Source organism: Opisthocomus hoazin, chromosome Z (assembly GCF_030867145.1).
Source record: "Opisthocomus hoazin isolate bOpiHoa1 chromosome Z, bOpiHoa1.hap1, whole genome shotgun sequence".
NCBI classification, from domain to species: Eukaryota; Metazoa; Chordata; class Aves; order Opisthocomiformes; family Opisthocomidae; genus Opisthocomus; species Opisthocomus hoazin.
The window spans coordinates 47374044-47495939 of NC_134454.1; the positions used below are offsets into that span (position 1 = coordinate 47374044).

General features: G+C 41.6%; 3 protein-coding genes and 1 long non-coding RNA gene across 14 annotated transcripts; 2 read left to right on the forward strand and 2 right to left on the reverse strand.

Moving 5' to 3' along the window:
- The first annotated feature begins 31313 nt into the window (after positions 1 to 31313).
- Positions 31314 to 35986, forward strand: PRXL2C (peroxiredoxin like 2C). The gene is made up of 6 exons (XM_075410825.1): positions 31314 to 31592; positions 32159 to 32227; positions 33735 to 33788; positions 34208 to 34313; positions 34549 to 34680; positions 35322 to 35986. Exons 1-6 carry the CDS (start codon positions 31410 to 31412, stop codon positions 35447 to 35449), a joined length of 672 nt encoding a protein of 223 aa, XP_075266940.1. The 5' UTR covers positions 31314 to 31409; the 3' UTR covers positions 35450 to 35986.
- LOC142358822 (uncharacterized) lies at positions 35959 to 38142 on the reverse strand. Its single transcript, XR_012761882.1, has 3 exons — positions 38048 to 38142; positions 37432 to 37548; positions 35959 to 37332 (listed from the first exon to the last, which is right to left on the reverse strand). It is a non-coding gene; the product is annotated as an uncharacterized LOC142358822 (long non-coding RNA).
- Positions 38143 to 38328: 186 nt separating this feature from the next.
- Positions 38329 to 86001, forward strand: CDC14B (cell division cycle 14B). 9 transcript variants are annotated; one of them, XM_075447326.1, is made up of 14 exons: positions 38329 to 38518; positions 46085 to 46178; positions 47104 to 47179; positions 48891 to 48983; positions 59349 to 59425; positions 64351 to 64417; positions 65842 to 65904; positions 66833 to 66920; positions 67271 to 67501; positions 69243 to 69381; positions 69512 to 69665; positions 70428 to 70528; positions 78972 to 79088; positions 82425 to 86001. In XM_075447326.1, exons 1-14 carry the CDS (start codon positions 38362 to 38364, stop codon positions 82462 to 82464), a joined length of 1497 nt encoding a protein of 498 aa, XP_075303441.1. In that variant the 5' UTR covers positions 38329 to 38361; the 3' UTR covers positions 82465 to 86001. The 9 variants fall into 9 exon arrangements, with proteins under 9 accessions (XP_075303441.1, XP_075303434.1, XP_075303436.1 ...); XM_075447319.1 differs by lacking the exon at positions 78972 to 79088 and adding an exon at positions 73070 to 73215 and having other exon boundaries at positions 38362 to 38518; XM_075447321.1 differs by lacking the exon at positions 78972 to 79088 and adding an exon at positions 73070 to 73215 and having other exon boundaries at positions 38362 to 38518; positions 82428 to 86001.
- Positions 86002 to 91414: 5413 nt separating this feature from the next.
- Positions 91415 to 117085, reverse strand: HABP4 (hyaluronan binding protein 4). 3 transcript variants are annotated; one of them, XM_075447328.1, is made up of 8 exons: positions 116723 to 117085; positions 105625 to 105772; positions 104569 to 104760; positions 104306 to 104377; positions 102495 to 102578; positions 94988 to 95156; positions 93053 to 93223; positions 91415 to 91957 (listed from the first exon to the last, which is right to left on the reverse strand). In XM_075447328.1, exons 1-8 carry the CDS (start codon positions 117003 to 117005, stop codon positions 91901 to 91903), a joined length of 1176 nt encoding a protein of 391 aa, XP_075303443.1. In that variant the 5' UTR covers positions 117006 to 117085; the 3' UTR covers positions 91415 to 91900. The 3 variants fall into 3 exon arrangements, with proteins under 3 accessions (XP_075303443.1, XP_075303442.1, XP_075303444.1); XM_075447327.1 differs by having other exon boundaries at positions 93050 to 93223; XM_075447329.1 differs by lacking the exon at positions 104306 to 104377 and having other exon boundaries at positions 93050 to 93223.
- Positions 117086 to 121896: the final 4811 nt, after the last annotated feature.

The window sequence follows — 121896 nt, forward strand, 5'->3', positions numbered from 1 at the left end:
CAGAAATTGTTGGAGTGCCATCTGTTGGAACTAGATGTACAAATGAAAAAGACCTTGCTTAACCTGCATAAAATACTCATTTATTACCCAAGTGTTGGTTTAACTGTATCAAGTTAAAAGGCTTTAAAGTGCATACACTTCACATTCCATTCATAATTGTGTTAAAATTTGGATCAGCGTGTAACTTCAAAAAAATGAGCCTCTCTAAGGGGTAGAACACTGGAAAGTGGTAAAGATTTATAGCCCTGGAGTATAAAATAGCAAAGATCAGAGCAGATCCACTCAAATAACCACCTGCTTAATCATGAGTCACATTGCTAAGCTCTATATCGACCGCTGGTGTAAATTTTATATCAGATCCTGGTTTGCAGTCTGCAGATGCATATATAATCTTTGGTCTCACAGAGTTTAGGTGTGTTTTAGACTCTGAATGTGAATGATTAATTGTCCCTACGGAAGGTGGACACCTTGTGATTAAACAGCCCTGTCCTCCCATGGAAAATTTACAGATCAGTCTTGTGACAGTACAACAGTACTTTTAATAGTGTGATCTTCAGCTGCCATTTCTGTTCAGAAGATACTCAGGCAATGCCACGAGTGACTCCTCTCATTCTCTTTCTCCCACAAACAGAAAAATTTACGGATTTTTCCTCACTCCCTCTCCAGCTACACCTTCAGGCCTTCTAGCCCCTATTTTACGCTTAAAATCGAACAAAACTGCAAAAATTTTAAGACTCTGAAAAATTTGACCCTGTGTTGAACCTTGAACTTGATCCTTGAGCTGTCTGCCCTCTCTCTTTCCTTACCACCCAGCACCCAACACTGCCTGAAGTGCATCACTACTGAAATCCTCACACATCTGCTTCATCTCCTTGTCTTTACTATTGCAGCTTCCTCCTCTGTGGCTTTATGAGCTCTCACACTGAAAGCAGCTACTGTGTTGCCTAGCTCTTTTCTGCCCAAACATCTCAAGCTTGATCTCAGAATCACACTATTCCTCTTCTGAGTCCTTCTGCTAATTAGCACTGACCCCTGCCCGGCTCATGACAGCTTTTATGAGAGCTCTTTTCATGGCTGTGCTTAAGAGAGCTACACAAACACATAGAGTGGGAGCTTTTGTAGACTGCTCTAGGAAAAAAAAAGCCCAAACAAACTGCAGTTAATTATACTTGGTAGCATAGAGTATAAAAGAAACAGAAGACTGACACGGCACAGAAACAAAGCAAAGCAAAATATACTGAGTGTAGGATAATACACATACTATATTTCATCTATTCCGTCCTCAGAGCTATTCTGGTGGCCAGCCGTTCCAATCTGCTCAGTCATTCTTGGTGGTCTAAAATTCCTAACTCAAATTCTTTGGCTAAGTAGTATTTTACAATATGTTTACAAAAATGACACATGGAATTGAATTAATAAAATACAGGCTATTTTCTCTTGTTTGCAGTAAAGCCTAAAACCACATTTTCCATTCATGTTCCTTATGAACCGATTTAGACAGTTAGTGACAGGATCACTTTCTAAATTAGTGCCTAGTCTGTCACACCTTTATTTCCAGCAGGTGTCTGATATATATTTTCATTCTTCACAACTACTTCTTCTTTCTCCTCACAGCTTACATCGTTCTATCAGTGCACATTTTTTTATTCCTTGGTTTTATCTCTTCCTCCAGATCCCACAGAGTATGCTCCAGGCTTCTCTGTGGTTTATAAAAGACCTTTTCTCCTATGGTTTTCTCTTGAAACTTCAATCATTCTCTGCCTCCTCTTGAGGCATGCTCTCACATATAATTTCCCACCCTTAACAAGCATATTTTCTTCTTCTGGGGACATATTTACAACAGAAGTTCAGGGGCATCAGAAGTAACATTTCTCTGGTGCAACAGTTGTAGACCCATGTGTGAGAATAATGATGTGTCTCCTACGCCAGCTGCAGTATCTGCACTTATATTGCATTCTAAGAAGGAAATATGAGGAGAATAAAAACACTTACACCAAAATTCTCAGTGAAATTAACAGGTCTGCTTCAGGTTTGGTGCCATATTTCCCACTTTAAACGGCTATGCCTTAAGCATTTTAGCTGAGAACTCATTAGGGTAAGCGTAGCAGTAATTCTCTGGTGTTGACAAAAGTCTTGGCAGACTTATTTGTGACCAGATTTTTGTAAGTCCAGATCCTGGGCTTCTCCTAGTCTTCTTTTTCCTTCCAACGGAAACTTTTCAGTAACTCTAGGAGGAGCAGAAAATTCACCTGGGCTCGTTCCCCAACTCAGTGTCTTTCAAACTGGCAGTCAAGACCCAGCTATGAGGGTACCTTGCTATTCTAAATATTCATGTCCTTAAAGCTCAATTTTAGTAGACTTCCTAAAAATTTCATGGGGAAGGAAAGGTATTCTGCTCATTCTTTTTCTGCTGGACTGCATGAAATGTAAACTAGGTCAAGCTAATCTCTGTGTTGTTGTTTTGATACCAGGACTCGCTCAAACGAGAAAAGAAAATTGAATATTTTAAATTTTATCCATAGCCTGGAAGAAACTACAATTTCAACACCATCTTCAATTGTAGATAGCTTCTTCCAATCACCTCCTAAAATTTTCTCAAAAGCTTTTCTGAACATATTTTGGAGTAGTACAGAAACAGGAGCTCAGCTGCACCTATCAGCTAAAAGCAGCAAAGGTAGATTTAGGATTCCAGTTGGACACACTATACAAGACCTCTGGACAAGTGACATGGCTACTGTGGATGGAAATTAAATTGTTAGACCTTTTTTTCAGAAGCAATTAGCATAGCTGGAAGAAAACAGAACAAAGAAGTATGCAATCATCTTTATAGCCACTCTCCTTAAAAACAAGCAAACAAAAAAACCCCCCAAAACAAACAAACTGCCCACCCAGCTGTAATACCTGAAGGCTTCTTCAGTTATTTTAGGATACCGCTGATCATTCAATTTAAAATGAACAGGTATACTAAGTGAATGAGGGGATTTATACTTTGCACACTACGGATTTCTCCCCTGTGACATAAATATCTGTAAAAGGCTCCCACGAGGTACAGCACAAGATGCCTTTAACCTTTGCACACATAATTTCAGATCAGCTTAGCATCATTTTTCTCGGAATGAAACCATATGTCACCTAATGGCTCAGGGGAGATACTGGCATATGGAGGCCTTCATGCTTTAACTGCCAGTTTGAATCCAGCCCAGGTCAGTAACAACCAACACTGCTATATCTAAAGGCTGTTGGGTAATCTATGTGAAATGAGTTGGCCATCTCAGATCAGATCCTACAGCAAAGTCATCCACCAGAACGAGACCACTGCAGATGGCTCAGACTCGTCCTTCTGTCAGCAGTATCAGCAAGTCGGCCAAAGATTAAATGAGCATTGTACATACATGAGCTTTCACTCTGTAGAAGTCACTCTCCCAAGGCAGGGATAACAGACATTGACATGCAGGGCAATCATTGTGAGACACTACCCTGGAGGACCTCCAGGCACTCCTCAGCCCATCGCCTCCAGCTGTTTTGCCTTATCATTACAACACCTCCTCCCAGCTATTCCTTCATACAGATTTAACCCATTAGACAGATCAGCATTTAATGCCTGAATTAACACTCCACGCAGGATAGCAGTTCTTTGAATAATGACATCTCTGCTGTCTAAAGTGAGGATTCAGACCTGGGAGAAATCTTTTTAAAAAGGAAGAGAACGCAGAACTAAACAGTGTCAGAAGAAGGGGAGGTTAAAACATTCAATCTTTTTATGAAAGTTGAAGAAAATACTGTACGATAACACTTAATTTTCTTTGAAATCGCATCCAAGAGTAGAAAAGAATTAAATCATAGTATTAATACATGCATTGCAGTATAGAACACTGAAGGCTTGAAAAAAAGAGATTTTAAAGTCTCTTATGAAAAAATTACCAGGGAGCCTGTTCCTAATTTTCAACAGGAGGGATTTTTGTCAGTATGAAATGCGAGATTTTTCTTTGCAGTAGCGAAAACATTATACGTCTATATTATCGGTTCTCAGTTAGGCTTCAAAAACTATCATTCTGGTTTTATTTTCTACTTGAAAGTTTATGAAGATAGCTATTTTAATGCATAGTGTGACACTGATGTACAGCTGGGAAATGAAGCCAGGCAAATTAACTGACAATGCAGTTCTTTATGCACTCTGTGGGAGCTATGTCACAAAGGAGGCTAACGGTAGGTGTTTACAAATAAAACAGAAAATGGGAGGTGATTTTAAAACCAGGACTATTCTTACTGATGAGATTCTATTCCATGTATTGCCAGGTAACCAAAGAGCTTACATGAAAGCATTAAGTTAGTGAGTCATTAGTTCATTGATATAACAGCTCATGTATACCTATCTACACCATTTTTTTTCTGTTATGAGGCTTGATATTTTGCAGTTTTTTCCCACTGGAGCTTTGTGAAATAAATACGCACATACCAGAAAGCAGCGCATACTGTTTACACATGTGCCTTTTTTTTTGCTATTGTAATTTATATTGTTATTTTAGAAAAGACATGGATTATGTCAAGTGCTGAAAAGGATACTGTCACATTAAATATACTCCCCTTCATCACTATAGTAACTAGACCATCTATATCTCAACACTTCCTCTTGTGTCAGATTTGACTCAGTTCACTTACAAGGCTCCACAGATCTGGTCTCCCAGAGTATCTTTCTGCACCTATCCAGTGTTGATAAGCCTCATAAGCAGAGCTGTACCAGAGATGCCAAGAGGCAGTACCACCCCTGGTGCAACTGTGTGTGAAAAGATTTCAGTGAGGGTATAATCTACTCATACATAATCCCTGTAATTCACTAACTGCTGCAACCCAAGTGATGAGCTGAACAAGCAGTACCGCAGAAGATGAAGAAATGACTGGTGAGAGCTGACTGCTGTGCAGGGGGCTTGCACACCCAGTTCCATGGCTGTGAGATATGAGAAAGTCAAGTACTGTGGAGGGATGATATCCTAAAGCCACAGCACATTCTTCTTTCCAAAAAACATTCGTCAGAATCCCACTGCTTATTTCTTCAAGTGCCCTATGATACATCACTGGAACTTAGCTTGACTTCTCTCTTAAACACTACCTAACTACATCAGCATTTATACCCAGCTACAGACCTGATAAACCTCAGCCTTCGTTATAAACTCAAGCCATGTCTTCTCCTAAAGCATTTAATTTCAGATAATCTATATAACTATAATACGTTCATGCATTATGTATTACATTTACTTTTTCCTTTTAAAATGTTAACTTCTGCCTTGTATTTCTATTAGGTAGAGAGTTCACATTTGCAAAGGTTTTCACAAATGGAGTACAGACTATGATTTCTTGCACTCCTGTTTTCTTTATCCTGATGACAAGGTGTTCTCCTCTGCGTTGCAGAAAATGTAAAGGGCAGTTTAAAGCATATGTGTATGGACAAATCTAAGATTTACTAAAAGAAGATTAATAACAATATGTCCACGACTGATTCAAAAAATGGTACTTTTTATCCTCATTTTGTGTTCTGCACAGAAAGAATACACTTTTTTCCATAGGTACAGTAGCAGTGATGAATCATGAAATTTGTCTCAGAAGGCTAGATAGTTTACGTGAACATTAGAAACAGTGCCCAGTTAAAACCATAGCATGTATAATCCCCTTAATGCAGTTAAACTGTTGCCAGTTTCTAAAACATAGAGAAAAAACACCGTCTTGAGATAATGGTTTAGTGGTATTCTGTTCAGAAGTATCATTGGTCTGACTGAGGAAGAGCTATGTTGTAATTGATTTTTGCATGAAGGACTGGGATATTTCAGCCACGTGAGGTAAAATGGAAAAAACACACAGCCTGACATTTGGACTGGCGAGCTGGTTGTACCTCTTTCGTACCCTCCATTGTACCTCTTTTATATTTTACACCCTTCCTCTGTACATAAAAATTAAGAAAAAACACACAGCAGTTAGCTAAATGGTAGATAAAATGCACATATCTGCCATTAATTAAACAATTCACTGAACAATGAAAGAACAGCCTGCCATCCCTTCCTCAGAGATGGGATGGTTAAGTGTTCAGGCTGACTTCTCGTTAATTGCCAGGCTCAGGTACAATTTGGGCTTGGGGCATTTATTCTCTGACAGGAAGCTTACTACATCATGACATGACATGCCTAGCCGTTTTTCTAAACCTTTAGCAGGAGCGCTGTATTTTTACTTTCCTTGGACTGGAAAAATTTAACCATTTAACTCATGGTTTAGATTTTTCCCACATGAGATCCACACACAGGCAGTATAAAGCAGTGGATGGGAGCCTGGGAAGATATCTTGAGTAAGAAGAGTCAGCAGATCAGGCAGATGGATGAGCCTGGTGACAGACCTAACTGCCTGGCTGGGGGTGCCTAACTGCCCTGCTAGGAAGGTTCCCATGGGACAAGCTCAGTCTGATCGAGCAGCATGCCCTGGCAGCAACAAGGCTGACAGAGTCCTGGGCTGCATCAGCCAGAGGTAACCCAAGAGCTTGAGTGCTCTCATAATCCCTCGTGGTGCTTGTTAGGCCACACCTGGAATTCATCCTGTTTTGCAGCTCAGGAAGGACACTGAAGAACCGGAGAGGGTCCACACAGAGCCATCAAGTTGATTAGAGGATCGATGAATCTGATACATAAAGAAACATTGAAGAAATTAGGTTTGTTCAGCCTAGAGAAGGGAGGGCTCAGGGGACACCTAATGACATTCTTCCAACAGCCAAAGGGCAGATGCAGAGGAGGTGAAGGGATCCACGGTGACAGAAGACGTAACAGACACAAGTTGCTTCAGAGGAAATTTCATTTGGATATAGGAAAAAAATACTTCACCACCAGGACACACTCCTGGGCAACTCATTTGAGCAGGGAAGTTGGACCAGATGACCTCCAGAGACCCCTTGCCACCTCTACCTTTCTTTTATTCTGTGGCAACTTAACGTTGGAAGCGGTGGAATCTCCTTTGCTGGAGATACTGAAGACTCAGCTTGTCAGGGCCCCAGATCATCTAATCCAGGGCCTCTTTTTTAACAGAAAGTTGGATGAAGTGGTCTCCAGAGGTCTCTTTCAAGGCAGACTTTTCTATAATTTCTATCCTACTGGAAATTAATGGATTTTTTTTTTATTTGCTTGCAACCAGATTGGACCAAAAGACAAACTATTATCAAGAATAATTCTTACTTTGAAGCAGAATTTTCAGTGAAAAAAAGCAAAATAAACCAACTGTTTTGGAACTGTTCAAATGTATCATCCCCAATCAGTTCAGCATGGACCTGTGTCTACTCAGCTGCTACTCTGCCTCACCATAGTCCAGAGGCCTCATATCTCCTTTTCCTGCTATGGGCCAGACACCAAACCAGATAGCAGACTGTTGCCGTCACAGAAATTGTTGTCAGAAGATAAATAACAATATTATCAGTTATTTTCAAATTATATATTTGCACTGGAAAACTTCGTGGTATCAATATGTTTCAAAACCACTTTAAGTGCCACTAAAAGTGCAAAAAATAGTGCCTACCTATTCACATTTTCAGAGCTGCAAAGACTACATCCTTTTCCAAAAAGGCACATATTTCTTCTGTGAAAACCTCTGTTTATACTGATTGCTACAAAAGGCAATAACTATTCTGGGAGTGCTGCTGAGTAAAGAGTGAGCGTACGCATTGCTTTCTGGGAGTTTTAAACAGATGATCCTAGGACAGCACTACATGCCTATTGCTTTGTTTAGAATGCAATACAATTACCTCTGGGCAAAAACAATCACAAACAGAACTGGCTACATTTTTAAAAATCATTACAGACTCTACCTTTTTAAAAAGCTTTTATCAGTGCACATTTCCTTCCTTCACCTCAAGGCTTTTTACATTTGCAGACACCCTTTTCGGGTACAAAGTTACCCATTGTCCAGTGTTCCATTACCTCAGGTATTAGTGAGATGCTTGCTTCTCCTCTTTAACTGACCCTGAACTCGGTGCTGCACCCATTCCCACATAGTTACATACTTTCCTTCCTGTGATGACCAGTACGCTATTCCTCTTAGATTGCCAGACTCCAGTCTGAGGAATACTCACGTTCCAAAACAATTTAGCATAAGGAGCTCAAAAACAGTTATGGTGCAGCCCAGCCAGCTTATTTTCTCTCTCGTCTCTGTTATTACATCCAGATATCCACTCTCACTTATTTCTTCCTTCCATAATTTTGCTGTTCATCACATTTCCTGCTAAGTTTTCCAGACTAAAGATAAACCCATATTAAATATTATTTGCTAAGAACGCTAACACCTTGAAATATGCCACTGACGTACACAGCTTGTTCCATCATTCTAAGTATGCCATAGATCAAGCTATCTACCTGCGATGTTGAGCATATGAAATCACTTGAAGTTCCATTTGCATGATCATCTTTCCAAACACTCTTCCTGTGTTGCTGACTCAAGCACTTTGGAAGACTCTCTCGAAATTACTGTTTAAAAAAAAATGCGAACATTGTCTCACCGAGTATGCAGGAAATGAAATGTGTTAGCACTTGTCCATTCCAAATTAGATTCAGCACATAACTGTCTAACTTGAGTGCACCTAGCTATAGTTTACATTTGTCTCTCCAGTAAGCTTTTTAATCAGAAGTTATTTAGTGTTAAGCATATCGAAATGTCTTTCATTAGCCATCGATGGGATTTGATTTATTCATATGTTGTGCAACATATATTGCTAATGTTGTCATCTACCACAGCTTCAATTTTAAATAAGTGTTTCAGTTTTCATTTGATATTTTTAAAAAGAGCTCATTTGCAGTCTTGCATCACGCAAGACAGGAGCGTTCAGCGTGCTCAAGCTGTCTGGTTTGCACTGATGACTGAATTGCAGAACTAGTCATAGGAAATCAGGTGGCAGACTGGAGGGGATTTTTCTGTTTTCTTGGGTCATGCTGCATTTCGTTATTCCCAAAGTAGTTTCAGGGCATGATTTTCATTTGCATACTGTTTTTGTAGCAGTCGCAGAACTGAGACACAGTTCAGAACTTCTTAAGTACACAGTAAGGCCTTGTTTTGAATGAGGCATCTATCCTGAATAAGATATTTCATTGCACAATCCCACTGCATGGGAAAGCAAAGCTTAGTGGTCTTGTCAAGACATGGCTGTGGAAAGCGATTCAGTGCCTACACCCACTAAGGTGTTATCAAGCAATTCACACAGGACTAGAGTTATTAGAGGTGTATAGGAAGTGTAGGGAGACTCCTGAAAATCTTATTTAGTTGGGCATTATACATAGGCATTTCTGATAGCTCCCAGGTAGCTCTCCATATCAGCTATGTGCTTATCAAAAAGTCCCAACTAGCTCCCTTGTATCTCAGTTACCCACTTTCAGACTGGAAAAAAAAGAAAATAAAGCTTTCTCTCCTGCCTCCTTTCACCTAGTTAGTTTTAAGGTCTTCAGAACAAGTTTCTCACATGGTATGGCTGAAATCCTGGCCACTATTGAGGTAGGTAAGAATATTGTTGTAGCTTCATTGAAATAAAAATTTCACTTTTGTTTATACAGCAAGAATCAAGAAGGGTCACTTTAGACCTGCATCAGCTAGGTAGTGTCAGAAAATGAGAATCACATTGCCAGTCTCACATCAATATGGAAATCAGTTCTGTCACCAGTCAGACAGAAGCATGAATAAACAAGTTATTTCCCATTGCTGACTCAGATAACTCCACAAGCCCACATGTTACCTTACACATTTACGTTAACAAAAGACATATTTTTGAAGCGCTGTTGTGAAAAAGCTCAGTGCTTTTAAAAAATTAAAAATTGATGTGTTCCAATATATTGCAAAATTCCTAGATATTCTCTAAAGACACACTACGACTAGCCAGGGCAACATTGTGCAAATAGTTTCTTCCTTACTACACTAACCAAAACAAACTTGACAACATGGCCAAACGAAATCCTTAAAGATGCATGCTTACAGCTATCAGCTTTAGTTACACAGAAGCAAGTCTTTCAAACTCCCTGATCAATGAGCGGTTCTACAGACCTGCCTTAGTCATAAGAAAGTTGGTGACCGTGTCTGGTAGGAACTGTTCAGATGCTCTAGTGGTGAAACTTAGCAGGCTCTTACTGATTCAGAAGGCTAGAAGCAAGGTAAAAGGAGAGACAAGCTGCCCAACAGCATATAAATTAAAGTCTATTTCCATTCATTGTGAGGAGTCCAATTCAGCTGAATATCCATCACCCAAAATATTTACATCTTTGTTAATATACATGTTATCTCATGTGTGGCAGGAAATACAGTTCATCCTCATTTCCTCAGTACTGACCTTGTGTGTCCTCAAAAGTTTAAGGCAAGGAACAGAAATTGAATTTTTTTACACCACTTTTACGTATTCTTGCTATGTGCCCACACCTCAGTCTGTTTCTGCCAGTCTCTTTCCCTTTGACAATATTTGAACTTTACATTCAATTTCAGCCAAATAAGACAAAGGGGTCTCTAAGGAAGCTGGTTGGAAATAGGCAGGCAATGAAAGAAGAGAGACCACATTAGTGCCCCAAAGATGGAGAGGCTAAAGCACGCATTCTGACATTATTAGTCACCTGAGATACCCCCTGAAAGAGAAGCCTGGAGTTTCTCAGCAGTCTGAATATTCCAATTACCAGCAAAGATTAGATTGGAGCTCATACCTATTAGACCCCATAAGGCACAGGCATCCACTGGGAACCCGGTCAACAGTAGTTTCTGGAGGAACTGTTGTTCTCTCTCTCCCACAGGCCTGCTCTCTTCCGTCATTGTCTCACGAATGAGCTTCATTTTTTGAGTGTGTGTGATGAACTGTTGAAAAACTGCTAAAACAGCCTCCCTCAGTATCACCCTGATCCCACTTTGCTTCTGTGGTGAAATGCAGCCTCTTGTACACCAAGTCCTCCTGCACCACAGGTATTACTGCACCTGGCCCCTGCGACCAACTGTGTCTAGTTATCTTTTACTTCATGTAAAGAAGGAAGGCACCAGAGCCCAACAGCAACAAAGGAGCGAGGAATATCTTCTACACGGGCTGAAAAGTGAGTTTTTCCTGTCTTTCATCACTGGGAAAGTATTTCCTGCCTATCTCTTCTGACAGGAGATCTTCGACCCTGCGCATCTGTCTGCCCAACAAAGACCTCCTTAATCTGTAGGGGACTGACTGAGGGTTTACAGCTCACCTGTACAAGCCAGGATGCTCTCAAAAGCAATCTTCAATTAAGCTATGGCTGAGCAGGGAATGTGATACAAAGGTACAATTAACTCACAATGTTTCCTTCACTAAAAAAGGGTATTATTTAAATTGTGAACGGACATAATTACTTGTATTTGCTATACAGAATTATCTGTCTCAATAAAATAATACTTCGTGAACAGAGATATGATATGGAAAAGCATTGCATTTTACAAAACAATCCTTTTTTTGCACATTAATCTGGCAATATTAAAACAATGCAAGGTGGTTTTAATTTAAACAAAATAATCAGGGTTGTTTAATTAAATACGATTTTGTCATATGGAACTTTTTAATATTTAATTCCACCAGCAAAATCTGCTGATGCGCTTGGAAGATCCCACGCTGAAGCAGACGGGAGCAGAACCTGGAGACACATTGCCATCTAGTGGGACCCTCCCCGACACAGCGTCCTGCAGGGACCCCAAGGCTTGCTTTCCTCAGGAACGGCTCCGATCGGAGCTGCTACTGGGATCCGACAGGAAAAAAGTTCTTTAAGATACGTAAAAAAAGAGAGTTAAACGCAGATTGCACAGTCTGATATAATGTTACAGCTAAATCTCTGTTGTGATATCTTAGTTGGGAAGCCTTTCACCCTTAAAGCACTGCTTTAAATCAGCAGTAAAACAAAGAAGCACGCTTGTCTGTTCCATTTTACGAGAAGTACATAACTGCTAACGTGCTCTATTTCACATTTAAGACCACACTCCATAAGGCAGGCGGCTGAACATTTATTGTGCTCAGAGAGAGGTATCCTTTAGGGCAGGTTTGAAGAACGGTGGAACAACAGGGGAAAATCTGAAGCTCTCCTACTTGAGACCTAGCAATTCATAGACACAGACGTTGTTCAATTCCTTCAGCCTGGCGACTTTCCCAAACATGAAATTTCTTTCAAAAATTGAGATGTTTAGCTCCAAGCTCAGATGAGTCACAGAGATATTTGTGGAGTGATTAATGAATACCAAAAAAAGCAAGCCGCACAGAGATGAGTCATATCACCATAACACCAAAGAAATAAAAGATACAGCCTTTCTGGTTCTTATACCTTTTGTGGCTTTTTGTTTGCTTGGTCTCTGTTTATTCTCATCATTCAGAGTAATTTCCAGCTATTGCACTTCAATTTTAGTTTCTCTAATAATTTTTTTCTACAGAGCTGACTCACAGATGAAGGAAGTATTTGTCATCATAATATGGTATTAAACAACCTCCAAACTGCAATCTCTGAATCTTTTTTCTCCTGAGTCAACTAGTTTTATCCTTAAAGCCTTTTCACTATGAAGTAAAAAAGTCCAGTCCCCTCTCTAGCACTATGACTCCTTACATTTATCAAGTGGGACAGCTCATAAGCTACAGCTGTGCCAAAAACAGCAACAGTCTTCTGCATTTTTTTTGACAAAGCAAAGGCTATCCTCACACAGGTTTCACAACACTTCACTTAAATCAACACTTTGCTGAAGAGCTGATGAAAGGTGAACCTCAGCAAGAGTGAAGATGATGGGCAGTCACTGCGTGGTCAGGATGACTGATGTGAGAGGAAGGATGAAAATTATCACCACATGGAAATAAGGCAAACGGGTTCTAGGCAGATAGCATAGTCATCTGACTGGGCAAGCAAATGTGGCTGCAGTATGGGGAGAAAGGAGCAAAGACAAACCCATTGCAACGCAAAAGATGGCTTCAAGGTCACTCAGTGACACCTTCGAGGTTAGGTAAAGACACCCACTTTTAATCAGTGCAACACAGAACGTATACACTGCTCAGCCTGGAGTGCAAAACAGATTAGTTGGTGGTTGTGGTCTTTTTGTAGATGACTAATGAAAAGGATAAAAGCAGTCATTCTTTGCTGCAAGGCAATGTAGTCAGAGGCATCAGGAAGGGAGATCGCAGCTGTGCACAGCAGTATGCTGGTAAAAACTACGTGAGTATCACTGTTCAGTTATCAGATGCCGGACCACAGATCTGGGCTGACATGAAGTTGTACTTCAGCAAAGGCTGTGAAAAAGAGCTTGCGGGTTACGTTCAGTACCACAAACAGTCAATAAGTGCTGACTGGGTGTTTATTCAGTGGCTTTCATGTAAGAAGAACCAGAACCACAAACAGAAACGCAGGAGTGCATGCTAGTAGCAACATGTACTTGTGGAAAACACATTAAGTGTATCCAAATTTCATCAAACTCCTGGCCTAGACTACACACACTGATTGCAATTTTGTACAGACCACTTACATCTTGCATCATATACTTTTACCGATTTAAAGTTTTCCATTCAATTTTTTACTACTGTGTTTTTTCCTTAACTTTTGCCCCAAGGAGGGAGTCATACAGATTTCTTTTCTTATATACCTTCATTAAGATTATCATTGCTACCAACCAGGATGGGGCAAAAGAAGTTAGGAAAGAATGCTCAGAATTCAGATCCCAGGTTCAATTCACAGCTAGGAAAAAAAAACCAAACCTACATTATGAACTGAGCAAATTTGTTACCTGCATCATTGAAAGAATAAATATACTGTCATGTCATGTCAGTGATTTAGAATGAAGTGTTACAAATGTCAGTTTTTATAAACTGCAGTGGCAGAGGTTAGAAAAATACCTTAAATTATTTTTCCAGGCACTGTATAAAGGTGATTCAATATATTCCCGTAATTCCAAAAGTTGTACCTAAAAATAATACATCTTTGCCATATTCACAAAACACCCCTCATAGCCATCATACATTGTACTTATGCAGTGAACTAGTTATCAATAACAGTCAGCATAAAAGTTTTCTCCATATTTACAGTCAGTTTGGAAAGGTTCTGTTTCTAAATACCAAGGACAATGAAGTAAAGAATCTTAGCTCATACATACTTTATTAGAATCATCTCATATCAGTGCTGTGTAACATAAACTAAGCAAATGCGAAAAGAGCAACCATAACCACATAACTCAGGATAAATAAAAAACAAAATCAATTTATCAGACTACCTGACATACACCTGTATATAGTGGTGTGTTCTGCCATGTGAGAACTCAGCTTGGTTCTAGTACTCAGCAAGGAAGTACAGCAGGATGTACGCACCAAGAGATGATCTTGCAGTCTCTAAGATGAAGTACTTCAAGTATGTTGATAAACTACCATGCAAAACTTTTACCTAGAAACCCAAGATTGCAGCCAAGAAAATCCGAGAGCATCTAACGCTTTGACCCTGGGGACAAGAGAAGCTCTTGGGGAAGCAGGTGCATGTAGAAGAATATGGAAGACTAGGGACCTGGAGGCTCTGCTAAAAGATTTTTTCTGAAATCAGACAAAGGTGATATTCTTTTTTTTTTTTTTTTCTTCCTAAGAAGAGTCTCAGTGCAATGTGTTTCTTTAAAATCAGCAAATTGAATTGAGACTGTTGTATAGATACCCCTATAGTCCTGTAGTATCATTAAGCACAGGCCATCCGCCGATCACAGCAACCAGAAATAAACAGTGGGCCTGATCTGCCTTCCACTACAGCGGTGTAAATAGGGTATTCTGTTTTTAAAAGAATGGAATTTATCCAGATTTTTAACCGTGCAGTTGAAGGCAGATTTGGCCTAGCTTGTTCAGTGCCCACCAGGGCCCACAATACACATGCAACGATGCACAAATGTGCAGTGAAGTTTGAAAAACATGTTCTGTCTTTTTTCAAAGTGCATACAATGAATATTAAACAACCCCCTGAAGTTCACGTTGCCACTCGCCTAGAATCAGCACTGCAATCCCTATTATAGACTGCACTATGTAGAATACTGATGACTATTTAAATTCAGAGTGGATGTGTGAAGAGCCAGGGCAGTGACAGGGGTACGGCATATAATAGCTGCAAGATTTTTCTGTAGCTTTACATACGCTTTTTCTTTCTTCTTTACTTCAAGAAGACATTTTTTTCCAAATTGGACTATTTTCGATAGCCTTGGAGGACAGAAAATGAGATTTCCACATCCAAATGGTTAAGATACCCACAGGCCAATTTTGATTTAGGAAAAAGGAAAAGCTGCCAAGTACCAGAATATCATGTCAAAGGCTGGGGTGATCAATTGAATCATAAAGGAAATGGATAGGAAGCTTCATTGAAAGTGCGGTATATGGAAATTCCCTGAAAGCTGCAATACTTTATAACCTTATACTGGCGTTCTAAATATATTTGCATTAGATTTCAAAGAATTACAGCACTAAAGTATTAGGAAGCATTAGCTAGGAGATAGAAAGCAGGTGATGTGACAGCCAATTATTTGCATAACTAGAAAAACTGTATACACAACAACATGCAATCCTCATTAGCATATCTCACTTTTTGCTTCCATTTTCTGAAAAATACCACAGCTAATGCATCAGTCAGTGGTAGAGTCAGGTGGATTCATGTCTTTCTGAATTGTTTTTCTGACAGGGTTGCTTGTGACTTGAAAGAACCAGCATTTGGATAGAATTCATCTTAGGCTACAGTAAACTACAGTACAAAACTTTAAACTACAGCAAGGGAACTCACACAAAACCTGAATTGAACTGTGGCTTCGCTGACAAAAACACTGGCACAAAAACATGAGCACCTGAGCTACAATTAACAAGTAGACAACAACTGAGAATCCAGACAAACCTACTTAGTTTCAGAGTAAGTTCTGCTCTGCCTGAAGGAGAAGCCAAGACCTCTAAGAACTCTAATACTTTCAAAGATGAACTCCAGCTGTTAAACTTCAGGACAATCTTGGATTTTAGATATTCTAAAACACCTTGACACCATGGTATTAGATATGCCTCTATGTTTTAATTTGAGATACATGAAATATAGCACACTATACTTCTTCTGAAGTTCTTGGCTAGAAATGTGTATGCTACTCCACATTTCTATATTACTTTCTCCACTTGGCTGATCAGACCTGTTCCATGTTTTCTTCGGCACTCGTCCATGCTCAAAGCAGCACAGTGGCGGGGAAACTGGCTGCAACATGAACTCTGATTTTCCTAGGACAGGGATAGCAAAACTGTCATTGCTATGGCTTTGCAAAATGTTCGTAAGGTGGGAAGGTGGGAGGGATGGAAACAGACTGTTCAGTACGCTGCTGAATGCTTGCACAAAGGTTAGAAACGATATAAGACAGAAAAAAAACCAAACTCATTTAAATCCTTAAAAGGAACATCAGCTTGTAACCTAGCTGTCCTTGATGTTCTTTGCTCAGTTTATAGCACCCTTTTTCCCAATTAAAACAGTGGGGAGTTTTGATAATTTTTGAGTAGATGCATAACTTACTTCTTTACTGCCCTCTATGAATCATTTTAGGGCCAGGGTTCTTCTTTTAAAGATTCTTTCTTTCAAGCTGCAATTCTGGGGACAAATTCTGACCACAGAAAATATCCCAGGAAAGGCTTGTGTTTCTTGCACACAACTCCCGCCAAACACATTCCCGCAGGATCCAGTTTTATCAGCATTTTAGCAAACAAAATCTGCAGCTAAAAAGCAAGTTAAAGATGGAGGGGGGCGGGGAGAGAATTAAACATGAAAACCTAAAGACTGGAAAAGAGGAAAGAAAATTAAGAATAAAGCAACAGAAGTGCCAGCCTTTTGCTGAAGCCTTTTGCTGAAGCCACATCTTAAAACTGAGCCTAGACAATGTTAGCCACCGTCAGCCTGACTGGCATCACAGGATCTGAGCAATGCTGGGCTGTGCTTTCGTGACACCAAGTGGTTAATCTGTGTGGTGCATTCTGCTGATCTTTGCCGATCTCTCCAACACGCTCCTCCGCATTCAAAAGGCTGTTAAAAGGAAGCTGTACTCAAAGGTGATTATAAAGGCAATCCTCCTCAGCCCACCCTTGGTGGGGTTACAGGTCCTAAGATGGTCTTTCACAAGAATGCCACATAACGTCAACTAAACTTTTTTTTTAATTTCACCCCAGCCTCTTACATTTCAAATGGATTTTCGTTTATTCATATTTGAAACTGTTCAATTCAGAAGTCAAATTAAGAGTTTTAAAAGACCCCATCTAAGACAAAGCACACCCACATTCTGTGGAGGCTACTAAACACCTACACAACATCTTTTAAAAAAGCAACTCACAAACAATAACGGAGCCCCAACTGGAGTTAAAACTAAGCCTGACATGGAACAGACGCGTCCCCCTCCCCTACTGCTGTTACAGAAGCAAGTCAGAAAACAAAACATACCAGCCAAGGAGCACAGAAAAACAAATGCACCAGCACAATTGTCCTTTAGTTCAGACCAATTGTTTCTCAAAGTTAATGATTATTGGGACTCAGATGTCTTCAGAATCTCTCAGCAGTAAAAAATCTGCTCCTATTGACTGTGATCAGTGTTCAGGGAAAAAAAAAAATCCCATTTTCCTTTTAAATTTCTATGTCTAATTAACAATTAAAATGAGTACAATTATGTTTATCTCTGCTTCCTGTAAGCAGTCATCACTGCAATTCCTACACATTTTCAAGTCTTAAGGACATTCAACAAATGCTTCACAGTGAACCCTGCTCTCTGTGTGTCCCTGGTGGACGTTTAAGCCAAGTATGTCCAGATTCTCATTTGCTTGCTGATTTCTTTCATTTCTGACCTTTCTATTACTATAATTCTGTCTGCAGTAACACAGAAAAGATTTTCCTAGCAGGTAAGCAGTACAAATTGCAGTTTAAATCCACTTTTATTTCATCCATTAGCTCCCTCCACAGGCAGGTGACCTCCTCCAAGAACCTTCCCCATCTGTCCAGAGCTCTCTAACTACATGGCTCCTGAGAGCATAGCTTTTGCAACAAGCTGCAAATGAAGAAAAATAGATTAAGGGCTCTTGAATGGATACTAGAAGTCAAACAAGGGACCGTGAAGGATGCTGGGAACTAGAGCAACCTGCTGGTAGTGTATTTTTTTACACAAAGAAAATGAACGGCAGCATTTACACCGGGTAAAGCTGGTGCCTACCACAAGCTTCAGGTATAAATCATTACCGCAGTCTTTGCTGAGGTGATGATCACAGGGATGGATTGTTGGCAGCAGTTTCTTGTGATAAAGAATAACAACTTTTGTCTAGCAAGCTAGACATGAAAGAAAGCATTCTCCTCAGTCTTCATACTAATTCAGAGCTTTACAGGAATCATCCTTGGTAACTGAAGGCAGATACCTTCAAAGACAGTCAGTGTTGTGACAGATCATTAACACATTTAATTTCTGAATAGCCCCACTTTCAATTCTATTTGCTTTGATTTTTGTTCCTCTGTTTTCAACTGTTACATCCAGTGCGCACTCTGACATCCTTGAGGAGGAGCCATTTTCAAAAGAGACTTTGCTACTAACAAACAAGAAGTGTAACTGATTTCTATTTCAGCTGTAAGTATTTCACAGATATCAAGTAACAACACATAACCACAGGATAAACGAACCCAAAAGCAGCAAAACAGAGTTTGTTGTTTAGGTAGACCCTGAACTGCATTGCAACGTTTTGGGAGCCCACTCAGTAAGATTTTGTCCTGCAGGGGAACAGCACGCTATGCCGAGAGACTGCACCCAGCTGCTCTTGGGCACAAACGTCAGGTTTTCTGTAGACAGGGGCTGCAAGGGTGCCCTGCAGGGAGGAATCCGTTACCCATCCTGTGCAGTCATGGCTGCTTCCAGCTAGCTCTGAAGCCAGTGTGCACCCCATATCACACCCCAAAACTTCAACCAACCTCACGGTGCCTCTGTTCAGACCTGTTCAAGAAAGAGCGGCCACTGCTGGGAGCGGAGAAACAGAGGAGGCACATGGACAGGGACATCACTGAGGGCACAGATGGAGATGAGCTCTTCAGAGGTGCTCCATGAAAGAGGTGGTACACCTCTGAGGGGACTGCAGCCCACAGTGGTGACACCTTGAAAGAACTGTGGCCCTGAAGTGACACACAGTAGGGTAGGGATACCCCTGAGGGGCTACAGCCCATGGATGATTGCCACCAGGACATGGACATTCCCAAAGGGACTGTGACTCACGGAGAATACATGCCAGGGCAGGAACTCCCCCAAAGAGACTGTGACCCATGCATAAATGGCACTGGAGCAGAGGAAAAGAAGTAAGAAGAAAAGATTGGCAGAAGGAAAACATGTGTGTAACCACAACCTGAGTTTTCAAAATCGTGGCTGTTTCGCTTGTGACACCACATCAGCTGGTCCCCCACGGAATCCCACCAGCTCAGGATGCTCTTACAAGGTTCAGGGAAGGAAGAGACTCATGTAGCCTGCAACGGAGACATACTCGTGTGAGCGGTGCACAAGAGGTCGATCCCCCACGAGCTCTTCCTGCACACCCAGAGATAATGAATTTGTCTCAGTCCTGGCATTAGAGTTTCACAAATTCTTGTTTCCTCTAAGTGGTGCTGTATATGCTAATCCTCTGAAAGACTACCAAATCTGACAGACTGTTAAGTGTAAGTTATGTAAAATGCATGCTGCATGGTTTCTTCTTTTTCAGGTAACAACTGCCAAATAACACCTGTTTCTAGGTAGATAGCAGGCACTAACACTAGTGACTCCATAGGCAGTATCCTCACCCCTGAGGTGGGGCAATAATACGCTGGCGCACGTTGTCAGGCTGAATTGTTGGAAGCACTATCTTTAAGACCCAGTATCAAACCTACATCTGAAGTATTTACAGTCCTCAGATCTCCCCTGAAATGTGAACAACGCAATCCCTGGAGTTCTGACTAAATCACATTTTCGGAATTGCATTCTGTCAACCTTAATTTCCACTGCATTTTTGTTTAGAAACTGTACACTCCTTTGACCCTTGCCTTAAGCTGCTGTGCAGTGTTTATGGTTTTAGAAGCCCACATGTCGATAAGTGCTCGGAGAGGAAAACACAAGGTCACGCCACAGTTTCAATGGGAAATGTGCTTTTATTTCACTCAGACTTGAGAAGAGTGGTACAGCCACATTCCCCCCTTCAAGTATAGGCCATGTGCTGTTGATTTGCAGGGCAACAGGCCAAATATTGCAGCATTTCCAGGAAGCACTAGAAAGAAGTGGCCAGTAGTGCCTTCAGTATTGCCAGCTTCAAATAAAGGTAGCTCTTGACCCAGAATCTTTTCAAGGGTGTCACATTTTGGCATCTTTCTAAGCTGTATTTGAATTTCTAGTTACTTCAGTACTATTTCCAAGCATCTGTTTGTTACAGAAGCAGAACTATTTCACTTTTTATTGAAAGCTTCTGATTTCACCTTTACACTTGTCATTCAAATAGTCAGGAGAAGTGGTAACAGAGACTTCTGCACTCATGAAATACTACTTTCCCAGTCCCTCCATCTTTTACAAGCCTTTCAGTGCAAGTTCTAGTATATCCTGCAACAATGTAGGACCAAGTTTTGTGGCACACTATGCTCAGAAATAAACCACTGTCTAAATCCCACGCAAGCCTCGACAACGTGCAGAAGGAGATGATACACCCAGGAAAATGGAATTTTTACACCCACAAGAGACAGGTTCTCCCCTTTCTGTAGGAAAATTCTTTCTAGGACTCTAACTCTTTAGCACTTGAGGATGGTATGACCTCTTTATTTTGGATTGTAATACTTAAATTTGTGTGGGAAACTGCAGACAGACAGTATGACCCTCTTTGTGCAAAGAGTTGTTCATCCATTATTTGGCAGAGCAAGCCAGCTGTTGACTCCCTGTTCTTCATGCTTTTTTTCTGGAACTGGAATCCGGTAAATAACTTCCTCAAGAAGACTACCATCAATTTTATTCAAATGAAGCAGCCCTCTTCGTTCAATTTCAAATTAAATAAAAGCTCTCTTACCTAAGCGACATCAGAGTCAACAACAGAGACGTCACAAATTTTTATCACCTGAAATTCCCATAGAAAGCTAAAATAGTACCACATTAAAAAAAATCTCACAGTTTGTCCACAATATGAGGTATAAATATTCTGAACAACTTCATGTTTTTACATGTCTTTTCCTGCAGAATTATCCCTTCTTCTGATTTAGTCTCATTAAGTGAAAGTTATTTCAGATAAACAGAGTTCAAATAAGTACATCCACAAGTGGAGTTACTCAGCAATAGCTACAGAAATTAAACTTATATTTACTTTAATCAGTGTTAACTTTCAAGTGTGAACAAGTGCCTTATTACATTGTTGGAAAAAGCAGCTGAATTACAATGACCTAGTTAGAATACAGCTGCACAGATACACACGGAAAAATAATTAAAAGCATGATTTTTAAAAGTACCTTATTAAAGGTTTTATTCAAAAGTCACTGCCATAAGGACACAGCGGCACAGGCCACAAAAGCAGCATTCCAAAGCAGCTACACACATACCCCGCCCATGCGAAAAATGTATTATGGACAAAAAGAATAATGACACATGCATCTCCCAAATGGACTATACTTTCTGAAGAAGGCATTTTAAGAGCAGAATAAATATGCCCACAGACTAAGCTGATCAAAAGCCGTTTTATACATTTGTTTAAATAAATTAATAAACACACACATGCATAATGCCTGTTTAGACTCATCTGCCTTAGCTAGCAGCTGCCTACTAACCAGTAGGAGGGAAATAGGATGGGATTCACAACAATCACCCAAACAATTCTGATTAATTTTTTTTCTGTCTTATGGTCTTTCCATTTAAGAGAAGCAACAGTGGTTATAACCACTCAGAAAAGTGACACACAAACAAGATTAGCAAGAAGTGATTCCTGCTGGGGTGGCAATTACAGACACTGTGCTGATCCCACTTGGACGGACAGCCAGATTTATTGACTCTTCTGATATTTTCTAACAACAGCTATTGCTTCTTTAAAGAATTTCCCTTTGTAGAATTCATATTAGCAGCAGCATAGAAACAAATACATTTTACAGATTGGCTTTTATGATACCTAGCTAAATTATCTGTATAATCAAACCTATATTGAAGTCACTGGTGTTCTATGTCAGGACCTCAGAAACCACGGCAGGGGCACAGCTTGAATGTTACAGTGCTGAATGAGAATTGGAAGTTGGAAAGAACCTCACCTACAGCACGCTGCACAGGACCTCATCCAGGAGGGTTTTGAATAGCTCCAGAGAAGGAGAATCCACAACCTCCCTGGGCAACCTGTTCCAGGGCTCCATCACCCTCACAGTGAAGAAGTTCTTCCTCATGTTCAGACGGAACTTCCTGTGCTTCAGTTTGTGCCCATTGCCCCTTGTCCTGTCACTGGGCACTACTGAAAAGAGCTTGGCCACATCCTCCTGACACCCACCCTTCAGACACTTATAGGCATTTATAAGGTCCCCTCTCAGCCTGCTCTTCTTCAGGCTCACAGAATCACAGAATCACAGAATAGTAGGGGTTGGAAGGGACCACTGTGGGTCATCTAGTCCAACCCTCCTGCTGAAGCAGGGTCACCTACAGCACGCTGCCCAGGACCTTGTCCAGGCGGGTCTTGAATATCTCCAAGAGAAGGAGACTCCACAACCTCCCTGGGCAGCCTGTTCCAGTGCTCCGTCACCCTCAGAGGCTCAACAAGCCCAGCTCCCTCAGCCTCTCCTCGTAGGACAGATGCTCCTAATCATCCTCGTAGCCCTCCACTGGACTCTCTCCAGTAGCTCTTCATCTTTCTTGAACTGCGGAGACCAGAACTGGAAACAGTACTGCAGATGGGGCCTCACCAGGGCAGAGTAGAGGGGGAGGAGAACCTCCCTCGACCTGCTGGCCACACTCTTCTTAATGCACCCCAGTATCTCACTGGCCTTCTTGGCAGCCAGGGCACGCTGCTGACTCATGGTCAACTTGTCGTCCATCAGCACTCCCAGGTCCCTCTCCGCAGAGATGCTCTCCAGCAGGTCCGCCCCAAGCCTGTACTGGTGCATGGGGTTGTTCCTCCCCAGGTGCAGGACCCTGCACTTGCCCTTGTTGAACTTCATCAGGTTCCTCTCTGCCCAACTCTCCAGCCTGTCCAGGTCTTGCTGGAATGGCAGCACAGCCTGCCGGTGTATCTACCACTCCTCCCAGTTTGGTGTCATCAGCAAACCTGCTGAGGTTACACTCTAACTCTTCATCCAGGTCATTGATGAACAAGCTGAACAAGACTGGGCCCAGTACTGACCCCTGGGGGACACCACTAGTTACAGGCCTCCAACTAGACTCTGCACCGCTGATGACAACCCTCTGAGTTTTGCCATTCAGCCAGTTCTCAATCCACCTCACCGACCACTCATCCAGCCCACACTTCCTGAGCTTCCCTAGGAGCATGTTCTGGGAGACAGTGTCAAAATTCTTGCTGAAGTCGAGGCAGACAATATCCACGGCTCTCCCCTCATCTAACCAGCCAGTCACACCATCATAGAAAGCTATCAGATTGGTCAAGCATGATTTCCCCTTGGTGAATCCATGCTGACTACCCCTGATCACCTTCTTTCCCTCCACTTGCTTGATGATGACCTCTAGAATGAGCTGCTCCATCACCTTTCCCTGGATAGAGGTGAGGCTGACCGGCCTGTAGTTCCCTGGGTCCTCCTTCTTGCCCTTTTTGAAGATTGGAGTGACATTGGCTTTCCTCCAGTCCTCGGGCACTTCTCCTGTCCTCCAGGACCTTTCCAAGATGATGGAGAGTGGCTCAGCAATGACATCCACCAGCTCCCTCAGCACTCATGGGTGCATTCCATTGGGGCCCATGGATCTGTGGGAGTCCAGATTGCCTAGATGATACCTCACGCAGTCCTCCTCGACCAAGGGAAGGTGATCCTTTCTGCAGGCTTCCTCTCTTACTTCCAGGGCCTGGGATTCCTGAGGGCCAGCCTTAGCACTAAAGACTGAAGCAAAGAAGGCATTCAGTAACTCTGCCGTTTCTGCATCCTCTGTCACCAGGACACCTGCCTTGTTCAGCAGCGGCCCCACATTTTCTCTAGTCTTCCTTTTGCTGCTGATGTACTTGAAGAAGCCCTACTTGTTGTCCTCAAGAGCCCTTGCCAGATTCAGTTCCAGGTGGACCTTAGCTTTCCTCATTGCATCCCTGCATGCTCTGACAACATTCCTGTACTCCTCCCAAATTCCTTCACCATTCTTTTCTTTTTTTAATTCTTTGTGTGTCCTTCATTCTTCAGCTCTTATGTGCAAAATCTTTGGTTACAGACAGAAGGATATTGGACATGCTGAATTATAACACAAAAGACGATGGTATAATGGAGCAATAGCACACAAATTGGAACTAATTTAAATGACCTTTCTCCAATCTGCAAAGAAAGTTAACACTTTTTTACATTTACAGATGTTTCTGTTAGAGACATTGTGTTTTAGCTGATATGTTAGTACTTTTTTATTCATGGTTGTCTGTAGCTGAAGTATATTTAACATATTTGTATTCCTCCCTTTTATTCTGTTCTTCACTTCTGCTGCTAGCTTTGTGCATAAACAAATGACTGCATTAGAAATGTACATATAAGAGAATTGAAAACAGCAATTGAAGAATAAGGAGTGAATACATAGCTTCTTTAAGAAGTAAAAGTCTTCTGAAGCAGATTGACTTCTTTGTTGAAGCAAATAACATAACTATGATGCAAACTGCAGGAAGAAAAACAGCTTTCTTGTTTAAACACTGGAAGAAACAGCAGGGGCCAGATTCTTCAGCCCTCAGCCAAGGATCAGCACTCAGAGCACCAAGTGCATTATTCACGCTGACATCCACACAAACTCCAGACCTAAAAGGCTTTCAGGGCTGGGCCCTCCAGCTCAGCCCTGGAATGCATTTCACTGGCTGTGGTGGAAATTTTCACTGTTAACAAACCAAACTTATTATTTCCACTGGAGAGGATTTTAAAGGCCCTCTTAGGAGAGCCAGCTGGAAAGCTGTGATCTCTAAAGTTCCTGACAGAGGATACATGACAGCCATCAGACACTTTACATTTGGAACTCCTTTTTCTTCTTTAAATAATTTCTCCACGAAGGCCTTACTAAATGAAACCTGTGGCTTACTTCATACAAGTTAGGCACATACATCATCTCAGTCGTACCACAATAAGAATAGATAATTAGCTGACACATTTTAGCCATTTTGAAATGGAGGAGGGTGGACACCGGCCATGGATTTGTAGTCCTCAAATAGGATCAGCCAGTCAAGCTTAAATGCTTGCAAAAAAAAAGAAAATCTACCTCTGTATGGGAATTGGCCTGGGTTCCTAATTGATCCCTTTAGCAAAGAGGCACAAGAGATTATGTCTCATGTTAAAGTGATGGTACTCTTAATTATATACCAGGAGATAAATGAGATCTGTTTCAAGTGTGTGCTAAAATTAGCTCAACTTATTAGCCTCCAGCAAATATCTTATACCATCCACTGGCCTCGAGAAGGGAATTCCTAACTGTAGCTAAATATCAGCGTTGCCAGATGTAAAACAGCCATTTGAACTTAATCCACTATAAGTACACACCCAGCTCTCTATTAACACAGAAAATAGAAATAGCAGCTGGGAACTACAACCTTCTTAAAGCACACTTTTCCTGCATAGGCAAAATCAGTAGAATATGGGGCGGGGGCATGGTGGCGGAGTTTTAGATTGTTCTGCTGGAAGTAAACACAGGAACGGTATCTAAAGCTTTTAAGAAAGTTTTTGTTTACCTTGTAAAACACCAGTGCAAGAATCTTCAATAACAAGGCTTAATCTGGTATGAATACTCCATGAGATCACCTCTGCTTTTCTTCACATTCTTAGTCACTTAACTCTCAGATCTAGTTTACATCATAATTTAAACACTAAAGACAATTAGCTTACTTTCTAAGACCCTTATTGCTAACAAGATATAAGACAAGTCTGTTTGGATTGCAGCATATCTTTTATTTGCTTTTGGACTGTGTCTCATCTAATTAAGCAGTGATTTCTTCAAGTGACAGACTTGCTTCCTCTTAGTTCTTTAAAGAAAGATTGAAACTAGTGGCACTTAGAGCAACTAAGCAGCATCTTCATGTATAATTTACTGTTCTTGACATACAGACAGTCATCTCTTGTTTATAATTTGCAGCACACAGAGTAGGTAGCTGCAAAACAGAAACAGATCAAATACAGAGAGCTAAATGCAGCAAAGTCTCTCTTCATGCCTTGAGGCTGTATTAACCAAAGTGTGTGCATTTCACTTAGTATTGTTACATTTTGTTATGTAGTAGAAGTTTGTAGTTATTGCTCTTTCCTTAGGGTTTGTATTACAAAACTAAATATGCCAAACATAACAGGAGAAAATTTTTCTCTCCGTATGTCAGTATAATCACTAAAATGTTACAGTAGATTTTTAATTACATTTATATTATTCGTGTTGTGAAATAACAGTTAATGAGTATGCAACACACACCGACACTGCAACAAGACTTACAAAGCCCTTAGTCATATAAATAATCTTGAATAATTTTAAAAGAAGTGAAACAGCAAAGTGCAAAACTTAGGCAAGTTTTGAAACTGTAGTATATCTCCTCCCTCAGCACAACAAAACAGAAAGTAAAACTAAAGATAAACCATATCAGGAGACAGAGAGCAGACAACAGGTAGAAAAAAACGAGATGAAGCCAGCACTTGCAGAATGACTTTCAAGGCTGCAAATGACTGGGGAAACATCAGTCCCATGACCGTCTGCCAAGAAGACTAGTGTACTCCTGGTGTATCATGACACTACAGAAACAATGAAAGGCAGCCATAAAGGAAAAAGCCTCTTATCTACAGGACAGTACACATTTTACTGCTTTTTAATTACACTAAAAGTTTTAAACCAACTCATTCTTAGCTAGCACTTACCATGATGTTTTTACTCTGGAACTGTAAACACTAATTTATTTTTAGCTGATAAGTAATAACCATGTTATCTCTAGCTAAATAATACTTAGATAAACAAGAAAACAAATATACTTGTGCTAAATAAACAATACCTCTTGCAGTAAATTCATAATAACATGTTGCTTTATGAACAGACACCACATACGCCAGACAGTGTTTATGCTGCTGATATAGGTGACACCTCTCTTGTCAGATATTTTGTTCAGCTGTCGTAAATAAAGGAATTCAGGTTGCATAATTACAGCTGATATTTTGTTTCACTAGTCAATGCAGAACAAATAAATTATTCCACATCTGTGTGTAATTATTTTCCTTCCTTTTGAAATGGAAGGAATCTGAATTTCCCATCCACAGCACAAAGTATCCCAACACTTGGTTAATTAAATATTAGCTAACTTTCTCTTTACGACTGTAAATTGCACTGCAGTGAAGAAAGTGACTTGCACTTTGAATGTTACCTTGTGTTTAATAACGCAAATGTACCAATTCATTCTCCTTAAGACCCTGAAAAAGACATTACTCTGCTGGCTATGTTTTTTAAGTTCTCAACATTTCTATATTAAAGAGCTATCAAGACAAGGGGAAAGAAGGGGAAGTTTCCCTAATCACAGCTCACATTGAAGTATTACATGGTTTTAGTAGACTCCACTCTTAGACAGTTGGTACTGTCCAGAATATCATCAGACATGGGAGTCCTTCTTCCCATCTAAGTCAGTGAAACTTGTATGTGTATTTTCATTACAGATACCTAAATGAGAGGCTTTAAGCTTCAGCTTTCAAAAGTGATTGCTAATTTTGAGTGTTTCCTCTTTCAGAGGATATGTCAGTGTTCAACTGCCTTCGACTCTGTCTGTAAAACTGGTAGTGACAGCAACTTGTATTTGTATTCTAGCAACACTCAAGCATCTCCATCGAAAATGAGAACCACACCGTTTGAGGGACTCTAGAGAATGCTTCCGCAAATATCCTCAGAAAAAAGTTGCTGTTCCTCAGTTGCATGCTGCTGAAATCAGGTGTTAAGGATATGCTTCCTCAGCTAGTTTAAGGAGGGCAAACAGCATGGAAGAGTGAAGTCTGCAGGCAGTCTTGGTTGTCTTAGCAGGAATGTTTACCAGCTCTCCCAGACAGGCTGGGCTCCTCGGAGATTCCATCTCAAATCAAGCGAGAACAAGCTCTCTGGACTCTAGGCACAAGGTCAGCTATGTGCAGACTGAGCCAGGAGAGTGTCCCTTGAGCTTGCAACACCACCCTGCCCAACTCTTTGCATCAGCAGGCTCAGCCCTACCCATGCTCCTGCTCAGAGGCTGCAGCAGTAGATCCGCTGTAGCGATACAACTGCCTCTTCTGCAGGCTCTGATTTCCAACTGCAATGGCAAGGGCCCTGGCCCCAGCTGTACTGATGGCCAAGCGCTGAGCCGTGCCCCTGGGCCCTGCCCGATATTACCCAGCCGTTTCACTGCAAGGTTCTGCGCCCAGCCTGCCCACTTCAGCTTCAAGACGAAGCGCAAACTGTGTCAGAAGTGGTCAGTTCTCCCTGCTTTGCTACTTCCTGCGGTAGTCCAGGGCAGGCAGGCCATTCCCATCAGTGCTGCTGAGGGGCTGCAGAGCAGTGCTGCACAGACCACGTCTGGTTCTCGGGCTGATAGTTGAAGAAATCTATCTGACAGCAAAACAAACAGGTAACTCTTAAGTGAACAAAGAAGCCTGATGAGGACAGCAATGGGGAATTAATACTGCCCAAATTCTTACAGAATTATAGAACCATTTTTGTTGGAAAAGAGGTTTAAGATCATCGAGTCCAATTGTATCTAGCAGAATGTAAATTTTACAGTTTTCAGAAATTCTTTACCGATTTGAGCTCATTGCTTTTCAAATCAAAGCCATTGTGAGGGCTTACTGGACTGTGAGATTAGCCCTTGAAGTACACAGCCACAGGCAAATACATAAGATGTAGTTTGCTAACATTCAAACACTGATTTGCCAGCTCAGTAAAGTACTACTATTATGATCACAGTTAACCTGCAAAGCCACAAGCTGGATCCCTATCATAGAACCATAGAATGGTTTGAGCTGGAAGGGACCTTAAGGACCATCTGGTTCCAACCCCCTTGCCATGGGCAGAGACACCTTCCACCAGACCAGGTTGCTCAAAGCCCCTTCCAACCTGGCCTTGAACCCTTGCAGGGAGGGGGCATCCACAGCTTCTCTGGGCAACTTGTTCCAATGCCTCACCATCCTCATAGTAAAGAATTTCTTCCTTATATCTAATCTAAATCTACCTTCTTTTGGCTTAAAGTCATTACTCCTTATCCTACCACTCCATACCCTTGTCAAAAGTCCCTCTCCAGCATTCCTGTAGGCCCCTTCAAGTACTGAAAGGCCACAATAAGGTCTCCCCGGAGCCTTCTCTTCTCCAGGCTGAACAGCCCCAACTCTCTCAGCCTGTCCTCACAGGAGAAGTGCTCCAGCCCTCTGAACATTTTTGTGGCCCTCCTCTGGACCCACTCCAATAGGTCCATGTCTTTCCTGTGCAGGAGGCTCCAGAGCTGGATGCAGGACTCCAGCTGGGGTCTCACCAGAGCAGACTACAGGGGCAGAATCACCCTGGGCACGCTTCCCTTGATGCAGCCCAGGATATGGTTGGCCACCTGGGCTGTGACCCATCTCGGGTCTTCTGGGCTCTTCTTCTTCTTTTTGTCTAGGCTGTGATATCCTGAAATCAACATTCTTCACTGAAACAATAGGGCCATACTAGCGGCTGGACAGTTTCACCTCTGTGTATATGCTGGAAAATCATAAAGAGCTATCCACCAGGGACCACTCTCCCTCGTGCTGTTAATTATAATGCAGAGTTGACTTGTCTTTGCTGTTGACATGGCACAAAGCACCTCACGTGCCCTGAAGGTCTTTTTGGCAAGCATTTAGAACCGAGCTGAGAGGTATCCCAACTGGAGGGGCAACTATGTTGTATCTTGCTGTGTAAATGTCTTATACAGAGCTAATTTTACTTTTCGGGCATTATGACACTAGAGAGAATTTCTTTCACCAAGTATTGTTAGAGAAATGGTGGAAATGGCCTTTTAAGGAAGGTCTGGAGCAGAGCAGCTGTGAGCGACAGCGGCTCTCAGGGTGCACGGGAGTCAATAAAAACGCGCTGTTGCAAAAAGCACAACCACAACACCAGTATGTTTAAGCAGATGTACAGACACAAGATGTGAAGAAAACCTAACGTTTAGCTAAAATACTGTGTCTTGTTTTAGGCACTGAAGTTCAGGAATGACAGAAACCATCTAGAAAGCCCAGAGGCAACTACAAAATTTGTATTCTGGAAATTCTAGAAAACAGGACCTATGAGAAGCAAGAATTGAAAGAAAAAAGGATTATTCAGCCTAGGAAACAGAAGGCAACCTAACAGTAGTCTGCATATAGTTGAAAAGTTGACACAGTAAGGGGATTAACCTGCTCCATGTGCTCACTCCTGGTAATATAATAGCAACAGGCTTAACCCGAAGTACAGGGGATGTTAAGTTTGAATAACATTAACATTATAGGCACCAGGACGGTTTGCCAGAGAGACTCTGGAACTAACATCATCAGAGAGCTTCATAAAGGAGGGTAACTTCAGGAGATCCCCCCAGCACTGTTCCTTCCCGTACTTCTCTGCCCACTGAGAACAGGAGCGCACTCTCCTCCTCACCAGCTTTCAGCCAACGCGACAATCCAAGAGACTACGACACTCTTCCAGCTGCCTGGTGGTTTCCTTACATGACGGAGATCCGCTTGCCCATGCCTGCGTGCACCCGATGCCCTCGCAGGAGCCCCCGCGCTGCGCTGCACCCCCTGCTATTCACCAGCCGAAGGCCCGCGGACTCTTCTGCTTTTCCATCAGTAAGGAAACTGGGTTTGTTTTCTCCTGACGCAGCAGCTCGACAGCTCCTCGAAAACAGTTTTCTAACTCGCTGGCAGTCCTCTGAAACGCTGCAGGGTCCTGCGCGGCGAACCCTGACCTCGGCCCTGCACAGCAGCCTCACTGCTTGGGCTCGCACAGGGTTTCTGGGACGCTCGGTCGGGTTCGGTTGCGTTTTCCAGGCACAGACTGCACCCCGGCTGCCAGCCGCGATTCTGCCGGCCGATTTCCCTCTCCCCGAGCCCGCGCACGGGCCCTCGGCTCACCGACTCCTCCTTAAGGGAGAGCCGCGGTGCGCTGCCCCGCCGGCCCTGGGTCTCTTCCAGCAGCGGCACCGAGCCGGCGCCCTCCCGCCCGGCCCCGGTCACGCAGCCCCGGAGCCTTCCTCTCCGGCGCCGCCTTCCTCCCCCTCCCCGTTTTCCGGCCGGGCAGGCCCGGCGGAGGCTGCGGCGCCGGAGCAGGCCATGGCCGGGCCGCCGTCCCCGCCCGTCACGCAGCAGATCGGCCGGGCGGCGGGCCGGGGGCCGCGGCGGGAGCCGGGCGAGCTGAGGGAGGCCGCCCGCTGCCTGGTGGTGGACGCGGAGGGGAGGAGCGTCCCCTTCGAGGCCCTGTACGGGGAGCAAAGGGCGATCGTGGTGTTCGTGCGGGTGAGGAGGAGGAGGAGGAGGAGGAGGAGGCGGCGGCGGCCGCCCGGGAGGGTGGTCTGGCCGGCCTGGGGCCCGAGGAGGCGCCGGGCGGGGGAGCCACAGCTGGTCTGGGGAAGGGGCGGCGGGGCGGGAGCGGGGCGTTGGCGCAGGCCGGGCCGGAGCGGGGCGAGAGGAGCAGGTGCAGCCGGGTCGGTTCTGCTCCTGAGAAACCCCCTTCTGCGGCGAAGCGCTGCCGTGTTTACCTGAAAGGAAACAGTTCTTCAGCCACGTGTTTAGGGAAACGAGTACTGCGTTCCCTGGACTCCCGGCTGGCAAGGCAGCTCCCACATTCCTGAAATATCCAGGGATAAAAATGTTAGCGAGGCCCCAAGCCCCGGTGTCCTTGTTCAGGCTTGAATTAGACCAGGATCCCAGTCCAAATGTGGCGGCTGCAGACAACTTTTTAATCTTTCCTGTCCCCGGTTCCTGATCACCTTTAAAAGAGTTTGTGCCCGAAGTCATAATCTGATGCTTCATCGCTATGCAAGTATGTCTGTTTCTGACACGTCCAACTGGCTATGTTGCAGCATTTTTTATGTTACACCTGTAAGGAGTATGTAGAAGACCTGGCTAGAGTCCCCAAGGCGTTTTTACAAGTAAGTGCCCAGCCCTCAGTATGTACATGGCATTGCTGTAGCCGAGCAGGTTTGTTGTGTCCCGCTGCAGGCTTGCATGAGGCTTAAACCTCCTAGGAATCAAAACCAGGCTCAAGAGAAAGTTAGCATTTTCATTGTTTGCTACAATACCCGTAATGTGTCTGCCTGGGAAACACGGGAGAGGATTTATTGCACTACATACTCTTGTTGCAGCAGCGTTATTTCTCCCTATTAGTTTGGTGGTGTTTTTTCTGCTGTATTCTGAACAGTTAGACAACATCTGACAGGCATTTCTTTTGGTATTAGTAGAGCCCTGGGCAGCTGTCTTCTGACCGCTAACTAACTGCTGGCCTTTCTGTGGTGCCGGCATGGCTGACTGATGGTTGTGCGTGGAACAAGATCAGAAAATTGATCTGGATTAAAAATTGTCCATTTTTCTATGGTTATTTGTAAGCTGCATCAGTAGTGTGACCTGTTCTCCAGGCAGCTGCACAAACAGGAGTGACCTAGTGACAGAAAGGAGAAATGGAGTGGGCAGGGGTTGCTATGGACGGGTAGTTGTTGGGTGGAGAGATACCAGAGAAAGACAATGATCCCCTGCTAAATGTGGAAGGTCACTCTGTCTCTTCTAGGCTGCTGACTGAAATTCTGTCGTATTTTATTCCCAACAACAGCACAGTCGATGACAGAGACTCAGCTCCTTACTGACAGCAAGCCTTAGATGGACTAGGAACTTGGTGAAGAAAAGGGGCAATTTCTTTGGCAGCTCCCCTTCCCAGATTTTTCTGAACTGCTCGATCAGTGTTACTCAAAATGACCTTTTCTTAATTTGGCTGGTCAAATAAATTTATACAGAGAATTAAATCTGTCCACGCTTTTCTTAGTGTGAGTGTTCTGTTTTTAGGAGAGCTTCTATTCATAACAAGCAAAATGATTCTATATGGGAAAGGCAAGTATTATACCCTAATATTAAAACAACATTATATTTTATTAACTGTTTTACTGGCATCTAAATGAACTCGAGTTTTGGCCTCTATTTTAGACTCAGGCCTAATGTTGCACCTGCAAAAGACAACAGTACATGCGGATCCAAGTTATATCTATTAATGAGCATCGGTATATGTAAATCACAGGTGTATGTGCACCAGTATTTGCATGCTGCTTCTTTAGATGCAGATGAAACCGAGTGGAAATTTTGAATTTCCAAAATCACAGCAGGTTGCAATCAGTTGAAAAGATGATGCTACAGAAAAATTAAAGTTTACACATCTGTAACTTAAAAGTTATCTTTAAAAATAAATTTTCACTTAATAAGTTAATGTAGCTGCTAATAGTGGGTGATAGACAAAGGTGCAGGCTCCAAACATGTAAGTGATGTTAATTTCAAACAATTTTAACTCAGTGCACTGTGATTAATTCAGGACACCAGATTCGGCTAATGCTTTGCAGCCATGCAGAAACGCCTAGTTCCTCTTTTCACAGTTTCAATACCCATGTTCTGTTCTAGGAAGCAAATGTGAGGCTTATAGTTATTGGACAGGCATCTTATCATCACATCAAGGTAAGTAAAGTAGTCATTAAATACATTGTATCCTCCATTGTGTCTTAACGGTCTGCACTGAGGGATTTCGCTCTCAGTGGTTGTTGGTAACCGCAGAAAAAGCAGACCATATTCTTTTTCATGGAGCAATTCTAACAGTAGTACATGAATAAAGCAAATAAACGTTCAGTTTGAAAACCACTGGGGCTTGCTAAGGAAACATCTTTTCTTGATTTCACTGGAAGCTTTGTTTCAGTTAAAGCTTCTGCGCTAAAAATCTTTGGCCTTTAATTTAACACGACAAATCCACAGGTTTCCAAATTGGGGGCAGGGATGGGGACGGGGACGGGGTGTCAGTATATTTTCCACTGTCAGAAGATCCTAACTAATTACTGTCTTAACCTTAAAAATACTTTTTTTTGTATGCATATATTTTGCAGCCCTTCTGCCGTTTAACTGGGTATACACACGAAATGTACGTAGATCCACAAAGGGAAATTTATAAAACGCTTGGCATGAAAAGAGGTGAAGCTAATAACGTGTCAGGTAAGAATAATGTTGTCACCTTGTCTGGACGTACACAGAACGAAAACAAGAACGTTCTGATAAAATAGTGTGATCACAATGCAAATAGGAAGGGAGCTGCCCGCCAGACAGTCTCTTGTAGGCTGTATTTTGTCAAAACACTGGTAATCGGGAAACTCTCAACCATTCACAGCAGCTGTTGGATATTGTTGTTCTCCTTCTGTCCTTTTGTATTGTATTTTGCTGTTTTGTTTAGTGCGGAGCCCCCATGTGAAGTCAAACACGCTCCTGGGAAGCATGAAGAGTATGTGGAGAGCAATGACTGGCCCAGCTTTTGATTTTCAAGGAGATCCCGGTCAGCAGGGAGGAGCTTTGATTTTAGGCCCAGGTGTGCTTCTTAGTTTTGTGTGAAAGTTATAGTCTTCTCCTTCATCTGTTTGATTTAACACTACCTCATCCTGGCTGCTGTCCCTGTGGATCCCAAGGAGACAGTTTTGTGTTCAACTGCGTGGTTTTTGCCAGCTGAAGGAACCTATGCAAGTGTCATCATGTAGTCCCACCTCCCACAGAGGTGGCACAAAGCTGATGACAGTCCTGCAGAAATCGATAGGAGTGCTGATGGTAAAAATTGCCACAAAGTTTGGAGGGGTTTTCTTTGACATCATGGTGTTCACCTACGTTCTGCTTGCACATTTGATTCTAGGCATTTAATGAGGTTTCAGTAGAGGAACAATGCATGAAGGGGGGGGGCTGCAACATGACGAAGTCATGTCGTCAGATCATTATGAAACATCATGCTACAGCGGATTTAAGTCAGTTAGATGCCTTAATGTTCCTTGCTTCTATAACTTAATTAAAAAAAAAATCTTTGTCATTATTTAAAATACAGTATGTCGTGCAATCTATAGAGCTAGTACACATTTGTACAAGAACTACTGGGCAGTCAGAATGCTTCTCTGATTCACTTATGCCTTTGAATAAATAAATATTTTATTGAACTATTTACATATTATTCTCATTCCATTCCAGGCAACAAAGTTCATTTTTTGCACCTTGATAAAAACAGGCTGGACCATGTTCCCATTAACACAGTTTTGCAGCTGGCAGGAGTTAAAACAGTCAATTTCACAAACGAACCCCAGATTATTGACATATGACCCTGACACAATGTATAATTTTTTTTAATTTGTGCTCTACAAGAACAATTCTCCAGCAAATTCCCACCAGAATCAGTACTGTCATGTCTTTATGGGACATCTGAAACCTCATCTAGAAAATCTGAGCACAGAATAAACTACCTGGCACGAAGATGGACACAAAAGTGCCATTTCCATTGCGTATAGGATGATAAAAACTGAAACACAACTGAGGCTTATTGCAAAAAATCCTGCGGCTTATTATTTCCTCATCAAACAATCTTGCTAATATATTTTAAAAGTCTTTGTTCAGGGTGCACTAGACTAAAAAATCTGGTGTTGCTCAGGAAGAACTTGGGATTCTTGTCTTCAGCAGACCACACTGGCTTTCAGTCCAATACTTCTCAGTGATGTTTTAAAGCTTCTAGCACCGCGTGACCATCTTGTATTAAAATATACCTTGAAAAATCACAGTTTCGAACACTGGGACTTAAGCTTATGCCTACTTTTGCATATGGCACTGGCAGACATTACGAAATACATTTTATAGTTTTAAATAAATATTTTAAATACATCATCGATTGTCTGCAATTATTTTGTGTCATACAAAGAGTTGGGTCCGTAAGAACAGGGAGGGGTGTGTCTTAAATGTATTTCTGGTCAGACTGTCACTTTTCGTGTCGGTAGGCCACGGTCAATTAGTTGTTTTCCTGTGGAGATCTGCAGCAGAATATTCTCCCTTCTATGTACGTACTTTCTCTCAGAGCAAGAGGTCTCGGAAAAAATGTCCTTAGTTACTTCTGCCCTAGACAACTCAGCTAAGGACAACAGCATTTTGGTTTGCGGTTGTGTCAGATTTTGTATTTCCCGTTTTTTCTAGCAATGTTTATGTTCAGAATCTATTGCTTTCATTAGAGTAGAGGTGCCCTCTTTCATCCATGAGCCACTTCCTTTTAGCAATTTTTAAAACAAGATTGTCCGAGATTTAGGGCAGAGCATACCCTCCTCTGCAGTCTCTGATCTTTGGCCTTCACAGGAAAACGCTACTATTCATACATATCTTACCTGCAAATTCTCTCCCCTTTTAAGCTTTAACACAATTGTAAAATGGTATTCTGCGAAGAGGTTTGTCTCTGCATCCATTAAGGTCACTGGCAGGCCCACAGCAAGCTCCGGAGAGCTGTACACCATTAAGAGCATGTGAAATTAAACACAGTGTTCCTTGACAAAAAATAAAAGGCTTGCTTAAGAAACACAGTGATCCTGAGCAACGTAATTCCATTAAAGGTACCATGCCTTAGCACCCTATTAATTACATACACATTTTCATACGGTGTGTTCAGAGGAAGCACATTATTAACGTGAAAATTCTGTGTTTGAGGCACTGCTTCGACCGAATGGCACTCGGCACTGGGCTAAAAGGGGTCAGGTGCAGACTCTGAACCCGCCCGACTTCAGGGCTGGCCAGAGGCTTCCTTGGGGCTTGGCGTAACAGACTGGGACTGGCCGCTGAGGCTCACAGCAGAGCCAAGTCCACTTTTCGGAAGCCACTGCCCCTGCATCCATAAGTGAGGAGCTGCCCTCTCCCTCCAGGGCCCCCCCAGCTTACCAGGGTTTTTGGATCATGTTGGAAACTCTGGAATGCAGCTGCCTCCCTGAAAACTGGCCTTACCTTTGTAAGACAAAGACAAGAAACGCAGAAAACTTCAAATATTTTCAAAGAGAAAGGATGATAAATACTCGGTTTGTTCGTGGTGCTTCCACTCAGCTTCACTCACTTGATCACCACTGCCAAGGACGCCGACTCTGGTTCCCCTTTTGTTTTGCCGTCATTTCCCTTTCATGTTTTCGGTGCTTTTGATTTCAAAGGAAGCGTTTGGCTAGCTGGTTTTCTGCTCGTTTTGCTTTCAGTAGAGTTAAAATAACGTACAATGGGAACAGTTGTACTGCTGCTAACGCGTTAAATAAAACCGACTGTAACTGAAAGACCCGTGGACTCTTACCAGGGATGGGAACAACCTGAGCTGCAGCCTGACCACTCTGTGGCCTGAAGCCGTCCAACTCCAGGACCCACACCACAGCCTCTGCGCTGTCCCAGCAAAACCGCTTCTTCACAAGGGCTGGCGAAGCACAGACAAACAGAAAAGAGGGAAGAAGACAGGAGAGGAGGACTCATTTAGACAAGCAACCTTAATTAGGGCATCGGCCCCGCATTTTGCGTCTGGCCGCGGCCTCGCCGCCTTCGCGAGACGACGATTCCCACGCGCGTGACAGACCAGGACAGAGTCGCGCAGCGCACAGTGGAGCCCAGCAGGCGAGGCGACGCTGGCGCCATGCTCGTCGGGGAGACTTCAGCCGGGGCTTTCGCGGCGGGCAGGGAGCGGTTTCCAGCTGCTGCCTCCGTTTATTTCACGCGGCTGAGCGTCAGACCCGCACCCGGCCGCCCCCACCCCCCAAACGAACTCCCCGCGGCACCCGCCGCCCGCATCTGTCGCGACAGGGGCCCGGAAGGCCGCGACCGAAGAGGCCCGTTCCCGCAGCCCGGCGCCACGTCAGCAGCCCCGCAGCGCGGCGGGCGAGGCGGGGTCCGGGCGCAGAGGCCCCCCCCCGCCGGCCCACCTGTTACAGCGACCGCTATGACATCACCGCCGCCGCCGCTCCGCACTTGTGACGCCACACCGCGCTGACCCAATCGGAGGCGGCGGGTGCCGGGAGATGCCGCCGGCTCGGGGCGGGGGGGGAGGAGGGGGGCAGCTGTAGGTGCTTGGGGCGGTGTCCGGGGAGACGCGTCAGCCGCCGCCGTCGGCGTCGTCGCGGGGTCCCTCCCCTCGGCGGCCCAAGCCCCGCGGGGAGCGGCGCGGGGCGGCGCGGGGCGGCGGGGGCGATGAGGCGGGCCGCCTCGCACCCACCGTAGCGCCGCGGCCGCCTCCGCCATGAAGCGGAAGAGCTGGGCCGAGGCCCGGCGCCGCGCAGCCCCGGCGCCGCCGGCTCTGAAGAGAACTCGGGGCGCGGCGTCGCGGGCGGCGGGGGGCGAGGCGGAGAGGCGGCAGCCGCCCCCCGCCGGGCCGGAGACCTGCCTGAGGATCGCCGGTGAGGGGGGCGTGCCGGGGGGGGGGGGGGGGCTGGGGGGGGCGGGACGGTCGGTGGCGCGACGGGAGAGTTGAGGCGCAAGTCGGGGCCGGGCCGCCGGCGGCGGGACGGGATGGGGCGGGCGGGGGCTGCGGGGGTGTCCGTCCCGTCCCGTCCCCACGGGTCCCGCGCTCCCGGCGCCGGCCCCCGGATTGGGAAAACTTCCCCCCGCCGGGACCGCGGTCCTCGGCCATCGGGGCGGAGGGTCGGGGCTCCCCGTCTCCCCGGCATTCCCTGGGAGCGGGTGGCCGCTCCCGCCGTTAAACCCAACGTGTTTCTCTCAGCACCGGGGTGATGCGTAGTGCCTTCCTCGGTGCGTCGCGCTTGCTGCCCGGTGGGTAGAACGGCGGCCGGGCGTCGCACCTCTGCCTGGCACCGGCGTGGCGGGGCCGTCTGCCGGCAGGCCGGCCCGCTGCCCGCCCGCCGCGGCCCTGCGGCGGGAGCCGGGCTTTGTTTCGGCGCCCGAGCCGGCCTCTGCGGAGGGGCGCGTTGGGTCACAGCCGAACTAATGCCGGGTTTAGGTTTGGAGTTTTCCGGATGAAAGATAAGCTTCGGTTTAGTTTGCATAAAAGCGAAAAACAAAAAATATATATAACTTTTTATGTCCCGTGTCAGAATCTGAGAGTGGTAGTATTTACAACTTCTAAAAAACGAGAGATAAACCGCATGGACATGGGGAAATTTGTCTGTGGGCAGAGCAAGCAAAAATCAAAAGAGGAAACGTGGACGAAAGGCACCAGTCTTACCTGTGCCGAGAAGCGGGGTTCCTGAACTTAGCTGGTGTGTGCCCTAGGTAGCAGCGTGTTCAGAAAACCATAAGGTTTCGTTCTGAAAGTTGGGCGTAGCGATGCGGGAAGAATGGAGACTCCCAAAACATACTGGCTTCCACTTTTTAAAAAGCTCCAATACTGTTGGGGAATAAAATCCTAAATACTCCAGCCTAAAGTACAGCATTTTAGGCCTAATCTACACAGAGAAGCATAATGGTGTACTGAGATGCAGAACTCTAATGCTACAATAACTCCATATGTGTATTTTTCTCATAACTGCAGCCGTCCAGATAGGAAATGAAGATGGTATATTTTTAAGGTTAAATGTAGAGACCCCTCATTTGGCAGGTAGTGACTTCATTGTACCAAAGTAATTTCACTGCCTAGAATAGCGTGCAGCCCTGTCCAGCTCAAATCTCCAGCGAAAACGTCTGTCTAACCCTGCTGGTGCAGCAGTTGCTTGGATCTGATAATGCACGTCTGGCATCAGCAGGCCCCTTAAATTACTGTGTTTTCTCCTCCAAAGAAATGTTCACATGTTTAAATAATACAGTAGAGCACCTAGGCTTTTGCTTGTGTTTTTTCAGTGGGATTTCACCATCCATAGCAGTACACAGTGTAACAAGCTTGATTAAAATGCAGTGGATTATTATACGTAATAATATTTCATTTTCTCTTGATCTTCTTACTGTGCACAGTGGCTGCTGTTTACAAGCTTCTGGTAATGGAACAATTACAGCCTAATTTTTACTACGCTGGTATGTCATACGTGGTTTTTAAAAGAGAGACCTTAAAAGAATAAGCCCACAGGCTTACCTTTTTATTCAGCTGTTTTGAAAGTTATTTCAAGTTTTGAACTGACAGTTCTGCCTTCTCATAATGCAGTTCTGAGAAATGAATTAATAGGTCTGCCATAAGAGTAAGTAAGTAAGCATAAGGCCTTGTTCTTGCAGATGGACATACTGGTAAATATTTTAACCTCTGTAAAGGCTGAGAGATCTGCGTTAGCTTATCTGCTTACAGAAACAGTGCCAAACTCATAAAGAACATTGCAGACTACCCTCGTTTTCGTCTTTGCTAAAAGTCAGAGGCAGAAAACAAACCCGAATAGCTGTAAGGATTTATGGATCTCTTTCTTGCGTGATAATTACATTCATAAACAGCAAAGTTTGTAGTCTATTATTTGCATGGATTTTATACTCAAAATAGTTACAGTAATTATTGCATTTCTTTATTTCTAATGACTTGTATGCATCAGAATAATTTTTAATCAGAATCAGCTAAGTATTTTTGTTTACTATTAAGACTAGCTCAGGAAAGCTATTCTTGTAAAAAGTTGTTTGGTTTGGTCTGTTAAGCTGCATGGTAAGCCTTACCATTTTCTCTTTGTCAACTAATGCGTGAGGCTTGCTGGTATGAATTCAATTTGCTGGAACTGAATGCATTTCTTGTGTTTATTAGAAGCATATTCCCATATCCTTCTGATCTCTGAAAGAAGTAATTTATGTGATCTAAAGAAAATGTAACAATTCTCTGCGAGATGCTTGAAAGCTGTTGATTTCCTTTCCTTGGCTGCGTTTCTTTGTCGTTGCTCTGATTTTATAAATAACATTTTAAAAAAGATGTGGAATTATAATGCATAAACCTCAGGCAAAAGGTTTGTGTTTGTCTCTCACCTCTTTTCAGTAGTTAATTCTAAAATGAAGTAACTACACTAACTATACATGGAATTACATTTTAATACATGGTGATATAACACCATGGGGCATTTCTTGGCATTTGTTTGTCCTCCTGCTACATGTATATCAAGTTTGTTCACAGTGAGGAACTAACGTCTTAAAGGATGTCCTAAGGTGTACTGTGTATGCCTTTTTTTTTTCTTTATTGAGAATCATTTTGCTTACACTGTCACTTGGAGTTTTTATAAAATAGCAGTCAGCTTAATATGTTCATTGGTAGGTGGGTTGGTTTTTTTTTTGGTTTTGGGTTGGTTTTTCAAATGGTCGAGTTGTCTTTGCTTTTTTTCCAGTATTGCTGGCTTGTTATTATAAACCTTGTGTATCATGTTTTTTGAAATGCTAAGGACACTTCTACCGAGCATCATTAGCTTTCTAACATTTTGACTATCATCACTTTCAATTCATTTTCATTATGCAACTATCTCAAAAGTTGTGTTTACTCTTTTATCAATATGACCTCACTTGCTTGTGAGCCTTTCTCAAAGTTAAGATCTTAAATACGAGTTTTAGGCTTTTAGTATCTAATCCAGCACTGAAAGTGCATGAACGTTTGTAAAGTAGCCTTGTGTATCAGACAGTAACAGCAGAGTGCAAGGACTCCAGCTGCGTGAAGCAACACGGTGTTGTTGATCAGTTGCGGCATGGTCCTGGAAATCATTTTTTTCATGGTTTTCTGTCAATTAAAAAGTTCCTTTAGCTTTTCAGTGTGGCTTCATTTTATTTTTCAGAGGCCAGGCTGTTCTAATTGCCAGCTCTGTCATCACTTAAATTTGAAAATTCATAGTGATGAGCGAACAAATCTTTTCAAGGATAGAATGACTAAAAACAAAATCTCATACAATTTTGCTTTTTATATTGACTTTGCAACAGAATTTGACTTTTATGTTTTCTCATGTCTTGCTGATATTTTGGAGTCTTTTAAATCAAACACAACAAAATACCATGTACCATGGTTTAGAATTTAGAAATACACTCCTCTTACAGTAGTAAATAACTCTCTGGTTACGTTCCTGGTAATTCAGAACAGGCTAATGTTGGTTTTTGTTGTACTGTCAGTCTCCTCTGAATTTCTCATCTAAGGTAGCTGTTTAGAACTGTAGAATTTCTCTCTTTATGAAATAATCTTTGCTGTTCATATGCAGACTTGTCCTGCGAGCGAGTGCCTGTTCGGTATTTAGTTGTCTCTTGTATTACAGAAATTTCTTTCTCTGAGGCCTGTGCAGCAGATCCAGAGAAACATCAGGCTTATTGAGAGTAAGAGGAGGGAGATTATTTGGTCCTTTCTCTATTCACGTTAATGATTTTGAAGCGGTAGCTCTCAGTTTTCTACGTGTCTGTTTCCACAGAACACTGTAGGTCTGAAAGACAAGCAAAACTTTTGCTCCTGTATGCACACTGCAATCAGATGCATGATTATTATAGCTTGTGTAGACACGCTTGTGCTAGCTTTAATCTCAGTAGTTCATGTGCCAGCAGTAGCAAAGCTGTGGTAACATAGTCCTCGGTTAGGGGTGTGCAGGCTCATTTTGTTGTACATTGTGTGCTTACTCAAATTAATTGCGTACAGTGACATCCATATTTTTGTATTTTAACTGTTTTGTCGTGTGAGGGTAACAAAATGAAGTGTAATTTAAGTATATGTAACATGCTGCAGTCATATCTCCTAATTGCAGTGCAAATGCAGCCTGTAAGGCAGTGAGCCCTGCTCTCTCGTTCTTCTGAGATGATTAGAAAGGTCTGCTCTAGTTTGATAGTTTTAGGGTGACCTTTTATCAGAAATTCGCAGGAATCTGGAAATGCTCAAGCACACTATATGCAAATGAACTACTGAAAAGCTAAAATTAGCAAAGGAAGTGTAAAAATAATAAAATGGAAGCCTTGCTCCTGCAGACCAAACCTTCGTGGAGTCCCAGTGAGATCAGTTCATCAGTGCTATGGTGTATTTTATGTATAAGCCCTCATCCTGCAATCAGATCCTTAATGAAGGAATTTTTCCCTTCTCAGCATGCATTACTACTGCTCAAAAATCAACACAGCAATCCTTGGCTACTGTAAGCAGAACTGGAAATGTGTTTGCAAAAAAACAGGTGAAAACAGACATGGCGTGTAACACAGCATTTGTCTGGTATCGGCCTGGTAAGCCGGTAGAAAGGTAAATACACTTACAGGAAAGGACTTCTCTGTGTAGCTCAGTTCTAAAATCTCCCTATGGGAAACATGTTAAAAAGATGGAGCCTGCTGTTTACATAATAGGGAGCAATTGTTAGCGGTGCACAGGAACGGACAGCTTGTCAGGATATTGGCGTTTGACACAACACTGCTCTTATTGTGAGGTAGTTCTGTAAATTCATTAAACTCGGGTATCTTTCAGGTGTTTCAAGAATAGCAACAATTAACACAATCCAGAGATACCAGTGCAGAATGGAATGCCAACAGCAATTCAAAAGGCTGTGTACACACTGTTCACTTGGGATAGGAATTCTTGTTTTCGTTGGAGATTTTTGCAAAAGCTGCAGAAGATTTGGCAGTAAGAGTAGGAGCATTAAGGAAGCAAGTGATTCTGTTACACCAAATCCTGTTCAGGAGCAGAATGCGACAATTTTTTTGGTCTTTGACCTGTGCAAATGTGTCTTTTTTCGTTTTGGTCCTGCTTTTGTATTTGAGGATTTTGGATTACTCTTTGTGTAGTGCTTTTATATTTTCAAAACTGATGCAGAGTTTGTGTGAAGAAGCTGGTGTGCAAGAAGGGTAGCCTGTCAGTTTGAATACTGCAACCGTTCTGCCCAGACTTTGGTGCGGATTCTTGCTTGTATACAAGGAGAGCTCAGCCTAAGTCAATAATTAGACTGGATGTAAAGGAGGGATGCCATCGAGGGAAAAATTCTGACTGCACAGTATTCCCACTGTTAACCCCCAGTGGGCTGGTTCAATGAGCTAACTCAGACAAAAACTTTTCCTTGTAAGGAACCTGGTGGCAGCTAGCCATTAAATCAGTTTAGAAGTGGTGTGAAATTGTAGCTTGGGGCTGTGGTGTGACATGTTTAATCTAGCAATGCCAGTTTAAACACAATCCCTAGATATCATATCCTTTCAGTTCTCCTTTCTGCTTCCTCCTTTGCCCTCAGTCTCCCTCCCCCCCCCCCCCCGCCCCATGTTAACTCTCATTCTCAGGGCAGAGGGAAGTAAACCAGCAAAGCAGCTTTTTTTTTTTTTTTCCTTTTTCAAAATACTGTGCTAGGATACCTGCTGCAGTTTCGGAGTCACACAAACCCACTTTGCCAGAGCACATGGAGTAACACAGTGGAGGGGACAGATGCCCTGGGAGCTGGGGGAAGCTGGGGGAACCTCCGCATCATTGGCCTGAGGGCTTTCCCAGGACTGACTTTCTGTGAAGCGGTTTTCCCCCTAGCACATTTCACATCCCGTTGGGGTATCCATGCAGTTGCTTCTCCACACGTGTTTCTCTGTATGGTCCAGCTTAGTGTTTAAAAGGGCACAGCAGTACCCTAAGTTTTATCCTTTGGCTTGTTTTCAGGAGATGCGTTGGTAAATGCTGGGAGGTTCAGAAGTTGCTAAGCAGGTAATGCACTTCCCAGCTAGTACTGCAGCTGGTGTGCCTACAAGATGGGACTATTAGAAATTAAATAAGTTTGGTGCCTTGCTTCTGCTGAGAGAGTAAGGGAGTGGGTGCCTGGCTTGCTCGGGAGTTACCTTACATCCCACTGGTTGCACCTGACCTGTAAATGTTTGAGCCAAACCATTCACACCACGCTGCTGTTCTAGTGAAATGCACATTTAGCAAATGTACACATTTTGGTGGTGTTGTCTGCCTCCACCCCATGAGATACTGCTGTACCTAGGTGAGCACTGAACATGGGAGTGCTGAAATACAGACTTGAGGACTCCTTTCACAGCATACTTTACAGTGTATTTTCAAGATACAAGTAATGATTTCTTAAGTGCTAGTCAAGGAGGATTTTGTTTTGAAGCGTAAAGTGATTTTTTTTTTTTTTTGCCTGCTCTCTGGAAAAGGAGATACAGTTTTTCTTTATCAGAGATTATGCTTGGAAATTATACATTTATATGCAGGTGATCTACTTTTATATTTAAGTAATCATATTTTTTCAGCGGGAGGAAGAAGAGTATTGCTGTGGTGCTGCAAGGCCACAATTTTTATTGACCGATTACCGCAAGCACAGCAATTTACTGCAGCAACACAGTCGGTGTTTAAAGTTCACTGGGGCTATGGTTCTCCCGGCCGTAAAAATTAATTTATATCTACGTGAATACCACTGGCGTTTTTTCCCCCTCACATTGACAAAGGAAGCCGGGGAAAGCAGAAGGTGCCTCCAGCCTGCACGCATGCAGGCTTTGAAGGGGCAGCCGAGGTGGGGATGGGGACAGGGACATGGGTGGGGATGTCCAGGCGGTGGGTGCGCTGGTGCTCCCGCTGCTGCCTGGCCCCCTCACATCCCCCCGGCCTCTGTCACCTGCAGGCTTTAATTGCGTGCCACCGCTGTTGGAACCATCATTTTATGGAAAGACGTGAAGTGCCTGTGTTTCGGCACAAGCACGCATCACTGTTTAGTTCAGTGCAGGTGCTATGAGGCGCTGAGGGATTTGTGGTTTCGGGGGGGGGGGGGGGGGTTGGCATTCGGAGTGCGTCGGGTGGGGTCTGCTGCTGAGAGGAGACGGGTCTCTGCTGTGTGTGTGGGTGCAAGGCGGGCTCCTGCTGCACTGCAAAGTCGTCAGCCAGGTAGCGTGCCTGGGAACACTTTGTTTGGTAAAGAACGCTGAAGAGCTGCGGATTTCGGGAACACTGCTGAGCAGAAAGCCTCAATCTTTGTGTGTCTTGTGGCCTAACATCGGAGAAATAACAATACCCGGGTTGGTAACACTTAGGAGAAGATTTGGTTCATCTTAAACCATTTAAAGTTGTTCTGTTGACAGGTAATGCTTCAGACTTTCAGCAGAGAAGTGTGATGTTTATAAAAGCTTTAAATTTTCTTGCATTTCAGATCGCCTTTATTTTGCAATTCTCTGCCAAAAACCAAAGAGTGGAGCTGCAAATACCCATTATTTCTGCATAGATGATGAACTCGTGTATGAGAAGTAAGTATAGACATATTTTGTCCTGGTTTTTACAGAAATAAATTAGTCAGAACATCAGCAATGAGGAACCAGTCTAATTGACATTCTGTTTTTAAATGTAGCTAACAGAAACATACCATTCCCACTACAAAACTAATTACACAAGTTCGGTCCTCTCAGCCTTGCCTGCCATGATGATTTATATGTCTTAGAATGGTTTCTTGGCTTCCCATCAAGATTTCTTAAAAATCATTTCAAAGCAGAAGCTTTCATGTACCCATTCTGGTTAGAAGACAGAGGAACATGATGCAACTATATATATTCAGAAGTCCACGCTGGACTGCTGAGATGAAGGGGATGTCTTTGGTTGCTCAAGTATCAAGTGAAATGTCTAAACTTCTAGAATAAGAGAAAAACCTGACAAAATCAGTTCAAGCCTTTATGAGCTGACAATGGATATATTATTTCCCCTGTAGTGAACAGTGTATGCCTTTGTGTGTGATCTGGAATGCTGCTAATTCTTTAAATATTTTTGACCAAGGGCGTGCTTACTGTTTTTGAAAGAACTAATCTGTCTTTTTTGTCTGTGTTCGTTTTTCTGTAGCGATATTAATTGCCTTCTTCTAAAGTAAAGCTTTTGGGTTGCTCTTAAAATAGAGTTTCTAAACTGATGTCACAAAGTGATACAGTAGTGAGAATTTTTCAAAACTTGAGTATTGCAGTTTATTTTTGAGTGGTGGTGTGTGGAAGACAAAGAAGTTTTAGTCCCTGTTTAAAGATTACAAATCTGTTTTCTCCAACAAAATAGAATGTATGTAAGAAGGTGTTCTTGTTTTTAGAATGATGCACATATATCAGATACATATCGTTACTCCTTGCTTTGTGCATCCAATTAAAAAAAAAAAAAGGCATTTATAGACATCATTTTTCCCCTTTGTCCTGCCAGCTTCTATGCAGACTTTGGACCACTCAATCTGGCAATGGTCTACAGATACTGCTGCAAGCTAGATAAGAAATTAAAGGTAAGGCTTGGGGTTTTTTATTCCTTATTCTTGACTTTTTAAAGAATAGAAACAAATGGGCCAAAGGTTTTTTTGTTTGGGTGCTTTCCAGGATTCCTAATCCAGCTAAGTTTTGAATATAAATGCTAAATTTTATGAAGGTGAGTTTAGGGAGGAGGATCAGGAGGGAAAACCCATTGACTTCTGAGATCCAGAAGATGCACCACTGTGACAGTAACTAATGTTAAGCTCCTAAAAGAGCAGTTGTTGAATGGGTACAGACTTCTTTAAATGAAAAGCTCCCCTCCTGAAATTCAGTCTTCTTGGCAATCTGCCGGTATTGAGTGAGCGTGAGGGTGCACTGCAACATGCTTTTATTTGAGGTGATTCTTGTTTGACTTAGGCTTGTTTTGTGGTCCCAACATCTCTTTGGTAAGAGGCATCATTTGATCTTTGATAGTGTTTATGCCATTGTACTGAAGGAGACTGCTGTGCTCTTACTGCGGATTATCTTTTCAGAGGGGTGCTCAGTAATTGTCAGGATTGGACTCTTGATAGAGCATAGTGTCTTTAAAACAGAGAGTTTCTATATTAATTAACATCAGTGACTTCAAGTTAGTTGACCTCTAACAGATGTTGGGATATAAAACCTGTTAGGTAGATAAAAAAGCTTATTAGCATTAATGTGAATCACAGTTTGCCTCTTCAAAACTGCTTAGATCTGGAAACTGCCACTGAACTGTGAAAACTGGGAAGTACGCAGAACGTTATAGTTTAACAGATTTTTTTTTTTCATTTCTTGATGTTTGTCACTGGTATTAATTTGCATAATTTGGATTTGCTTTGTCCCTGTGGCACTGATTTTTGTTTACAGGATGCGCTGAAGCAACACAGGTCTACATTATAATCCCTTTGAATATCTTGGTTTGATATTCAGAGGAGAGGTGTGTTAGGATTGCTGAGAACATACTAGTGCTAGTGATCTGGGATTTATTTGTCTTGAGTGCGTTGAATAGTATCTGAACAAGTAACATAGCTCTTTAGATAGTGACATTTTATGATAGCTTAGCAGTTCATCAAAGTACACAGTTTCAAGCGCCAGTTAGGGGATGACTTTTGTTGCCACCACAGATGTAAGTGTCCTTTCTATTGGCAATGCGATTCCACCTCTTCTGTAAGATAATTGGAGAAACTACATGCAAAGCCAGGACAAAATTTTAAAAAATTATTCATGATAAAGTCTAGAAATACTTTCAAGATATTTTCATCTAAGCATATATTTTCCAGTCGTTCTAATCCTTAGAAAGAACTACTGGTTGATTTATCTAAAGTCAGGTTTTCTTTAAGAATAAAAAAGTCTATATTCAGTTTTCAAAACTATTGCAACTGTAAGATGCCTGTGATGTTTTTGAGAACACCACTTTGTATTTACTCTTTGTGAACGTATACCTGTTACACAGGGCTCAGAGTCAGAAACAGTAAATACATTCAAGGAGAAAAAGAAAGATTACTGTAATTTGTATCAAAAATGTTTTAGGCTGGGAACAATCTAAGTGGGGCTTATAATAGAGTCTTCCAAAGCTTTTGGGGGACTAGTCTACAGAATACTTGGTCCTCTGAATACAGGTGGCTGAAAGTAGGTGAACAGGCCCTTACATTCCTCTAATTTTAGAAAAGAAGGTGTGATAAGCCTGAAATGCAAAATTATAATCTTGTTCATTTCTTGATACAGTCATTTTCATTGGTAAGGAAGAAAATAATTCATTATACTGGCTTTGATCAGAAAAAACAAGCAAATGCTGCATTCCTCATAGGCTCCTACGCAGTAAGTATTTAAATTTTTACATTACATCAGCTTGCTGAATGTGTTCCATTTTTTCATACTCAATTTTTAAAACAGCCAGCTAAAAACAATTATTTTCTTTTGAATAATCTTCCTACTAAGGTGTTGTATAGTAAGGTACCACATACTAAGACAGTTTTAAAAGTCTAGCGAGTATTTGAATGGAGTTGTATGGTTTTGTTTTTTTGCCTCTCTACTGTAATCCGCGCTGAAAAGAGATAAGAGCACCACTAAAAAATAACTTCATGAATATTTTCAATTAGAAAAAATGACTACTTCTTGATGTTTTTCTTTATGCCCACCCACAAATACTCTCTTTTTTCTTTTTTATAATAGAGCAATATTATCTTGCATGAAGTACAGTGTGTAATTTCCCGTTGCATGCAAGTTTAAATATACCTTTTCTTCCCCAGCTGCTTCTTTTCTAATGTAAGATGATCTCTTCAGTTAACCGAGGAAGGAGTAGTGAGGTCCAGGGGTAGGCTTAGAGCTGATATAAAGCCCGAGGATGAACAAAGTAGCTGAAAACGTACTGAGCCAGGTCCCTGGCTGCAGAGGGGAAAATGACTGGCTTTACATCACAACTGCATCTAAAGAATCAGTGTTTGGTACCCCAAAGTGCAGTCAAGGAGTGAAATGCTGAATCAGAATGAAAGATGTGATGTACCGTATTCATATTCTGCTTTTACTTGTAACACACCTGGGTTGTAACCATCTCTCTTGTTCACTGAGTAGTAAAATAAAGGGACATCCTATGCATTCTTTGATGTTGGGGATTTGAGGGGTCAGAGTTCTTGTAGCCTTAGGTCATTCCTATTTATTAGCTGCAAGGCTGTACAGTGCTTGTTGTGATGCTTACAGTCTCCTTGCTGCCCCTCTGCATCATGCTGGAGGCCCATTTCCTGCTCCCCAGGGTTTCTCTGTTGTCTGTTTTCTACAGTACTCATTACAACTTAAGAACTGGATTTCAAAATGTGTCATTCTTGGTATTTGAAACACAGACGCTTAGGAATGTTGCTGTTGACCTTTGCATTCTTAAACCACGTGGAAACTGGCAACACACTTGTTTGCAGTTAAGGCATTATGTTGACGAAATAGGTGCAGCTTTTAGGAAAACTAAGTCCTAGTGACTTGACCATAATGGAGGTCCAGAAAATGATAAGGGACTGGCTTCAGTTATCAGCCAATATTTGGAAGGAAGTGGGCTTTGGTTTTCCCTAAGCTGTTGTTCTGAATAGTGTAGTAGTAGTGTGCAGCAAAGGCTGACATTTTGAGCAGAATCCATGGTATGGAAAATTAACTATTGGCAAAACAATCTGATACGAAAATACTGTGGTTGACTATATTGAAGTATACAGAAAACCTAACACAAATCTTATTTCTGATCATCCAGCCGTCCTGCCGGGTTGCAATAGCAATACACAGTTGAAGGGGAGTGCCTGGATAGACTTAAATAAAGCTCTAAGATTAATATGGACGGATTACGACAGTCCAAAGCAGGGCAATTAAAAATGGAGGCTGTTGGACAGAGAGGTAGGCATATTTTGTTTCAGAGAACTGCAGTGAGTGGGGTGGGAGTTGCAGAGTGCGGAAGGGATGGTGACCCACATCCAGCTGAAGTGTGGCACAGGATCATGACTGACTAACCAGTGCACACAGGAGGGCTAGCCGTGGAAAGCTGGCATGTGGCAGAAGGAGGCTGGTCAAAACCATCAGTGATTTTCAGAGTTTGGAGACCTGTGCTTAGGTTATTGCATTGTACAGGTTGAATGTTTCGACATGTTCCCTTGAAGACCCATGGCAAAGTGAAGCACTGTGTGAGTATCAGTCCCCTCCTTGAATGGGGGAGTGTCTGTCTTGCATAATCACGAGTCCTAGATGGTGAGGTAGCTCTAGCTAGATGCTGGTTTTCTTTCCAGTGCAACAGACTTTGGCTTTGCTACTGCTTTTTCTATAAAGTAGGGTAGAGTTTCTGCCCAGATTCATGTGGGAGGGATTCCAGTGAAGGAAGACTGTGCCCTTGAGGCTTACATTTCTCCCTGGCGCTCTTTGATGATCTTTCATGAAGAGGCAGGCTTAATTACAGCACTCACTGCTGAAGTGTTCAGACATACACATCCTGCATTTTTGCTTTCTGCAGGGAGAATTAGATTGTTCTTTGTGGGGCGAGCAATGGTATAGGATCTGCTCGGAATGCATGATAAGTACATGTCTATAAGCGTATTTCCTGATTGAAAGGAAATACACTGAGGTCTTCTTGATTTTAAACATATGTAGGCTTAAGCATCCACCTACATCTTTGACTCAGAGTGCTTGCTTTTTGATGAAGAAGTATCCATCCAGCTGTTGGTCAAAACTTTAAGAAGCTTTTCTGTAATTGCAGTTAATCAGACCACATCCTGGTGATAATGCTCTTTGCTGCTTGAACTGAGTATCATCATTTAATTTCTGATCCCACAGAGTGTAATGCGTGGGTTGCCACTCTATATTGTTTTCTGTGGGTTGAATGTGTTTTCTCGTTTGATTTTTTTTTTTTTTCTTTAGCTTATGGTGCGTTTCCATTTCAATAGTTTACCTTAGGTTGAGGAACTGCGTGGCAGTGCATCAGGTTGGAGGAGTTCAGGTGGGAACAGCAAGGACGTAGGAAGGGAAAGCAGCTTTCACAGAGTTAGTTAGGAAAATAGCGCTTGTCTGCGTGTGTAGTAAGGCCTTTGATAACTTCAGCATAGTTGTGGGTGCAAGGTTCTCCGTAGATGCAGGTTCCTGAAGTTACTTGTTAGGAATAACAGGCTCCGGGGTTTTCAGGAGTAGCACAGACACAGTAAGTGTGTGTGCTTTCTGGTTTTGTTCGCCTTTTTTTTTTTTTTAAAAACACAGTAACATTTTAACACATAAGTATATTAAAGTATAATGAACTGTGTATTACTAGTTCTCCTCTAGAAATTGTATGTCGTCATAAACATTCAGTATTTTCATCCTGGCAACTTCCGAGCCTGTCATTTTAATGGCCTGTTGACCTTTAAATGTGTATTCTTAAACAGAGTATTATTAGACTTCCACTTAAAGGAAATGGGTAATATTAGCATGATTTATCATTCAATAGCTGTTGTTTAAATATATATGTGTGTATATATATCGTGTGGGGATATGCTAATTTTGACTAGTAAGGCAATTATGAAAGTGTTCATTGACAAAAATTAGCAATTATGAAGTGTAAGGGCAGCTGTTAGTGTTCTGGTTTACAAGCAAAGTCTGTTCCCAGTCTTTTCCTCACAGTTGGTGTGTTTTAATGTTCCTCCCCCCTCCCCATCTAACTTGTCTTTCTTTCCTCTTCAGTGGAGATACTTTCTGAACTCTCCAGGCTACACACTGCTTTCTTCCCCCTCCCGCATCTGCTGCTTCCTTCCAGGTGTACTTTGATGTGACAGCACAGCCTAACTCAAGCTACAGGGCTCTTCAGTATAACATGGCCTTAAAAGTGAAGAACAAAGTTTTCAAATACGTTGTTATAAGTGTAGTTTTAGAATAAAATACGAATTTTTAGAGTAAATCTTAACAATTCGGTTCTTAATCCCTTTATTGTTCATCTTCCATCAATTTTAATTCTGTATTTTGTTTCATTTTTACAGATGATACATTGCTTAATGGGAATAATATTCTTCTGTGTAGATTAGCATAAATTTGGCGTGTTCAGCCGCACAAAGGGCAGCCAGAATTCGGTGTGTTGGGGTTGAATGTTTACACTTCATATGGGCAGAGGGGGTGAGGGGAAAGAAGGGAGGGGGAGAAAAAACCCTTTGTTCTTCACCTTTTAAAGAAAAATTGCTTTTCCTTGGAAGCTATCTGCACTGTTCAGGCCTTACAACTCTACCAAAGCAGCAATGATCTTCTGAGTTGATCTCTACAGTGGCTTCTCTTGATTTTCACCAGGACTTGGCTGTGGGTGAGGAAAGTCTGCTTCTTCCATCATTGTTCCTTCTATATTAAGAAAGAAAATGTACCCTCTGTGCCCTGTCCACCCAATTCCCAAGCTCCCCCCTCTCCCCTTGGCTGCATTAACTTAGTAACAGTGTTTTTTTCCTCAGGCCTGGCACTAATTATGTACTTGGAGGTAGACCCTCCCAGGGTACCGCCCCATGAACTGCTGTAATTCAGGTCATCTTCTCCAGGACTCATCTCTGTACTTTGTCTATTTTCTCATCTTCTTTCTTCAGGGTAAGCAGCGTTTCGTTCATCCATTCTGATCCGTAGTACTGTTTTTTTGCCTTTTCAATTTGTTAGTGTCCTTCCTAGTTGTGGACCTGATGCTGGGTAGAAGCTGGAGGTTGCAGAAGCAATGAGCACCCGTCTGTGTGACGTTGAACTGCTCAGTTCTTACTGTGGCATTTGCAGAATTATCTCTGGCTAAGCTGTGGGGAAGTAGGCAAACCTGTTTGCTCAGTGGTCCAGGCTGAGCGGTGGTAAATGGGTAACTGCGGCAGCACTCAAATTACGGGTGGGTAAACCGTGTTTACCCTCAGCTACATTTTGGTGAGAGTTGCTTATGCTTGCCAAGCTAGTGGCAGAGATGATATAGACAAAGTACTGGCCTTTCATTTAAGCAAAAGTTGCCTCGAGTCCTGTTGGTTTTCTGTGTGTGACTGTCCTCTGAAAAGCTACCTTCTGTGAATTGCATTTGGGAAATCATTATTAGCCGTCATGATGGCAGCTTTTCCTGCTGTTTGTACTAGGTTCTTCCTCACAATGTTCTCACCAGACTGCTTGTCTCCATAGGAGAAGAAGGGCTGCTCTCTGGGGGTCCCTCACTGTAGTTCTAGCTTGCTTTCTTAGCTGCCCTGAAGTGGTGATGTGCCCAGCCTGGTCAGTTCCCAGCTAACAGGGCTTTCTGTACCTCCCCTCCCCTGTTTAAAAGGTAATTGGAGGTTTCTTGCTTTTGTTTATGGTGAACAAAGAGAGTTGCCAGAGACAGGCAGTTATTCCTTCTCTGCCGCTTTTATCCGCTTAATGACTGTGTTTCTGCTAATGAAGGGACTGTTGGCCACGTGTGTTTCTTCAGTACACCACGAATCCATACAGGAAGCTTTTTATTCTAATAAATTTCTATTTTAGTTCTGCTGTATTTAACCTTCTAATGAAGACTGCTAGAAAATTTAATGTATTAACCCACTAATATGTCCAATGAAGGTTTTAATGTAATGAAATTAAATATTTAATACTTTTAACAGTAAAATTACACGTGTGTGTGAGCTTGTGTTTGAATCTAGTCACACACAGTAGTTATTTGTAGTTGTTCAGAATGGGTGGGTTGTGATTATTTGCAGTTTACAGCCGTTCGGGCTGTTTCTGGTGAGTGACGTTTTTGGAATATCGTATCACATGAAATTTGCTTGTAAGCAGTTTAAAATGAATCATCTCATTATTTTCTTGCTTTTAAGTCAGTATGAGTGGTAAAATGTGTGATTTAAGTACCAACCTTAAGTAGGTTTTGCACTTAAGGGTGAGCAGGTGGATAAACTTCATGATGCTAAGCACATTGTAGACATGAATTTGAAGTGCTGTTTGCAAACTTGAGTTGATATTATTCTAACAGTACAATATATTTAAATATCCTATTTAATTTTCCTGAAATGGCAACAAATTATGTCACAAATGATTATTATCAAACATGTTTTGTCTTGCATGCAGCATTACTATTTCACTTGGCAATCCCATATATTGAAGATCAGGATGCCTTTTTCAACCAGAGCCTCCTTTCCTTTTCTACCAGGAATACCTTTCATCCTATTGTGAATACCATTTTCATGGTTGTAACGCTAATCTAGGAATCCTTTGTTTAAAAAATGGGGCCGATATGAAAACACTAATATGAATCTGACAAAAACATGGCTTGCTAAAAGAACTCTCATTCTATGGTTGATTTTAAATGCTCATAAATAAAGGCTCGGTGGCCTAGTCCTGCAAGCCCTTCTGTTTCATTCAGTGAACATTATAGCGGCTGTTTGACTACACAGCGATGTTGGCAGGAGCAGTGCTTGAGTGTACCTTTCCCAGTACTCAGCGCTTGGGTGGTTCTTGACCATTCACAGAGCTGCCTGCAGTCCCTTAATTAGAAACAGATGTCCTAAATGAAAAGGATGATTTGAGCAATGTTAATGGTTCAGCCGCTAATCACAAATTTCTGGCTGTATTTTGAAGTTCAGTAGGATTTTTTTTGTATGCGTAAAGAAAGCAAATTTCTAAATTGTTGGTACACAAGGGATTACAGAGTGTGATAAAACAGTATGTTATTTTGGCTTGAAAAATGCCATTTCCTTGTAGTAACAATTTTCCTGGAAGGTAGTGAAGTAAAAGATCTGTAAAGGATTTTAGGAGTTTTGCCATGTGTATTTGTGTGTATGTGTGTGTAGATGTGTATGTACACCTATCTGCACTTGCACGTGATTGTAGGAATGTTCTAAAACCAGTGCAGCTGTAGTTGTGGATGATTTATTTAAGGTCTGATGAATTTTTCAAGTTTTTTAGAAAGCTGCTTTTTTTTTTTTAATATTTGCCTGAGGTGCACGAAAGGAGCACCTTGGGAAACCAATGTAAAATTCTATTAGACTTTTTTCCATTTGTCTGTACAAGAATGGACAAAAACTATCCCAGAAAATGTCTGCTTCTGCTAAATAAGAGTTAATATTATTGCTTGAAATTTATATTAGTATTTTTCATCTTTTTAAGAGTACTTCTTATCAGTTGCTTTACTGACGTTAACTTAGAATCGTAGAATCATTTAGGTTGGAAAAGACCTTTAAGATCATCAAGTCCAACTGTAAACCTAACACTACCAAGTCCACCACTAAACCATTAAGTGCCACATCTACTCATCTCTGAAACTTACACTTTTTAAGATTAAGAAAACAGCTTTATTTCTGAAAGTTTCTGTCACCATAGAAAGCACAGCAGAAACATAATCAGCATCTGGATAAAATGTTTTTAAGTTGTTGTATATTTTGATTTCTGGAGGTTATGTCTTTTCCGATCTTCCCTCCTTCCCCCAGTACATACCTCATGAATTTGCAAACATATCTCGGTTTTGCTATTTATCAGATCAACATTTACATTATCTTCTTTTCTGAAACTTCAGTTCTACTTACTGCCTTAGAAAGTCCTTCTCTCTTTCAACACTTCTGTCTACTACAGGTCTCTCTGATCACTTTTACTTTCTCTCATTTACTGACTTTCATTGTTGACCCACATAATTCCAGTGGAACTGCTCATCTTTAAGGCTTTAGTGGCCTCCTCCTGGTCAGAAACAGTATTATGTGGAGTTATGTGTATAACTATGTTACAGTTTCAGTTTGTGTCAGGAGTATGTTTTTGAAGTGAATCTTCCCTTAAACTTTGCTCACTGTATTTTGGTTCCCTTCATGGAGCAGTTTAGGAGCAATCCCAACAGGTAACAATGTTCCGTCCACAGGACCAGACTAGCCCTAGTTGTTAAGGTTAAAAGCTGCTGGGTGTGTATAGTGCAGATGTCAGATCTTCAGTACTGGCTCTCAGTCTACAGATGCATCTCTGCTGGTGCACACTACTTCCCAAGGCAGACGTGGCCTCTCCTGCCATGGCGTCGGTCGCTTCCCCAGGCTTTGCTGCTCCTTCCCTCATTCTTTCAGTCTTACCTATTTCCGTATCGGAAATTCGGTTCACCTACAGCCTGAACCCAGGCTCAGCCATGTTCAGCCTCCATCCAGCCTTGTTTGCACCAAGATTTCCAGCTGGGTGCTCTCTTGTGATCTTGTGGCAGAAACTGATCCTGACTCCACATTGACTCACAGCTTCTTATGTTACTGCCAAGATACTTTCCTTGTGAACTAAGTATCTGTTTATGGTCTTTCCCATTCTGTGCAGACTGAATGCCGTTCTTCCCTTTTGAAGCACTCCACACCATTGCACCTGTCCGGATATCCTCATACTAACCTAATTTTTTTTGTCAGCCGCTTTTCACTGAGAACACCATCTGACCATTTCATCAACTGCTGTCTCTGCAACTGTTCACGTTGTTTCTTGTGTGCGTAGTAGTGTCACAGCTGAAGTATAGCAGGAGCTCTATTTCAGAAAATTCTGAGAAATCCAACTCAAAGCGCTTCCTCCTTCAGTGACAATATTGTATATTGCTTCAGTTATACAGGAAGTACTGTGTCTTTTTGCTTAGTAGCTTGTCCACAATGAGAAATGCCATCTTCTTGCAGCATACTTTTTGTGTACTGAACAATGGTAGACATTGGATTTCTGTGTCAACATCAGGTTCGCTTCATAAGTGTCCTTGTATATAGCGAGTGTTCATATCACGATGTTAAGAAAAGTCCATACACACATGCACGTATGTTAAAATGGTGTTTCTAGCAACTTCACTGGTAATGTGATTTCAGAAGTTGGATCTGTGCTCAAGAACTAATGTGTTTCAGTATACAGCCACGTTATTTAGACTTATTTTAATACAACACAATGTTATGTAAAAAAAACTTGCTGCTTGCAGCTGTTTCACTTGCAAACAAATGCTTCTATGTTGAAGCTTGTGTTCTTTAAGAAGTTGTTAAAAGCTCAGCTGAGATATGGGAGAAATCCTTGGCTGTTCTGAGCTACGTACGCTGACCGCTTACCAGAGTAGGTAGTATTAGCTATGTTTCTATTTGCCTGTTGTACAAGTAGTACTCTCTGTATGTGACCCAGCCTTACAGCACTGAATCCTAGTTTTTTACCCTGTGACTCGTTTCTGGCTACAAACCCTGATTCTGCTGTTTAATTATCTTCTGTTTGTTAATGGTATTTCATGTCTCTGGTTTGTAAGTTTTTCTGGGGCAGGGCTCTTCTTCTGATAAGCAAACAGTGCTCGATTCATGTGGTTGCTAGCAATATGTGTTCACTGTGCTACAAGATGTAAAGTATGACTGTAGCAAAGCACACAACTTGAAATTTCTTGGAACATAACCTTTATATCCAATTAAGGCAGTGAATATGCCTGCAGAACAGGAAGTGAACTCTGGCTGAGCAGCAGCTATTCATTGATATTTTGCGGGCTTTTAAAGTCTCTCTCCTATTCCAGGTGTATGCTTGCAGATATAAAGCAAAAGTCAGCCCTCCCCAGTGAAAACACACACACAAAACATGCAGTTTTCGTTACTTGACTAAACTACTTAAACAGGACAGATGTTTGTTTCTTTGGTTTTGCTAATTGCACAGGAAGAATGCTCAGAAAATACTTAACCCAGTTATTGAATCAAAAGAAAAATGGAAGGGGTGACCAGTTGCCGTGTATGTTCTAGCTGTCTGTTCAGGACACTTTTCAAGCTGCCTTTTTTTTTTTTTAGTTAAGGAACATCTGTTCCACCTCCCGTTCTCAACTCACGAGAGTGTGTGTGTGTGATAGAAAAAATAACTTTCTCTAGTGTGTTAAAGCTTAGTTAATGCAGTTTTAAAGAAAAAGCATTAACTTGAAATTACTGGATATTGACTAGTTAATGACAGCTTGTTATTAACAGTTGTTATTTCCTGGCCATGCTGGGGATGGTATTTGATTGTATTGGAAGATGTGGTTTGCATGAAAGAAGAGTTGTATTATATTCTTTGAGGAGACCTTAGTGTTAGAGGCTATCCAAGAGGGATCGGGCATGTCTTGATGGAAGACCATATGGTATTTGTCGTGAGTTAGTCCTTTGTGAACTCTTTTTGTGAGTTTTTTTGGCAGTAGAAAGTTTGATATGTAGTGCTTGAAGTATTCATTCTGTTCTTAGGATTTTGCATCTGAAGCTACAGGTTTCTTTTTTCCCCTTTATGGCATCTCAGTTTAGTTACTGGATACTGCCTCACCAGTGCAGAGGAGGAAATACAGGATTTGGAATAATGCAAATACACTGCTGTAGGAAAATCAAAATGAATTGCTGTTTTAATCTCATTTGCTGAATGTACCCACTGTTTTGTAGACTAGATGATTCATAGCTTTGCTGATATCTCTGTGGGTTTTTGTGTTTCGATTTACATCTTAAAAGCTTAATTTAAAAAAAAGTCTACAGAATGGTCCAGTAGAGTTGCAGTAGAAACATGGAAGAATCCAGAGGACAGAAGCTTTTTCAGTGTAGTCTATGGCTGAAATATTGCTCTACGCTGACCAGTATTTTGTATTGTTTATGTTCGTTTTATTGTTACACACTTGCATACATTTGTTCTTGATACCACTCTGTCACAGAACTTGAGCTCTGTGATAATTAATTATGCCCTCTGTAGTAAATAAGTGACTTCAAGGTATTAAAATCAATCTTAAAATAATCTTTTTATTTTCTTTTCTTTCTTCTTCCACAAAAATAGATAATATACTTGAGGGAATCCCCAGAAGACGTGTACAGCCTTATAGTGGCTGGAAGCATTTCGTATCTTCCTTTCAGGTAAATAACAAGTTGTTAGAACTTTCTGTACCTTGGTATTTTGAAGAGAAATGTAGCATTTGGCAGTACTAATTCAGGGTGGCGGTGCTGAGGTTTTAAAACATGACCCATTCACTGCCTGAGCTTTAAGTGCAGAATGCTGAACAGGGGTGTTAGCAGCTGGTACTGAAGTGTACTGACAGAAGGTGAAGGAGCCACGCTGCTTTGTATGTTCTCTTGTTGAGCTTTTTGATTCACACTGCTTCTCACTGGGCAGTCTGGTTTTATGCCAGTAGTTGATAGTTAAGCATATAAAAATATCTGTCATTCATCACGAATGGCTTGTAATACTTCTAGCACTCCATTTTTCCCGCTTTTCGAATGTATGCAACAGCCTGCAAATACTCTTTTGTGCATAAAGAATGCTAGCTAACCTCATATGATTTAGTGTAACTTTACAGTATTTCTTTTTACCAGTGAGGAAATGTGTAAAACTGTTGGTACATGGTTGTTTGACCCTGAGGGAATGTAATCCTAGCTGTTTCAGACCACAGACTTCTCTTGGTGGTATATGCTGTGCTGCTAAACGTAGCAAATAAAGTCGATCCATCTTGTAGGGGAACAACTTCTTAATTTCTTCCAAACAAGAGTTTCTAAAAGTTGGACTAAACTAACATTCCATTGGCTGCCACAATATGCAGACAAGAATGGCCAAAAAACTTTTTAGGAGACAAGTGTGCTGTCCAAATATATTGTTATGGGGTGATTGATTCAGACTTTGCTTGTTAGTGTTTTCTAGCTGTCTTGCCAAGGGATGGGCTTTTGATGATTTGAATTTCTATTACTTCCCCCCTGCCACCACCACAGTATAATGGTGTAGTAGCACCTCTCTTTGTTTGCATACTTCCATAATCCCATTTCTCATTTTTAAATTCCATTTTTGTATTCCCAGAACAAAAGTCCTCCTTAGGAGGACTGTAAAGTTTGCTTCTAAATATCATAAAGGTGTATGTGGGTGATGGAGATAGTAGCTTTTCGCTCTGGTCATATACCTTGCCCAAATTCCTAGACCATCACTTCAACGGCACTACTGAAAGAAATGTAAAGATGTGTTACATATAAGACTTACTGGGAGCTGACTTCTGAAGATGTCCTGCCTCTGGGTTAAAGAATATAGTCTGCTGAAGCGTTTGCAAGCTTTATCATTTTCTTGAGTTTACTAGTGCAACTAAACCTGCTGCAAATAGAGGAATTTAGGTTACTTTGATGATCAATGGAGATGTTGGTTTGGGCTCTATTACTTTAAGATCTTCCTCATCTCTGCAAAAAAAAGTACCCTCCCATAGAATAATAAAAAGTCAGTCAGGTAGTTGCTACTTAGGGTCATTATCAACATGAAAACTTTTGTTAGCAGGATGCAAAGAATTTCTTTTTTCACTTAACAGAATCACAGTGAGGTTGGAGGGGACCTCTGAAGGTCATCTGGGCCAACATGCCTTCTCAAGAAGGGCCACCTACAGCTGGCTGCCCATTACTGTGTCCAGATGGCTTTTGAATGTCTCCAAGGATGGAGACTCCACAGCCTCTCAGGGCAACCTGTTCCGATGTTCAGTCACACTCAGAGTGAAAACACGGTTCCTGAAGTTCAGAGGGAACCTCCTGTGTTTCAGTGTGTGCCCATTGTCTCTGGTCCTGTGACTGGGCACCACTGAAAAAAGCCTGGCTCTGTCGTCTTTGCACGTTCCTTTCAGGTTTTTGTATACATTGATGAGGTTCCCTGTAAGCCTTCTGCTCTGCAGGCTGAACAGTCCCAGCTCTCTCAGCCTTTCCTTCTATGTGAGATCCTCCAGTCCCTTAATCATCTTTGTGGCCTTCTGCTAGACTCTCTCCAGCATGTCCCTACCTCTTTTGCACTGAGGAGCCCAGAACTGGGCGTGGTACTCCAGGTGTGGCCTCAACTAGCACTGAGGAGAGGGGAAGGATCACCACCCTCAACAGACTGGGAATACTTTGTCTAGTGCAGTCCAGGATACCATTCGCCTTCTTTGTCGCAGGGCACATTTCTGACTCATGTTTCAAGTTCATGTCCACCAGGACCCCCAGGTTCTTTTCTGCAAAGCAGTTTGCCAGCTGGGCAGCCCCCGGCCTGTACTTGTGCCTAGCGTTGTTCTTTCTCAGATGCAGAACTTCACACTTGCTGAACTTCATGAGACTGCTGTCAGCCCTTTTCTCCACGCTGTCAAGGTTCCTCTGGATGGCAGCCTGAGGCTCTGGCGTATCAGCCACTCTTCCCAGTTTTGTGTCATCAGCAAACTTGCTGAGGGAGCTCTTTGCGCCTTCATCCAGATCGTTAATGAAGGTGTTGAACAGGATCAAATGCAGTATTGACCCCTGGGGTATTCCTGGCCTCCAACTAGACTGTGCCACTGACCACCACCTATTGGGCCCAGCCGTTCAGCCAGTTTTCAATCCATCTGTCTGCTCAGCTATCCCACACATTACTAGTTTGTCTGTGAGGATCTTATGGAGACAGTGTCGAAGTTCAAGTAGACAACATACACTGCTCTCCCCTCATCTACCAGGCCAGTCATTTCATTGTAGAAGTTTATCAAATTGGTCAAGCATGACTTTGCCTTGGTGAATCCATGCATCCTTACGATTTTGTTGTCCTTAATATGCCTGGAAATGATTTCCAGGATTAGCTGCTCCATCACCTCTCTAGGAATTGAGATGATGCTGACTGACTTGTAGTTCCCTGGGGATTCCTTCTTGCCCTTCTTCAAGTTGACGGTGACATTTGCTTTCCTCCAGACTTCAGGCATTTCTACCAGTTGCCAAGATCAATCAGAGCTATAGACAGTGTTACTGCAGTGACATCAACCAGCTCCCTCAGCACTCATGGGTGCATCCCATCAGGGCCCTTGGACCTAGATATGTCCAGTTTGCAGAAGCATTCCCTAACCTGATCTTCCATCAAGAGTACATCTTCTTACTCCAGCCCTTCCCCCTGGTTTCTGGGACCTAAGATTCTTGAAGGCTGATCTTGTTAGTAAAGATTGAGGCAAGGAAGGCATTCGGTACCTCAGCCTTGTCCATGTCCTGTGTAACCAGGTCCCCTGTCTCATTGAGCAATGGGCCCATATGTTCTCTAGTCTAGCTTTTGTCACCTATGTACTAACAGAAGCCCTTCATGTTTTCTTTGACATCCCTGGCCAGGTTCAATTCCATTTGAGCTTTAACTTTCCTAACTTCCTAACCTGGATGCTTGGACAGTGTCTCTATATTGCTCCCAGGTGACCTGTCCTTGCTTCCACCCTCTCTAGGCTTCCTTTTTGTGTTTGAGTTTGGCCAGACGTTCCTTGTTCACCCACGCAGGCTGCCTGGTGTTTTTGCCTGCTTGATATTCATTAGGGTGAACTGCTTTTAAGCTGGAAGGGGGTCATCGTTGACTATTAACCAGCTTTCTTGGGCCTCACTTCCCTCCAGGGCCTGATCTCATAAGACTCTTCCAAGCAGATCTCTGAAGAGGCCAAAGTTTGCTCTGCTGAATTCAAGGGTTATTAGTTTGCTTTTCACCTTCCTCTCCTGCCCTAAGGATCTGGAATTCCACCATCTCATAGTCACTGCAGCCAAGGCTGCCTTTGACTTCCACATCCCCAGTGAGCACCTCCTTGTTTATGAGTATGAGGTTCAGCAGACCACTGTTCCTCAATGGCTTCTGTGTCACTTGGAGGAGGAAGTTGTCACCAGTTCACTGCTGGAACCTCCTGGATTGCTTATGTCCTGCTGTGTTGTCCCTTCAGCAGATACCAGAGTGGTTGAAGTTCCCCATGAGGACCAGGGCTTGCAAATGTGAAGCTGCTCCTGTCTGTCTGTAGAGGGCCTGATCCACAGACACCCACTACGATGTCACCTTTACCTGTCCTCTCTTTGACCTAAATTGGGTTCTGTTATTTCCTTCTCCTGCTGATTTTTTTTCCCAGCTTTCACACTGATTCATTAGGGAGGAAAAGGATACAAACAAGTTGTAGAGGCAACTGTCTATGTTCTTCAGAAGTTCTTCCTCCTCTCAGTTGAAATTTGAACATGATATATTTTTTACTTTTTTGAAACATTAATGATTCTCTACTGATGAGGGCTGCATGGTCTCAGAAGAAGGTGTTCTGCCAAGACATAATATTCTTTGATGTATGTTCAGTTTAGGTTTTATCTTTTGACTTCACTGTAATATTCCTGTAGAATGATTATTGTACAGTGCTTATGCAATCTAATAATGGTCACATATTAAGAACATGCCATTTTTGGATCAACAGAATTTTAAAAATTGTGGTTGAAAGAAGGAGTTTCAATGAAAACCAGTTTCTTCTCGTATTTAAGCATAAACTGTATTATGGAAAGTCTTTTAATATATCTACATGAATATCTATCTTGACAGTTTTATTAAGCAGATGCTTCACAGAACGCATGCGCGCAGCTTGTTTTTTTCTTTCAAATGGAGTTTGAAGAAAAATTTTGCAGTGTATTACAATATAACTTTTTTGAAAGTGTACTTCGGAAGAAAATGTTGTTAGACTGTATGCTAGAATGTGACACTAATTTAGGCGTTAGCTGTTGCCACAAGGAGTTGACATAGTCTATATTTGTTGACATGAACACTGAAACATGCCAGTTTCAATGTCCATGACAGAAATTGAACATGTCAGCTTTACAAAAACTATAACTGGAATAATCTTACTCTTGGATCATCTGTTAACATAACTTATGGTTTTTTACTATTGTAAGATGCAGGGTGGGGGAAATGAAGTAATCATTTGGCATAATTATTTCACTGTAATAGTACTTAGCTTGGAACAATTTTTTAAAGGTGTTTTAGAGAAGTATCTTCAATTGCTTTCACTTGGATTAAAATGGGATCATTTTACCTTTTTGGTCGTCATGTGTTATAGGGATGCTTCCTTTGGTACTTGCAGTTTTCATCTGACGTTGCTGGACTGTTTTCATGCAATAAATAAGGTCAGTAAAACAGTATTTTTCATATTGCGAAAGATCAGCTGAATATTGCCCAGCAGAAAAAGGTGGTTTAGGAAGCTAGGATCCATTTAGGGTTATACAGTAACAGATTTTCTAATTGTTGCCTAGTTTATTATGTTATGCGTTGTAATGAGATTGCTAGATATAGCATTCGTAGAAGTCAACCAAATACCTTATATAATCAACTAGTGAAGATTTTAAAGAGGGAATCTTGAGTTTTATTTATGTAATCTTTCAAGACAGTCACCCTAATCCGTAAGAGTTGTGTGATGGGTTTATTATATGCCCCCCTGGTGTTACATTTTAGGCTTAATAAAGCCTTTGATGGTTAGTGATACATTTTTGGCATTTGCAGCATGCGGTAGTGACTTAAGTTTGGCTTAAGTAATACAATAGAACAAATGTCAGGAGGCAGGTGCTTTTTTTTTTTAATTACAAATTATCGTAATGTAGTGTTTTATAGCGATGCAGTGGTGAAGTAACGTGGCATTGAAGGACAGGGGAATTTATATGCATTCTTTTTAGTCTGTATGAGTAGAGAAAAGGGGAATTCTGCAGATGTCCACCCTACTACTGTCTTTTGTATTATGGGTATCTCTGCTAAATACTTATATTTCTACTGATGAAGCCAGCTTCTTGCAGGTTTGTGATTTTCAGGATTTTTGGAAGTTTTGGAATTAGCTGCTTGTATGCAAAGAGTGATGAACTACTATTCTTCTTAATACCGGTGAACAGCAAGGAAAACTACAGAAGACTATGCAGTGAAAGAGGAGATTAGAATGTAGTATTTACATTCTAAGGAGGAGATATGGGGTTTCTCTGTGTTTGTGTTCCTGACTTAACAAGTGGGTAAACTGCCAGTTACCCAAATGTTTACAGTTTTTGTACAGTATTAAATATAATCATTGTGGATAATTACAAGACATCAGGGACCACACTAGTGTCTGCTTAGGACTGTGTGTCAGCAAACAATTTATAATCAGTGAAGATATATTAGCATCGTAATGAGAGCAAATAGCATTGATGCACAAAAATATTTGCAATCCTTGAATGCAGGCTTTAGAATGTACTCATCATTTCAGTAGATAATTTTTGCCAGTTATTTTTCTCTTCTTTGTTTTGTACTCCTAGCAATAATAAAACACTGAATGCTTATGTAGTCTGGAAATTTGCAGGATTCGATGAAAACAGAAAAGAGTGGATTTGCTTGTCTAACTTCACTTATGTTAAAATTTACAAATCTGTTTTGAACCAAGACTGAGTTGATCCGTGTTTTTTCAAATACATGAAGAAATCTCTCTGAAAGAGTAGAACAGATATTAAGGGGCTTTCAGTAACGTACAACAGTGGTATCTGTCTTAATTGAAAATACGTGTCTTTGCTGAAAGCTGTATTCTGAATTTTAGGCTTTGCAGTATGGTTTCCTGGATTTCAATACGTTTGATATAAATGAATATGAGCATTATGAAGTAAGTGTTCAGTATCAATCTTCTGATTTGTTTGCTGTTACTAACGCTAAGGTGATGGTTTGTAATATTTGCAGGTTTTTTGTGGTATTAGATTCTATATCTGTTTTGTCTCTTTAAGCTTTGATTGTTAAATAAAGGTGTGTGTGGTCAGAGAGAGAATATTAAAACTCAGATTTAAGCATAGTCAGCCTCAAACATGGCAGGAGAAAGCAGAAACCAAGATGGAAGTAAATACTTTTTTCCATTATTATTAAAGCCCTGAGCGATGATCAAGGAGTGGGAATTTGGCCACCTTTTAGAGGTCATGCATATTCTAGAGCAGCCTTGATGAGAAATTCAAGGGTGTACAAGTTCAAGTCTAACTGAATTCTGGAGAGCAATTTAAGTATGTATCTGTGAACACACAGCAGAGGTATAATAACACTCTTTGAGGTAAAGAAGGAAACAGGGCTGGGAGACTTCCAAGCCCATAAAATTTGTTCTGGGGCATGGGTAACAAACATGATACTGAAGGACTACAACTCTTGGCTATACACAATCTCAGAAATACAAAGCTGCCAGTTACCTGTAAAGAGAAAACTAAGTGTTCTTAGAATCTAAAAAGATCATGATTTAAATTGTGAACAGAGATAAGGCCAAGGTCGTAATTTAGAAACTTACACGAAATTAAAAATTGAAAGTTGCTCTTCATCTGAAGGGCATCAATTGTGTTGTTCTAAAACTCTGATTTAGAAAGAGGAGAACACAGGCAATAAAAGTGAAGTTGAGTGCATCTGGCATCCTCCCAATGGAACAGAAAGCAGGCAATTAGGCATAACTTCCTTTGGCAAAAATTGTACATCACTTCTATCTAGCATGTATTTTGAAACAATAAGGAAAAGCCTGAAAATACAGGGATAATGATAAACCAAGCATTTTCTCTTGACAGAGAGCAGAAAATGGAGATTTTAACTGGATAATACCAAACAAATTCATTGCCTTCAGTGGACCTCATTCAAGAAGTAAAATTGAAAATGGTATGCCTAAAAAAGGAGGTGGGGGACACAAGCCCACTGCTTTCTTAGTTGATTGCTATCAGTAAGAAAAAGCTTTAAAAATTGTTCCTCAAACAGTGTGTTTTTTCCTTGGCTCTTTTTCTTTTATAAGAACCCTGGCAGTAAAATTTTAATGCTTGGTTTAATTGTATTTGATGTAGGTGATTATGTTAAAATTCCATTTTTGGTTAGTCTATTTCTTTATGTTGAACATGAGTTCTATTTTGAAAGTGTTTTCATCTCTTGTTTTTGAGTCTTCATTTATTTCTGCAGTTTAAGCCTTACTTTCTTCTTTTTTCTTCCTCTCCCCCCCACCTTCTTTTTTCAAATAGGGTATCCCCACCATGCTCCAGAGGCTTATTTCCCATACTTCAGGAAACATAAGGTCACCACTATAATACGCCTCAACAAAAAACTGTATGATGCCAAACGATTTACAGATGCTGGATTTGAGCATTTTGACCTCTTCTTTGCTGATGGAAGTACACCTAGTGATACTATAGTTAAAACTTTTCTGAATATTTGTGAAAATGCTGAAGGTGTTATAGCCGTTCATTGCAAAGGTACAGTGTAAAAACAGTTTGTATTACAAGTGATGCTTATAGTTACAGTTCCTGAGGTATTTTGCACTGTGATTCCATTATATCTAGTTATGAACATGTCTGCCAAACTGCAATTTTTCCATACAAATTCTTCCTATGCTGCTGTTCTGCACTTCATCTTCTAATTTTTTTAAGTTCCAGAAAAATTTTCCCAGGTGTTTCCAAGAATGAGGTTGGGGAAGGTGCCAATATGAACAGCTCTTTCTGCTGGAAAGTATTAGCACTTTCAAAGGACGCTTTTGAGCAGGACTTTGAAGTCCTCGCAAGGTTTATAGGTCTTTCTGAAAATACGTGGTTGAATATACCAAGTCATAAACTTTTGAAAATATCAATGTAGCTTTTTGAGGAGATTCCTCATAAAGTATGAGTGTTCTTCCAGAACCACAGAAATCTTTATCCCTGAGAAACCGTTTATACCAGTTACATTGGGCCTGCTCTGAATATCTGTTCCTCCAGAGTTAGACTGCCAAGGAAAAGATGTGAAGAGCATGCCCAATGCAGCTAGTATAAAGATACAGTTTGCTGTGGCTCTAGAGGAACTACGTTTCCCTTCCCACACCATCTTTAACGGTCTATGAGACATTTCTTCTCCACAAATTTTGCCTCACTAGCATACCTCATAATGCTGTGATTGAGGGAGAAAGGCCTTAACCCATTTGCCTGGGACCTGGAAAGACTGTGGTTTTGTTCTGGGATCTGCCATCCGTTTGCCGCGTGTTTAACAGGATTATACTATGAAGTGACGTATTGGTGAAAACATCAACTTGACTGTTGGGAACCAAGTGCGTACTCTTACTGTCCACTGAGGTGATAAGTTCGGGCATATTGCTTAATTGATTATGCCTGAATATTGAGCATTGGTGGTACAAGTGCTTTGTTTTCATTCAGACTAAGATGTTCTTTGATATTTATCATACTAATGGTGTCTAGACTACCTTCTTGAGAAAGAGCAGAATGCTGTAGCCTGTTCTTAAAGCTGGGCAAAGCATGGAACGTGCTGTGTGGTTGTCTGGACTGTTGTGCTATACTGAAGATTTTACACTTGCATTGGTCAGTCACTTGTTAGATGAGAGAAGGTGATGTGTGATCGGACATTTTTGGCAAGTGATCGAGGAGAGGAGCCACTGAGCTGGAGGTGTCCTCCTTTCCTTCTCAGATTTCCCAGGGTAGATAGAAGTGTTTTTGAGGGCCATTGCAAAGAAGGTTCCTCATTCTGGAGTACTTCTTGCCTGTGTCAACTGGTACCGACTTGCTTATTGCAGAATTTGTCTTTTCCTTGGGAGCTAAAGTAAGTGATTAGTTAGAGGAAGAGTTGGAAGAGTAACTGGTTTCAGTGCAGTGCAAGAAGATGCTTTGAGAATTTTGGAAAAAAGCCGTTTTATCCCATGCATTAAAACGTTCCAGTATCTATATACATATTCATAGATAGATAAGTAAATAAAGATAGATAGACTCGCAGAGATTTGTAAAGTCACTGGCTTTGGAAAGTTACCTCCCTCAAAAAACATGTGAACAATGTATTAGTAACCTTGTATAGGGACAAAAAAATACAAAAGGTGAGTTGCACTTACGGCATTTGATCAGTAGGTATTTTTGATAAACCGGACAAATAACTGTTTGTCCCAGTAACACTGTCTGTAGCTGCAGCAGATTCCAGATGAAGATGGGTATATAAAAGAAGCCATTCTTTTATCTTACACAGCTGGTCTTGGACGAACTGGCACGCTTATTGCCTGTTATATTATGAAGCATTATCGGATGACAGCTGCTGAAACTATTGCCTGGATTAGAATAAATAGACCTGGTTCAGTGATTGGACCACAACAACACTTCCTGATGGAGTAAGTAGATTGACTATAAATGATTTCAAAAATAGATCTAGATGTCTTTCTCTTCTTCTTTTATTGTACACTTAATGATCTTTGGTGTTAATTTGTTGTGCTTGGGGCTGCTTTTTCTGTGTTATTGTAGCAAACAAGCAGAACTTTGGACAGAAGGAGATATTTTCCGTGCAAAGTTGAAAAGAAAACGTAGAATTGCAGTGACAAGAATCCTGTCAGGAGTAGATGATATTTCAATTAATGACACGAGAAACAGGAGAACCATCCGAAAGGACATTGAACTGGTAACCACCTGAATACTGTGCTCTTGTAAAAGTTGTAACTGCTGTTGAGATCATATCTCAGTTTCCAAACAAACCTGTGGGTACAGTAAAACTTACGTTAATCAGATTCTTTTTCTGTTTGCCGTTTTTAAATCAAGAGATAGGGTGCAGAAAAACATTATGGGCAGCAAGTATGAAAATGAAATGCAGTACACAGGTGAATTAGGGGCATTCTTATCATACTTTAATAACTAGGTAAATATTAGATCAAGAAAAGTACTCATGATTTGCAATCAAAAACACTGAATTTGTTTTAGATTGTCTGTTACTTCATTATCTATTTAAAGGGAAGGCATGAAAGGTTTTTTGCTCTTTTTAGTTTTGAAGTAATTGCAACTTCTATAATACCTTTTGATGATGCCTTTTAAAAAGTAGTACAGCTGTTCTAAAATGGCAAGTGAAGAAGGGAAATGCTGTGCTTTATTGAAGATTGTACTGTACGTAAGCAAAGACTTGCTAATGTGTTTCCACTGTTTTAAAGGTAGACAACATTCTGATGCATGTAGTTCATGACACCACTTAATGGTCTACAGTTTTAAAAGTGGCAAACAGGAAACTGGAAAGAACAGAACTGTATTTATGCAAGTGAATTTCCTTTGATTTTGTGTCAGCAAACTTTCCTGCTGAGATAATTCTAACTTAAGATTTAACATAAGGTTAATTCTTACGTGTGTCTCTGTATTTTAATCTTGGTTTATCCCTTCCCTGTCTCCACTTATCCAGTACAGTGACGAAGATGAAACTAACTGTGTGACACAAGGTGATAAACTTCGTGCTCTGAAAAGCAGAAGGCAGGCAAAAGCTCAAACTGCATCTCCGGTAACGTAAGTCGGTTTCTGAATGTATAAATGCCAGAAATACTTTTATCCTCTTCTTTATGCATAGTTCCCTTTGCCGCGAAAAGTTTTGTGTCAAGGCTGCTTTTACTCATTTAGAACAAGCATGAGAGTCACCATTGCTCTGAAGGCTTGGTGGGCACTAAGGAGGCCGGAGAACTTGTTAAAGAACTGCATTACTCAGTTTATAGTTTCCTGCATTATTTTTGATTCCAGTACTCTGCACCTTACACACTCCCATAGTGTTCCTGATTGCTTGCTTTTAGTTTAATCACAAACATTCCCTTGTCTTTCCTGCGGTAGTATGAAAATGGAAGAATGTGACTTTGCGTGGTGGTGTTTGATCGGCTGAAAGAAGGTATACGCTGTTTTTTTGAAGTGAAGTCAGCTGCCTAAGAAGAAGAGTCGAAAGAAGAATCTTTAGCTTCATTTCATTTCCTCTTCCTTGGAGAGGAACTTTCTGTAAATCCTGTGGGCTTTGGGATAATGGCTGATAGATCTGGAAGGCAGGGAGTAGCACTGTTTCAGTAAATAAATTCAAAACGAGTGCATTTCTGTTGGAGAACACGATGTGCTAGTCTCTTTATTTTAGACAAGTGCTGAAACACCACTTGTAAAAGGAAGTTTGTAGTCATCCTTGCATCTGTTGTACCTTGTAGCAACTGTAGGTGGAAAACCTTTTGTCTGCCCATTCATAAACTACAAGAGAATGCAAGACTTGTTATCTCAATCTCATTTGATTGCTAGGAAAGGAATGATGACCCCTGGCTGTCAGATTTTTGCAATTAATACAGCACCAGAGTCACAGACCAAAAGCAACTTGGCTTTTGTTGTGCTGTCTTTCTGTAGGGGATGGTGCTGCTAGCTGGTGGCCTTTGTTTGTTTTTTTTTTTTTTCTTTTTTTAGACCAAACAGTGCTATCAGACTTTTGGAAAACATGCGAGGTTCGTAGTAAGAATGTGTTGAAGATAAAGCAATGTGTCTTTGGAAACCCTCACACATTGCTGTGTATAAATTCTGCTTTTGTTTTAAAGAATTCTCTTTTGTTCATGCTCATCATTTACACAGGCAATCATACAAGAGACAACAGATTGGAAACAAAGCCTGTACCAAACTGACTTTAAAAAAAAACCAAAACACATCACCTCAGTTACCTCAAATAGCACAGTAAAAAACAGCTACCTTGCACGTTAGTTTCTAAGGCACAGAAGTGCCTTAGTTGCCACTTCATAGTATTTTTTCATGAAAGGTACTTTAAGTCATTTAGTAAAGGTATAAAGGTTGTGAAAGATCTCATTTATTGTATGCTCCATAGGATGAAAGTGGGTTGCATGATAATCTATTCAGAGCCATTGTCTTAATATGCAGAAGGCCTATCAACTATTAAAATACTATTCCATTCATGAGGCATTCTGCAGCATGACTGCTCTAATTAAAACTAGTTAGCTTATACTTCTGTAGAATTAAAATAATTGATCTAGAACTATTTTTATAGTGTGCATTGTGGCAGAGGGAGTTGGAATTTCCCTCGTCCTCTTCCCCCGAGTTATTTATATGGTTTGCAGCTTGTTCTGAAATAATTTGGTGAAAAATGAATGCATAACTTCTTACATTCTTTGTATAATTATTATTAAACCAGAGTATCGCTAGGAAGATTTGGCTGCCCTGCCTGAGTCAGAAGTCTTCCCTAATAGAAGAGATGTCAGTCTTTTTTCCTTTTAGTTGAGACTGTTGAAAATAATTGATGTTGCAGTGAAATTGATCAGTTTAATCTAAGCAAACAAAAAGAAGCTTGTAAATACTGTATGTAGTTTTATTTCACAGAAAAGAAAAAAATAAAAGCAAAATAAGAGCACCAGAAGCTGGGACAATGGCAATCTTTGAGAGCTAGAGGCATTGCTTACATTTCAGTTTCAAGGGACATGTGTATAACGTTTGTTAATGCTTATTGAAGTTGTTTGTATAAAGTCTGTATGCTTTGATGAATGGATTCTTTGTGTATGTTTTAATTAGCAATATTCTGTACCTTTGACAAAGGATTATGAATTAGCTTTTGCTGCTTTGAACACAGGAAGGTAATATACCCCACCATCTGGATGTTTACAGAAATTGTTCCTACAAACTGATCTGTCTCTGATCTGATGTTTTAGTATTAAAGCATATGATTATGAAGTAGGATGTATGAATACAGGCTGATCAAACTGCGTAAGAGATGGCAGTTAGTGGTCAGAGACGTACTGCTCCAGCATGCACTTATTTTTGAAAGAGCGATGTAGACTTTCTTTGGAATAGACAACTTTAGTGAGGATTTCAGAAAATTTGCTTTGATTCCAGCTACACGGGGATACTACATTTGGCAATTTATGGTTGCATGGATTGTTACAGTCACTTACAGAAAGTAAGAAAATGCTTGGCAAAGGTTATAGAGCAATATGCTTTTGAAGAACTTGAAACAAGCTGAAATGCACCAATAGCTTTTGCTTTTGAATTTTTGTTCATCTTTTCCTCCCCCTCCAACCCCTTTTTTAGATGGCTCCTAGCTATGCTGGTGTCTACACTGTGTAGCATTGTCATCTGGTGGATTGTTTGTGGCTCCCTTCTGCCCAGCCTGCTATTCTGTCTAGATGGTTTAAGAACATAGTAACCATCAGGACCCTCTGAGAGAGAGCCACTGTGTAAGTGTCCCATTCCATTTCTCTACAATAGCTCACACTTTCTGTCTAGTATGTCTCATAAATGCATGTTCTCATATCACGTTTCTTAGTCGCTTTGTTGCAAGAGTAAAATTTCACTGCTCTGGCTTTGTTGTATTTTTGTATACATTATTTGGAATAACTGATTTTTACGGCTGGCTTGCAATACAAAAAGGTGCAGAGCTTTTATAATTAAGATAATTTATGATTTTGAAGCCTTTCTTCTCTGCATGCCCCTGCAAATAAGCAAAACTCTATCTGTAAAGAGGGAAAAGTACCACTTTAGAGTATGATCCTATCCTTTGCATATTGCAGATGAAGATGTTGGCTCCAGTTTTACTGTGAAATTCATGAACTTGCAAAGGAGCTTAGTTTCCCAAAGGATGGTTTTACTCACGTGAAATGCCAGGAATTAGAATTTGCTAGAAATGTCAGTAGGTCCTTGTTTTTACTAAGAGATTATAGTATTATATGCCATAAGAGGCAGTAAAACGGTACTTCTTTTTTCGTTTTTAACGTAACAGATGATGAGGCAGATTGCAGTGTTAGGTCAAGGCTCACTTGTTTACCCAGCCAATCTTGTTTCATCTTCTTTTGTCCTCAGTCATTTTTTTTATAGAGCTCGATGAGACTAGTTAAATCCCTCCTTTCTGTTAGTTGGATTCAGAAGCTGAGTAAAGCATTAAGAACATATTAGTTTGTTGAGTACAGTTTTCACTCTTTCTCCACTCTGCTTTTGTCAGAGAGGCTGCAGTGATTGCTGCGCCTCGCTTCCGCTTAAAAGGTGCAACCTTTCCATCAAATGACAACTTCCGTCTTTGGGCCAAACAAAACTTCAGTAGTACACAGAACCACCAGGAAACCCGAACAGGAACTTTTTTGCTTGCTACCATGTCTCCCTGGAGCTGCTGTACCACCACCACCTTCCAAGCGACATGGGTACTTTGGGTGAATACTTGAAACTTTGCTACCCTCAGAGGAAAAGTAGGTCAGAAAAAGCATTTTACACCAGAGTACTATGTAAGAAAAGGCATTCTGTCCCAGCAGAACATTAAGGTTAAGAGTTTTGTTCTTCTTGCCTTTGGCCTTGCAACTTTTTGTCCGCACTTTTAAAAAGCGTGGAACTCTTTCTGCTGAAGTAAATGATCTAATAACTAAAGAATGAGAACTGAGGGGCTTGTGGACAACTTAGTTATCCTATTAGCCTTAGCTGAGGTCATCTTAATCTGTTCCTTTGGAGGAAAAAAAATAAAAGAACTAAAGGTCCCTTCAGCTGTGGTTTTTTTTTTTTCTTTTCCCATTGGTACCTAACTTTGTCAAAGGACATGCTTAAATGAGAGATTTGTTTTCAGAATTTTGCAGTATTTCTTGTCTCAGTATTTTCCAGAAGTCAGACCTCAGATTTCTAAACACAGACTGAAAAGCTAAACTTAAAACACTGGTTAAAAAAATGAAACAACCTGTCCTTTGTTTTCCTGTACTGTAAGATAAATTTCTCTCAACTGTCATCCTTTCTTTCTCTTATGGTTTCTGTGTTCTGTCTAAAAAGTCTCTTGCCAGAGGGAAAGAGAAAAGACTGTTCGATGTTGGTAAATGTGTGACGGTGCAAGCAGTTGGGTTACTGGTGCTGCTGCCTCATACCCAGGATTGACAATCACACAGTGTTGGTTTATGTTCAGGAAGAGAAAATGCTTAACCTTTTCTTAAAAGCTAGACTAACGTTCTCTCCATTATGCAGCTAGTGTCCCTTGTGTTTTAAGAGATCAAATTATCAGTCAGGATTGTGAATCTCTCTGGGCTAGCCTGGCAGTCCTGTTGGCTGGAGCCCTCTAGACTGAAGAGTATCGCTCACTTGTTGCCTGTCAATGATTTGGAACAGTGGTAGAGGTCTCAGGCCTATTTTCTTAAAAATCGTGAGGTGATGAAGGAGAAAGCAGTATTGCTTTGGCAGACCTCATGTAACAGGTAGCCTTGGCAAGGGTAAAATGCCCATTGCAGATCAGAGAGGACGTGCTCCTGTGTAACCTCTCTTGCCCTCATTCCTACCTAGGAAACGGTAATAATTTTTCTTTTAAAAACACTTGTTGTATGGATTGATTTCTCTCCAAGGTGTATTACCTTGCTGGCATTTCAAGTTTTGAGGATTTTGTCTCGTGTTGTGGTGTTTGGGCTTTTGTGTCCTGGTGGTGTACCTGTCCCTCGCCCCTGCTCCGAGTTAAATGGTGAAAAAAAGTTGTGAACTCTTTAGAAGATGATGCTACTGACCCAAACACTGTTCCATTTAAGCAGGTTTTGATTTGTTTAGAGGCCAGTATATTAGCTTGAATAAGAAACTAGTGTATAAAATAGTGGGGTGTTTGGGGAGTATATTAGGTTTGAAATACCAAGTGATGCTTCCGTTACAGATTAACTGGAGATGAAAAATTCTTACAATATATGGATTACCTATTTTAGTAGCATAGCTGTTGCAGCATCCTGTAGTCTTTGTTCAGGAAACATTCTGCTGCTGCTTTTTTTTAAAAAAAAATGATCATATTTTATTGAGGTAGAAAACCTTTGTGTGCATCAGAAGTGCTTTCTGCTGGTGTTACTGAAGTTGTTTGTTGTCATGTACAGCGTGATGTGCTATTTTACATGAATAGTTACAGAGCAGTAAGGTAGGTGTCCTGAGGATCTTACCCTTCTCTAACATAGTTTGAGATTTTTTTTTGGTGCTGAGATTTTGGGAGGATTTGCTTCACTGTGGCCTCATCTCATATCCGTTATAAAACCTATCTACCAAACCTGCTGTCAAGTGAGGCTGCTAGTCTAATTATGTTAAATCAAAGTTACATACGTTAAAGATAGTTTCTTCTCTTAACTTAAATATGCCGTAGCATTCTAATAAAATCTCTGATAGCACCAAGTGCTGACAGCTGGCTGGGCCCAAAGGCAACTCTGGTTGTGTGGTTGTTACACCATGTCAAATGATGGTGTAAATGGGACCTTTCCTGTTTTCCTTGAGGTGCCATCAGCCTTGGAAGTCTAGAAGTTTAGTCTGATTTAAACATGTCTGTCTGATCATTCAGAAAATGTTTTGTTCACAAGGGTTTCAATTAATCCTTACTCTTGGGTAGCCATGTGAAGTTGTGTGTCACTGACATGTAAAAATGACATGTACTGAAGAGCAGATGATGTTAAAAGTTCTACCATGCTCACAGCTGGCTCTGAGCTGATCCCATAAGCCAGCTCCTTCTCCCCCTACCCTTTGGTAGGTACAACAATCTTAAGAGGATGATGTTGTGGTTGGTTTGGTTTTAAGGTGCAATTATGTATGATGACTATTTTTGTGATTCACGTTCCCATTTAGAACCTTTTTTCTTTCTTTGTTTTGAACCAATAAAACGAATTTCTGTGGGAAGTAAGGACTGATATGGTGAAAAGATGAATATTTAAGTGTTTGTGCTCAATGATATCTTAACACTTCGTAGTGTTTCAGTTCATATTAGATAAGTATATAGGTTTAAGTCTTGTATACTGACCTGTTTTCTGAACTACTGGTGTCTGGAAAGAATGGATACCTATAACAGAAAGATTATAACCATTATATCACATTCCAATAACTTTTGCTTTCTTTTATATGTACATTACATGCATTTTATACAGAAATACACTGTGTATATATATATAAGGAGAAAACATTATTTTCTCCACATTTCTCTCTGCATGAGCAGTAATAAACCAGCATATGCCATGATTTGGTTGTGCTTATATTGCAATCACTAAATTTTACAGGGTTAAGCCAGCTTTGTACCTTTCTGTTCAGTCCTGGAAATTGCTAGTGGCACAGATAAAAGGTACAATGCAAGTTTTTTTCACCAGCGGTGTTATTTTTAATGCTTTTTTGAAAGTGCAGTAGCCCGAATTTGTTCATGTTGTATTACAACTGTGGTACTGAAAAGAGAATTTTAAGTTTTAATATGAGAACTTCTTAGAACTGATTTACAAGAAGAATAGAAATGATTACGTGAACTTCCAGGTTTTGAACATTTTCACCTTGGGCATGCATGCAAGGAAAACAGATTTTTGTTAGAAGAATTAGTTTTGTCTACAGAAGCATGATATGATATTGAAGGTATCTGGTTTTGTTTTCAGCCTCTTGAATAACCGATTCCTCCGACTTTGAATGTGTTGCATTTACAGCAGAATTTGCTTTGCATTTTGGTAGTACTTACCATTACAGTCTTGTATCTTATCTTGGGAGGAAGACTGTTTGGTTTGGACTTTTGCAAATCAAGTGACAGTATTTTGCAAGTCTGAAATACAAAGAGATTTGTTCAAGTAGAAATTTAAAATACTTGAATTTTGGGGTTCTGTGGTCATCTGTCTGATAAACAATCTAGAAGTATGTGGTAAAATAAAGCTGCTGATCAGTTTTACTGCTGTAAAGAATTATAGATGAAATTGTGTTGTCTCCAATACATAGCTTAATTCTGGTATCAAACCCATATAAAACTGTGAAAGCATAGGGGGTGTTTTCCATTTCCATTTCTATTTTTAGTGTATATGTTACTTATGAAAATACTCATATTTTCTCCCATGTACATCGGTCCACTTTTGCTCCAGAAGTTACGTTTTATGTTCACATCTGGGATTCCTTGAAAACACCTAATTCAGAGTATTAATCAGCCAGACTGCAGTTTATACAACTTAATGAAGGTTTTAATTTCCAGTCTAATATAATCTGCTGACACACATGGACTCAATGAAGCCTCAGAAAATTAAGAGTCTAATAACAGCAAGGGAAAAAATCAGTAATAGCTAAGTTACTCTTAGTTCTGAATCTCTAAAATGATGCAATGGTTTTATAGCTGGAAACTTGCACAGGTGGAGTGACTGGGGAATAGACATATAAAATGATGCACGGAATAGATATCTCTGGACTCCGTTGACCAGTTGTCACTTTTGTCTCCATAGTATTATAATTTCACTACAAGTATTTAGGACTACAGAAGGCACCGTCTCCCTACAAACCAGTTGGGTAGTGGCTAAAAATAGTTGTTTGCATTTCACAATCTGGAGTTCTAGGATTTATCTGCCTGTTTAGGATATAGTCAATGTATTGCTCTAGAGTCTCGGGAGAAGCGGTTGAGCACAACCAGCAATGTATAGCTGAGGTTTGGGTATGGTGTAGTATTTCCCTGTAAGCACAAAATGCCAGCATATGCACTGTTTTTCCTAGCTTACTTGAAAGGAATATCTCTTGGTTAATTGCAGGAGATTTAGACTTCGATATTCACAAATTGAATTACTTGGCTTTTTTTCCGAATTTGTTTCTGTGTCAGTCTGGAAAATAATGTATGTTTTTGTTGCATACTTCAGATTTTCTCTTTTTTTTTGTTATGATGCAGTAATTTAAAATACAATTTCTCGGCTATTTGTCTTCCAAAAATCTAACAGGAAATTCAAACCCATAAATTTAATCCATTCTTTGAAAGAAAAACAAACAAACAAAAAAAAAAAAACAACCCCAAAACAAACTGCTATGCTCCTAATACGACAACTTGCATTCCGACAATTATAACAAGGATGTTACGAAGAGAAGGATGTGTTTCAGGCAGAACAATTTGCTTTTCAGAATGGTTTGTGAAAAGCCAGCTGATACTTGTTAGCTCTGCTGCAACTGTAATATCATCTTTTCAGTATTTTGCTAGAAACTTTCAGGTTATGTAATCTTTCTTTTTTCCTACTCTTTTCAGAGTAATTCTGCAGTCCAGTGTTCAGAAAAATAAAACCTCTGAACCTAGCATTTCTGACAGTACAGACATTACTAAAAGAACTACCAGGTCTGCTGCAAGAAAAAACAGTTTAAAAAGGTGAGAGTTACCCTCTTTACAGATCCAGTAACTGTTCTCTAGGCAAGTGCTTTGAGCTGGCATATCTGTTGCTGACAGGAGCTATTGCCACAGTTCAACTTCACCTTCTAGCAGTGGGAAATGAGAAACAATTTTATGGTTCATGTCATATGCTGAGAATATCTGGAACCTTAAATCTGATGTCATTTGTTTATGTTGCTCAGTCTTTCAACTTTGAGAATTTTATATAGCAATTCCTAATGTGAGTCAGAATTACTGAAGGTGAAGGATTTTCATAACAAAAAAACCCTTTTCTTTACCCAACCTTTGCCTGGAGTAAGAGGTGGAAAAGTTGTTCACACCATTAAGTCAATTATTAGTCAGTACATGAAGTCAAAACTAAGAGGAATTTGATGGACAACTGAAATGCAGTAGTAGTGGAGAGCTGAGGTGTATAAAATGCATGTGTATACTGGTATGAGATTTTGTACTGAGACTGAACCTGTTTGGTAAAGCTTAATGAAATTTTAAATTCGGATGGATTTATGCAAAACTGAAAGTGTCTTTTGGCCCAGAAGCAGGGTAGCCACACTACTGCTGTGTTTCTTTGTGTGTGCATGTGTTCGTGCCTCTGGCAGCTCTCCAGTTCATTATCAAAGGTGAGTCTGGGAGCGTAGCCTAAAAAGATTTCCAAGCAATTTCCAGTGGTTACAATTGGCCAGAATTTGTCTTGTGCTTAATAGAGAAAAACTTTTGAATGGGTCTGTCAACTGGTGAGGAGACTTCCTTTTGTTGGGAAGAGTAAAAGGTGGCAAAGAACATGTAAAGTACTTATGTAGCTTGATTTATAAATACTGCTGACAGTTCCAAGTTCTTGTGCAGCTTTTTCCCCACAGAGCTTTTCTTTCCCCGTCCTCATCCTGTTACCGTGAAGGTAACAGAAGTTATGAAATATTCGCTCTATCAGGTAACAAGTAGTTATTAATAGCAGACTGCAGTAAATTCTAGCCATAGATTTTTTAGCAGTGGCTATGTGAATTACATTTTGATTTGTATAAGAATATGTTAAAAATCTCTTTTTCATGAAATGTATGTTTTACTAAAAATCTGAAGTATTTCTCATGGTTTTCGTGTTTGGATGGCTGTTTTTTCTCTCCCATTTTGCATCGTTTTTATCACGTCAGTTTCGGTCCAAACAGATTGCTGGGATTCTGCCTACTGTTTTATTCTTCAAGCCTCTCCCAGTTTTAAGCTCCTTGCACCTCTTGGTAGCTGTGTACACACACGTGCAATTGAACAGAGATTTTTCAGTTGCTGGAAAACACACCTCCAAGCTGATCTTTATGTTGTGTGAGATGAGAATACTTATCCTTAGGAGGAAACAACATCCCTAAAATAGAGTTCATAGAAAATTTCCGTTATTTTGAAAGAAATCCTTTATGTGTATTGCCAGATTTATGACTCTGAGGACCAAGGATCAGGCTGATCTCAAACTTCATAAACTTATTTCATATTTTAATGGATTTTCTAAAACCTCTACCCCAAATATTTTGTTCCATATACTGTTTCTTTTCTTCTAACTTTTAATTTCAGTCACTTTATGCTTGGATCCAATAATCAAATTTGTCCTAAATAGTTATGTCACAGTTCTGGAATCCTTAATTGTCTTGTCATCTGAGAGGGCTAACTGAGTGCTGGTCCCTCTAAACCGTATTTCAGTATGACTGTACAATTTCATGGACTTAGAATGCAGTACCTTGTTGTTAATCTTGTAGATGTCCTTTTGTTTTCCCTGTAGCAGTTGGCAAAACCTCACTCATTTTTTTAAAGAATCCCTTTATTTTTTCATCTAAGTTGATTTTAATTTCTTGAAGTCTGTGCAGTTTGCATTACCTCACAGTGCTCAAATTGGTTGAGCTATTCCAGATCAAGTGGATTGCAGGGTACAGATTTATTAATAAATTGAGATCATGCCCTAAAACCAACATCTGTCTTTGTCAAGACCTTGTTGCCTTCTCTGAACTTTCGACATTACTGTGTACCCTTACTCTTTGATGTCTGATATGTTCCAGCAGAAACATCTTGCAGTATCTTTACATTAATCTCATTTGTTGCTGCTTTAGGTCATTTTAGTGAATTCTTGCTGTAGATGAATCACATTTCTGACCCATCCTAACGCAGTATAATTCACAGAGCTGGGTAATTCATTTGCCATTTCATCCTTCAGACTGTCGGAGACACTATCATAGAATGCTCCCAGAATTATCTTTCAGCCAAAACAGCCATTTTACAGCTAAAGCACTCTGTTCCATCTTTGCAATGAAAATCTAGGGAATTTCAATCTTACTCGTAACATTCACCGCATTTCCTTTGCGGAACATCTCTAGATGTCAGCTGCCATCTATGAAAGACCAGTACTGGTGGGCGTAACACAAAGCTTGTGATTGAAATAACACTGTTGTTGAACTGCAAGAAACTGCATTACTAGAGCATTATCCACAGTCGTCTTCTGTGAATGCCCTTGTTTCTCCAGTTAAGATGTCCTCCGTGTAAGCTTGCCAATTACTGAGAAGTTTGTGTCTGTATTTTAACAAGGTGCATAGGTCTGATCCAAACCAGCTGAATCATAGCAAAACACAGATGAAAGAGTCTTCTCTGTGTTACCACACATAACAGAATTAAGATTAGATATGTAGTAACTAGTTGATTAAAAAAGAAATCTTGAATGTTGAAGGAATTTTGGTAGGTAGAGGTGCTCAAGAGAATGCAGGTCAAGTTATTACAAAAACATATTTGGGAGTATGGGGGAAAATGTATGAAAACTTACTTCTTTTAACCAGAAGGGTATATCACAAGAACTAACAAAGAGGAATACACTTTAAAAATCTCATATGCTTTTGCTTTGCTGGGAATTGTAAAGCAGCCTTCTGTACCCTTGTTCAAACACTGAAAACTACCTGCAGCATTTCAGAGCTTCTCTATGTAATCTAAATCTAGCTTTAAAAAAAAATAATGTTTCTTTGCTATTCTTTCTACTTTTCCTACAGTCTGATACCGCAGAGGGAAAGAAAGAAAAGGAATGCTTTACAGCAAATACACTTAATGAAATTATGGTACTTTGAATCCTCTGTTGCTTTTCTGTATGGAATGGAACCTTTCTTCATACTGTCTGCGATGAGACCAGTCCGTGCTTTCTTTACAACCAATATTGCTGTGTTCTTAAATGCAGTGACTTTTACCTTCTGTTTCTTTCTTTGAAGTATCATTTGCTCATTCTACGTTGCCAAAAACATTTGCTTGAAATATGTATTGAGTACATATTTAACTTTTTTTTTTCTCAAATATGTTTTATTTCAGCAGCCAACCCATCCCAAGGACTAGAGCAGTATTGCGTTAAATTTCAAATAAGCAACCAGTGTTGAAGAAGATATTCAGGAGTGTAGGGGATATGACTAGAGGGGACTTGATGCAATTCAAGGAAGATTACTTTGGCTCCATTTTCAGCAGCAGAAGAAACAGAAGAATCTCTTCCGTACTTGTAGAATAAAATGAACTGTCAGCACGCTTGGTAGACGCTTTCCTAATGTGCTAACACTTCCTCAAACAAAACCAACAAAATCTGTGTACATTTAGACTCAGGTGTAAATACTTAAGCTCTCTATTATAAAGAGAGCTTGCTAGTATGTATGATGCATGTGTATAAATTGTGATGGCAATCACTTAGCTGCTGACTACCAGAAATGAAAAGATGGCAGGAGCTTTTAAATATATTAATCTGTGTTGTCCATTCAGACTGGGCTCAAGTCACCACTTGAGACTGAAAATTAACGACTAAAGCTTTTTTCTTACAGTATCGATACTCTTCTGTGTTAATTGGCTATCCTTTCTTATTTTCTATGAAGTTTTTTATGAAGCCTCAGTATTGAGTACACAGTGTAACTACTGTCCACCAAAGAGTGCTTTATTTTCAAAGGTTGTGTGGTCTGTTTATTTTGAAAAAGCTAACTATAACAATTAACTTGGTTTTAATAGTAATAGATTTTTAGTTGTTCACAACCAATGGCTCTTTTAACTAGTTGTAATTGCTTTAAATCAGGTATGATTTTAAGGGGGAGGAAAAACAGCTTACAATTTAAAGCAGTGCTGTCATTTTGAAATGTCATTACTGTTTCCTTTTCCTGTCTGCAAGTCTTTTAGGTGGAACTTCAGATTACCATATCTAAAAGGCAAGAATTTTTCCTGGGCTTTATTGGTACATTTTATATCATGTGGATGTCACTGGGTTTTAGCTTTGAGACACTTAATGAGTGCAGCACAAAAAGAAAGGGAAAATGAGCTTGCTGTACTACTGAGATTGGTAGTGGAACTCTGGGGCAAGTATAGTTTTTAACATCTAATTAACACTTTAAAAACTACAGCTTACCTCTGTTAAAAAGCAGTGTAATTTTTAAGGGAATGTTTTAGACTGAAATTGTCATCTGCTACAAGACTGTCTTCAAATGCCGGCAGCGTTTTTTGCCTACCACTTTTCACATTATGGAATCTCAAAGCTGGCTTTGCAGTGATGCACCCTTGTCTCCCAGCTAAGTTTATAGCCGCATATCCCTCATATAAGGACTGTTACCACATAGCCTTAAACGATAGTTACCTGTTGATTTAATGACTCTTACAGTAGAAAGCAGAAGAAATGGAGAGATCTGAAATGTTAGCAATGGAATGACTGAAGTTTTTAGAGATTACCTCTGCCAGGGGGGAAGGCTGAGGGAGCTGGGCTTGTTCAGCCTGAAGAAGAGAAGGCTGAGAGGGGACCTTATAAATGTTTATAAATACCTGAAGGGTGGGTGTCAGGAGGATGGGGCCAGTCTCTTTTCAGTGGTGTCCAGCGACAGGACAAGGGGCAGTGGGCACAAACTGAGGCACAGGAAGTTCCGTCTGAACATGAGGAAGAACTTCTTCCTTCTGAGGGTGATGGAGCACTGGAACAGGCTGCCCAGGGAGGTTGTGGAGTCTCTTCCTCTGGAGATATTCAATACCTGCCTGGACAAGGTCCTGTGCAGCCTGCTGTAGGTGACCCTGCTTCGGCAGGAGGGTTGGACTAGATGACCCACAGAGGTCGCTTCCAACCCCTACCATTCTGTGATTATAAATGGACAGGTTCAGTGACTGAACTGCTTTCTGTTAGGCTGGTGATTTTTGAAAGCCAGTATGAATAACCACACATGGGCTTGAAAACATTTTGTGGCAAGAGCACCGTGAGTTGGAGGGGAAGCAGGATGTGAAGTAATTAAGCTTAGAGGTAGCATCCATGAGTTTGGATAGTCAAAATCTGCAAATATGAATACAAAGCAAACAGAAGCCACTTGTGTGGTGCACAGTAAAGGACCACTGAGGCTCAGACCCCAAATATTTTGTGTTTTCCTCTTAACCTTCACCCTTACCACCCTTACCAGAGAATTTCTGTTAGGTGAAAAGCACCTAAAAGCAAGGGACAGAATTCACCCTGATGTGGTGCTTAAAATTTCATGTCCTTTTTTTAAGTAAGCTCCTTGTCCAAAAGCTGAAGTACAGGTAACCACAATAGTAGGTATATTCTGCAAATATGTATGTGTTTATTTTTGAAGAAAATTCTTGTTCTGGAAGGCAGAAGGGATTAAACTAGTGAAGTGAGAGGGTGAGAGTCAAAACAAGGAAGATGTAGTAATATTTATTGGGTTTGGCTTTGCCCTTCTCTCAGCTGAGCTTCCTCTTTTAGCATCTTTGTTTTTAACCTAAAAATAATCAGTCTGTTTGACAGCCCTTCCAAATCCCAAATTGGAATTTGCCTTTTTTAAGTAACCAGTACAGCCATTAGCACTTTCAGGTTCATCAGAAGTAAATCTGCATAAAACAAGTGCACAAACACACACAATAGCAACTTTAGCTAAACCAAAACTGCATGTTTGGCATGAATGTGTTTCAGCATTCCCCTTCCACCACCCAGTATCTTAGTGAGAATCACATAAATGTCAAAGGGATTTTACATCTGAACTCTCCAAACAGCCTTATATGGAAAATTTAACTCATTACCTCATTGTGTCCCATCTGACTGTATTGCTTAGTTTGTTCTTCTGAATTTTTAGTACTTTGTCTAGCATTTTTATTATACCATACCAAAGCTGTCTTAAGTACAAGAATGAAGAGTGGGCATGGGTAGAGGGAGTCCTTGGTTTCTAAATCTTCTTTGAAGTATTATGTGCCAAAATAGAATGTATAGCGGCAGCTGCATCATCATTGTACCACGGAGCAGCTAAAGGAAGTTATTTCTGCTGTCATCAATTAGGAGTTTTTTCTTAGAAATTCTTTACCCTCTTCCAAATACATAATAGATGGAGTCTCCCTCGATCTCTTATTCAAAAGTATGCAACGTACTCAAAACCTGGAATGTCTTGGGTCAAATCAGAGCTTCCATTACAGCATCAGTAACTTCACTCAGATATTAACCCAGACGTTGTCTTTTTGCCCTAGTATGACAACAGAGGAAGTGCTGCTGATTTAAAACAAAAAAAGTAAGATTTGTAGGGACTCCTGCATTAAAATGGAAAAAAAAGAAGAAAAACATGATGTTCACCAGGTTGTTGTACTGCAGTTTTTATATTAATGGTTTGCAGACTGTTTGTCTTGCATAAACTCATGTACAGACTATCAAGATCTAAAATTTCTTGACTAATCAGTACTGTTCATCCTGTTTATTTTTTAATTGTATATTTCTAATCATATTTTTTTAACTTGGATTGACAGAATGGGAGTTTATTTTGCTGAAGGTATTTTTAAGATAAAGCTTCATATTATCTTGTAATATTAAGTAGTTCAATATGCATTTGTGTCTCTTGAAAATACTGCATAATGTATTTGATTTTATACAAAATATTGGATAGTGAGAATTGTAAACATGAACTGTGTAAAATTAAAAATAATCAAAGTTTGTTTTGTCACTTTACTTTCAGCATTCTAAAAAAATGCAGCACAAAACCATCATATCTGTACCACACTGACTCATACATGCTCTGAAAAATAATACAAGAATCTCGGCTGCCTGAAAACCTTTAATTGAAGCACAAATCCTTAAAATACGTACTTTTCAAATTTAAAAAATACAGAAATTCTGGCTCTACATTTCAGGTGCTTCACTTTGGAAAACAATAGTATTTGAATTGTTGGGATACTGTTACCCAGTGAAAAATGTGTGTTAATTTGTTTTCTTCCTCTACGATCATATAGTACTCTACTTTTGGAAATAGGCATCGTATTAGTTGATACTTACCGGAAAGTGAACGTTTTTCAAAAGTAAAACTAAATTTTCAGGAACACTTCTTTGTGTGTAAGAGTTGGTGGTGGTCTAGTTTGGCCTTTAAAAAAAAAATCCAAACAGCAAAAAATATTGACCAACTCAAATACCCTTATCTTACTTACATTAGAAAATGCAGAATAGTAGATCCTGTTTGGCAGGCAAGTAAACTTTCACTTGGTGTCTTTGCAGCATTTTATAGATGGAAAAATCTGCATTCATCTGTTGTAAGGTGACCCTTTCTGAACTGACATGAATGTTTAGACATGGTTGCCTGCTGAAGAGGGAATGATGGGTTTTGCCTGGGGGAAACATCGGTTTCTGCAGGTGATGTCCAGAGGAAAACACAGTTAAGCCCTGCCATACCACTAGCGATTCCCTGGCACTGGACAGGGATGGGCAGAGGACTAAAAAATCCTACCAAGAACAAGCAAACGGTGGCCCAGGTCAAATCCATTGACAAGTTAGTGCACTGCAAGAATAATCTGTTTACAGTATCTCTGTGTAAATTAAGAGTTGGCTCTATTTAACCTTGTTGCTGTTACAGTTTCTACCTAGCCTCTATAGTAGACAAAAATATGCTGTTGCAAAAAAGCAGTGCCGTTTAGAAATAGCAAAGGCTGGTGATAAAAGAGAAATCACTTGCTTTCAGCCAAATTCACTGAGAGCTTGTTGAGGAGGAGATGTTTGCTGCTTCTTGCATTTGTGTTCTGGGGTTGGTTTCACGTGGGTGCAACTGACCAGCAAGCCTCTAAAACAGAATAAAGATGAGAGGCGATAGGCAAGGGTGATGTGCTTGTGAAGGTGAGGGAATGACAGAGGGTGTGACAGGCCACAGCTGCTGCGGAGACGCAACACAAAGGGGAGCGGAGGGTGGCCTTTCTTTCAGGTAAGCTGCTGCCAACAGCGGAGTGGATCAGCTGGCGGTGTAGAGGTGTCTCCCCATTATGCCCTGACAGGACAGGGAGCAGACACGTTACCCCTGGCAGCAGCTGGTTTTAAGGCAAGAAAATTCAGAGGGATTGCTGCCCACAGTAGGCAGATAAGCACTATGCAAATACTGAAGCAGACCCACTCTCACCGTTGCTGGGAGCTTGCTTTTGCCTCCTCCACCAGTGCTTTGATACCATTCTCTGAAGATGGTTTTCCATTCAGTGGAAGGACTCGGCCGCCTCATTACCCCTCCTTCAACCAGAGTTTCTCTCCAGACCCAGTTGTGTTTGTTCCCAGGTTTGAGTTCTGCCATTACCAGATTCATCTTTCATTTTTCCTCCCAAAATGTCATGCTCCTAGGACTGAATCTCTACCCAGTGCTCACAGCAGGTGACATTTGTCCTGGTGTCATGCTTCTAGGTGCTTTTTGTCCTTTTCTTCCCCACCAACGTCATCTCTGTGTTTAAGTGAACTATTACTTAATGTTGGTTTGCTGGGTTTTTCTCCCCCCTCACTTGCAGGGTTCCTTGCCTTCATCCCACTGATCGGACCTCTTCCAGCCTGTGGTCTCCCTTCCCTTCAGTGGACACTTCATTGAAAAGGTTACTAGGTTTTATTTTTCCCACGCTAGCTTCCAAGGTCCAGAGCCTTTGCTAGAGCCAGGAAAACCTCTGAAAACAGCATTCAATCCATTAAATCACAGAAATATAACCAAACCACTAACAAGCACAGGATTCCTGGATTGTAGTATGTCATCTTATTTTTTCTCTTGCCAGGTGAGAATAAATCTGTACCTTGTTTTTTACCTTTTGGCAAAGCTATCCTGCTAATTCAATTAACATTATGCAAAACTCCATATCTTTCATTCAAATAGTAACCATTGTACAAATCTAGACAGAGGAACTACCACTTACAGCAGCTTATTGAGTCCTGTAACTAGCTGTAAAACATTGTAGCGACAACAGGACACACAGAATGTGGGTATTCAGGCTGGCTACCTAAACAGGGAGTGCAAAAACTTTATTCATTAACCACTAGTTTGTCTCAAACATAACACTGCCATTAAATGTGATGCAGTATCTAAAGCTGATCTGAAGACGCAGCTATCTGCAGGATCTGTGGCATCACATATCCAGAAAGGCATTTGTTAGCAGACAAATAAAACCCCACTGAAGATTAAATGTATTTCACATTACATTCCAAGAAAGAAGCAAAGTGTAACAGTTGTTACTTTTTCCAAAGACTGAAGGTTTTCCCCTTCCAAACAGGAACTGTTCAGTACTTGGCCAGCATATGTTACTGAAAGAGAAAAGCTCTAATTCCATACCTGTTACTCAGCGACTGAAATGTACTTTTTCTGCAAAGATAATCATGTTTCACATTCAATTGTTGATCCAGTGACAATGAGTCAGTGTTACATTACTTTCAACACTGCATATATATGAGCTAACATAAATATTTATGTGACTCTGTGTGTATGCGCACATGTGCCTGTGACAGCTCTGAAAGGAAAAAAAAATAGCTTGAACATTATGTAAGAATAATCTTAATGACATACATGTGCTAACTAGGCGTACAGGTTTTGGCTTTGAACCCAAAGGCGGCACATAACCCCCCCGCTCTGTTTTCCCATGAACAAGTGTAACCAGAGCTGAAAGCTCATCTCCCGTGGGCTCAACTGCCTGATATTCCTACTTGTCAACTGAAGTCTTTTACCAAGGCGTTTTACTTCTGAGTCTTCTTAGTTACTCTTTACTATTCTTAGGGTAAGCATAGAGATTCCTCTCCTCTTTTCTTTAAAGGCACTTTCATAGTAATATACCCTTACCAATCCTATAGCACACTACTACGTATGATTCACATGGACCACAGAGTATCAACACTACCATATATAAATGACAGTTGTGGAGAGAGTTGAATCTTTTCTTTGCAAGCTAAACCAGGAGTGACTGTTAGCAGCAGACGTGCTTAACAGATACAGCAAATTTGCTACCTTAAATATGACAGATGACTGAGATTTAGTAAGTTCTCTTTTCACAGCTAGGCAAAGGAATCGGATCCCTGTCACCACTTACAATTAATAATTTCTTCTCTATACTTAGACACTATCAACTAGAGAAAGTCTTAAGCCATATCCAAGTCTCAGACTGAAAAAGAAAATTGTCACACCTAGCTGCTCTAAGACACTTTTGGTTTAATGAACAGTAACCAACTACACTAAACCTCATTCTCACAAAGTTTTGGGTTGGGTGGGTTGTGGTTTTTTGGGTTTCGGTTGGTTGAGGTTTGTTTGGGTTTTTTGTTTTATTAAACAGTCTTAAAACCAGCACACTTCTTTTTTAAACTGGGACTTTTTAAACAATCTGCTGACCAAGTGCTGATTATACAGATACACTTCAACAAGTCCTTTAAATCATTCCCCAGAGAACCTGTTTTGTCATTCTGTTTTGAAAAACAGATCAAAGTTAGAGGAGTAAACCATAACTTTGCAGCAGCAGGAACCAGACTGAAAAATAAAACAATCCTTCCAGCTTTCCCAGAGAACAGTCAGAACTGAACCAACTGCATTACACCAGATTCAGCCCAGTTGTATAACAAGGTTTCAAATTTTTGGCAGAAAAAGGAAGAGTTGCTTTTAAGTATTCCACTGCTTTCCTTAGCAAAAAAAAAGAGGTGTTCATAAAAGAAGAGGCTACACCTTCAAAACACAATGGAAAATAGAGGTGAGCTTTGCAAAGAAGCTCTCCACACATAAATACACTCACCCCTGCAAGCAAAACATACATGAAATTTCAGACACATTCTTCCCTGTCCTATGGGATAACAGGAAGGGAAGAACAATCAAAAAAAAGAGCCAAGACCCCCATAGACAAAATCACTTATGTTCCACACTCATGAAATTGCCATTTTTGGGAGAAACACCCCAACATCTGTTAAAAGAGAAGCAGCAGTGCTTTCAAGTAGTAGCTTGCTCCTACAAGGTGGAAGAAACATTTACATTATTTCACCCAGTTCCATTACTCAAGAAGCAGCAGCACAGGCTCCTATAACACCAGCAGTTTGTTTGCTTTTTCACATTCTTTCTACTACATGCTGTCAGAGTATCTCTATGCCACTAAAATGAGCTGCTTGTAGAAACTGAAATCTCATGTTACAGCAAATTGTCCTAAGCAATTTAACAATGTAAGAAAAGTCCCTCGGGCAGCACTACTTTGCAGACGACCTGTTTGTAGCATATAGTAGGGTCAGTGGTCTTTCTAGGATGATTATATCCTACTTACCACTGAGGTAAGAGTTACTTTAAGTTTCTCAACACTCTCAGAACTTACTCCAAAGCAAACAAGTTCTTTTCTTCAAGACTCATCCACTATTTGCTCTCAAAGGAGACAGACAGCTTAGAAGCAATACAAAATGAAGTGAGGCAGAGAACAGGAAACAAATAAAGGCTTATATTCATCAGCTTTTGCCTTAAGTTGAAAGAAGGAGTTCAAGTTGAGCAGGCATTTGAAGACTCCTTTGAGGCTGACAGCTACTTCCAAAGTGTCCAGTGTGGTTGTCCTCTCATTTCTTTCCCTCACCACTTCTGACACACCGTTTCCTTGTTTCTCTCGGATCCCTGAGAATGCCTCCAAGTGTCCCCTTTGACTGGGAACAAGTCAGGCTAGCTGCCTCAAGTGAGGAAGTACGTTAAATTTGCAAGGAAAGGACATCCCACCTCATCCCCAATGTCACACAAGCTTCCTGGTAAGGCATGAAACATCTTAGTTTGTAGTTTGCTCTTACTAAAATTAAAAGCTTCCTTAACAGTTTAGTTCTGTGTTTAGCTCAAAATTCTTACTTTACTTCACCTTTAAAGTAGTTGCAGATTATATCGTGTTACTGAAATAAGACTTATGGTTAGCTATCAATTAAAGGCATATGTGCTGCCTTAATTTTAAAGATCATTTCTGTCTAGAAAGATGTTCACTGTTTTGGGTGACTAAGGTCTGCTGTTTAGGTTTGGGGGTTTTTTTTCCCCCAGACTACATCCAAATAGCAAAAGCTTCAATCTGCTACTCTGACTTGTGAAAATAATACCTCAAACCCAAACCAAGGTGCACCTTCCTTTATTTGCCAAACCCTGAAGAACTGCAACTTGTGACCGTATGAAATACACACTTCACTCAAAGAAACAGGGAAAGGAGCTTTCAAATGTACAGTGAAATAGAGTCCCAATTGCAGACCCTGTTGCAGTTTACATTCCACCATGGTGTCACGGAGAGCTTGATAAAATCTCTATATACACATTTTTAAACACTGTACTCTTGAACTTCATTTGAAGCCTTGTAGTGAAGTACTGTTATCCTTCACATAGTTTTCACAAATGGAGGCAAACACTGGAACCGGTGACAGGATCCCAGTCCACCAATACCTCCAGAACCAAGCTCCAATCGCAGAGGCCTGCAATCATTCCACACAAAACACCTAAACAGCTTTTCCAGTGGAAAGAGACTTTCTTTAGCCACAGCAGCGTAACACTGGTCTCTTCACAGCTACACCAAAGCTACTTTGAGATACCACCATTCATGATGGCTCTTCAAGCTAAAGCTGGAAAATCCTCAGGATCATCAGGATTTGGAGCAACAAGCTGCACCTATAAAGTAAGAAAGGAAGCTTTATAAAAATGAATGGATTTCAAAAGCATCTGACAGCTATGTACACGTATTTTACCCTCAAAAGAGTTCATTCTTCTGTTCAAGTTAAATGCTTTGTATCCATCAATATCACACAAATGCTAAGCATTTATCTCAGAAGTTATGATTGCTGTAATTTCTTCAGTGTGAACACATTTATAATGCTGATCTACTGCCTGGCGAGGGCCAGAAGATCACAAGTTCTGCAGCACTGAAGTGAAGGAAAAAAAGTAAAGCAATCTCACCCAAAATGGTGCCTGTTTTTACAAGCCACATTATTAGCTTTTTACATTCTGAGGCTACTGCACATATATGATTGTAGTTTTAAATTCTATGCTCTGTTACTACAAAAAAGCCTTTTTCATTCAGGTGAAAAATGCATCAAATCACTTCCATAACATTCTGTAAGTTCCCAGCCTTAAAGTATTTTAATCATACTAGACAGAAGTAAACTGAGATCTCCAGTTAGTACAAAGAATAAAGATGTCATTTTTCAGTGCGCAAAAGCCCCTTTTTTTTTTTTAAGGAGAAAAAGTTCAGTGGAAGTTTTTTTTAATGGTTATATTGAACACTTCTATCATTCTGTAGGATGCTGTAGGATTCTGTCTTCATCTGCAGGATCCCAGATTTACTGATCTCACACTTGGTAATCAAAGTGTACTATTACTGTACTATATGGAAGTTTTTTGTAAAGGCTATTAGCCTTTAGTCATTTTAATTACTTCTCAATTTATATCAAAACTCACTGCAGAAACAAATCTCCGTTGCATCCTTTCCTCTAGTTACCATTACAGCGACTAGTAATCAGACCTTTTGAAGTTTATGTGTTAAGAGTTGTGATCCTGAACTAGTGCTTAGTTTTAAGTAACATGATATAGGTCAGGAACTCAAAATAACCAGGCCAACATACTATGAGGCAGGAATTAGAAACCAGTCTGTCACTATAGAAGTCAATACTTCCACACAAAAGGGTGCAGGACACACGCACACATCCCCCCCCAACAACGAATTAAAAATCTCCATGCAAACAACCACCATAAAAACATTAGCACTACTTCTGGGCGAGGTAGTGTCTCCTCAACTCGTCTGCCACGACCACGACCGCCTCGTGCTCCTCTTGATCCAGGACGAGGAAGACTCCCAAAATTAATATCCAGCTGAGATGTTATGTCATTCGCTGGTCTTCGCAAGGTATGAGAATCATCTTCAAAGTCATCTTTTTGCAACTAGAAAGAAGATCTGGTTAAAGCCTCTAGCTTCCATGTACAACCTTCTCCCCTCCCGAGTACATTCACACACACACACCCGTGCACTATGGACTAAGAAGCAGATAAATCAAGATGACATCCGGAATAGAAGACAGGCCTTAACTTGCACAGGGGTTTAACAGAGGCAATTGTAGCTTCCCAGATGCCTAGGATAGTTCTTCGTTGGCTCAGAGACTCCTGACAACAAAGTCTTCTGTACCAGCTCTGTAACACTGAAAAGGTTTTTCAGAAACATCATCTATGAGGTTTTCTAAGGGACTAGAGAATCAGGTTTAAGCTACTTACTCTTACAATTATCTTCAAGCAATAGTTAAAAGGCCATAGTAAAGCACATTATCTGGCTACTAACCGATCTATTAGTCTAATTGCCTGCAGCTATGAGATTACGGTTGTTTTAACCCTGTGTATTCCTAGCAGCTAGTAGATGTAAAACTATTTCCCATCATAATTTTAGTGTGTAGTCATGCTAACATCTATAAACATCGTTGCATACCATAATGAATCATTTATTTTATTGAATGTCTATACAGGGATTTGAATTGCTCATGTTACGCAGTTCCTGTACCTCCTATTCTATGTTCATTTTGACAAGGTCCCTTGATACTGCCAGCCACAAAACTTTACAGGCAAAAAGAACAGAAAACTTGCATGCACTTTTCACACACTTGCATACTCTCTTCAGAGCTTGTGAAAGATATTCTCCCCAACCCTGTCACCATCTCCCCCACAGAAGGAAGAGCAGATAATGGCAGCGGGACCACTAAAAGCCATGCTAAAAAGCACACACGCCATGTCAGTATTGGTGTCTGTCCCTGGAAGCATTCAATGACCTAAAGTGATTATTGCTTAAAAAGCTGCAAGTTTTGATGTTCATATTATAACTAGACAAAGGATAATACATGTATTCATACGTGCATGCAGACCTTAAGGATCAAAATTCCATCGTGCTAGACCACAAGTATAGGCACATACTTCTGTGATCCCCAAAATCTGAAATCTAAGTAAGCAAGAATCTGTGAAAGAAGCCTCCCCTCTCTCCCTAATCATACCAACAAACTAGAAGTTCTCCCTGAAATGTCAATCCCAGTAATATGGTAGAATAAAAGTTAGCGGAAAGGAGGGAGAAAAAGCACATTACTACAGAACAAGCTCTCTAGAGTTACTTCTAAGAAGCAGGACCCTAAAACTGAAAAAAAAAAAAATATATATATATATATATATATGTTCCAAGTGCACAGTGAAAGCTGGGATCCAGCACAGAAGAGAAACAGGACACGTAGCATCCAGACTATCAGATGCCAAAACCTGAGTTTAATACATACATGCAAGTATATACTGGCAAGTAAGCTAAACAGGATTCAAAGTTAGGATAAGAAGTGTTTAGTAAATGAAGTTTCTCCAGCAGCATTACCAAAGATCTATATAGGTGGCAGCAGCAAGGACACACGCTTTATATTTGCTAAGACTGAGCCGTAAGGTAGAACAAACTCGATATATTATGTATTTGCATACAAAATAGGTGTGATGATCTGAGAGAAGTAAACGAACAGACAGTTAAGTTTAAAGCAAGTTTTGGGGGACGTACGCAATTACAGTAACAAAGCTTAGATACTGATTTCTAGTCCGTTCAGATTATACTAAAACCAGGAGAAAAAGAATAGAGACATTTTCCTAACCCTGGGTATAAAGCAGAGTTTACAGAATTCCTGAGGCAATGCTTACATCATCGCTATATTTTGACTTGTGAATCACCACTGCTTTGGAAGGAACAGTGGATTCTGGCTTCCGGATGTTGAATTCAGGCTTTGGTCGGTTCTGTTGCTGAAGATTTTTCCACTCATCTAACGTCATTTCTTGAACTACTTCTTCCATTGGCTCTCCTTCAGCAACTCTAAAGGTTTATAGTTGTAAAGCAAAAACCATTAGCTTGCAACACGCCAGGATGAACAAGAACACTAATCTCTAAAGCAAAGATACTAAACAAAACATCTGGAATGTTTCTCACCAAATTACTATCCTCAATTTCCCTTACTCCCCACAGTAACTTGATGTGCGAGTTTTACATTAATGTAAGTTGAAATATATACTCATGGCCTGTCTGAAATTAGTATGAACAAATGCTGCCTCCAGGCTCCTGCAGTAAGTTCTGGTATTTATCCAGTCTCACCGCAAGTTCAAGCACTTCAGATTCTAGACAAAACCAGTCTGTCTTTTGATCTGGCATATTCTCAACCCTACTGTTTAACAGTGAATCTACTCCTAGCAAATACAGCCATAGTAAAAACAGCATACCAAGCAGTTTTAAACCACCCCAACTGCATGGTAAGTACACATCCTGCACACTGCAGGATGACAATATGAGATGGATTTATGTTTCAGTGCAGCTTTCAGTCATCAAAAAGACACGATGATCACACCATGGGATCTTCTAGGTAATTATTAACATTTCCTTTGTTAATTTCACAAGATGCTTCTTTGATTTCTTTTGTCAGATGTAGTAGCACACAAGCAGACAGTATTTCTCTCCTGGCAAAACCAGATTAATCCCAGTCAAGTTTTAATTTGTCATAAAATGCAAAAATGATAATATGTTCAAGGAAAATATATGAAGTACGTCAGTCTCCCTTGCATATTTTCAAACTGTAAAGACAGATGTTCAAGGCTTTATGTCTGTATTCTTAACACAAGATACTTACGACAAAACTAAAGATTCTTCTCCACTCATCACTGCTCGACTACTCTTCTGCCACTTTTCTGATGCTGACCAAGGCTGACTTGCCCAGGACCAGCAGCTCTTAGAGTACACTACAGGTGTGCCTTCTAACGATCTTTGTAGAAGGCTATGCCCTACTAAGCAGCATCACATGCAGGGAGCACAATTCACTTCATCACTGTAATTGTTTGCTGCAGAAACAAGTCAAATACCACGAACCACAGGAAAACCTGCACTGATTACTCCCAGACACTTGAAAAATCATTTCTCCCTTCTCCCTCACAAAACTGTTAGGCACTGCAATAGCAGTCGAAGTTGGTTACATATTTCCCTAACACTGATTTTGTCAGAACACCCTTTCATTTGGTCCTTTCTGGTGGGAGAACTATGGATATGTTTTTCCTCATACAATCGCAGTTCTAAGTCTTCTTCTACCAAACGCTGATGATTTTTCGAGTGTAAATACATAATTGATTAGATGCCAGTTGGAAATTAATTTTATCATGGAACGATGCAAAGTCAAATGACAGTCAGTGAATGGCGCATTTTGTTTTTAAAGTTGTACAAGCATCCCATCAGAACACACACAGTTAGTTGTTAGGAGTGTTCCGTACGTTCAGATCTAGCCTACATAGGAACTGGCCGGCTCCCTCTTTCTGTTTAATCTTGCAGAGAACCGTACTGTTTCTTGCCGGTCAAAATTATACCATATTTCCCTGAAGCACCCAGCATATGACAGGTAGAAGCAGAACTGAATAGCCCTTAATTTTGGTTCTAGGATGAGCACAGTTTTAGATGCACTTAGCAGAAGAAGTAAATAAAAAACATGGAAGTCCTGTACTATACGCCTACTCTCCGGCAGGCCTTCCTACCTTGTTATTTAGAAAATCCCATCTATATCAACCAGAAGCTAAAAGTTAGAAGACTGGTAAGCAGTTTGTAGTTCCACACTGATTAAGAAGATCTGAAACTATTTTGGAAGGACTGTTAAGAAAAAAAAAGAAACCGGTTTACTGAGTTAAATTAAAAGATACTGGTGAAAGATGCAGCTACTTCTGGAATACCAACCAACAGATACTGTTCCATGCGTAAGAGCATTAAAAACCAGCTGCACCCCAAACATTTCAATTTGTTGTCCTCAGGAGTAAGAAGACAGATAATTGATCAAAAATTATCTGAAGCTTCAGATTTGGGAATAGATGTTGGAAAAACAAGACTTGCTGCAAGCACCCAGAGGAAAAAAAAAAAAAAGAGGACGTAAACTAATAAAAAGGGGCTCTATTAAACAGGTTTAATTTCTCCCTAAGCTACTACCTCAAGACAGAATCAGTAAATCCCATATCTGGACTGAAGGAAGTCTTTTGCCCTCCTCTCCCATTGAGTTATCACCACATTAGGGAGTCACTGTTTCAGTGTTTGGCAAGAGCTGCAGAAAGATACAGAACTGGTTGCAACAAGCACTTGAGAAGTAGCTACCAACCTTTCCATTCACAAAAGAAAACCAAGAATAAGCATTTGAGTGGAGCTTTAAGGCCAGCTCTGTGCAGTTCTCTGCAGTGTAATACATAATACATTTACTGCATCGTCTATGGCACAAAGTTTGCGAAAGAAAAGGGCAATAGCACAAGTGTTCAAGAATACTGAAGGACTGACCAGGGGTACAATAAGCTAAACAGACTAAGTGATTCGAAAACAATCAACCAAAACAACCACTACCACGAAGTCCCACGGACAAGCTGGAATACGTACGCTCAGGCAAAAGTATCAGCCGCCCAAACTCAGAAAGTACCACCAGCAAGGCAGAAGCTCTGAAGAAGAGACCCCAACCCACCAGACTCTGCAAGACGACTGCAGGTAACCCAGTGAAGCTGAACTTTAAATCAACAGCATTCAACCCTTCTACAATAGCACACTATTACAAGGAAACACATCAACAGTTTTATTTGTAGCAGATGTCACTGCTGGTAGGGTGGAACAAGGCCTCAACTTAGCAATGTCTTCTGTGTGGAAACAGGTAGAAAGTTCAGAACAGAACTGCAAGACAGATACGAGATCTAAAATACCTGATCTAAATAGGAAGCCTTTAAAGAAATGCTGAAGAGGAAACACACATCATGCTAAAAAAGAAAGAAAATTTTGCATATCCATGATGTTAAGGGAAGACACTCAGGAGAAAAAAACAAAACACAAATAAAGTAGTTTCTGTTTTCAAAATATTGGAAAGACCATCAAGGTACATTGAAATCTCTATCAGTAGAGGACATTAAAATCAACTAGACAGATATGAGAAGCGGCACAGGTAGGGTTGGTCACGCCTCGGGTCAGCAAGATCCCTGTCAGATCTAAATATCTATGATCAAAAGACAACAGGAGGACATTTCACTACATGGCAACTTGACCTCTCAAAAAAGCAATCACAGGTATTACTTTGAAAAGTACACACTTCTCAGAAACAACCACTTGTGTGTTCTAAAGGAAATACTGGTTGATTTACACTGCAAATGTTTGGGTTGTCAACTGAGAAGGACAGTTTGACTTTTACTCCAAAGGAAAGTTTCAACTGCTAGGTTATTAGCAGTACAAATTTGTTTTAGGATGCCGAGACTCAAAAGAGGAAACATCTCCCATTAGCGAAGCACAGCAACAGGAATCTGCATATCACATTTTGGACAGAGACTTGATTGTAGCAGGTTATTTTGGGCACCAAGCCTGCATGGAAGTGCACTCTGTGCATTACTTTCTACCTGCTAACCTCACTCATTTTTTGCAACTGCTTGGTGTGCATTTTCATTAATCAAGTCAATAAGCTCCTTGGCACACCAACAGTCATGCTTACAAAATATTGCCAGACACCTAAGCACGGCCTCTGGACATGAACAGAATGAATTCACAATGCAAGCACACACCAAAACACCAGATATAGGAGCCTACAGTAATGCTTCCCACTGCCTCAGTGTTTTCAATGGATGACATAACCCTCTAGCTACACTTTGTTTACTGTGCGTACCTTTCTTCCAGGAACTGCTCTACATGAACACATTAACATGCAGAAGAAATGTGAATGGAAAAGAATGGCATTCAGCTCAGTTGCTCAGCTGATTATTGTCGTATCATTAAAAATAATGATAGCAGGTCTTTATCAGATCAGTTTTTGTATTATTCAGCTGCACAAAGCAAATTTGTATTCAGCTTTTATCAAGAAATCAATGACATGAATCTTTCCTATTAAACAGAATTTACAGCAGCGTTACCACCAGTTATAGCAAAACTCAAAGTTAAACAAGGTAAGACCAAGCGACAACTGTACAAGTTAATTATAGCAGAAAAACACTGAACCAAATACTTAGGAAGATCTGGCCTGATCTATGGGTAGCTTTACATCACTCTTAAAAAAACTACACAAAACAAAACAAAAAAAAAGAGAGGTAAATAGCTCAAACTGGAAGACAAATTTTGAAAGCTTCCTATTAAACAACCAGAAGAATACATAGCTCCACCAAAAAGGAATAAAGTCCTGTGTGAGGAAACGGAAGAAAACCCCACAAAATAAACACTAACTCTGCACATACCTTTGACAGGAATTGACAAAACTATGTGTCATGCGGAATAAAAAGAAAAATCTATTCATTCGAATTACCAGTCAACACAAGTGTGCTACATCGTTCAGACTGTGAAGACAAGTTTAACAGAAAGCAGCCGTGAGGAAAGCTTACACTGCTGTACTACTTATGTATTTTATACTTCTTACTTGCAGCATAAAAATCACAACTATTAGCATGCAGTTTGGGATGCTATAAACAGAGACAGATATTGTTGATACCCAAGGAAATTTGAAGATATGGAAAGAAATAACTTGATTAATATTATAGAAGCATTAAAGAAACCCTTGTCCTGCAATACTTTGCAACGGAAGTTCAAGAATAACAATGTAGACACAGTCCTGAAGGCAAGACCCCATAAGTTACAGGAACCCACAGAAGTCTTTTCAGAGTGGCACTGAAGTTAGCCAGCACCACACCAGAAAGCTATACAGCATCGCCACGCAAAGAGATTATTCCCAGTTTCCAGGAATTTTCTCTTTTTCTTTTCAATGGAGACAGTTACAACAGGAAAGAAAATGAGAGAAGAAACAACCCAAGTTTTCCATCTCTTCCTCAATACAAGCACACAACTGCAACAAAGCAGTAGAAAAGAAAATAGATTCCTTGGAGTCGCTGCATTTAAGAGCCAAAATGAGAACAACCCTAGCAGTAGCTTCAGCGAACACACCCTACTACACCCTCCGTATTGAGGCTGTAGCAAAAGCAGAAGATAACCTAACTAGAACTTATTGCTGGTGCATGTTACCTGCCAGAAGACAGCAACTCTGGAGAGCAGGGTAACTTAAGCATATTAGGCCTCAAAATACATCCTGAATCCTGAAAAACCGTACCCCACCAGCTTTTGCATATTAAAAGAATAACAAAAATAATCCCACCTTGTTAAGGGGTAAGCCATACAACCATCTCTCATCACCTAGGCACAATGTTCCTTCTTCTATTCTCAAATACACAGAGTCACCAAGCTGATGTTAGCCCCTGTCCTGGGTTTGGCCAGGACAGGGTTAATTTTCACCGGGCTCCAGGAAGGGGCACAGCCGGGGGGTGGGGGCTGACCCCACCTGGCCAAACAGAGCCCGGTATTCCATACCCTGTGACGTCACGCTGGGTTCCGGTGGGGGGGGGGGCAGGGCGGCGGGAAGGCACTCGCGGCTTGGGGGGGCGCAGCGCCGGTCCTGTTTCGGGAGAGCGGCTGTCTGGGTCGTATGGTTCGTTGTTGTGTTTTCTCCTTATTTGTATCGTTGTTGTTCCTGTTTTCCCTCTGTTTGCTGTTCTGTTAAACTGCCCTTATCCCGACCCACCAGTTTCTGCCTCTTTCTTTCCATTCTCCTCCGCACGCCGGCGGGGGGAGGGGCGGCCGCGTGGCGCTTTTGTTGCCGGCGGCAGCCGAAACCAAAACAGCCCCAAAGGTAAGTGCAATGAGGTATATGTAATTCCTATCTTGTACACAGATTTGACAGTCTTTGGGACAATATTTACTGCACTTAGAAGAGTACACGATGCAGAATTTTGCACTTGTAGGTTACTTGCGTTTTTGAATCTTACAGATTTCAGTGGACTATTCCTAAACAAAGCTTTTTCAAAAAAAAAAAAGGAGTACAATTTCCAGAAAGGCTCACAGTCTGATCAAATACCTAGTGATCTCTGAGAAAGGGTAAAGAAATAAAGACAACTGGCAGATTCTGTCAGACGCCTTTGCCACTACATATATTTCTCATGCCTTACACTCTACAAGGAGCTGATGTCAGGACACATCTACAAAGAGCCTGAATTGGAGTAGAAACAAACACAAGTCTTAAACAAGTAAAGGTACCAGCAGTTGACCAAAAAAGCTGAATAACTGTTCTCATATTTAGCTAATACAGTGCATTTTTGACAGATTATCTACACTACCCATCTGATTTATGTTAGTCTACAAACAGTTTTGTGGAAATCTAAGCACAGCAATTCAACTTCAGAGACAGATTACCACATGTATACACACTTCTAGCTATATATTAAAAACTACTTTAAAACTAAAAGATTAAAGGCTGTATCAACTCAACCTTCTTACAAGGTTATACAACCCGAATGTATAAAACAGGTTTTGTAGCCTAGTCGGCTTTACAATTAAGAAATTAACCAAGGCCACTAATAACTGGAGCTGCATCAGTGGGTAGAAAAGGCTCCATAGCAAGATACTTTCTCTTCATAGCAGAAGAGGCTGACATACTGCACTGACCCTCTTTCACTCATTAGGAGATATTCACCTTATGCTATTTGATTATTCTTTAAAGTCTCTTACTTGGACAAGATTGTCCAGTTGCTTTTCCTTAGGACAGCGCTTATTTGCTGTGAAGTAAATTCTCACTGGACACAGTTAACAATGAAAGCCAGAAGACAAGGGGCAGATTTCTCTCTCAATTTCCCTACTTCTAAGGCTCACTGCAAGACTACTTCCAGCAAGATTTTCAAGTTCTACAGAGGCCCTTCATGAATCAATGACAACTACATAGTGTTAGTGATTGATGAGTATGGACTTACAGAATTTTATTTTATTTTAATTGTGTTTGTACGACTGCACAGGCACTTTGGCCTTATTTTTCTCACAGAGAACTTTAAAAAGTGGGGTAGTTTTTACAAATTAGCTAAGTCAAAACAGTAAGAGACAATACGTAGCTCCTCCTTGAATTATCACCAGATCTTTGGAGTGTAAGCATTAAATACAGTCTGCAGCTGTATAAACCAAGCTTTAGTCAGAATTAGGGATGCATTCTCTTGACTCACCAATATAGACAAAGCTTTTCTGTCTTTAAGTACGTAGACTAGCAAAACTTCACCGTTCACATTCCAAGCGTGCCTCCCAGTATAAGCATATCAGTAACAGTCAGGTTTTTATCTTTGCATTTAGAAAGAAAATATTTTAGTCAGACTATACTTGTTCAGAGGTTCTCCTTCAGATGCCCCTGGCTTCTCAGCTGTTTCTGCAGTCTCTTCCATAGGAGCAGTCTGTTCCATCCCACTAAAAAAGTAAACAAAAAAACACAAGTCTTCATGGGTCACACTGGAGTAAAATTTGCAGATCAATATATGACTTTTTTCCAGAATTCCTTGGGATGGAAAAAGAAAAGAGAAGAAAAACTCTAGGATCATAAGCAGAAAGTAGATCTACTAAGTGACTGGTTGAGCAACTAACAAAATGAGAAGTATTAGGAAAATCCTACTTCTATGTACTTTCAGTTAAAAAAAGTGAAAAGCACGCATGAAGACAATTCGATTGTGAATATTAATACCAGTACTTGATTACAGTGTGTCACTAATGTTTGAGTTTGCCTTTTTGTTTCTTTTCAACTATTAAAGTGGTAAAACTCATACTCCAAGATCGTATTTTCTGTTACATGGACATTAGTTCACTGTCAAATGAGAGCAGTAGCATACCTACTTACATCCCACGGGTAGGCATACATGTTTAAAATTAACACCACCTAGGTTCACTGAACATAATTAAGGCACAGACATGCTTTTAGAATTGTTTAGACAACTCCAATTTAGTGTCAGTTCTACAACGCGCATCACAAGAAAGCACACCTATCTCACGCTTATAAGTTCTGATGCTACTGAACTAAAAAAACGTAAGTAGGGAGAATAAATATCAGTGATCTTAAATTTCCCGTACTTTATGAAGTTCACACAATCTTCCCTGACACCCTACAGAAGCTAGTTTGGTACTTTCGGACAACTAGTTATGCGCTATCAGATTGGAACTATGCTAGCCTGGCTGATTCTTTGTTTTGAAAAGCCAGAGTATCTAACCAATCTTTTACTTTTAATATGAAATATTATAGAAGAGGTAGAAGTTAGTACAACCTCTCAGAAGAACTTGAAATATCAAGCCCCAAAATTACTACCCATTAAGACTGTATTTTTTCAACCTTTTGGGCAACCTGGCTATATCTAAAATCCAAGTTTCAAAAATAAAATTTTATTTTTAAAACAATTTTGTGAATGAACGTGTAGGTGGCTGAAGATGTTTGCTGTAAGTTCACAGTGCTGCCTTTTCTCTGTCCTTTATCAGCCTTCAATTACAGAGTTCTAGATGCGCAAGAACAAAAGCTACTGGAATGAGTAGCATATTGCCAGGTGCAAATTTCCAGTGAGCTTTTTGCAAATCTGAACAGAAACCAGTAAAAGAAATACAGCACTGAACTGAAAGTTCTCAGCTTCTTTTTTTTTTAATCTAACTGACCATTAATGGGCCATCACATTCTGTTACTGATCCTCCTGTGCACTTTAAAATTTATTTCAGTGGTAGAGTCAGCTATGTATTACCTCCAGAACCACACTGAATTGTACTGCAGCTTTGCAATTTAGAAATTATATGTAAAACTTGAAAAAAGAGACTGGACATTACGCCCATGAACAGTTTAAATCTTTTAATCGGCATTTTGATTTTGTAGCAATGCCATTAAACACCAGCGTCCCACTTCCTTGGCTATTCAGAAAAGTCAAAACTTCTTTCAGTTAAAAGACAACTTCGCCCCAGTCAAAAGATTTTGGCAGCCTTAACTGAAGAAACATCACTTGGCTACAATTTATTCTCAGCAACACAAAGGAGATGAGTTCAGAAAAACTGTAAAACTACTTTCTTCACAACAATTAATAGAAATCAAGGCTTATAAAGCTCAAAACAGACATGAAACTGATAAACAGAAAGTGATGATCTACAGTGGACACAGATGTATGTTGTACCTTGTACCACCTTTAAATGTTCCCCAGTTGCAAGCTCCACCTCCACCCTTTTTGTCATCTGCTTTCATTCCTCTGGAGAGAAACAAGGCTCTGTGAGTTTAAGAGCTTTTTTTTCATTAGGACTCCAAACTAAAACCAGTACTGACTTTTTGCCAGCCAACTTGGATATGCAAGAAGGGAACAGAATACTTAAGAGACGCTACTGCAGCACTGGCAATTGTTAACTTGTACACCAAGTAAGAAGCAGCACACAGAACACTTACGTTTTATCATTCCCACTTTGTCTTTCAAATTCCCGGTTTCCTCTTTGGTCGAAGCCATCAGAACTTCTATTTATTCCACCACCTCTTCCTCTACCTCGTGTTCCACCTCGTCCTCCGCCACGACCTCTTACTGGCCTTTCATGGTCTAATCTTTCACTTGGTCTAAAAAGATTTCTAGCCTGATTTTTGTTCCTACAGAACAGTTAACAAGGAGAAAAAAAAAATTATATGGTTGATTTGTGCAGTTGTGAGAGACATCAGTACACGAGGCTACTGTACAATTTTTAGAGTGCATCTTCACACAGCACACACTACAGTTGCATTAGTTCTATCATTGAAAGTGGACATTAACTGAACTCGAGGGGAATTATACAGACAACAGGAATAGAAAGTTCAGTTGTTTATTGATAACACTGAAAACACCAGAGAAGTTGCATAAAACACTATAAGGGTGTCAAATCTTCAGCAACGGCTGCACTGTCCAAACCCAGATTTACATGCAACTGCTAAAAACTTCAGGGAACTTGTTAAATACCAGTTATTGTGATGTAAAGTAAGAACAGCCACGCTCTGAAGCATTAAAGATTTATGTGGAATTTTCTAGTACTTCTAAAGAAAGCAAATTTGATAGGCACTCACTGTCCAAGTAGTAAATAGTATGACAAAGGTTTATTTTCAGTTTGAAGAGTAAAATTAATTCAACGCGGAACCTGCCCCACATGTTCTGCAAAGCTTGGTATGCGAGCTCAGAAATGAACATATATGTTGCAGCCTAGTGGTTACTTTTTCAGGTTTTTTTTTTACACTTTTCAGTTTCATCTTATATTTATAACATTTAACAAAATTGCTCCAAACCAATCTGTGAGGAAGCTAAAATTACAGTTCTCACAGGCATGAACTAAGTCGTCTTGCAACAAATCTACACGCTAATAATGCAACCATGCCTTCAAGTCACATCTGGCTACCAAGTCTGTTTTAAGAAGGTTAAGTCTTTCCCTTCCCAACCCTGTGCAGATCCTCCATGAGGAACCTTACTTCTCCCTGTACAACACATACCTTTCCACTGTGACTTTGACTTGTCTTTCGGTTTCACATGAACGGTATGCCCTGAAAGTTGGTCTCCTTTCAGTCTTGTCTTGTTTCACCTCTGCTTCTCCACTGCTGAATCCTTGCTGTTCTCCCCGCTTGGGTGCTTGCTTCTGGCCTACACACACATACATACATACATATAGGTTACCAACAGTTTAATAATAACTGAATTGCAGTTACCAAACTACTGACTGAAGTTAGCTGATTACACCTTAGTCTTCTGCTTTACCCTCTCCAATCCCCAGTCCACCAAAATATTAAAAGCACTTACAGTTAATGCTGGCAGACACCACAGACAAACAGACAAAACGGCCTGTTTTAAAGACATCTACTTACTTTTCCTTTCTGTATTGATAAACCTGTCTCAGGCAAAAATACCACAGGTGTTGACACAGCTCAGACACTTCCACAAAAGATAGGCTAAAGAAAAATCTCATTCTGCTCACATTAAGTCATAGAAATGGAGAACAAAAACTGTTTCTTTCCATGTTCTCTCGAAGTTCTCTCAGCTAGTGTACTACAGAGCAACACAGAGAAGCTGTCACAGAAGACGTGAATAACACTGCAGGAGCAGTGAAGGTGGGGGAAGATGGAGGACCCTTAGAGACAGGCGCGAGTTGTAGATCATGAGACAACACACCTCATGCCAGATTAGCTGAATTTAGAGGTCTGAGCCTGCACCTCTACTTTAATCTCATGGCTACGGTATCCAACAACCAGAAGAACATCACCTCCTTCTATCACAGAATCACAGAATGGTAGGGGTTGGAAGGGACCTCTGTGGGTCATCTAGTCCAACCCTCCTGCTGAAGCAGGGTCACCTACAGCAGGTTGCAGAGGAACTTGTCCAGGCGGGTCTTGAATATCTCCAGAGAAGGCGACTCCACAACCTCCCTGGGCAGCCTGTTCCAGTGCTCCGTCACCCTCAGAGGGAAGAAGTTCTTCCTCATGTTCAGAAGGAACTTCCTCTGCTTCAGTCTGTGCCCTTTGCCCCTTGTCCTGTCGCTGGGCACTACTGAAAAGAGCTTGGCCCCATCCACCTGACACCCACCCTTCAGATATTTGTAAGCATTTATTAGGTCCCCTCGCAGCCTTCTCTTTTTCAGGCTGAACAAGCCCAGCTCCCTCAGCCTCTCCTCGTAGGGGAGATGTTCCAGTCCCCCCACCATCCTTGTAGACCTCCGCTGGACTCTCTCGAGTAGCTCCTCATCTTTCTTGAAGTGGGGAGCCCAGAACTGGACAGAGTACTCCAGATGAGGCCTCACCAGGGCAGTGTAGAGGGGAAGGAGAAACTCCCTCGTCCTGCTGGCCACACTCTTCTTGATGCACCCCAGGATCCCATTGGCCTTCTTGGCAGCCAGGGCACACTGCTGGCTCATGGTTAACCTGTCATCCACCAGGACACCCAGGTCCCTCTCCGCAGAGCTGCTCTCCAGCAGGTCCATCCCAAGCCTGTACTGATGCATGAGGTTGTTCCTCCCCAGGTGCAGGACCCTGCATTTGCCCTTGTTGAACCTCATCAGGTTCCTCTCTGCCCAACTTTCCAGCCTATCCAGGTCACGCTGAATGGCAGCACAGCCTTCTGGTGTATCTACCACTCCTCCCAGTTTGGTGTCATCAGCAAACTCGCTGAGGGTACATTCCAACTCTTCATCCAGGTCGTTGATGAAGAAGTTAAACAAGGCTGGGCCCAGTACTGACCCCTGAGGGACACCACTAGTTACCGGCCTCCAACTAGACTCAGCGCCGCTGATGACAACCCTCTGAGTTCTGCCATTCAGCCAGTTCTCTATCCACTTCACCGACCACTCGTCCAGCCCACACTTCCTGAGCTTCCCTAGGAGGATATTATGGAAGACTGTGTCGAAAGCCTTGCTGAAGTCGAGGTAGACAACATCCACCGCTCTCCCTTCATCTACCCATCCAGTAAGGCCATCGTAGAAAGCTATCAGATTGGTCAAGCATGACTTCCCCTTGGTGAATCCATGTTGACTACTCCTGATAACCTTCTTTTCCTCCACTTGCTTGATGATGGCCTCCAGGATAAGCTGCTCCATCACCTTTCCTGGGATGGAGGTGAGGCTGACTGGCCTGTAGTTCCCTGGGTCCTCCTTCTTGCCCTTTTTGAAGATTGGAGTGACACTGGCCTTTCTCCAGTCCTCTGGCACCTCTCCTGTCCTCCAGGACCTCTCAAAGATGATGGAAAGTGGCTCAGCAATGACATACACCAGCTCCCTCAGCACTCGTGGGTGCATTGCATCGGGGCCCATGGATTTGTGGATGTCCAGATCGCTTAAGCGATCCCTCACACAGTCCTCTTCGACCAAGGGAAAGTCATCCTCACTGTAGGCTTCTTCTCTTACCTCCGGGCCAGTCTTAGCACTGAAGACTGAAGCAAAGAAGGCATTCAGTAGTTCTGCCTTCTCCGCATCCTCCGTCACCAGGACACCCGCCTCATTCAGCAGTGGCCCCACATTGTCCCTAGCCTTCCTTCTTTCCTATCATTCTTCTGTGCAGGAGAGGACCTTTCTCCAACACTACAGGTTTAAGTTTAAGTATAAAAAACCAAGGCTCCAACACCACTAATTGATTCTACAATGTCAAAATATTCCAAGATGAAACATTAAGCTTTTGGGAGTTTTGTTCAGCCATTGTCAAGGTTAAAGAGGAGCAGGCTAGGCAAGGTGAATGCAGAGAAACCATCTACTATAAGTGAGAATAAATTGAGGTTATCCACTCAAGCCATATATATCTGGCATAACATTAAAGTTCATTATGTGCTTCCTTCCCCATTTTTCAAAACTCTGTGCTCTGACAAAGTTCTCCAGAAACCAGCAAGCCTCTTGTCTGCTAGGCTACTCTACTAACACTATTGTCTGAAAAAGGTGTTGATTTAAGTCAGTTGAGCAAGAACTACCGAAACACAGCTCTCTGGCCAACGAAACTGAGCTATTCTTTCCACAAGAAGCACCTGCACAATGCTGAGCAAGTCACTGAATTCAGGTTAATGGACAACTGGCAGTCCTGGCTACTGTGCCTCTGTTGCTAGCACATAAAGAGAAAAAAGCTTGTTCTATGTCACAATATTAAGATACAAATAAATTCATAGCTCCACAGAAATGCCCTAAGCTGATCAAAGCTTAGGTAGCAAGCATAAAGTCTGTAACATCATCTTTAAAAACAAAACTTCAAAGAACTACGCACTCAGTAAGGCAAAAAAGTGGTAATAAAGCTTATTGTTATGCAGTAATGACAGTCACGTCTGTACACAGAAGACAGTTTTATTTGTGCTGCAGAAGCAACCCAAGCTTTTGTTTGCTTTAAACTGCAAACCACTTGACATAATATATTCCAGTAATTCTCCCTTCTCAAGATTCAGAGTTGTGCAATCCTTAGAGCAGCAAGCATATTTGTATCCCAAAAAATATGATTCAATCTCTGGATAAAGAACAACTTCTGAAATCAGTTTCTGAGTAAGCTTTTCAAACCAGAATGCTTTAACAAAAAGCAAAACTATAAAGAATACAGAATTATATATGCTGTTGGGAAACATGTCTGCTCTATGCGAACCTCGACTACACAAGTGCTAATTCTGAATTGGAATCTTGCTGTGGAAAAAGTGACTACTCATTTCTGACCTCATTTTTATTAGTTTGCTCGGATCCGAATGTGCAACTGCAATACAAGAGTGCATTTTTACTTACTTTCGAGCTTCTTGCGGGCTATCAGAATCATCAGTTATTCTGAACAGAATAACTTGGCAAGAATGCAGTAGTCAGAGATCACCTTCCCTACATACTTATTATTAACCCAAATTTCACCTTCAGATTCAAAGAGCTCCTTAGAAATAGTAAAGCAATGCCAAAAAAATGAAGATGCAAAAGTCATTTAAAAAAGACGGTCTCTGGTTCTATTACCCAGTACCACTTAAAAGAACTTCAGAACAAGTCTTCTTGCCGGATATGCCAGTATATTACATGTCACTAGCACTGACCATGCTAGACAGAGCAGTCAAATCTACTCTGATTTCAGTGCAAGGCTATTTCACTTTGATTCTAACAGGTGGCTATATTTACTGTAAATGGATTTTAAATACTAGAAAGATTATTTCTGGCACTTATTGCCTGTATAAGAACATTTTTAACTGGTTTGACAGACACGCAGCAGTGGATTAAAAACAGTATGCAGCAACTATACCTCAGGGTCACCCTCAGGGCAGAAGCTTGTCACCTGCTTGTGAATCAGTTCAAACACCAGCACAACCTTCAGCTCTGCATATAAGGGCAAACTCAACTGGAGCTTGGCAGCAGTGATAGAATAAGCCATTCAGTTTTAATCCTCTGCCATATGTCTGCCCCAATGCAGCCTCATTTTTATTTAAGGAGCTGAAGGGCCACCTACCCTTTGCAAAAAAAACCACCAAAAAACAAAAAACCAAAACATGAGCAATCTTGCGTAGTGCTGCCATAACAGCTTTCACTTAAAAAGAACTGCGCTGTGCTTCGAATGCTCATTAACTACCTCTCCAAGTACACCTCAATTTTGTCTGCTTTTTCGCAGGTATGCAAGTTTTCTTCAAACCACAAAAAAAAAGCTCTGGAGTTTTGTGGAGCATCTACTCAAGGTCTTGCAAACATCATGCTGAAAACTGAAGATCACCCTGTCCCAGCTACCATGTTTAGCCTCTTTTTAAGGTGGTTTTCCTGTGTCTTACAGTCACATCTGTATTCAACTGAAGACGTTGCCGACAATTCCCCACATCTCGCTCACTTCCCTGGGAGGTTACTGCAGCAGCCCAGTCTGTCAGCTGAGTTGCCTGTCACTCTGCTTCCTAAACTGAGGGATCAGAAAAGAAATCTGATGCTTAAACTGTTTCAGCAGACCCAGCTTTCTTTCCAGAAGCAGCAGCTGAGCGATTATTAGAGAGAATGACATCTGTAAATACTAAAATGACCAAGTACTAGAACTAAACATTGCTAAAGAAAAAAACCTGGTTTTACGAGCTGTTGTTAAAACTCTAAATCACACAAAGCTAACGTACTTCAGTAGTTTTCGACTTCCCCACAATAATACTTTAGTATCAGTATCAGTTTTGTTTATACTGCAGCGTTTAGATAGGAAAACTTTCTACAACAGTGTTTTTAAAAAGCACGTATCACAGAACTCACAACCAGGAAAACAGAAATTGTGTTTCTAAGATCTGCATTGCCTGCTTTCCCAGGCACTGGATAGCTATGTGTTAACAAGTGGATTAAAAACAACTCAGCAAAATCCAGCTGCCTTTACAGTGTTGTTGTCTAGCTCTCTCCGAGCTTCTCTATTGGTATCATCTGTCCTCAAACAAGTGGGACTTTTGCTTGGGAAGAGACAGTTGTTTAGGTTTTGTGGGCTCGTTGCTGGCTCCCACTGAGACACCGTGCTCTCACATTTTTTTTTGTAATATCTAGTTTTAAGGGCGGGCGGGGGGAAGAGTTATTCGTGCAGCAAACCTTGACTTTAGACAAACACCACAAGGAGCCCAACTTGCAACTGCTATCAGTGACCACAAACTAGAGCAGCAATCTTGCTCTGTTTTCCCCACTCCCTTACATAAGGAGCATGGCAAGGGAGGGTGGCAGCTGGCATGCAGTTCACTGGCTGAGGGATGTTACTGCTGCAGAGCAACAAAACATTGTATTCTGACCTAAAATCCAGATGACAACACTGCACCATAGAGTTTTATGAATTCTCACAAGCCTGAGACTAACTCCTCCCACCATCACAGGTGACGCTCAAACCCCAGTGAGATGATTCCCTCAATACTCCATTTCCACAAATGCAGCCTGGGATGAAATAGTGCCAGACAAAGAGTTATTTCTGTTTTGCCCAAGTAGCCTAGACAGCAACAGAGCAAAGGCAAACTGCATGTAGTTTTGATTCAGTTAGGATGAACATCAGAGCAACCACAGAAGCCAGGTGAAAGACTTGTCTATCTCACTAGCATGTATTTGAAGAAAGAAAAAAGCAACAACAGAATACTTTCCACCTGGCAATCTACCCTGAGAGGCTTTCTGAATCAAAGACTATAAGCATTGATTTATGGAGGACAGATCCACAGACGGGCTGCCACATCCTTACCCAGACTGCTGTCTGAACAGATGCATGCTTTGATATATCAACGTCACCCTACAGCAAGAAGTGTCACAGGTCAGTTGCAGTCTCTGTAGAAAAAGCATTTTTCTCCTTATTTCACAGAAGTTGTCCAAAATTATATCCCTTTCTTTCTGTAAAATAAGAAACAATATTCTTTGCCTTCTCCAAGTCTCCCCTGTAGTACTATATACACTCCTTTTGTATCCTCAGACACCTCCTCTCAAAACAAAAACCTTAATTTAAATTTCTCCCAATACATAACTCATTCCATCAGATTAATCATGCATATCACTCTCGCGTGCTTTTTCTAATTTTAACTTCTTTGCAGTGACCAAAAGAGCAGACACACTTCAAAACGCAGGAAGGTGAGATTCCTTCAAACACGTAACAAGTCCTCTCCTATTTTCCTTGCTACTGCTGCCTCAGTAATTCCCAACACTGCTTCTCTCCTAGGTGGTAACCGGAAATAAACCTGCTGTTCTACTCTTAACAGTCCCAATGACTCTGAGCTCTCTTTCCTAAACAACAATAGTCTGAATTAGAGAAATCTTTCACGCTGCAGCATAGCTTGCAACGCTGCCCCTCACCTTCATCCACGGTCTCTCATGCATATTATTTTACACTTACTGATAGTGAATTTCCTCTGTTGTTTTATAGCTCATTCGCGGCATGTAATTTGTGTCTTCGCCCCACAACTCTTCTTCTGCCGGGCTAGATAACCTTGTACCAGTAAACTTCAGTCATTTATCCCTCTCGCATCTCTTTTAGCACAGACTTCCCACCCACCTACATGCACACAAAATAAAAAACATAAACTGTTCTTAAAATTTTTCATTTCAGACAAGTTCCCACTGCCTTCTAGATGTCAACACAAAGCTAAGAGCAGCACAATCACTGGTCCTAAATTCAAATCTCTCTTTCCACTTATTGCAAGAGACCCTTCTTTCACCTCCTTTCAGCTTAGCAGCTCGTTTTCAAACAAAAAAAAATAAATCTGAGCCTTGAGAAACAATGTAATGGCAGCTCAGAGGAGATGAAGTAAGTACGAAAACCAAACAGGAATACTGCTCCGGGTGGTATGGAATGGGGGTAAGTGGAGAAACTGTGCTATAATTCAAGGATCTCTGTCATTAATTATGGCTGCATGCATAGATGCCACCTCATTACCATCTCAGTAACACAATAATATCTATACTGATCTTTATTTACAATAAAGCTCCAGAACCGGAAATAGCAAATGACAGCTCACACTCTCAAGGATTTGTTTTGCAGTATTTCAGAGGATAGCAGATCTACGACTGCACAAACGATTTTATCTCCTCCCCTTTGCGTCTGTGTGTGTCCATGTGATTTTAATTCCAAAATTCAAGCAATTAATTTTGTGAACTAAAGCACGGCTAATTACACAATTTGCAGAATAATACCACAGTATCTCAAACTACAAAAAAAGGCTTCAACTATTGCCTGTAACACACCAAAGAAAGACACATGGAGTCAGGCTCTATTCTGTGGCATTTCGTTTTCATGTGTGCCAGTACTTCATTGCAGAGTTGCCCGCTGCAGCTTTCCTCTGGACAATCCTTATGACTACGTAGCTGAATGAATGATATCGAAACAAATCATTTAAAAAGAAGAAAATTGCGGCCAGTATCAGGTGATATTGTTTCCGCAGAAACATTCTGTGCCATGTTAACTTAAAACGGTGGCTAAAAACTCAAACACATAGTATTCAGGAAGCATATCTAAAAGTTACACAAGTCATCAAACACACATGAAAGAGAAAAACCTTTCAGAGGTATTAGCAACAAAGGTTAGAGATTTCAAGAGAACAGAGCTTATTATTGCATGATCAACAAATTTAATTTGCCTGGAACGGTAAAGAATGCAAGCTCTGCAACTGGGCCTTTTGAATGTAGAGCTGGCAAATGCAGTTTGGCCACTGTGGTAAGAATGAACTGAGTTAACGCTAAGTAGTGCAGTTATAAGAGCTGTAATACCTACAAACAGACTTTACACAAATCCTCGGTGTACAGTCTAAAAACCACAAAACAACACAGTCAGTAAAAGAGAAAAAACACACCATTAAGGTCAAAAGTGTAGGTTTTGGTAGGCTATGAAATAGAAGTCCATTTTCCCCTTCAAAGAAAAAATTTAATAAACATTCTCCTTACAGTTGTGTCAATCCATAACAAACAGTTTGGATTCTAAAGGTCAAAGTACTGGATTATCCGGCAAAGACCCCTAATGAGGTTTTGTTTCAAACTGAAAACATCTCCAGAAATAAAGTAAAAACTCCTCTGGAAAAGGCAGTGAAGAAGTAAATAAAGAAAAAAATGATGACTTACAGAACTTTGTGATTAAACCTTCCACTCTATCATCAAAACATAACACAGGAAGAGGTCTCTCAGACTAGTGTAAAGCTTTTTATATATTGCAAGTTCAAAGACCAGGCTTGCTTCAAGTCTTTCTAAAGCTAAAGACTATTCTGATCAGATTTAATACAATCAAAAAAATACAGTAATAAAAACAAAAATCATGAAACTTTTAACAAGAATTTTGGTAACCCGAACAAGCAAACGCACCCCAATAATTAGATAAAACAGTCTGGAGGGGGTCCAAAGGAGAGCCATGAAGATGATCAGAGGGCTGGAGAGCCTGGCCTTAGGAAAGACTGAAGGAGCTAGGTCTCTTCTCCCTGGAGAAGAGACGGCTCGGTAGGGGCCACATCACAGTATTCCAGTACTTGAAGGGCAGCTACAAAGAGGATGGAGGCTTCCTCTTGCCAAAGAGCCACATGGAAAAGACAAGGGTCACCAGGTACAAGTTGGACGAGGAGAGGTTTCATCTCGGTATCAGAAGGAAATTGGTAACCATCATTCACTGGAACAACCTCCCCGGAGAGACGGTGGAGTCCCCATCACTGGAGGTTTTGAAGATGCGGTTGGACAGGGTGCTAGATGAACTTTTCTAGGCTGCCTATCCCAGGAAAAGTTGGACCAGACAATCCTTCGAGGTCCCTTCCAATCTGGGCTGTTCTGTGATGACTCTACGAACACTAGTGCAATACAGACTGAATTTTGTAATTTCAACCATAATACTGGAATCTGATTCAGCTGTTCAGATGGCTCTAGATGCTTCTTTATGGTCTTCAATTCCTAACCAGTGAAATGAAATTAGAGGGAGTTATGACCAAAATCTGAAACACACACACAAAAAACCACTAAGAAAGACTAGAAACAAAATCTTTTAAGTTTTGTTGGTTTTTTTTAATACAAGTTTAGTAGTCATTAGCTTCACAATTTAGTAATTTTAACCAATAATACTTATTTCCCCAAACAGAGGTGCACTCTTCTAGCAATACGTCTGTCATCAGAAGCTTTACACCAAATTGAGCTGGTACAAGGACATTCCCGAGCAGTTATTCATTCTCAACCATTGAGCTGATAGTCCCATGAATCTTTTACTGCATCCAGAATTTTTCTGGTTGAATCCTGCATAACAAATCAACTTTGTATCACCCATATACAAAGCTGCCCCCCCCCCAAAAATCCCTAGATTTTTTCCCTCTGCCTGCCACTTGCTTTGTATTTGTCAGCAACGCCACCACTGCACGTGCCCTAAGTCAGAGGGCAATTTCTGCCCTTCAGAGTAGTCTTGCTAAGACAGCACATCCAAAGGAGAAGCATACAGACAGGACCAAGTCCCAGCTCTCTGCCCTGGCTTAGCATCCTGAGCACTGTACGTCTACAGTCTCACTTCACAACAAGCCCAAGACACAAACTTACAGCACACACAAAATCCAGGAGAGCCACTTTCTTAAAAGAAGAAAGTGCGGTGCTTTTCAGAGCAAATAAATCTTCTTATGATAGATCACAATTCACCTTCTCAAAGGCTACTGTAAGCCAGCAGTCTTTTAAAACAGTAGCAAACCAAAACAAGGTGCACACGCTAGATGTCTCTATCTGAGAACCCGGGTTTCTTAATACCCAGGTAGCAGAAAATTGTCAAAGAACTCCACAGGGTCACTGTGTACTGCCACAGAATCGCACTCAGGACCTGTCTGCTCAGGACACCTATAGACATGTTGGAAGTAAAGGATGCTTTTCACGTACTTCCACACTCCTGGCAGGTTACTGATAACCACCAGTTCTCGTTTGAGAACTTTTTCATCAACACTGGAGATTCTGCTGTTCGCTTGCACGGGCTCCTTTGCCTTCTGTTGACAACCACAGCGAAGCACCCCTGAAACGAAACCAGCCTGTTACCAGTGCGAGCGCTGGTCTTGCAGCCGGGAGACCTCCGACGAAGCCACCTAACAACCGCAGAGGAATCTCACGGGGCGAGCTTCGTGCAACCGTCCAGAAGGACGGCGGCAACTTGCTTAAAAATAAAAAAACCCAACAGAATCAAAGCACCCTCTCCTCTACACAGACGCTCACTGACCAGTGCGCGTCTGGCACCGAAAGATTCTCTGCTCCACAAGGTCAAGCGGCCGCTGCCGGGGCAGCGCCGGACCGGCCAGCCTGAGCAACCGCGACGGCAGCGCTGGCGACGACCCCAGGGAGCCGCGGCTACGGCCCAGCCCAGCCGCCACCCGCGGCGGGGGCAGCGCCAGACACCCCGGCACGAAACCCGACCGGCTCCCCACGCCCCCCCCGGACCCCCGCCCACGGCGCACGGCCTCACCCGAGGGGGCGGCCGCCAGAAACCGAGCGCAGACCCCCGGGCGCGTTACGAGCGCGAAGCGGCCGCCGCTCCACGAAGCTCACGGACGCAGAGAGAGGCCCGGGACCACGGGGACGCGTTCGCGCCCGCAAACTCACCGCAAACCGCGCCGAGCGGCAGGCGGGGCCCCGGGCCGCCGGCGCCTGGCTCCGCAGCGGAACCGACGGCCGGGCCTCCCCCCCCCAACCCCCGCCGCGTACCGGCGTACCGGGCTGCGGCGGCCCCGCGGTCGGACTGCCGAGCTGCCTGCGCTCCTTCTGGGACTCCCTCTTTCCGCCGCCGCCGCCCGCCCGGCCGCCGCGACCGGCCCTCCCGCCTGCCGCCGCCTCGTCGCGCTCCTTGCGCTGCTGCCGGCGGCGCTCGGCTTCGCGCAGGATGTCGAAGGGGTCCGACTCGTCGTCCAGGAGCTGGTAGAAGCGGTTGGCGACGGCGCAGCCGAAGCTCTCCTGCATGACGGCAGCCACCGCGCTGCTCACCGACCCCTTCATCATCGCCGCGCTCCCGAGGGGCGAAGCGACAGCGCCGAGGGCCGCTGCCGCGCCGGGCCCGAGGGCAGCGCTACCCGCACCGCCGCGCAACCGCCGCCGCCCCGCCCCTCGCCGAGCCGCGGCGGCCAATCGAGGTGCGGAGCACCGAGCTGTGCCGCGGCCGCCACCTATCAGCGACGCCGGCCCCACCCACCGCCAACACGCGCGACCAACGCTAAACAATGACGCGCACGAGAGAATCATCCCGGCTCTAGGCTCCGCCCCGCCCCTGACTTGCGGCTACGGCCAATTGGCGCGCAGCGCAACGGCGGTCAATAACGGACCGCTAGCCAATGCGGCGCGCCGCTCAGGGCGCCCGGCCTGGTTAATTATTCATGAGCTCTGCATTATTCAAGAGCCGGGCGGTGGCGGCCCCGCAGCCCGTCCCGCAGCCCCGGGGCCCGCCCTTGGGAGGCAGCGGCCGCAGGGGGCTGGCAGGCGTCCCGCCTCTCCCTACGCGCGTCTAGGGCAGACCGCGCAGCAAGCGCTTGCAACCTGATGGCGTCACGCCGCTGCGTCGCCAAGGCTCCTCCGCTGCTGTTAACCCACGTCCTTTTGCCACCTCTGAGGTCTCCCAGCGTGCCCGTGTCACGTCGAAAGGGGTAAAAGGGGGTCTGGTCACCAGCCAAAGGAGAGCCCTCCTGCCGGGTCACGGAGTTCAGAGCAGACCCCCTTGCCTTCTGAACTCTCAGAGAGGAGCCCCGATGCGGCTGGATCCACTCCTAGTCCCAGACTTGGTCAAAGGTTCATGTCTAAAGGGTTAAGTGTGTAGCCACTTCTCAGATCCAACTTGCCTGCCAGAGCCCTTCCAAGGACTTTCGCTGAAACAGTTTGGCAAAGTTGAAACAATAGGTCATCTGTTCAAGCGACAGGTATCACAGAGTCGGAATTGCTGTTGATAAATGCTCTGTCTACAAAAGTCGAGCTCAAGGTAGTAGTTTAGCGCTTTAGTTAACAATGTGTTCCCAGGGATACATCTGACAAGGTCAGAGGCGCGACTCTTACCAAAAAGGCGTCCCTTCTTGGGGGGGGAGAGAGGTTCAGGCGAGTCGACCCGTCCATCAGGTGAAGTTCTCGCTTGGCTCCTCCTCCCAAAGAGAGTTATCGAGTGCCAATTTTTATATATTTGAAAATCTTTCGGCGAGGTGGGACTAAGTCAGTTATTGTTTATCGATTGGCTCTTGGCATGGAATGTCGTGTCATCAGAAGCAGGACTCAGCAGGTTTAGCAGATGCCTTCAGAGCGGGCATCTTGGTATGCGCTTCCGAGGGCCATCTGTGTTTTATCTGAAGCAATCTCTGGCTGTGCGGCCTCCGCTGCGCCCCACAGATCACTGGGTTTACAGTGATGGGCTAGCCCCCCGTTACTTCTGTCTGATAAGATAAGCACCAGTTAATTGCCCCATTTGTTAACTCTTTGGCTCCTGGTGCCTCAGTCTGAGCATGTCTTTCCTCTTGCATTGACAAGTCCAACAGGGCCATTGATTACAGCCCAGACACAGCAGGGCTTGTCCACTACAGAAAGAAGACGTCCTCGCACCCTCCATCAGGTACTGCGACCCAGCACGCACACTGCCAACAACCCCAGCCCATCAGGCACCACAACTCAAAGAACGCTGGCCGCGGTCATGACCTCTGCAATGGGGCCGTGTTTTCACCCTGGTGGTCCACGTGAAACCAACACTTCCTCCAGTGTGGTACCTTCACCACACGTCCCACCTGGCCTTGAAATCAACCTTCTCCTTAGCAGAGGACCTTGAAACGAGATCAGGGTCCTCACTGTGCTCCCAGCGGCGGAATCAGGGACAGCACTGACAGGACAACAACCATCTCCTCTGTGCCTGTGTCTCCTCCTCCCTCCGTCTCGGGTCTGGGCACACCACCGTACAACAAAATACAGCGCATCCTCTACACCTCAGCCCAAGCCCTGGACGTAACCACTGCATCTCCCCTGGCTTTCACGTAGACCCGCTTACGCAGGGCACGCTTGCTACAGAATAAAACTAATTTCATTAGACTGTGCCCTTTCTAGCTTCATTCTCATTCAAGACACCACAAACAGTTTTGGATCAATGGAAATAAGGACAGCAACCAAGTCAGGGCTGTTATCTGCTCACAGACAGCTTTACAAAATCCTGGTAGTTGAGTCGGATTTCTTAGCCTCTGACACGCTTCAAACTGAGGCAGGAAATTCTAACTCAGCAAAGAGAATATGTAATCGTTATTTCTGCACAGTTCTTAAATTGTGCAAAAATAGCTAGCCATAATTAACAACAACAAAAAAACTTCTGAATATATTTCCGTGAATATGATATAGTAATAAAATACGGTATAAGAAATGTTTATCTAGATCAGCTGGGCTTGTCTCTGAATAGTTGCTTTATCTTGTAGAGAGATGAAACTACATGTATTTCAGTGAAAAGCAGGAACTGGAAAGCTACTTTGTCCTGTCCTAGTCCAGTGAAACACATTAACACCACCACATTACTGCAACATATTAACAAAAAAAACCCCACTGAATCTGTTGCAGGCCTTTGTCAAGCCTTTTGGTATGGATCGCAGCATCCACACTGGATTACCTCAACATACACTGTATCCAGAGCGCTTTTTAGAAATTCTTGCAACATTATTTGTATGTAAAACATTCTACAAGCTTGAATCAAAGCCTCATGAAGTTATGCTGTACATGAAACACGACAGACAAAAGGGTGATTAGTGACTGTGGAGACCGCACTTGCAGTTTTAAGAGGCATTTTGAAGCTCATAGTACCTTTGGAGAGGGACGAATACAAGGAATTCAGAAGTATTTCAACAGTAAGGTAAGAGATATTGTGTTTTGTGGACTCTGGCTTTGTTTTCACAAAGTTTCAAATGAAACAAAAAAAAAGTGTAACTTCTGCGAGAGAATCCACAACGCTAGCCAAAAATAGCACAAGTTATAAACATAGCTTGTCGTTGTCTGGATAATCCTGTTTTCTAACATGAATGTGAACCTTCACAAAAAGTTCTTAGTTTTCTGATGCTCTGAGTTATGGATCAGAATAAAATTACTGCAACACAGATTTCAAACCCCAAACTGATGAAAAATCTTGCATGGTGGATTAAAGTCATCTGTAATCTCTTCATTTGCAGCTTTTCACTCTGTGCAGTCACTGTGTGCTTGTCAATTTACAAACCTACACAAACAACAAGAGATGGACAAAGAACCTGAATTTTACAGTTGACGTGGAACCAAACGTTCTGCCTGGATTTTTGCACTGAATGAGTAACCATGACAGATTCGGTGTAATTACACACCTGCACGCAAGGCCCGAATCCCGCTTCTACCGTGCCGAGCAAGGGCGCCTAACCTTTCCGACACCAGATTACTCGTTTTACTTCAGACAACACGAGGGTTGCCTGCCAAAGTTTCTCCTCCACCCAGGTCCTCTCCGCAGGTGGATTTTTTCACAGGCGCAGAGCAGCCGCCCGACACAGGCTTCCCAAGCAGGTGTAGATATGGAATATGGCATCTTGACCAAAAGACCCCTCACTCTGTTTGTTTGGGTTTTTTTTTTTTCAGAAGGGCAAAGGTGCCCAATTATAGGAGACAGAGAACGGAGGCTGATGTTCCTCTGACCTTTACAGCTCAGCATTTAATTACCAGCGAGCGGCCTCCTGTCCTCGACCTTTCCTACAGCCACCCTCTCATCCCCAGACACGAGTCTTATCCTCTAGTGCCCGAATCTCCCTTGTCTGGAACAGAAACAGCCCAAACCCACCACAGGGCTCAAGGTCCCACCCTGGGGCAGGGCACCCGAACAGCTAGAGAGGGCAACACTGCGTCACTTCGTGGACCTAGCCATCACACGCTTTCTGGCAAGGTAATTCCTCTCAACTCGACTGACTACACAAAGTTTTAAGCTGAGCAGTAAAGAGCTGCGCGACCGAAGACAGACCTGCTTATGGTGACTACTGTGCTTCCTCCACCTCCCCAGGAAGAGATGGAATTTATCTTTGTCACAGGCATGCTTGCCTCATTCTGTTTACTTCACTCTGAAACATTCAGTAGGTGGCCTCAAGTTAGCTATTAACATAAGTAACTTTATTGTCTTCATATACTGATTTGATATAGAGCAGAACTTGGAAAACGCAATAATCAACACTTAGCTAAAAGATACTATGGCTATTACTTAGTTATTACATAAATCCATATTACAATATACAATAAAGTTACTTGCAGTGTGGTTAAGTAGTTGCTATAATCTACTTAAAAGCCATCACTGTCTCCAAGTTTTCTGGTTGGAACTTTGTAATATCACTAAAAATGGCTAAAGCATGCTTCAGAGAGACAAAATACCTTCCTCCCCCATCATTTATCATGTGTTTGCCTCCTGTTTCAGCTTGAGAAATAAAGATTATCCACCTCAGAGAATTAGTTGTTCTACTTTCTGATTCTGAAGCAGTTTATTACCCTCAAACTCCTGGACCGTGCTGTCCTTGAGTCTAACTAGCCAGATAGAACACAGGTGTTTTTGTGATAGAACAAGGTGGTAGAACACAAGGAAACACACTTTTTCCTTATTTTCTGTTGAATTTGTGCTCCGCGTCCTTTCACTATTTCTGTATTGTGTTGTGTGTAACAGAAGGTACGCTTTGTTGCTATAAGAAGCAGGATTTTATGTGATTCTAGGTTGCATAATGTTTCATTATCTTGGTCCTTTACCTGTAAGAGAGGACTTTTTCTTGTTTCTATACTAACGCTAAAATACTAATGCTGTTAGACATTAAGCTAGCAGCATAGCATCAAAATACTATCAAAAGCAAATGTATTTAATATTAAGATACTACAGTTCAGAGGACTACTTTAGAACTGT

What these genes read in the sequence shown, in the direction of transcription:
- PRXL2C (XM_075410825.1), top strand. Translation starts at nt 31,410, where the DNA reads ATGGCCGGGCCGCCGTCCCCGCCCGTCACGCAGCAGATCGGCCGGGCG. An exon ending in CATCTTATCATCACATCAAG is followed by an intron (nt 33,789 to 34,207) that starts GTAAGTAAAGTA and finishes TATATTTTGCAG; the next exon opens with CCCTTCTGCCGTTTAACTGG. An exon ending in AGCTTTGATTTTAGGCCCAG is followed by an intron (nt 34,681 to 35,321) that starts GTGTGCTTCTTA and finishes ATTCCATTCCAG; the next exon opens with GCAACAAAGTTCATTTTTTG.
- CDC14B (XM_075447326.1), top strand. Translation starts at nt 38,362, where the DNA reads ATGAAGCGGAAGAGCTGGGCCGAGGCCCGGCGCCGCGCAGCCCCGGCG. An exon ending in GTTTTCATGCAATAAATAAG is followed by an intron (nt 64,418 to 65,841) that starts GTCAGTAAAACA and finishes TCTGAATTTTAG; the next exon opens with GCTTTGCAGTATGGTTTCCT. An exon ending in CAAACTGCATCTCCGGTAAC is followed by an intron (nt 70,529 to 78,971) that starts GTAAGTCGGTTT and finishes TACTCTTTTCAG; the next exon opens with AGTAATTCTGCAGTCCAGTG.
- HABP4 (XM_075447327.1), bottom strand. Translation starts at nt 117,005, where the DNA reads ATGATGAAGGGGTCGGTGAGCAGCGCGGTGGCTGCCGTCATGCAGGAG. An exon ending in CGCGGGGCCGCCGCAGCCCG is followed by an intron (nt 105,773 to 116,722) that starts GTACGCCGGTAC and finishes ATGTGTGTGTAG; the next exon opens with GCCAGAAGCAAGCACCCAAG. An exon ending in GTCAAAGTCACAGTGGAAAG is followed by an intron (nt 104,761 to 105,624) that starts GTATGTGTTGTA and finishes ACTGTTCTGTAG; the next exon opens with GAACAAAAATCAGGCTAGAA.